This window comes from Zootoca vivipara, chromosome 12, assembly GCF_965207765.1.
Source record: "Zootoca vivipara chromosome 12, rZooViv2.hap1.1, whole genome shotgun sequence".
NCBI classification, from domain to species: Eukaryota; Metazoa; Chordata; class Lepidosauria; order Squamata; family Lacertidae; genus Zootoca; species Zootoca vivipara.
Window position 1 is genome coordinate 49,216,531 of NC_142595.1, and position 110,327 is coordinate 49,326,857.

The 110,327-nt window shown below is 48.2% G+C and overlaps 5 protein-coding genes and 17 non-coding genes across 40 annotated transcripts; 7 read left to right on the forward strand and 15 right to left on the reverse strand.

Moving 5' to 3' along the window:
- Positions 1-977: 977 nt before the first annotated feature.
- Positions 978-22,619, reverse strand: VAMP2 (vesicle associated membrane protein 2). Of its 3 annotated transcripts, XR_015946676.1 has the most exons (6): positions 22,459-22,619; positions 9,500-9,620; positions 6,166-6,324; positions 5,309-5,360; positions 2,030-3,943; positions 978-1,968 (listed from the first exon to the last, which is right to left on the reverse strand). XR_015946676.1 is itself a non-coding variant. In XM_035134476.3 (5 exons), coding segments are annotated over exons 1-5 (351 nt in total). In that variant the 5' UTR covers positions 22,461-22,619; the 3' UTR covers positions 978-3,926. The 3 variants fall into 3 exon arrangements, 2 of the variants coding, with proteins under 2 accessions (XP_034990367.2, XP_088512185.1); XM_035134476.3 differs by having other exon boundaries at positions 978-3,943; XM_088656059.1 differs by lacking the exon at positions 22,459-22,619 and having other exon boundaries at positions 978-3,943; positions 9,500-9,676.
- Positions 22,620-26,041: 3,422 nt separating this feature from the next.
- On the reverse strand, positions 26,042-39,186 carry AURKB (aurora kinase B). 4 transcript variants are annotated; one of them, XM_088654986.1, is made up of 11 exons: positions 38,183-38,279; positions 37,385-37,425; positions 35,953-36,143; positions 33,446-33,473; positions 32,800-32,953; positions 32,530-32,593; positions 31,705-31,896; positions 31,434-31,572; positions 29,569-29,717; positions 29,268-29,442; positions 26,042-26,658 (listed from the first exon to the last, which is right to left on the reverse strand). In XM_088654986.1, exons 5-11 carry the CDS (start codon positions 32,801-32,803, stop codon positions 26,482-26,484), a joined length of 900 nt encoding a protein of 299 aa, XP_088511112.1. In that variant the 5' UTR covers positions 32,804-32,953; positions 33,446-33,473; positions 35,953-36,143; positions 37,385-37,425; positions 38,183-38,279; the 3' UTR covers positions 26,042-26,481. The 4 variants fall into 4 exon arrangements, with proteins under 4 accessions (XP_088511112.1, XP_034991227.1, XP_034991228.1 ...); XM_035135336.3 differs by lacking the exon at positions 33,446-33,473 and having other exon boundaries at positions 38,183-39,186; XM_035135337.3 differs by lacking the exons at positions 33,446-33,473; positions 37,385-37,425 and having other exon boundaries at positions 38,183-39,186.
- LOC118095933 (U8 small nucleolar RNA) lies at positions 39,054-39,185 on the reverse strand. Its single transcript, XR_004693846.3, has one exon. It is a non-coding gene; the product is annotated as a U8 small nucleolar RNA (small nucleolar RNA).
- Positions 39,187-42,262: 3,076 nt separating the features above from the next.
- TMEM107 (transmembrane protein 107) lies at positions 42,263-51,815 on the reverse strand. 12 transcript variants are annotated; one of them, XM_088655011.1, is made up of 6 exons: positions 51,698-51,815; positions 50,335-50,453; positions 48,668-48,735; positions 45,512-45,612; positions 44,060-44,156; positions 42,263-42,877 (listed from the first exon to the last, which is right to left on the reverse strand). In XM_088655011.1, the coding sequence occupies exons 2-6, from the start codon at positions 50,434-50,436 to the stop codon at positions 42,808-42,810; spliced, it is 438 nt and encodes a 145-aa protein (XP_088511137.1). In that variant the 5' UTR covers positions 50,437-50,453; positions 51,698-51,815; the 3' UTR covers positions 42,263-42,807. The 12 variants fall into 12 exon arrangements, with proteins under 12 accessions (XP_088511137.1, XP_034993098.1, XP_088511129.1 ...); XM_035137207.3 differs by lacking the exon at positions 44,060-44,156 and adding an exon at positions 44,858-44,954 and having other exon boundaries at positions 51,698-51,802; XM_088655003.1 differs by having other exon boundaries at positions 51,711-51,801.
- Positions 46,876-46,946, reverse strand: TRNAG-GCC (transfer RNA glycine (anticodon GCC)). The gene has a single exon. It is a non-coding gene; the product is annotated as a tRNA-Gly (tRNA).
- A 491-nt stretch (positions 51,816-52,306) lies between the features above and the next one.
- On the forward strand, positions 52,307-52,388 carry TRNAS-UGA (transfer RNA serine (anticodon UGA)). Its single transcript has one exon. It is a non-coding gene; the product is annotated as a tRNA-Ser (tRNA).
- Positions 52,389-52,975: 587 nt separating this feature from the next.
- Positions 52,976-53,047, reverse strand: TRNAA-CGC (transfer RNA alanine (anticodon CGC)). The gene has a single exon. It is a non-coding gene; the product is annotated as a tRNA-Ala (tRNA).
- A 516-nt stretch (positions 53,048-53,563) lies between these two features.
- Positions 53,564-53,637, forward strand: TRNAT-AGU (transfer RNA threonine (anticodon AGU)). The gene has a single exon. It is a non-coding gene; the product is annotated as a tRNA-Thr (tRNA).
- Positions 53,638-54,186: 549 nt separating this feature from the next.
- TRNAG-GCC (transfer RNA glycine (anticodon GCC)) lies at positions 54,187-54,257 on the reverse strand. Its single transcript has one exon. It is a non-coding gene; the product is annotated as a tRNA-Gly (tRNA).
- A 1,433-nt stretch (positions 54,258-55,690) lies between these two features.
- On the reverse strand, positions 55,691-59,465 carry LOC118094416 (transcription factor HES-4). 2 transcript variants are annotated; one of them, XM_088655263.1, is made up of 4 exons: positions 59,390-59,465; positions 58,695-58,790; positions 57,828-57,906; positions 55,691-56,644 (listed from the first exon to the last, which is right to left on the reverse strand). In XM_088655263.1, the coding sequence occupies exons 1-4, from the start codon at positions 59,393-59,395 to the stop codon at positions 56,190-56,192; spliced, it is 636 nt and encodes a 211-aa protein (XP_088511389.1). In that variant the 5' UTR covers positions 59,396-59,465; the 3' UTR covers positions 55,691-56,189. The 2 variants fall into 2 exon arrangements, with proteins under 2 accessions (XP_088511389.1, XP_034990677.3); XM_035134786.3 differs by lacking the exon at positions 59,390-59,465 and adding an exon at positions 59,126-59,296.
- A 919-nt stretch (positions 59,466-60,384) lies between these two features.
- On the reverse strand, positions 60,385-60,456 carry TRNAE-CUC (transfer RNA glutamic acid (anticodon CUC)). The gene has a single exon. It is a non-coding gene; the product is annotated as a tRNA-Glu (tRNA).
- Positions 60,457-70,191: 9,735 nt separating this feature from the next.
- On the reverse strand, positions 70,192-70,263 carry TRNAG-UCC (transfer RNA glycine (anticodon UCC)). Its single transcript has one exon. It is a non-coding gene; the product is annotated as a tRNA-Gly (tRNA).
- Positions 70,264-72,243: 1,980 nt separating this feature from the next.
- TRNAG-UCC (transfer RNA glycine (anticodon UCC)) lies at positions 72,244-72,315 on the reverse strand. Its single transcript has one exon. It is a non-coding gene; the product is annotated as a tRNA-Gly (tRNA).
- Positions 72,316-76,907: 4,592 nt separating this feature from the next.
- TRNAS-CGA (transfer RNA serine (anticodon CGA)) lies at positions 76,908-76,989 on the reverse strand. The gene has a single exon. It is a non-coding gene; the product is annotated as a tRNA-Ser (tRNA).
- Positions 76,990-77,275: 286 nt separating this feature from the next.
- TRNAG-GCC (transfer RNA glycine (anticodon GCC)) lies at positions 77,276-77,346 on the forward strand. Its single transcript has one exon. It is a non-coding gene; the product is annotated as a tRNA-Gly (tRNA).
- Positions 77,347-80,729: 3,383 nt separating this feature from the next.
- Positions 80,730-80,801, forward strand: TRNAG-UCC (transfer RNA glycine (anticodon UCC)). Its single transcript has one exon. It is a non-coding gene; the product is annotated as a tRNA-Gly (tRNA).
- Positions 80,802-82,792: 1,991 nt separating this feature from the next.
- Positions 82,793-82,864, forward strand: TRNAG-UCC (transfer RNA glycine (anticodon UCC)). Its single transcript has one exon. It is a non-coding gene; the product is annotated as a tRNA-Gly (tRNA).
- A 3,399-nt stretch (positions 82,865-86,263) lies between these two features.
- On the reverse strand, positions 86,264-86,334 carry TRNAG-GCC (transfer RNA glycine (anticodon GCC)). Its single transcript has one exon. It is a non-coding gene; the product is annotated as a tRNA-Gly (tRNA).
- A 1,429-nt stretch (positions 86,335-87,763) lies between these two features.
- TRNAG-GCC (transfer RNA glycine (anticodon GCC)) lies at positions 87,764-87,834 on the reverse strand. The gene has a single exon. It is a non-coding gene; the product is annotated as a tRNA-Gly (tRNA).
- A 1,190-nt stretch (positions 87,835-89,024) lies between these two features.
- TRNAG-GCC (transfer RNA glycine (anticodon GCC)) lies at positions 89,025-89,095 on the forward strand. Its single transcript has one exon. It is a non-coding gene; the product is annotated as a tRNA-Gly (tRNA).
- Positions 89,096-89,404: 309 nt separating this feature from the next.
- On the reverse strand, positions 89,405-89,475 carry TRNAG-GCC (transfer RNA glycine (anticodon GCC)). Its single transcript has one exon. It is a non-coding gene; the product is annotated as a tRNA-Gly (tRNA).
- A 4,819-nt stretch (positions 89,476-94,294) lies between these two features.
- On the forward strand, positions 94,295-100,592 carry HES7 (hes family bHLH transcription factor 7). 2 transcript variants are annotated; one of them, XM_088655711.1, is made up of 4 exons: positions 94,295-94,336; positions 98,304-98,399; positions 99,048-99,153; positions 100,186-100,592. In XM_088655711.1, the coding sequence occupies exons 1-4, from the start codon at positions 94,295-94,297 to the stop codon at positions 100,590-100,592; spliced, it is 651 nt and encodes a 216-aa protein (XP_088511837.1). The 2 variants fall into 2 exon arrangements, with proteins under 2 accessions (XP_088511837.1, XP_088511838.1); XM_088655712.1 differs by having other exon boundaries at positions 99,048-99,135.
- The last annotated feature ends 9,735 nt before the right edge of the window (positions 100,593-110,327 follow it).

The window sequence follows — 110,327 nt, forward strand, 5'->3', positions numbered from 1 at the left end:
TGATTTTTGCTGGTTCCTACTGGAGTACATAGAGCTAACCTTTTTTAAAAAAACACACACACACACACAAAAAACCAAAACACCTCAATTGGATCAAGTGTCTTTGCACTCAACAAAGGGGCAACAGCTGGAATACGAAACCTTTAGACTTCCAACAGCTTGCTGCTACATCGCCAGCCCACCCATGAGGCAAGGTGAGGAAACCGCCTCGGACAGCAGGATCCACAGGGGCAGCAGATCTGCCTTCCAAGGAATGCATCGCCCACCTAAACATTAGAAAGAACTTCCTGACAGTAAGAGCTGTTCGGCAGTGGAATTTGCTACCAAGGAGTGTGGTGGAGTCTCCTTCTTTGGAGGTCTTTAAGCAGAGGCTTGACAGGCATATGCCAAGAATGCTTTGATGGCGTTTCCTGCTTGGCAGGGGGTTGGACTGGATGGCTCTTGTGGTCTCTTCCAACTCTATGATTCTATGATTCACTGCTGCTTTCCTTCCACCCCTAGAGAGCAAATGGTGAGGGGTTGACATCTGGGGTATCCTGGGCTCCTTTCTCCCGCACAAGAGACTGTGATTCCCATGCGAACCATCGGGTAAGGTTGATTTTATTCTCACCCGCCACTGTAGATCTTGACTCACCCCTTCTTCCCTGGTTGGGGGGGGGGTAGGCCTATTGAGCCTCGCACCCAGTGCCAAAATGTCTCGAGACGGCCCGCTAACTAGACGAGCAAAGACTGACACACATTTACACGCCGTTTTCATGCCCTTGAAAAGCACGGAAAGCATCGCATATATTTCTGTTTTCCCCAAAACCCCAGAAAAAAACCCATTCCAGAAATTCTATGCTTCTTCCAGTCACTTAACGTGTGGTTACTTATAATATTGATTTTCTTTCAGCCAAGTTATGAGATTCCTTGCGCTGCCCCAGCGAGTGCAGAGGCCAGCCCTTTTCAAGACAGACAAGCAAGACAAAGAATAATAATTGGGCGTTCTCCACAGGACATTTATTGTACTATTTTTTTCCCCTTCCAAATTTCAGGTATTTTTCACAGCATAGTCATTCCCGGTCATGTCCGTAACGAGTCCAACCCCTTTCCCGCATAACCCAGGCCTGCTGAGGAAGAGGGAGGAGGAGGGGGAATGGGCAGCAAAGCAAAGGACCTTTCCTCACCCCCTTGTGCCCTGATCTACCCTACCCGTTAAAATACCCTTTCTACCTTTAAATCGGTCCCTTTCCCCAGCAGGAGTTTTCTCCAACTAAAAGAGGGCTGCATCCAGGGAGCTGGAGAGCAGCAGTGACACCTGCTGTCCAGCTGGAGAATTGCAGCCCCTTCTCTCTCAAATCATGCCCTAGTACAGGCACCCCCAAACTTCGGCCCTCCAGATGTTTTGGACTACGATTCCCATCTTCCCCGACCACTGGTCCTGTTAGCTAGGGATCATGGGAGTTGTAGGCCAAAACATCTGGACGGCCGCAGTTTGGGGATGCCTGCCCCTAAAAGAAACACACCCTTTTCCACAGCATATATGGAAGACAGATGCGTCCAGGACCTCCACCATCCTCGCTGCTGTCTGTTCAAGGAGCAACCTCAAAAGTTTCCCCCTCCTCCAAGGGATAGCGCCCCCCCCCCTTGGGCTCTCCTCTTCCCCAGCAGTTCACAATATCCAAGCATCCACCTAAGAGAATTGCCGGCAACTTTTTTCAACAGGGGAGGAGGCGGCAGTCATATAACCTCCTTGCTCCCTTCGTTTCCCTCCGTTGCAGGGAGCCAGGATGTTAATCAGGCTTCTAAGCCTCCTCCCCACACACACGGTTCAAGTTCTGCCCCAACGCCCCGTTCTCACTAGCAGGACGCCCCTTGCCAAGTCCTCCCTCCGAACTGGCAGGGGGCACCCGACTCGCCAAGCTGCGATGGTGATTCCGTGGAAAAGCCGGCTCCTCTCCTAGTTCCCTCCTCTTGAAATTCCTTGGCCTTGAGAGAGAAGAGAGAGCGATCCAGAACCTCTCCTAGTTCCCTCTTGAAATTCCTTGGCCTCGAGAGAGAGCAATCCGGAACACAGAGACGAGTGGATAAGGGATAATCTTTTAAAACAGTTGCCCCACCCCCTCTACTTGGGAGAAAGGGGAGGGGGGAAGAGGAGAGGGGAGGGGGAAGATGTACCAAAAAAATAATAAAAAAAGAGAGTCACACATCGCTGACATTATAAACAGGCCAAGAAATATGGCAGTTTGTGCTGAACAGGAATTCGGGGGGGGGGGGAGAGAGAGTTCACTCGTCACAATATCACGATTACGACATTTGCAAAGCGGAACTGGCTGATCTTGGGTGAGGATGGGGAAGTGGGGGCAGAGAGGAGGAGTTTCCCTCTCCCCCCCACAAAAAAACAGCCTGTATTCAAGCCAGCCTCCTCCCTACTCAAATCTCTACACACACACACACACACACAACCACAACACACACCCTTCCCTTGCTCGTAGTTCCATTCAGAAATTGAGAGAGTAGACACAGAAAAACTATTTTGCTATAGCGCAAAACTGGCCCAAATAGAATTTCCCAAGCAGGGGGAAAGAAAGACATTTTCTTGCTCCGAAGTTTATTAATCAGCAACGCTCCCCCCCCAATCCCCATATCACTTGATGTTGAATCTGCTAGTTATCTGTGCTTTCAACAAAACACACAAACACACTTCTGAAAGGAACTAAAGGCAGAACTCTCGCTTGCTTGTTACCCGGACACGAATGACGATACCCCAATTCCCGGCAAATAGGCAGTGATTGCAAGAAGAGGACGACTTGGGAGTTATATTTTGGGGTGTGAGCAGCTATCCTGCTTCCCCTAGATAACCTTGGCTCCCTTACCGGGCAGGTCTGAAATGTACAGGTTACATTACCTTGTATACTCGTATTTTTAATATTATTATTATTATTATCAAAAAAAGAGAGAGGCAGTTTTCATTTAGGAGATCTATGGCATGAAAATCATCCGCCTCTCCCATAAGTGGCAGGAGGAGGCGAGGAGAGGGCTGTTGCAGGATTCCCAAAACAGAGCTGCTCCCTGCACAGGGGGAGGAGGGGATTATAAGGTATAGTGTTGCTTACTTCGAAGACACAGCACACAGCACAACTCCAGGAATGTTACAGAAGATCACGAAGGGTAGAGGTTCTTCCCCGCCGGGGAAGGGGCTGAGATCAAAAGAGAGAGCAAGCAAAGGAATTTCCGACACCCTAACACACCACAATCTAGTCCAATGTCACAGCGGTTGCAGGAGGCAAAGGGTCACAATCCAGACCAAGGGAAGCTGGGCACTCATGGCATCCCACTTCCGACGAGGTGCCTTGATATCTTGGGATGTAAAAGATTGCAGGCAGGGAGATAAGATCCGCAACCCAAGATTGCTCCAACATTTGGATCCGGGTGATTTTTTTTTTTTTTGCATGGGGAGGAAGTGTGGTGGGCCAGGGTGCCTTAGAAGTTTCTGAGCCCAGCTAAGTTGGGAGAAGGGTTAAGGATCACGGAGAGTTATTGGTCCTTGAAGATTTTAGTTAAAAACCAAGACACTGAAAAAACACTGTCAGAGAAAGAGAAAGAGAGAAGTCGGGGGTTGGCAGGAGAAGAGGAAGGGGGAAAGATTCCATGACACATGGAAAGTCTAGTAATAAATCTACAAACAGACAAAATATATTATATTATATATATATATATATATATGTATAAATAACAAATCAGGCTATTTACAAGACACCCACACGCAATGCACACCCACACACACACACCGGAGGGGAGGAGGAGATTTGGGAGGGTGTAAGGGGCGTATGGAGGGAGGGGCGGCGGCTGGAAGATATGGCTGAGATCTAGAGGAGGGGGGATGCTTTGCCCCTCACGCTGCTCCCGGCCTTGCTCCTGGATGAGAAATGGCTCCATAAATTCCATTAAGTGCTGAAGTAAACTGCAAGAGGAGGAAGGGGAGGGGGGAAAGGACCGTTAATAACCTCAAGAGATTCAGCCACTCCCAAACTACATCACTCCAACTCAGCTGCTATCCACCCAAAAAATATATCTGTGCAGCTAGGTGGGTCCAGGCAGCCAGGATGCGGTTGCTCAGGTAACCCACTGTGACCACCCCCAGAACACACACAGAGGGATGGGCATACCTGCCAAGTTGCTGTCAGAGAAATAAGGGACCGGGCCGGAAATAGCAGACCGGACGTAGCGCTGCCGCCATTTTGGAACTGGGCGGAGCATGCTCAGAAGTGACTTTTGATGCTGCTTTGCCCAGTTCCAAAATGGCCGCCGCGCCAGAAGTCGCACTGCAGCCATTTTGGAACTGGGCAGAGCAGCATCAAAAGTTGCTTCTGAGCATGCTCCGCCCAGTTCCAAAATGGCCGCCACGCCAGAATAAACGGGGGGGGGGGGGACAAAAAAAATCCGTTTTTTCAGCTAGGAACAGCTGGAAAAACGGGGATTTCCCGGGGAAAACGGGAGACTTGGCAGCTTTGGGGATGGGTGCTAACGCCTGCCAAGGGTGGTCCTTGACTAGAGGAAGAAGCCGATACGGCCAAGCCAAGTTCCCACTGCCATTCAAGTCTCCTCACCTCTCCCCACCCCCTGCCGGCATTTGTGTAACCCTTTCAAAGAGAGCGCCACACGCAGCTCCTTGTTGCAGCTCTTTTTCACAACCACCCTATAAGGTAGGTCACTGTCTTGACCGTACCAGCTAAAGAGGTGCGTGGCTGCATCAGAACAAAGGCCCGTCCGGACAGGTTCCTGGGATTCCTGCAGCAGCCAACCTCTGGAGATGTTACCACCGTCACAACCAGATTTATGAGCCATCCGTTTGAAGATGGGGGAATGAGGCACCCTCACAATTCAGGGACCACGAGGAAAGGCAAAGTGTCGCCTTCAAGGAAATGCCTGGGGATCAAGAGCCTGCCTGGAAACCAAACTCCCTCAGCTCAACTTTTGTATTTGCCTCTCACGAGGGAGCTGAACTCTTCGCATGCTCTTTCCTTTCCTTACTGCTTTACTTGCTCCAGCACTGAACGCTGGGCATGGGGGGAAACGGGCACCAGCCTCGCTCTGGTGAAAGAGCTTGCTCTGTAGAGAACAGACTGGTAGCCCTGAGCCTTTTCTCAAAAGGGAAGCAGCAATGCTTTTTTTTTTAAAGACCAGAACATTTTTTTCCCCTGTGGCTGTGCAACCCTGTCTGCCAGAGACGGGGGCCTGGACCCAGAACGAGCCCAACCGACTGTAAAGACAGACAACCCGTCCCACCCCGAAAATATGGCCTTCACTAGGAGAAGGAGAAACTCACCGATGATAACGATCAAGATAATGGTGCATATCACCCCCAGGATTATCATCATCTGCAATTGGGAGAGAAGAAGGGGGGGGGAGCGAGAGCATGAGCTGGGAAAAGGTGCAATGAGATGCAACTGGTCTCTGGGAACAAGCAAGGGCAAGAGCAGCTTGAAGCCCACTCCCTGCCTATGGGGGCCTTGCAAGTTGCTGCAGGAGAAGAACTGAGAGCAATATTGTGGGAGGGGGTCTTTCTAGGACCATGGGGAAACTGTCAAGCTCCCTTCTCATTTTTGTTGTTGTATGATGGCTGTTGTTTATGTGATCTTCTTGTATTTACAGGACTGAAATGTTGATTATTATTTTTTGTACGCTACCATAATTGCTATCCTCTTGCTGCGCTATGTTATCTATCATGAAAATTGCTTTTGCACTGTTGGGTTTTCGGAATGCTTCCCTGTTTTCTTTGTTGTAGGCCGCTTTGAGCAAGACTTTTTTTTTTTTGCAGAAAAGCGGCACACAAATAAAATGAACGAACGAACGAATAAACGAAGCAAGTGAACAGGAGAAAGCCCTTCCGGGGACAGATCCTGCAGCTTAGCCCACTCGGAAGCGACACACTGCCCCACTCACTTCCCTTTCTCCAGTTTAGAAGATTCATCCACGGGGAATCTGCACATATACTCAGAGGGCCAGCTCTTCACTCTTAAGTTTTATAAGTCTGAAGATTGAAAAACGGGTTCTTGGAGGCTGGGCAATACTGAGCCTTCTCATTCCCATTTAAGACCTGCACGGCCATTTCGGCAATGCAGGGAAGGGCTTTTAGCAGCACATTCGAAGGGCGCCATATGCGGGTTGCTCTTTCCGGGTTACCTTTAGATTCTTCCACCAGTACTTGCGCTTGAGCTTGGCTGCACTGGTTTCGAACTGGGAGGCGCCCGCCTGCAGAGCGTCGGCGCGGTCGTCCAGCTCTGAGAGCTTCTGATCCCTCTCGAGAACCTTGTCCACATTCACTCGCATGATGTCCACGACCTGGAGCAGGAAAAGGAAGAGAAGCAGTTATTACTACAGTATTCTGCATTTATTCAGATTTATATGCCGCTTTTTCCTCCCAGATGTGCAAGGTTCAGCAAGTTCTCCTCCTCGCAACGACCCTGCGATGTCGATGTCGTGACTGGCCGAATGGTCACCTTTCTCTGGGCGAGGCCACTTCATGGCCGACTGGGGATGCAAACCCTGTTATCTCCCACCATTACACCACACAGCTGCCAATACAGCTTCACACTTCCTCCTGGAGACCACTGTAAACACGAGAGACCCACAAGCTTCTGCCGACCACAGGGAACTCTGCAGGGGGAGGGAGAACAGGCCAGTCCAATCTGCCCCCCCCCACCCCAATATCTCACACACAAGCAAAAGGTACAGGAGATGCCGTCTCACCACAGCAAGCACTGCAGAAAAGGCCCAGAGCACATGGGCTGAAAAGCAGAGAGAGAAAATGGATGCAAGACGAAACCGTCCCCCCAACGCTCACCTTGCGGCAGCCATGCCATCAGGCTTTCTGAACTCTTCCCTTTCCCAGCTCAGCATTGCAAGGAAATTTTACATGAATCTGAAACTCTCCATTTGTCAGACTCCAAGCTCCCATCAGCCAGGTCAGGGAAGAAAGGAGTTGCAAACCAGCATCATCTAGAGCAGGCATCCCCAAACTTCGGCCCTCCAGATGTTTCGGACTACAATTCCCATCTTCCCCAACCACTGGTCCTGTTAGCTAGGGATCATGGGAGTTGTAGGCCAAAACATCTGGAGGGCCACAGTTTGGGGATGCCTGACCGAGAGAGTTGCAGGTTCCTGACCCCTGCTTGTAAGAACACCTGCTTTTTTCCTCTTCCCTCCCCATCGCATTTTCCTTCTGAGGGTAGAGAAGCAGCTGCACTTTGATTGAACTTTATAAGCTGCCTTGGGAGCCTTTTCCGCTTCAGAGTGGGGTGAAAATTGCTTTGGATAAACAGAATTATTCCCCTGGGCTTTTGCTTAAGTGACACCACGACTTTTGCAGAATTCCGCTGCTGGTTGAGGCCACCGCTGATTTCAGTCTTAAGTCTCATTATTGTTTCATACTCTCCTATTGTAATCAGCCTTGAGTACAAATATCGGGAAAGCCAGGGTGGAAGCGTTTTAAATATTCTCAACAGGAGAAAGAGGCGGGAATGATAACTCTAAAGCGCATGAAAAGTGAGACACCTACTCTCACAAGTTTCCAGAGGGGGTTAAAAGAGTAGACTGCTAACTGCTAATAAGGCCGGGCTGATGAGCACAGCCAAAATTTGCAACACAGGGTTGTATTTCATTTACAGAAATATTTCTGTCCCACCACACCACTAAACAGCATGATGGTGTATAATGCTAAAACCGTAAGATGCAATTAAAAAAACAAAAATGCAGATAATCGTTAAGGAAATTGGCTGATCAAAATAAAAATCAAAGTACTGCAAAGGCCTGTCAGCATTATCTAGTTATTATTTATCAACTGAATTATATCCCACACTTTTTCTGGGAGGGGGGGGGGGTGGCGTACATGGTTCTTCCCTGCTCAATTAATTGCCACAACAACCCCGTGAGGTAGGGTTAGGCAAACAGACTAGGACTGCCCCAAGGTCACCCAGTCAGTCTCATGGCCGAGTGGGGATTCGAACCCTGCTCTCCAAGGTCCAACATGCAAACCACGACACCACAGTGCCTCTCAACATGAACAAGTCATTCAAGAGAAAGCCAAAATTTGCTTTAGTTCTGTTTAACTACTTTGAGGTTGAAATGACTTTAAGCGGTAAAATAAAATAAAATCAAGCGGCATATAAATTTTAGTTAGCAAAAAAAAGAAAGCATGCCTGCTGAATCTCTGCCAGGAGTGTGCTGCACAGCATAAGACACTGGCACTAACTCCCGAATTTCTTGTTAAGGCTGACTAGGCCTCTGAAATATGGGGAACATCATAACAGCAGCCCATTCGGATGACCTCAGTGATTGACTGCAAAACCTTTTCAGCAGGGGGCCTGTCCACTGTTCCTCATACTTTGTGGGGGGCCGAAATGAACAAATTTCGGGGGGGGGGGTTGAACAAATTCCTATGCCCCACAAATAACCCAGAGATGCATTTTAAATAAAAGGACACATTCTACTCATGTAAAAACACACTGATTCCCGGAGCGTCCACAGGCCGGATTTAGAAGGCAATTAGGCCGGATCCGGCCCCCGGGCCTTAGTTTGCCTACACAGGACCTGGGGTGTTACGGGTTCAGGCGATGGCTGCCTTGCTTTATACTTGTCCCTTGATCGTATCACAAAGTAGTTGTGTTCTATGTTATAAATCAAGCACTGCCAGGAATTGTTTCTTTTGTGTTTTCCAGAGTATTTTCTGAGTACGTTTCCGGGCACAATTCAAAGTGTTGGTGCTGACCTTTGAAGCCCTAAACAGCCTCGACCCAGTATACTCTCCACCCCCATCGTTCAGCCCGGACACTGAGGTCCAGCTCCAAGGGCCTTCTGGTGGTTCTCTCACTGAGAGAAGTAAAGCTACAGGGGACCAGGGAGAGGGCCTTCTCGGTGGTGGTGCCCATTCCTTGAGATGCCAAGGAGAGAAACAACTACAGTGGTACCTCGGTTTAAGTACACAATTGGTTCTGGAAGTCCGTACTTAACCTGAAGCGTACTTAACCTGAAGCGAACTTTCCCATTGAAAGTAATGGAAAGTGGATTGATCCGTTCCAGACGGGTCCGCGGAGTACTTAAACTGAAAGTACTCAAACCGAAGCGTACTTAAACCGAGGTATGACTGTATCTGGCTTTCCAATGACATCTGAAAACAGCCCTGTATCCTTTCAATGTCTAGTGTTTCACTGCTGGAAGCCGCCCAGAGTGCCTGGGGAAACCAAGTCAGATGGATGAGATAGAAGTCATAAAATTAGTAGTAGCAGCAGCAGCAGTATTTTCCTATTAATTAAAATTTTTTCACTGTGCAGCCTATGTGTTTGTGCTGTGTGGAGGTAGGCCTTTTAGTCCATGCTCTTCTCCCACCCTAAGCAATTATGTGGGAAGAGTCACCTTGCAACCCCACCCCTCCCCAATCCAACAGAGGTGGCAAGGAAAAGGCGACTTCTCTCCCCCAAAGCTGCCCAGCTCCACTCTCATCCTTGCCCACGCAACTGACCTCATCGACTTGAGCCTGAGTTTGCTGCAGCCTTCTGTTGCTGGTAAGGTTGGGGGGTGGGGGAGGAGGGCCACCCCCCTCTCCTCCGGCAGCGGGGGGCGCGGCAGCAGCGGGAGCCGACCTGCGGGCAAGAGAGAAAGCGAAAACTGCGGTTATCAACATTATCTTCCTCTCCCCGCCCCGACTTCATCTCACATTAAAAAGTTGTAATTCCCAGCTGTCTTAGTAAGGACAGCTTACAACAGGCACCCCAAACTTCGGCCCTCCAGATGCTTTGAACTACAATTCCCATCATCCCTGACCACTGGTCCTGTTAGCTAGGGATCATGGGAGTTGTAGGCCAAAACATCTGGAGGGCCGCAGTTTGGGGGTGCCTGGCTTACACCATTAAAAACAAAACATGGAGGACACAGCAAGGCAACTGAGCTCAAAGAACTGTGAAATGTAATTAATAGATTCAAGCCCAAAACATATACAGTGGTACCTTGGTTCTCAAATGCCTTGGAACGCAAACAACTTGGAACCCAAACCCGGAAGTGTGTGTTCCAGTTGCAAACTTCTTTTAGCACGTTTTGAGTGTTACTCTTCCAATTTGAGTGCCACACTTCCATTTTGAGTGTTACTCTGAGGTCCGTCTGTTTTTGCTGTTCATTTTGCCTTTTTGTTTTGTTTTTGTGACTGTGTAGAACCCAGTTCAGCTACTGATTGATTGTGTGACCGCAGTACATTGTTTATTGCTTTCATTTTATGAATCCATGATCTCGTTAGATAGTAAAATCCATGTTAAATTCCAGTTTTAGGGGTTGTTCTTTAAAGTCTGTAACGGATTAATCCATTTTGCATTACTTTCTATGGGAAAGCGTGCCTTGGTTTTGGAACGCTTTGGTTTTGGAACAGACTTCTAGAACGGATTAAGTTTGAGAACCAAGGTACCACTGTATAAAAGAAAGACATGCAATGAAGGAGTGGCCTGGAACCCACTGGCCTGAAGGTCAGATTCAGTCTTCACATTTGGCCCACCACAAATCCTGCCTCACACAGCCATAATTAGGCTTGCCACCTGAACTGCAACACATGGGGTATTTTAGAAGGGGGTGTCACAGTGAAGAGGGGTTAGCACTCCATGTAGCCCCATGCCACAATTAGGCTTGGGGGGGGGGAGCCTTTATGAGGTTTTGTGATGCATGGGGGCAGGCCTGGGGTATTTTTTGAGAGGTGGCGCTCCATACAAGGCCGTATGTAAATCAGGTAATGAGCAAAGAGGCATTTCACCCTCTTCAAAAGTGGTTCTGGGTCCAACCCCAGACAGTCAACCTCTAGAAACAAAAGCATTCCACCTAAAAAGCATTGTGGGGGCATTAGGTGAGCAAATATTTAAGAGGCATGGCCTTCTCCGTGGTGGCTCTACAGCCCTGGGATACCCTCTTGGTGGATACGCATCTGTCTTGTGGACAGAAACTGAAAGCATCCTTTTGCAGATGCAGACACTGAAATCATCATATTTGCAACTTGCTTTTCTGTTTTTAATTTAAATCCGAGTGCTGCTTTTAGACTCTGCTGTTTAAAATCCATATTATATATTGATTTTTATGTATACGAGTTTCTGTTAGCCTTCATTGCATCATCTAACTCATGGATAGGCAAACTAAGGCCTGAGGGCCGCCAGATCTGGCCCAATCGCCTTCTCAATCTAGCCCACAGATGGTCCGGGAATCAGTGTGTTTTTGCATGAGTAGAATGTGTCCTTTTATTTAAAATGCATCTCTGGGTTATTTGTGGGGCATAGGAATTCATTCATCCCCCCAATATATATATATATATATATATAGTCCACCACCACCCCCCAAGGTCTGAGGGACAGTGGACCGGCCCCCTGTTGAAAAAGTTTGCTGACCCCTGATCCAACTGGTATCCGTTCTCAGTTCCCTACAAGAAACAAAAATAAACGAACAAAACAAAAGAACAATGCCACCAGCCTTGCATTTAAGTTCCCCAAAGTGATGACATAAAGTAGTAGCAGCCATCAAAACATTTAGGAAGCAGTCTTCCTACATAATTGTGTTACGTCAGTTATCATTACATTGATGGCCCAGAAAAAAAACTAAAAACAAAACAAACAAAAACACTTGCTGTGTGCAAACTCATACTTGCCACAGGCAACTTGATATATACAGTGGTACCTTTATGGTTTATGAACTTAATCCGTTCCGGAAGTCCATTCTTAAACCAAAGCGTTCTTAAACCAAGACGTGCTTTCCCATAGCAGCAGGGGACTCAATTTACACTCAACAGGAAGCGGAACATGTTATTATTCCAAGGCAAAGTTCACAAACCCAAACACCTACTTCCAGGCTTGTAGCGTTCTTAATGCAAGTTGTTCATAAACTAAGCTGTTCTTAAACCAAGGTACCACTGTACAGGAATTACCCTCACCCCTCAATTGCTCAAAAGGGCTTTATCTCTCTATCTTTATCTCTCTATCTTCAGGAGATTCCTAACTATCTTTTGCAACAAATATGGTCAGCCCTATCAATAATGGCAACGGAATTTGATTGTCCGTGGCTACAGAGTTTTTTGAAAATCAGCCCCAGAGCTTGCAAGTCCTGACAGCACACAGACACAGACACCTGGCTGAAGCACCTGCCCAAATGGGAGACACACCTTGAGTTCCAGAGTGAGGAACGGGTGGGATGCAAATGGAATAAACTAAAATAAACACCCATATTGTTGGTGTGCGTCAAACACCTCTTAACGTCTGCCAGAATGATAATTTGTCAAAATGGGTGGGTGCGGGGAGACAGTACACCATCATTGAGAGAGAGAATGTAAAACTGATACGGTAGTATACATCAGGCACCCCCAAACTTCTGCCCTCCAGATGTTTTGGATTACAGTTCCCATCATCCCTGACCACTGGTCCTGTTAGCTAGGGATCATGGGAGTTGTAGGCCAAAACATCTGGAGGGCCGCAGTTTGGGGGTGCCTGGTATACATCATGGGTAGGCAAACTAAGGCCCGGGGCCCGGATCTGGCCCAATCGCCTTCTAAATCCAGCCTGCGGACGGACTGGGAATCAGCGTGTTTTTACATGAGTAGAATGTGTCCTTTTGCTTAAAATGCATATCTGGGTGATTTGTGGGGCATAGGAATTCGTTCATTCTCCCCCCCCCAAAAAAATAGTCTGGCACCCCACAAGGTCTGGGGGACAGTGGACTGGCCCCCTGCTGAAAAAGTTTGCTGACCCCTGGTATATATGGTTATGCTTACATATATGGTGAGAGAAACAGAGAGGGCAGGCAACAAGTCAAAGCCTCTATCAAGAAATATTGAGTCTTTCTATACTGCACTCAAGTCACAAGGTAGAGGATAATGAAAACCCATTTGTGTTTCTTGCAACCCTGTGATGTTAATTTATTATGTCCTGTTTCATTATGGAAATTTGTTCCTTTATGTTTAGTTCTGGAGATCTCTTTCTAGCTTTATTTGGCACCTGTTATTACACTTTGCTATGTTATAAGTAAATATATGTAAATAATATATGAATAAATAAACACCTATTTAACCCCATAGCTTCCCAAGTGCCCAGCACAAACCTACCTTCCCTATCAGAGGTTTTGTTTACATGCCACAAAAACTGAACAATCTAAAATAAAGAAGGTAACTTGCAATGCAAGCCCCCCCCCCCCAAGACTACCCTTTTTAAAACAAGAAAGCAGCTCCTGGCCCCCGCCAGAAAAAAAGAATATCTGCTGGGCATGGGGGAGGTCTGCACTTTAAAAACTCTGGTGGGTTTAAGATAAAAGGCTATAATTAGAGGGGGATTAAGAGCAAGGACACTAAATTTAATCCCTGGAAAGGGAGACCTGGACATTTTCATATCAAGCTTTTACAACGAAGCAGCTCCGGGCAGCACAAAATCCTACAGACCACAGGACCCTGATTTTCCAACTAAGAATGAAATCGTCTCATTCCCATGGAACAGATGCTTGTACACCGCACCCATATCAGAACAGCTCAGCTTAGGCAAAACACCTAAAATTCACCCATGTTTTCTGGGTACCTTTTCCAGCTTTGATTGGCACCCATAGAAACAAAGGCTTGGGTTTCTTCCCCCCCCCCAGGTCTACGCTCAGGACCCCTGGTTTGCACCAACTGGGTCTCATTTTCAAAACAATTAAAATGAAAGACGGGCGATTTCAACGGTGAGGAAAGGGACCTGCAATTCCCTGACAGACAGACAGGCACGCGCGCGCTCACACACATTCCCAAGTGCCTTCTATTTTCAGACAGTGACGCCACACCACCGAAACAATGGCAAGTAAAGGGCTGGGATCCATCCCTCAAGGGGGATGGGGAGAAGGCTAGAGAAACAAAACCAGCAAGTGCTACAGAGAATGACACAGAACAAAAATGAGTTACCAGATCTGATTTGGTTCCCCCCCCTTCCTTTTTTTTAAAGAGAGAGAGAGAGAAATCCCAGGCCATTGGAGACCATGTTGAGGACAGAAATCACGGTTATGTAAAAGGGTCTTGGGAGGGTGTGCGCAGGGGCCCAGAAATCCAGTGCTCCCCACAAACCTTTGTCTTTATGGGTTTGCTAACCCACGGAGCAAGTTGAGATGAGCTTCTAAGGCTGCATTCCCCAACTCAGCGCCCTCCAGATGCTGTAGAGTAGACCAGTGATGGCCAAACTTGGCCCTCCAGCTGTTTTGGGACGACAATTCCCATCACCCCAGACCACTGGGTCCTTGTTAGCTAGGGATGATGGGAGTTGTAGCCCCAAAACAGCTGGAGGGCCAAGTTTGGCCATCACTGCGTAGACTAGCGCTTGCCATCACCCCAGACACTGGCCACACTGGCTGATGGGAGTTGTAGTCCATAGCAGCTGGAGAGCACCCTTGGTTGGCTGTATGAAGGCTTCGTTCTGATTAAGTGATGTAACTGGGACCTCTTACGTCGCAGAATGACTCCTCCATCCCCCTTCCCTCAAAAAAGAAAAAAAAACCCTGCACATTGAGATGTAGCACATCCCATACCCTTTTAAAATGTGGCTCTTGGGGGGGGGGTATTATTCGGTTATTGCTTTTATTTTTTATCTTATATACTGTACTATGATCTTTTTATGTGACACCTCCGGGCAAAGGGCGGTATATAAATTCAATAAATAAAATAAAATAAAATAAATAAAGGAAAGAAGAGGCTCACAGTAGCACCCCTTCCACTTGCACATTACCTTTACTATATGCAAGGAACTTTCCCCACGGGCGAGTCACGTGAAATGCTCCCGCCCTCAACCCTGAACAGTCCGAAATGGTACAGCCCGGGTGTAGGGCTGGCTAAATCTCGGAAGCTGTCAAGGAGCCAGGCATGACTGGCAGGAGAATAAATGATGCAAAATAAGCTAATGTATGGCTCATATATTAAGCACGTACACACAGCTCCAAGGGCTACGAGGCAGAGCGACAATGCTTGGAGAAAGTAAATGCTTCTGAATATCAGGAAGGCAGAGCGTTCCTGTGCTCAGGTCCTGCCTGGCCACTGTGAGAACAGGATGTTGGACTAGATGGGCCATCATTGGCCTGATCCAGCAGAACACTTCTTATGTTCTTAGGCCAATTAAGAAATTTCTTCCTTTTGTCTTTTCCCCTGTTGCATTTTGAAGAACACCAGTCCTTACCTTCCAAGTCCCGGACTGCAGAATCCGGGACCAGCAGCCCTGTGACACCAGAAGTTGAGTCGACGTAACTTCCGGTGTCGCTTTGCCCTTCTATGGGCACCAAAAATGGCCGGCGGCGGCTTCGAAAGTCGCTTGTACGCATGTCAGGAAGTGCGTCGACGCAACTTCCGGTGTCGCTCCGCCCATCTATGGGCACCAAAATGGCCGACGACGACACCAGAAGTCGCATCTATGCACTTCCGGACATGCGTACAAGCGACTTTTGAAGCCAGCGGCGGCCATTTTTGGTGCCCATAAAAGGGCAAATCGGAAAGAAAAAAATGGCCGCCGGCAGGAGAAAATAACGGAGAAAAACAGGAGACGAAGTGATACGGGGGACCACCGGGAAAAGGTAAGTAAAAACGGGGGTTTCCCGAGGGAAATGGGGTACTTGGCAGCTATGCCAGTCCCTGCCCAACATGTCGAGGACAGATATATATGTAGAACCAGTTTCCTTTCGTTTCTCTCACTCACATGCTATTCTTCTTTTTATATTTAAAAAAAGAGAAAAAGAAGCAACGTTAAACCGCAGAAAGAAGGCAAGATTTATGATAAATGCAGTAGCTAACGGCTTTAACATCTCTCACGATAATGAGGTCAGGGGTGGTCCATGGACAGAAGGGGAAGCAAATCAGTTATGTGCAGGAGATTTTGCCCGAGATGCTAAGTAACCATCAAACCACTTCCAGCTCAGAGCAGCACACCTTGTTATTTCTGGAACCAGCACAAAACAAAACAAAACAAAACAAAACACAAGAACGAAAAGGAATGATGGGAGAAAGCACCACCCCTCTGACTGTTAAGGGAAGCACTGGCTACTGGAAGCCCCCCCCCCCAAAAGTAATGCATTTCCATCCTGCTTTTCCCTCCATGGAGCTCAAGGTGGCATGAATGGTTCTCCCCGTCTTCAATCCCCTCAGCAACCCTGTGAGGTAGGTTAGGCTGAATGGGGATTTGAAGCCTGCTCTCCCAGTCCACCACACTTGGGGCAGGTTGTAGGTGTCCAGCCCAGATAAAGCTCAAAATCTGAGCAACTGCAGTACAGGTTGCAAAAGTTACCACCTCCCAGTTCAAAGAGAGGGAGGTACCTTCAAGCCTGGCATGTGAGTTTGACTTCATTTTTTCTTTTCTCCAGCTCAGCTAGCTGCATGGCAATTTCTCTGTTTGAGGAGAGGGAGGAACTGCGCAGTTCAAGTTACCAGTCCTCAGGACCAGGAAGGGAATGCAAGAAACATTCACTCCAGAAGGGATATATCAACACCCTCCCGGACCTGCTTCTTCCAAAAAAGCCATTAAAGGCACTTCAGAAAATGGACAGAGCACTCTGGGCATTAAGGATTTGAATTTTATCAACAAAACCCCAGGTTTTAAAGCGCTGATATACATACTGTACATAAAGTGCTGGTATACATACGGTACATACATACATGCTGGTCTCTATCCCCTTCCTCATCCCATTATTGTGCAGGGCGCAAGACAGCAAAAATAAAATATTCACTACTACCAGCTAGTTAGAATTCCAAGTGCAGATAGCATTGCACAGGATATAAAATTAATAAGGGTACTCTTATAACACACACTTAAAATCAAATGTTGGGCTGAGAAAAACCCAGGAAGAGTCATATAGCTCAATGTGTTTGAGCATGTGCTTCGCATGCGAAAAGTTCCAGGTTTAATCCTCAGCTTCTCTAGGGGGATAAGGCTATATGAATTCCTGGAGAGCTGCTGCAAATCAGTGTGGTCTATATGAAGCTAGGTGGACCAACTACGGTATCTGACTCAGTATAAAGCCTCTTCTTGAGTTTTTGTCTTCCACCTGCTTTGCATTTGGAAAGTCCCAGGGGGTTCTCCCCAATTCAAAGAACCGGGTAGAAAGAGAGAACCTGGAGCTGGCTGCTGCCAGCATAGCTGCCAAGTTTTCCCTTTTCTCGCGAGGAAGCCTATTCAGCATAAGGGAATTTCCCTTTAAAAAAGGGAGAACTTGGCAGCTATGGGACACAGAGGGGATCTCAGCAGCCTCCTCGCCTCGGGAAACAGGAAACGTGCAGAACTGCAAAGATCCTCCGAAAAACAAACCCTTAAAAAACCTACTTGGCGATAATAAACCAGCCAGGAATTCATCCTCCAATCAAAAGACGCACGTACCAAGGTAATTTAAATAATTTCTACATCAGATAAAGGACAGGCTTATCGCGCAGAGGCAATTGCACATCCAAAGTCCACCTTTGTTATGCCAAGTCATTTGGTAAATTACAAGGGTGAAGGTTCAAGGGTCAGGGTCCCAAAGGGGGCTTATAAATGGGCGGCGGGGAGGGGGGGCATTACAGGTGTGTAAAGGTGGAGGGACGGATGAGACTGCCTTTGGAAACCCAGGGATTTACATCACAGAGTGGCCACGCCTACTTTTGCCTCTGGCCCCACACACCACTCCCATGTGGCCCCCCAGGAGGGAATGTGGCCCTTGAGCTGGGAGGGCCCCCCCCCCCCCGTAGCTGTGACAAAAGCTCTCATGAGAGAAGACTTATCTCGGTGGGGCTGGTGGGTGTTACCCTATCTGCAAGGCCAAAACATGACTTCACACCAGATAAGGAGGTGACTTGAATCATCTTCTGACCACCTCTTTGTTTTAAAGGCACAAAGCATGTACTTGTTGTATCAGCTGCTCAGAACAAAAGGTTTTGTTTGTTCTCTAGTAGGCAAGGCCTTTAGAGGAAACCCTTCAATTTCCCCCCCCCTCAGTCAAGCCATCTGCTGAGGTTCCATGCGGCTAAAGGCACATATTGACAGGCTGGGGAAGATCGATCGATCGATCGATTCATTTCCATATAACGTGACACAAATCAGCCACGGATGATCCTCACGATTTAGGGAAGCCCACACCCGCTCCCTGCCTCAGGCTAACAAAAGACGAGCACAGGCAAGGCAAGGCAAGGCAAGGCAAGGCAAGGCAAGGCAAGGCAAGGCAAGGCAAGGCAAGGCAAGGCAAGGCAAGGCAAGGCAAGGCTGTAAAACATTCCTGTGGTCTAGTAACTTGGTCAGGCTGCTAACATCAGGGGAGGCGAGAAAAAATGAAGGGTGCAAGATGCAATGGATACCGAAAATTATTTGCACATCCTGGGAAAGCCGCAGGGGGCGTTACCCCCCCCCTCCGTCTCCTTTACAAAACCCACCTTCCAAATTACGGACTGCCAGAACAAAAAGGCAGTTTCAAGTAAAGAGGGGTGGGAGAAGAGATCCATTCATTGAAAGTAGGGGAGGGGGAGATTGAAGGGCAAAGTGAGGGAGGGTATTTGATCACAGCACTAGGCCCCTCCTCTCTTTGATTCAACCCAACCACACACCCTCAAGAAGAGACCCCAGGGGGATTTACAGACCGCTCCTAGGATGGGGATGTGTTTCCGGTTCAGAATCACAGTACTGTAGAACTGGAAGGGGCCATGAGGGTCATCAAGTCCAACCCCCTGCAAATGGAGGAATCATTTGCCCCATGTGGGGCTCAAACCCACAACCCTGACTTTAGTGTGAACACTCTCAAGTCACTCGGACCCATTAAGGGTTTTTGTCGTTATTTGGCGGGGGTGTTAACCACAATTGGTTCTGGTACAAGGATAAACTTTTTAAGTACTCAGACCTTTTAGAGCAAGAACTGGGATAATCGGTATCTCCATGTCTCTCCCTGCCCTTCTAAAAAGAGGGGAATTATTATCTAAGCAGAGGAGGCTAAGAAGAAATTAAAAAGGCGAACAGAGAAGAAAGTTTGCACAATTACATATGCCAGTTCATTGGAGGAGAGAATGCTAAATGGTGTGTCCCCTCACCCAAATCCGTTATTTGATTTGGGTGCACAGACCCTCAGAGTCCCTTTCCAGCGCTACAATTCTATGATTATATGACTACAACTCCCATCATCCCCTGACAGTTTAGTCAAAGATGATGGCAGTTGTGGTCCCACAACATCTGAGGGCACCCTCCCCTAAGTTTAAGAAGGTTGCTTTAAGGCGGGGGTTCCCAAACTTGGGTCTCCAGCTGTTTTTCTCAGACTACAATTCCCATCATCCCTGACCACTGGTCTCGCTGACTAGGGATGATGGGAGTTGTAGTCCAAAAAAACAGCTAGAGACCCAAATTTGGGAAACACTGTTTTAAGGTATACAGAGGAGATGGAGGGAATGGTGATAATACTGCTGGAAATGAGTTACGTGCATTAATATATATAGAGAGAGAGAGAATATGTTGTTGTACGAGTGTTATGAAGAACTGGCTAATTAGTTTCTTTCATATATAAACCTTTGATATATTTTAAATTCACATGCTGGACACATGATGCTACTGAGCTATCATCTGATTAAGTACACAAGTCAGGTCTGTAGGCCCATTTTAAAAAAAACCCACTGAAGACTGGAGTAAGCTCACATCAAAATCTGTGGCTCATCAGTGGGATATTGGTGGATTTTTGTGGATAAAATATCTCTGTAGCTCTACACAGCATAAGCTTTATTAATACTCAGGCAGAAAAAAGTACGCATAGTCAAACACAGCTGTGGGGGGGAGGGAGGAACGATGTAAGTTTATAATTTTTGCACCGGCTGATTTTTATTATTTTAAATCTCATTACAAAATCATCATCTGCTAATTTAGCAGCTGTTCTCTCTGTGTTTGAGCTCACAATATTCCCAGAAGGGGGCAGGGTGAAAATGGAGGACTTTTCTCCACAAGGCACGGAAGCGCCACTTGGAACCTCAGAATGTTATTACAATTATTATTATGTGTTAAATCTGCATACAGCCCTCCCACCCGTAGATTTCAGGGCGGCTCACAACACAGAGAGGAGTGTTCCATCATAGCCCAGCAGTGCAAGCCATCCCTTCAGGAGCAAAATCCCCAGATTTCACCACCAAAATGCCTGCCCCCCCTCCTTTGAATTCTTCAGCTCAGAACGAACTCTAGACCATCTGTGTGCATGCAGAGTGCAGCTCCCTTGTCAACCAAGCATGCCTAAAGCATTTCTGCAGCTGACTCAAAAGCATCTTGCCCTCCCATCACCCTCTATTTTTAAAGAAATTTGCCAGAAAATATCTCCCGGTCTCGTTGCACATCTGTTCCTGCCTGCCATCCTGTCACCCCTTCAACACCTCTCAATTCTTGGACATGCACACCACCGTAGCCCCCAAAATATACCCACAACAAATGCCATATATATATTCCTTTCCCCTCACCTTCCAACTTCCAATCCCTCCACACCTTGTTCTCTCTCCCTTGAACCTGCCTGTTTTTCTCAATTACGCACGTACATTTCCTGTCCATAACACACAGACCCAACTCTAAATCTTACCTCCCAAATCCATCTCCTCCACAATGTCATCCCCCTGTCCCTGTTCCCACCCCCCTTTCAGAGCTTAGGAAGCGTTTTTGGGAAAGGCAACACAAAATTCGTGAAGGATCTACATCCTCCAGAAAGAAAAAAACAGAAAATCTTCATATTGGGGGGGTGGTCTCTACGACTGCTTTCTATGGTGCACAAAGGGAGCCCACACCACAAAGATGTCAATCTCAGCAATGAAAGGAAGCTGAGGTTTTTGCAGAATAAAGGGGGGGCATTCCACTCTCGCCCTCCTGCCACCACAAAAGAGGAACAAACAGCAAAGGTTGAATGAAAATAAAGGAAGTGACAACTGCCTGGGAAAAAAGGGTATTTTTAGCGTCATCTGTCTCTGCCTGCTTGCGTTTGCAAAATCTAAAAATACTCAAAAGGGTGAATATGGGAGGGGTGGCAGGTCTTAAACGTGCCCCCTTCCGCATCCCCATTATTTCAGACGTGGTATGGGGCTGTATCTGGTGCCTTACTGAAGGGGAAAAATGGAAAGTGGGGGCACTGAACACATATATCTGGTCAGATGATGCTTTCAGAACACCCCCACCCCCCTCTGTCGATTTCAACCACCAGAGCATTTGGCATCCACTGGCGTTTGTGGGGAGGGGGGATCTCTAGGTACCCAACGCCACCATATACCTTACACCTGTAACCCCCCGGGGGGGGGGGAGATCCTGATTCGTTAATATTTTACACTGACACAGGAATCAGTTAATCCGCCTCCAGGTATGCTAATGGAGGAGAGAAAAAAGGGGGGAGGAAGCAGGCACTCCCATTTTAAAAAAAACACAGTACTGTAGAAACATTATATGCATGCAGAGTTTTTAAAAATGTATTTAATGCTAGCTTTATTCTGCAAAATATATTTTAAAAGGAGGAAGAGGGAAGAGGCAATTCTCCATCAAAGCAGGCAGAGATTAAATGGATGGGGACAAGATTAAAGCGAAATGTTCGACTGTTTATTAAAATCACCTTCCCTAGATCAAGAAGATTTCGAGGGGGAAAGAGGAAACGGGGCTCTCATATAGGTCCTCCCCAAGGAAGGGAAGGGTCATACACAATGACCTCATTTATGTCTCGCAATCTTAGGGGGAAATGCAACAGCACAAGTTGTTTATTTCTCTCCTTGCCTATTTTAGGGGGGCTTTCTCCCCCCCCCGACTCCACGATTGAAGGGGGGGATGAAATGAGAAATGCAACATTGCAACCAGTTGATCTCTTTGCCTACGGAAAGATACGAGGCTTGGAGAGGAGGGAAGGAGGGAAGCTTGACGGTGGCGGGAGAGGCACCCCCCCCGGCCATCTCTTTCAAGGTGGAGGAAGGCTCATTGCCCCCACCCCGCTCGATCTCTTCCAGCCGCCTCACGTCCTTGCCCTGATCCCCCCCTCCTTCCCGAGATCGCCTTAGGCTGATGTGTGGGTGGGCGAAGAGAGACACAAACGGAAAGGATAACGTGCTTTTGCGTGGGGGAGGGGGCAGCGCAACATTTCTACATTCATTTCACCATTTCGCTCCCTTCACCCAGTCCAACGCCCTAAAAACCTGGTTGTTTTGCAAAGGACGGTGGCCAAGCCCTTCGCCGCCGCCTTCTTCTCCCCCTCCCCCAAATGGGGGTCCAAAGCTAATGCACGAACACTAATGCAAGCCGGGGGTCATTGCACGCCACCGATCTCGGCGTAATGACCCCTAAGCACCGAAAAAGGAGGCAAAACCACCCGCGGGGGTCCATTGCGTGGGCGGCTCTGAACCGCCTTCCCTCCCTCGCGCCGGCGAGCAAACGTCAAAACCCTCTTTTTTCACATGCACCCGCTTCTATGCACCCTGAAGACCATTGCTCGCCCCCCGGCGCTTTGCAATCGGGCGCTACTCACATCTCCGGGGATGCTGGTCGAGGCAGTTGCGGGGCTCGGAACGGGGTTGGCGGTCGCCGCGGCGGCACCTGCTGCTGGGCTCGCGCTCACTGAATGGTGCGGGACCGCTTCGGCTGAGTCGGGAAGATGGCGGCCGAGCTGCTGGCATCCGGGAACTTCAGAGAAGGGAGCAGGATTGAGGAGGAGGAGGGGGAGGATGAATGGCACTGGGAAAGGGAGGGGCGGGGCGCAGGGAGGGGGAGGGGGAGCAGCTGCGCGGCCGCCATGTTGACTTGCCTCCTTTCCCGCACAGCAGGCCTTTGAATGTGACTCGCTTATCCTTCTTCCCCGCCATTGATGACCAGGGAATTGGGGGGGAATGAAATGAAATGAAATAAATTAGTGTCCAGTATGAAATTATTGATGTGTGTGGGAGAGAGAGAGAGAGAGAGAGAGAAAGGCAGAAAAAGCACAATGACAGGGTCACCTCACAATCTGAGGGAACAGCTCTCTCAGCCCTGTCTTGCTGCTTTAAGCCTTATGGTTTCCATTTAATGAGTGTGAAAACCACCATAAATGCAAATGAGTCACAATCCTCCGTTAATAGCTCTTAATACCTCTCTAAAGCTTTCATGAGGGAAGGGGCTACACCAGGCATCCCCAAACTGCGGCCCTCCAGATGTTTTGGCCTACAACGCCCATGATCCCTGGCTAACAGGACCAGTGGTCAGGGATGATGGGAATTGTAGTCCAAAACATCTGGAGGGCCAAAGTTTGGGGATGCCTGGGCTACACCCATCCCCACTTCTTTTTGCTTGGTTTTAAGTGAGGTATTTATGGGAGGCACTTTTAGGGAAAGTACAGCAAAGTAGTAAAGCATCGGACCGCAAGGCCTGCAATGAGCTTGGTAAAAGCCTCATGGCCCGTCATTGACTGCCAGCCAAGATGGAGTCGCCATGGGCCAAGGAAGCGTGCCTCCTAAGTACTTTGGGGTACCTCACAGAAATAAGATTCATAAACGGAATGGCCCATCTATGGTTACTGCAAGGCACAAAGTGGAGAAGGAAGCTTCCAGTTCTGCTTGAGAGTTCCCCAGAAGCCCCTAGCCGAACGCCATTTTGTGACAAGATGCTGTGGCCAATATGTCTGCTGGGTTAGACCACCAGCAGAGCTTTTACAGCAATATGGCTTTGTCCTGGCTTTGAGGGAAAGAAGCCCTCAAAGCCAGGCTTGGCAGGGGGTTGGACTGGATGGCCCTTGTGGTCTCTTCCAACTCCATGATTCTATTATTCTAAGCCGCTAGGATTGGGCTGTTGACACAATCCCTTATTCGTCCAACTAAAATGGCCGAAGGGTCAGTGTAGCTAATGCAGGTGGATTGAGAAATGAAGGCACACGGTGCATTGTCAAACTACGGAACTTGTTCCCACGAGAGGCAGAGATGGCCAACTTGGTTTAAAAAGAGGATGAGACAAATTCAGAGAGGAGGAGAGGGCTATCGATGGCTACTAGCCACAATGGCTATGTTCCTGTCTCCAGTCAGAGGCAGCAGTGTTTCTGAATACCAGTTGCTGGAAACCACAGGAGGGGAGAAGGCTATTGTGTTCAAATCCTGCTTGCCCGTTTCCCACAGTCCTCTGGTCGGCCACTGTGAGAACAGGATGCTGGACCAGATGGGCCATTGGCCTGATCCTTGCAGGGCTTTCCTCATGTGCTTCAAGTCACAAGATATAATGGGGGGGGAAATAAGAATGTCAAGGAAAACACAGCTAGAGGAGAATCGTCTCCAGGAAACCACCCAAGCGGCCGTTGAGCCACAGATACTCAGAGTCCAAGTGGCTGAAAAGTTGAAATACAAAGGATCTTGGGGGGAAATTATACACCTAAAAGCCAGTTAGGGGAGGTGAATAGTCTCAAAACGACTTGCTGTAGATCTGTACAGTGCTACCTCGGCTCTCAAACGTCTCTGTCAATGAACGTTTCGGAACCCGAACGCCGAAAACTCGGAAGTAAATGCTTCCGCTGCGTGTTTTTCGATTTTTCTCAATTGAATTTGCAGACAGCCCTTTGCGCCTTGGCTTTCGAATGTTCCAGAAGTCGAACTGTCTTCCGGAACGGATTATGTTCAAGAACCGAGGTACCACTGTACTAGGATTCAGCAACCAAGCAACATGCGCTGAGAGTAAACACACTAAAATGAATGTATATGACCGAGGTCTACTCATGTCAGGGAGCCTACTCAAAGAAGTCAGCAAGATACAGGTCTGGGTGTCCCAATTTATTTCAGCCTCTCTCTCTCTCGCCAAGAATATGGTGTATAGTGTTGCATTAGGACAGAACTTTCCAAACTGTGCGTCATGACACATCAAGTGTATCGGTTGCAGTGTGTAGGTGTGCGAACGCTCCCCACTCCTCCCGGGGCTGGAAAGGGGCGTAACCCCTCATTTGCTAGCAAAACTGAATTACTGCATCGCAAAATGATGCATGTTTGGAAAGGTCCAGATTAGGACCTGGGAGGTAAAGGGACCCCTGACAGTTAGGTCCAGTCGCGGCCGACTCTGGGGTTGTGGCGCTCATCTCGCTTTATTGGCTGAGGGAGCCGGCGTACAGCTTCCAGGTCATGTGGCCAGCATGAGAGCCTATACTTGTAGCCTGAAGCTATACTGCTCATGTGCACCTAGTTATTTCCCTGCTTCGCCATTATTTCTAAACACCATGAAGCTTTGAAGCTACCATTTGAAGGGGGTTGTCTAGGAAAGAAAGGAATCAGTCTTAGCCCACTTGTCTCATGCATTTCCCCACCAGGAACCCCCCCCCCCCGAAACAGTGGGCAGGTTCACCCCCCTCCATTTTCCTGTAGAAAGGAAGAAACTACTCTGGCAGCTAAAGAAATCAGAGGGCTGCAATTTTAAACCTATCAGTGCCACAAGAGTGGAAACTTTAGGAAGCCTCTCTACCCTATTGGTTTTTTGCTACCAACTACAGCCTCACTGGCTATTTTTATGTCTTATTTTAAAAGGCAGTTGGGGCACTACATGCAGCTGCCGTGTTACTCCCCTCAGTGAGAATTAGCCTTTCCATTGAATATTCTATTTGTGCTTTTAGTTCTTGAAATTCTCTTTCCCATCATGGAGCTCCATGCAGCATACAAGAAATCTCTGCTCTCCTGCACTGACCACCGCGGGCCTGCAAGCATAACTTCCACACCTGCTTTCTTCTTCTTGCCCAGGCATCCCCAAGCTGCGGCCCTCCAGATGTTTTGGCCTACAACTCCCATGATCCCTAGCTAACAGGACCACTGGTCAGGGATGATGGGAATTGTAGTCCAAAACACCTGGAGGGCCGAAGTTTGGGGGTGCCTGTTCTTGCCAATTTCCCCAAGCTGTCTTTTGGAAAGTCCAAAGGAAGAGCTTGTGGCAGGGTGGGGCATCTGGGCAGGAAAGTACATGTACACTCAGCCCAAGCCACCGCCCCCAGCGTAACAATGAGCCCTCTGTGTCAAGCGCCAAGACAAACCCCACCCATCTGTTTCTGCGCTTTGAGGAAATCGGAAATAACCATCAAATGTTTTAGCTGAACAAAGGAAGAGGAGACACAGCCAATCAAGTATTTATATAAATAACATTAGTTTTATTAAAAACGCAAACATCTCTGTAGGATAATGCCACAGGAACAATGTCTTAGAACAATCTGGGTGACTGTGTGCCTATTAAAAAGAGCTTTTCTGAGAGTAAGGATTAAAGGCCTTGAGTTCCAACTGCAGCAACACCCATTTTTCAATATGTACACTGAAGAGCACATCAGCAATCGAAGCCAGCTCCCCCAGAAGCATGGAGGGGGGAGTTTAAGTACAGTATAGCCGATCCCCCAGGAGGCAGAAATACACTAATCGCCTATCAGTTCTTCCAGGAGCAATAAAAAATTAAAACAAATTAAGACCCTACAATCATTTGAAAGAAAGCCTTAAAACACAACCAGACCAAAATTCTGCCTGGGCCATTGCTCAGTTATAACCAGTCCCTCCTCACGTGTCACTCCTTAGAGCTAGTTCACAGGCACAGCGTTATAGACAGGAGGCAGCACCCGTCGCGAGTTGGCTTTCACCCAAGGGTGCTCCATCACACCCTGAAGTGGCAGTCGATCAGCCGGGTTGTAGCGTAGCAGCTTTGAAATCAAGTCCCGGGCGCCTTCTGTCACAAATGGGGGGAACTTAAGATCTACCTGTATTTGGGGGGCGGGAAAGAGAGAAAAGGGGGTCAAGACCACGAACCAGAAAAAAGCAGGCATGGATTTAGCAAGGAACAAACGCTTCCTTGGCTTCTGAAAGCATTTCTCTCTCACACACACACACTTGGAAAGACATCTCTGCAACTTGCATTGCTAACATATTTAGGCAGGAAGCAAGAAGGCTCTGTACAATGATCTGCTAAATATTCGGCGTCTTTAGAGGGTCCTCTTAAGAATCTCTCAAAAATTTGGCCGGGAGGAGGCATTCTAGACTTTTATGGTACTCCCTGGGGCTTTTTATCCCAAAGAGTGTCATGTTGTACTGTTGCTGGCATCCGTCTCAAGAGACAATGGAGTGCGCCTCTGGGGGTCGCAGCACCGAAATGACCTTCCTGGAGTGCAAGCCTGGGCAGTGTGTCTTGAGGTCCTGGGCTGCCCAGACAACAAGACCACCCTCTCGGCTTGGTTGATGTAGTCCAAAAGAAAGCAGAGCAAGACGTTTGGCACCAGCTCGGCTGCAGGAGTTGCTGGAAGTACAAGGAGTACAAGGCGCCATCCAACCCCCTCCACTCCTGATCAGTGCTGTCTTAAGCTTATGCGCTGTCAGGGTGCAGAGATCCGCTGGTGCCCCTCCCCGAATTCCCGCCAGGTTGCCCAGTCCCAGGCGCGCAGGAGAGCGGAGCAGGCCGGCTCCCTCAGCATCTTCCTGGCTCAGTCGCCCCCGAACTCACAGCACAGAGCCCTCCGCTGCATTCTGACCGATGGGCGGACGGGCTCTTCCCCGGACTCAACTCTTGGGCCCTGGACTCTTGGCCAGGCGCCCCTGAGAGCCCAGTGCCCCACACCCCTATGGCTAAGATGGCCCTGCTCCTGATGTGTGTAGGGCTTACTCCATAGACATTTATTCTCCCAAAAATATCCCACAAGGCAGTGGAGGGTTAGTATCAAGTTCCCCTTCTCCAAGATGGGATACAGTAATACATCGGGTTACGAACGCGATCCGTTCCGGATCGCAGTTCGTAACCCGAATAGTTCGTAACCCGAACGCGATGCGCGGCGCCATTTTGCGCATGCGCAAAAGCGTCACACACGCGTGCGGCGAAAACACTTCCGGGGTTGCGCAGTTCATAACCCGAACTGTTCGCAAACCGAGGTGTTCGTAACCCGAGGTACGACTGTACTTTCACAGGTGGACGAGCCTCATCTGCCTCTCACTTCCCTGTACAGAGGAATCCCCTACCATGCACAGAGAAGCACTGCAAGGAAGTTGCTGTACTTTCCAATAACCCTTCTTCCAAAATGGAGTAATGGAAGCATAGTCATGCCCACTAAATCCAGTCTATGCCAGCAAGCCTGTGCCATTCAACCTAAGTAGATCTTCTTGGAGGGAGGGCTGCCCCCCATGTGCCACATTACAGTGGTACCTCTACTTACGAATTTAATGCGTTCCGAACACACATTTGTAAGTCGAAAAAATTTGTAAGTCGAATCCCGTAGGAATGCATTGGGAGAAAAAATTCGTAAGTCGAAGCAACCCTATCTAAAAATTCGTAAGTAGAAAAAATCCTATCTAAACCGCATCCAATATGGCGGACGGAGCTCCATTTGTAAGTAGAAAAATTCGTAGAGTTATTTGTAAGTAGAGTTACCACTGTACATCCTCCTCCTTAGATCACTGTGTCCCTCTTCCCCAGGAACCTTTCCCTATTCTGAATTATCATAAGACACGGTGGAAGGGAGATCTCATTTTTGCCTACTTTATTGCTAGACAGCCTTGTTAGCATAAATCCTATACATGGAACTACTGCTCAGTCAGTTGATATGTTGTATGCATAAGGAAATTTTGTCCATGGTATGATTATTTTCCACCTTCCCATTTTGACTCTCTGGCACCCTGAAGGGCTCTATATTGGACAAACAGGCCAAACCCTATGCCAAAGGATAAATGGACATAAATCTGACATCAGGAACCACAAGACAGAGAAACTAGTAGGAGAACACTTCACTCTCCCAGGACATTCTATACAAGATCTCAAAGCAGCTGTTTTATTACAGAAAAACTTGAACAGACTGGAAAGAGAAGTTTCTGAATTAGAACTCATTACCAAGCTTAAAACCATGGAGCCACCTGGGATGAATAAAGACATTGGATTCTTATCTCATTATGCATGATCAAGCTTTCTTTAGCAGCAGTCATTAACAGCCATCTACAGGTTTACCACTCCCATCAGCCCATCACCCATTCCCCACCCACCCACCCTCTGTATATACATAAGGGTCTGACGCTTCTGTTTCAAGTGTATCTGAGGAAGTGTGCATGCACACGAAAGCTCAAACCAAAATAAAAACTTAGTTGGTCTTTAAGGTGCTACTGAAGGAATTTTTTTATTTTTGCTTCTACTCAGACCAACACGGCTACCTACCTGTAACTTTTTTATTACAGTTTTTTATATATTGCACTGTTGTATTGTTGCTATGGCCGATGGCTGACGCAAATAAATATTCATTCATTCATTCATTTGTTGTATGTGTATCTTCCTCCAAAACAGCTTGAAGGGTCTTCATGTGCACAAGGCTCCCCCCTCCCAGTACCCCACACCCACCTTCACAATGCGGCGATATGTCTCCGGGGCGGAGGCGGTCTCGAAGGGCGGGTGCCCCACCAGGAACTCGTAACACAGGATCCCAATGCACCAGTGATCCACCTTCTCATTGTGTAGTTTGCCTTCAATCATCTCGGGGGGCAGGTAGTCCATAGTCCCACACATGGTCTTTCTCCTGAGGCAGAGGAGGTGGTCAAGGGCAGTTAAGAGCTGAAGCGATCTGGGGCAGCGCAGTGAAGAACTAGGGCCTCAGAAACCCCAAGCCCACCAGGGCGAACCAAACCAAGGGCGCCCCCCTTACCTGAGCGAGGGGGCATGCACGGACCAGCCAAAATCAGCAATCTTCAGCTCCCCCTTCAGCCCCATAAGCAAGTTCTCCGGCTTGATGTCACGGTGAATGACCTTCTTGCTGTGACAGTACAGGAGGGCATCAGCCAGCTCTTCCATGTACTGCAGAGGTGAAGCAAAGAAGGGTCCGTTGAGTACACCTTGGGACGACACCAGTGCCTCGCTATCCAAGAGACTTGAACCCACCGCCCTGCTCCTTTGGTGCACTGCTAACCTCAAACTGCACCCTTTGAATGACAGCCAAACAGATCAGGCACTATCAGGGAGCCTCAGTGGCTTTTGCCTGCCCTACCTGGTGTGCCCACGATGACCGTTCTTGGACAGGCACAGCCAACCTCAAGATTTGATTAATGCGAACAAACTATCGCCAGCACCAATTCTTAAAAGCTTGCACTGGCTGCCCATATGTTACTGGGGCCCCCGTTCAAGATTCTTGTATATCATTTACTAGATTAGAGTCTTAAGGACAACCTAAGGACCAGCTGATCTCTGCACGTCGGTGGAAGTCTTCAGGGGAGGTTATTAGTGGTCCTCCATGGTTCAAATGTTTGGCTTATAACCACCAAAGACCCAACCCTGTGGAAACCATTCCAGACTGAGATTAGGCTAGACCCCTCCCTGAACTTCAGACCCTTGGCAAAGCCTTTTCTATTTCAGCAAGAGTGTTAAGCATGGTCTCAATTTATAGTGTTTATTAACAATAGGTATAGTAATCTCCCTTCTGTCTCAGTCACAGCAGCCACTATGGAGAAATTATCTTAATACTATAGATTGTAGTATATACCCTGTTGACGTAAGCTAAATCTGCAAGGTAGAAGATTTTCCAAGTCTGTTATGATGCCATGTACATGCCATGTACAGATGCCAAGTTTTGTCATCCACACGAATTTACACTTACTAATAGTTTCTAAATGTTTCCAATAATAACAGGGATGTGGGTGGCGCTGTGGTTTAAACCACTGAGCCTCTTGGGTTTGCCGATCAGAAAGTCGGCGGTTCGAATCCCCTTGACAGGGTGAGCTCCTGTCGTTCGGTCCAAGCTCCTGCCAACCTAGCAGTTCGAAAGCAGGCCGCAAAGTGCAAGTAGATAAATAGGTACCGCTCTGGCGGGAAGGTAAACAGCATTTCCGTGCACTGCTCTGGTTTCGCCAGAAGCGGCTTAGTCATGCTGGCCACATGACCTGGAAAAACTGTCTGCGGACAAACGCCGGCTCCCTTGGCCTGTAAAGCGAGATGAGCGCCACAACCCCAGTCATCTGCAACTGGACTTTACTGTCAGGGGTCCTTTACCTTTTAATAATAACAACAGCAGTAGCAGTAGTAATAATAATAATATGTTTTCTCTTTCAAGATTAGACATCAATTACTCTTATTCAATGTAGGGGTTTTCTTTAAATCAAGAGTTCATGTATGCCAGGCATGTCCAATCGGTCGATCGCGGGGCATCCCTGGTCGATCCTCAACAACTTTGGTGAAGGCTCCCCAAAAAAAGCTCAACAACTTTGGTCAATCCAATGGGTAGGTCACTGCCAGATTTTTGTTAGAGTGGAAGTAGATCAGTCTCTTGGGATTTGGACATGCCTGATGTACACCATTTAGCCAGTGGCGCTCTGAGGTTTCCGGCAGAAGGCATTCCTAGCCCCACCTGGAAATGCCACCAGGGACCATTTTTGGTCAATGCTCTCCTGCTGAGCTACAGCCCACCCCCTGGCAACATCTTCCCGCCTTTCCGCCCAACGCATGGGATGCCTTAAGGTTGCAGGGCCCCCAAGCTATTATTGAACCTCTGATCCCAGGCGCAGTGATGCGCAAACTCACCGTGGCGCTCCTCTGCTCATCGAAACGCCGGTGCTTCTGCAGTTCCTTGTAGAGCTCGCCGCGAGGGGCATACTCCAGGATCAGATATACACGCTTCCGGTCGTGGAAGTAGTTGTAAAGACGCAGGATATTGGGGTGGCTGCAGGAAAGGGGAGGCGCATTAGAATGTACGACTGGGGAGCGGCAGGAAAGGAAAGAGACAATTAAAACTATTAAATAGTTAAAACTATTATGAACTTGGAGGCCCAGGGGCCTTTGCTCTTTGCAGTACCTGAGGTGACATTGGATTTCAATCTCCCGTCGTAGCTGATGTTCCACGGATTCCTTCTCCATTTGGGATTTGAAGAGCACCTTGAGTGCCACAATGAACTTGGATTCTTTCTCCCGAGCCAGGTAGACGTTCCCAAACTTGCCTTTGCCCAGAGGACGCCCAATCTCAAAGTCCTCAATGGTGAATACGCGCCTGGCGAATGGAGGACAAACAGGTTAGCTGGCCTGACGGCCCAGAGGAATTTGTCATGTTGTAAGGAGGGGACGGGCACCTTGAAATCCTATTGTTCCCCGCAGGGAGACTCTCCTGGCACCATCACTACATACCTTTAGGTACTAGGCAAAAACATCCCTCTTCTCCCAGGCCTTTGGCTCATTAAACTATCTATTGACCTTTCAAACTGGCAGGGTATTGGTTTGGTTTAATATTACAGTGGTACCTTGGAAGTCGAATGGAATCCATTCTGGAAGTCCGTTCAACTTCCAAAACGTTTGAAAGCCAAATCGCAGCTTCTGATTGGCTGCAGGAAGCTCCGTCGGGACGTTCGGGTTCCAAAAGAACGTTCGGAAACCAGAACAATCACTTCCGGGTTTGCGGCGTTCAGGAGCCAAAACGTTCCAGGGCATTCGGAATCCAAGGTACGACTGTATGTCTTTGTGTTTTTTATATTTAAACTGCTCTGTGATCTTCGGATGAAGAGCGGGCTAGAAATTTAGTAAGTAAATAGATATGGCTAGCCAGAGAAGGCAAGTCCCAACCCGTTCCCAAGTCGAGAAACTCATTCGCAAGCGCCACCTTTCTGAAACCAGTAACAAGGGAACTCACTCAGGGCCTTCCTTTGGCGGCTGAGCCATGGAGCCAGACTCAATAGGGACCCTGCCTGCGACAGCTGTGGAAACAGAAAACAAAGTCATGCATATCCATAACACAGCGAGACCAACACAAGCCCCAGCCCCAACACAAGCAGTCCGGGGAAAACCCAAAGCAATGGGATGCATCCGAGGCAATTTCAGCAGCACAGGAATCAGTGAGAGGCATTTCCAAAAAGCAAAAACCCAAAAAGCAAAAAACCCCACAAAGCAGACAAGGTCTTACCCATATTCTGGGCACCCGAATCCTTTGGGCCGTGCTTTGTGCTGCTGGAGATAGCTCTGTGGGCCAAAAGCGATCCAGATGGGGTGAGGGATGAATGAGTGTTGGTATCCTTACAGGCAACCCTCTGAGCACTTGTTATGCTGTTCACCCGATACTGCAGGAAAGGGACAACGGAATCAAGAAATTGGAGAGAGGCTGCAGCAGGAGTTCATTAGCCCCATTCAAGGTCACATTTTGTGGTTTTTAAATGAAGACGTACACACAGCCTTGTGTGCAAAGACAGAAAGTCACTGTATTTTGTATCAGTAGGTTTTTCTGAAACACTCCAGTGATCTGATTTAGCTTGCTTATGTACTTGTACTTTTTATCTTTTGTTGGAAGCCGCCCAGAGTGGCTGGGGAAACCCAGCCAGATGGGTGGGGAATAAATAAAATATCTATTATTATTATTATTATTATTATTATTATTATTATTATTATTATGTGAGCAAAGCAAATAACTTTCCGGGTTTGTCTAGTATTAATTGTATTTACAACTGACATCCATCCACTATTACCGATAAACTTTTGAAATGGAAAAATTTCCATGGAGAAGTAAAATAATGGAGAATGCTCCCCCTCACATCATTGGTTATATACAGTCATACCTCATGTTACGTTCGCTGTGGGATATGTCTTTTCATGTTGTGAACGGGCCAAACCCGGAAGTAGAGATGTAAAATTTCCGGAATTTTTTCCAGGGGGAAACGGAAATTTTCAGAAAAATTGGAAAAAAAAATATGCTACATCAGCACTTCTTTTTTCTTTTTCAGATTGAAAGTCATTCTGTTACTTTAGAAACATAAAATATAACTATGGGTAATTTTAAGGGGCATAAAATTATCACAACTACCCTGTTTCTCATATTTTAAGACATACCCATAAAATAAGCCATAGCAGGATTTTTAAGCATTCAAGGAATATAAGCCATACCCTGAAAATAAGCCAGTGATAGGCGCAGCAGCAATGCCGGCCGTGGCAGGAGGAGGGGAAAAAATAAAGACATCCCTGGAAAATAAGCCAGTGTGTTTTTTTGAGGAAAAAATAAATATAAGACCTGTCTTATAATATGAGAAACACGGTAGCATATTAAAAATATAGTGTATCTAAACAGGAACTGAAATTTAACTTGTCATTTATCACTGTTTGCTATGCAACATGCTTACTCCACCTCCCATGTTTTGCCCATGAGACCTTATGTACCGTGTTTCCCCTTTTTTAAGACACCGTCTTACAACTTTTTTCCCTCAAAAAAACACAAGGTGCCTCATTTTCAGGGGATGTCTTAATTTTTTATTAGGTTTTTATTTTATTTTATTACGGCACCTTCTGTTGCTCGTTGGGTCTTATAAGGCAGGCTGGAAGGGAGGAATTTGCAGAGACTGGCTCTCGGAATACAGGAAGGGAGGAAAGTCTAGTCAGCAAGCTGGTTATTACGGTACCTCATGACAGGCCGCTGGCTCGGGGCGCCGCTGGGCGCTCTGAGTGCTTGGCGCTGCAGCAGCAGGTTCCGGGCGCCGAGGCCATGCGGCCCTCGACATTCTGTCGGGGCAGAAGGGGGCCAGCAGCGCTCCCATCGCCGTCCGTTCGGTGCCGAACCGGGCAGGTACCGTGCCGGGGTAGCTTAGTGCTTGGGGCACGCCGTGAGCGGGCGTGTGAAGCGATGGCGCGAGGCTCCCTCAGCTCCAGCCTAGGCGGGGATTTTGCTAAGGCGAAGCCTTCAAGGAGCCAGGCTTGGGCGGCTGGCTGGGGTTAGGCCGCACAGCGGCTGAGGAGGCAGGGCGGGAGTGGGGCGGAATCTGAAATGGCCCAGTCGTGGGTGGCAAGGCGGATCGGGAGCGGGGCGAGACTTTGCCGGCTAAGCTGCTGGGCTGCTCCGCCACAACATGGCTTTGAGGCACAACATGGCTTCCGCGGGGGTCAGCGGGGGCCCTCGGCAGCTGCGCTTCTTCTCACGCTCCCTCTGTGTGGGAGGTGGTGCTGCAGAGCCCAAGGCGGGAGCCGGGAGAGCCTCTCCGAAGAACTGTTCTCCCGGCCAATGCTTAAACAGAAAGAGCCCAGCCGGACCAAACCAGAGGTCCCTCCAGTCCAGCGCCTTGTTTTTAAAAGCGACTAGGAAAAAAAAGCCGTCCGTCGCCCCGACGGCGTGAAAGGGCCCGCAGGCCTCCCGTCGCCGCTCAGCCATGGGCCATGCAGCCCACGACGCTCTAGAGGCGTGGAAGGGGCCTTATCTTAAAATATTTCATTCATCATGTTAAAATAAAACATTCCATAATCTATTTTTTTATTTTTCCAAAAAAAAAAACCACAAAAAGGCTTCAGGACAAAAACGGGGGGAAAACTGGTTTTTACCGAATTTTTCAGGGTTTTTTCCGGGCCTTCACATCTCTACCCCGTAGTCCCGGAACGGGTTACTTCCAGGTGAGGCGCGCGCACCTGCGCAGACGCGACACTTCAGGATGTGGCCTTTTCAGGTTGCAAACAGGCCCTCTGGAACGGATTCCGTTCGCAACCAGAGGTACCACTGTACCTTCATTTGAGGCCCCATTAATAAATGTGATACTAGTACAGTAAAAGCCACAATTCAGAGCCCACAGTCTAATCCCACCCCACGCACACACACACACACACACACACAGAGAGAGAGAGAGAGAGAGAGAGAGAGAGAGAGAGAGAGAGAGAGAGAGAGAGAGAATGGGACTTTTGTCAAGAGCAGAAGATAAGGTAAAAGACCAGCCATCCAATTTTTGTCTATTACACATACAGTGGTACCTAAGGTTACAAACTTAATTCATTCCGGAGGTCCATTCTTAACCCGAAACCGTTCTGAACCTGAGGCGCGCTTTCGCTATTAAGGCCTCCCGCTGCCTCCGCGCCGCGATTTCCGTTATCCTGGGGCAAAGTTCTCAACCTGTACTACTTCTGGGTTGGCAGAGTTTGTAACCCGAAGTGTTTGTAACCTGAGGTAACACTGTACTCAAGTTTAAACCCCACCCACATAAAGATTCCCTAACCACCCATCACATTCCCACCCCACATTTGACACAGTTGACACATTCCCACCCCACATATACCATAGCTTTCCCAGCAGTGGCAGATATAGGTAAAGACTTACTTTGGAAAGGCTATACAAACTGCTCCAATTTTCCTTATTTGCCATCTTGGATCACAAGATGATCTGAAAGACCATCAGATCTCAGAATCCTCAGAGGGAGAGACAGCACAGCTCTGGTGTCCAGCACACCAAGTCAGAAAGACTGCGACCAAAATTACCGCAGCTCCAGTATTGAATCCCCAAGAGTCACTCTGCAAAGGGTTAACAGATATCATGCTGTGGAACTGAACCAATGTTAGCAACTGGGATAGGAACTCTAGGAGCCAAATGGTTGTGGGCACCAAATCAGAATATCTAGTCACCTATATATATATATATATATAAGCAACACCTTTTATTTATTTTTCCAGAAAGCATGAACTAATACGCAATTCACATGTGACACATTGCAATACAGTGGTACCTCAGTTTAAGTACACAATTGGTTCTGGAAGTCTGTATTAACCTGAAGCGTACTTAACCTGAAGTGAACTTTCCCATTAAAAGTAATGGAAAGTGGATTAATCCGTTCCAGGCGGGTCTGCGGAGTACCGGTACGCAACCTGAAGCGTACTTAACCCGAAGTATGAGTGTAATTGGTTCTGGATGTCCGTACTTAACCTGAAGCGTACTTAACCTGAAGCAAACTTTCCCACTGAAAGTAATGGAAAGTGGATTGATCCGTTCCAGATGGGTCCGCGGAGTACTTAAACTGAAAGTACTCAAACCGAAGCGTACTTAAACCGAGGTATGACTGTACTGTACTGATTGATGCTTTTAAAGTAGCAAGGGAGCACCTTTGTATCCCTCCACCTGTTCTCAGTATTACTGAGGGTTACTAAAAGCACTGCTACTGTGTTTGGTTTGGCAGCTTAAAGAGTGCCACACTCTGCTCTGGATGTGCACATTCATATAATAACTATTTACAATGGAAAGGCACTGGGAATTAAAGAAGAAATATTTTTCACTCCTTCTAAACATACAAATGTTTATTGTGTGGTTGTTTGCAGCACATGAAACTTTCAGGTCAAAAAGTAAAGATGTATGCTGTCCCAGTGTTTATGCTCCATATCTGATCACACCATTAGTAATGTGAGCAAAGAACAATTGAATGCCTGAGTAAAAATACATGCATATGTCACAGCTTGCAATATAATTGCCTGAAGGGATTTTCCTGCAAGCTTTATTTTTGTGATAACTTGTTGACTTGCCTTGGGTGTGCTCTTGTTTGAGATAGGAGGATAGACTCCATTGTGACAGTTATTAATTTTTGAGAAAATGTTCTGACGAAGCCTGGCAAAAAATATTATTGTGAACAGATTTAATGTGTGCTTAATGGCATGACTTCCAGCTGTAGGAGAATTCTCAATCACCTACACCTAACTATACATAAATACCGTATCCCTAAAACTGGCATTTACGAATGCAACACCCAACAGTTAAATTCAATTACCTTAAGTATGTGCTGAAAAGCATTTCATACCCGGGGAAGTGCTACAGAAATAGTAAGCAAAAAAACATACCACCAAGTTAGTAGTATGATGGCAAAAGGAATCCCCCCCTTCCCTGTGAGCTACTTTTTTCCTTCTTGCTTTGAGAGTGGGGTTTGTTTGGTTTTTGGGGTACAACCCAGCAATTTATAGACTTTATGAAACAAATATAAATGAGAGCAACCATATAATGCTACTTGCTACACACTATTCTGGATTAAAGGCCTCATCTGCACTACCGTATAAGCATTTTTTATAAAAAAAACAGCACCATACAATTTCAAGCAGCGGGAGGGGGGTACTGGGAACTGTAGATTGGCTAAGGGTGCTGCTGAGAGTTGTTAGGAGACGCACCCCCCCCAAAAAAATAGATCTGTGATTTCCAGAACAGTTCAACAACCAATCCCTCCTCGCAGAGAACTCTGGAAGGGGAATGGGGGGAGGGGTCTCCTAACATCTCTCAGCACCCTTAGCAAACTATAGTTCCCAGGATTATGGGGGGTGGGAGGTCCATGATGGTTTAAAGCACTATGAAGCTGCTTTCAATGCATAGTGTGGATAGGGCCGTTACCCCGAGATCCACCCCAAGCCATTATCCACCCAACCCCATGCAGCCCTGTGGCTCTCCATGCAATACTAGATCCCAGTCTCCCATCAGGTCCAGGAGGGTGGGAGCCGCAGTCCTGAAGGGGCACACGAGGAATCCCCGTCCCTGCCCCGCCGACCCATTTTTCCTCCCACCAGCCCGCGGGACTCTGTACCTGCCAGCCAACAGCCTCCCATCCGCGCCGCCACAGAAACGCCTTTGCCTTCGCTTTTCAAATCTGCCTTCCCGAAGCCCTATTGGCTTCCGCGGCGTTCCAGACGCGCCTCCTAATTGGTTATCAGAAGCCAGCAGCTCTTCCCCTCTTCCGAAGGAGCTGTTCTCCCGCTTTCTCATTGGCTAATTGAAGGGCTGAGCCACCCGCCTCTCGCGCGCCTCTTTTGCCCTTTCCATTGGTCAAGTTTCGACGTCTCTCCAGGAGCGTGCGGGTTAGGATAGGGGCGGGATTTGCAAAGAAGAGGAATGGTACCGATTGGCTGCTTCCCTGCGCCCTTGACGATGCTCGTTCCCGATTGGTTAACTCGGGGGACGGCCGAGCGCAAGCTTAGAGGTTGCAAGGACCTCGTCAATCTTCCCCTCCCCCCCAAAAGCCGGCCAATAAGAAACGAGAAGGAGCAACGTAGGGCGGGATATGTCGGCCATTTTGTGAAAGGACAAGCATTGGGAGACGTGAGCCGAAAGAGGGATGGATGGCCGTCAGGTAACGAGAGGGGAAGGGGCGGGGTCAGAAGCAAACATGTGGAAAGATAGGCCCAATGGCCATTAACTAGCGTCTTCCGCTAGGCGTATTCCACCACTTGCAGACGATAGTGAAAGAAGGCGGACCAACTCGCAACTGGTGGAAACTTCAGTTGACCAATCAGGGGAAAATAGAATTGTAAGAGTTGGAAGGTGCACACCAGGGTCATTTAGTCCAACCCCCAGCAATGCAGGAATCACAAACGTGTCACACAATGCGAGGAAATAGAAAAATAAAACATGATTCTGCTTTTTTAACATACGAGGTTAGAGAAGGATCGTCAGTAAAAATCAGAAAGGAGCAGGCCGGGGCGTTGCTGTTCCCCGGCCAGCGGAGACTCTAATCATGTCTCATGCGTTCTCCGTTCATCATGTTCTGTTCTCCCGGAGGAGGAACAGGTAAGGATATACCTCACTGACGATGCCGAGCACGTCGGGACGCCGGGAAAGCCATTTTGTGCACAGCCTCTCAGGTCACGGTGGCGCAAAGGGAGCCGCCTTGGAAACTTTCGGCGAAAGAGTAAAACGCCTCCCTCTGCGGCATTTTGCACCGTTTCCCGTGGCAAAGCTATTTGTGCAGAGCGGCATATAAACAACCTGGCCGAAGAGCCGTCTGCTTTCCCAGGGTGCCATGCGCCAGGTAATTTGCATGGTGCGGTGACGTCGCTCGAGAAGGTACAAAGGCACCCCTACCGTATTTACTGAGAGGAGCGGCGCAGAGCCAGGGGCCTCCGGAATTTTGATTTTTGTAAATTATTTTTATTAATTTTCATGAATAACCCTCTAATTGATAGAATATCAGATCTTGCCACATTATAATACAAATAATAAAGGCAATTAAATTATATATTTAAAAAAAGACTTCCCATGTTCTGGCTGTATCTGAAGAAGTGTGCATGCACACGAAAGCTCATACCAATGACAAACTTAGTTGGCCTCTAAGGTGCTACTGGAAGGAATTTTTTTATCATGTTCTGGTTGGTCAGCAGAATTTTTTTTAATTTCTTGTTCCTGCTTTTTCTCGTTTATTCCCAATATCATAGTTCCGATCTTAATCCTTTATCTAAGGGGCCTCTGGAATTTTGCAAAGATGAAAAGAAATGCAGGTTGGGGAGACTATGGACCGTTTAACTTTAGCTGGTTTAAATTTGACATTTTTGGGGGGCAGGGAGACAACTCTCATCTTCATATTTGTCAGAGACCCTCAGGAAAGATTCTGTGCGGATGCCATCTAATTAATGTCTAGGATGCAATGGCCTCCAGATATTTATTTTCATTTATTGCATTTATAACCCACCTTTTATTCCAAGGAGGTGGCGTGCACAGTTCTCCTCCTCCTCCTCATTTGATCCGCACACAACAACCCTGTGAGGTAGGTTAGGCTGAGAGAGGCAGTAACGGGCCCAAAGTCACCCAGTGAGCTTCATGACCAAGCGGGGATTTGAACCCAGGCCTCCCAGGTCCTAGTCCAGCACTCTAACCACTACCCGGAACTGGCATGGCATTCTTACTCCCCAACATGACCAGCGCTAAGGGAGGGCACCATGTTAGCTACCAGTGTTGTGTGAGAGACGGCAGGCTCCACACATGCCCTGCACATTGAAGCCCCATGTCCTGTCCTGCTTCTGTTATTACTATATTGCATTGCACTGCAGTTTCAATTCTACGGAACACCAAGCTGTAAAACAATTAAATGCATTGCAATAAAAGAAGCCATTAAAACACAGTTAAAAACAGGGGTCCCCAAACTAAGGCCCGGGGGCCGGATGTGGCCCAATCGCCTTCTAAACCCGGCCCGCAGACGGTCCAGGAATCAGCATGTTTTTACATGAGTAGAATGTGTCCTTTTATTTAAAATGCATCTCTGGGTTATTTGTGGGGCCTGCCTGGTGTTTTTACATGAGTAGAATATGTGCTTTTATTTAAAATGCATCTCTTGTGGGGCATAGGAATTCGTTCATAATTTTTTTCAAAATATAGTCCAGCCCCCCACAAGGTCTGAGGGACAGTGGACCGGCCCCCTGCTGAAAAAGTTTGCTGACCCCTGGTTAAAAACCACGCAGCGTCTAGCACATGGGTAGGCAAACTAAGCCCCGGGGGCCGGATCTGGCCCAATTGCCTTCTCAATCCAGCCAACAGATGGTCCAGGAAGCAGCATGTTTTCACATGAGTAGAATGTGTCCTTTTATTTAAAATGCATCTCTGGGTTATTTGTGGGGCATATGAATTCGTTCTCCTCCCCCCCCCCAATATAGTCCAGCCCCCCACAAGCTCTGAGGGACAGTGGACTGAGGGACCTGCTGAAAAAGTTTGCTGACCCCCGATCTAGCACAACACATTACAAGCCCCCTCCCCACCCTCGTGAAGTTATTGCAAAAAGAATAGTCATCGTCAACATATTTGTCATAACCTACCTCACAGGGTTGTTGTAAGGATGAAACAGGGAGGAGAGCCAAGTATGACGCCTTGATCTCCTTGGCAGCTAAATAGGGTATATAAATGTAATAATTCAATTTGGTCTCCCAGCCTTCTTCCAGGGTCTTTGCAGCAGAAAAAGGGAGGCTTGACCTATTGCATCCTCATAACAGCCTTCTGGCATTACAGTGGTGCCTCGCTTAACGAATGCCCTGCTTAACGAAAGGTTTTTTCTAGCGGAGGTTGCCTCGCTAGACGAATTCGTTTTCGTCTAGCGAATCACGGTTTCCCATAGGAATGCATTGAAATTCAATTAATGCATTCCTATGGGCAAAAAAAAATTCAATGCATTCCTATGGGATTCGCTAGACGAATTTTTTCGTTATAAGAAAAGACCCGTGGAACGAATTAAATTCGTCTAGCGAGGCACCGCTGTATCCTGAAATGCCCCGACTGGCCCAGGATTGCCCAACCAGTGAACTTCAAGGCTGGGCAAGAATTTGAGCTCCAGTCTCCATGGCCCAGTCCAGTCCATTATCCATTGTCCTCGCCAGCTTTCCCACAGGCCTGGAAATGAAGTCTCAGCAGAAGCAAAATGGGGTCCAGTGAGAAAGGAGAGGCTGTGGGGGAGCTGCAAGAGCTTAGAAGCAGGAGAATGGCAACATTTGGCCCACAAGGTTATCTGGAGCAAGCTAGATTCCACAAGCTGTTTAGGGAAGCTTTTAATGTCGGATGTTTTATCGTATTTTTATTATTTTGTTGGAAGCTGCCGAGAGCGGCTGGGGAAACCCAGCCAGATGGGCGGGGTATAAATAAATTATTATTATTATTATTATTACTACTACTACTACTACTATTATCATCCTCCTCCTCCTTGGAATTGAACTACGCAGCTATTAAATGGCTCTAGTTTCATAGACTAATTTAACTTGGCCATAGCAGCCAATGCAAGGAGGGGAAGATGAGAGTCGACATCACCTTCCCCCCAACCTGCGGCTCTCCAAATGTTTTCAGCCCCAGCTGATCTACATAAACCAGCAGACTTCATCAACACTACTTTAACAACCGCAATCCAAGTGGCGAATTTATAAGAAGGATGCTATTTTATTCAGGTAAAAAAAAGTGTAATAAATCTCATACAGCATTATCTAACTACAATCAAATGTCCTGAATAAATTTTACACACACGCGCACACCCGTTATGCCCCCCTAGTCCCTTTTGCAGGGCGGCCCATTGGGCTAGAGGCTCGGACTTCGCCACTTCTTCCGAAGGCGGCATTTTGGCACTGCAGGTGCATGAACGGAGGCTGGAAAAAGCACGTGTGACTAAACGCTGTGGCTTTGTGCGGCGACAGGGCGCTGTTACCACAATTGCCGCTGGGGGGAGGCAGCGCGCAGCGCAGGAGACAGATCTGTGTTGCTGGAGCTGTGGGTGGCGGCTGGCAATGCGGCACCAGGGAGGGTCAGAGCTTGTTCATCCTACTCGTTCTCCCCAATTGTGCTCAGTCTCTATTTCACTGTGCCAGCGCAGCTTGGCTCTGCTCAGCCTCAGTTGGTTTTCTTGCCCATCTGGAGTCGCCCCCAACAAACGTCTCCTCCGGCGGGGGGTGGGGGGGGTGGCAGGCGGCTTCACAGGGGCTTCTTCTTCAAGCCCAAGACTGAGATGAAAAGCAGTATCTCCACAGTGGCAGGCAAGGCGCTGTCAGGGGGTGAAGACAGACAGAGAGGGGGGGGGGTCAGTGCTAAGGAGAAGGGCTTCCCCCTTCCTAGGGAAAGAAAAACATCAGCTGGGGAAAAGACTCGCAAACATGTGAAACACACGCACATAGGAAAACATAGGAAGGCTTCTAACATGTTAGGAATCATGTTAGGAATCAAGGAGTCAAGCCAAAAGTTGCAAAAAGGTGGCTTGCACTCTCTATGAAGAATTGTATTTGAAAATGCTTGTTTTTGAGGCTTTTTTCCATTTCTTTCTTTCTTTTTCATTGCTTCATATGCTTTTTCTTTTTTTTAATATTCTGATTATTTGATGTGTGTATGTATGTATGTATGTATGTATGTATATGTAAAATCAAAATAATTTTAAAAAGAAAGAAAGAAAACATAGGAAGGGCCTACTGCCCATCTAGTCCAGCATCCTATTCTCACGGTGGCCAACTAAATGCCTTGGGAAGCCCACCAGCAGCATCTGAGCACAAGATGTTTGATGTTGTAGGTTTTTTATTATTAATATTCTGTTGGGAGCCGCCCAGAGGTGGCTGGGGAAACCCAGCCAGATGGGTGAGGTATAAATAATAAATTATTATTGTTGTTGTTATTGTTGTTATTATTATTATATCCCTCTCCCCTCCTGAGGTTTCTAGCAGCTGATATTCAGAAGCATTGCTGCCTCCAGCTGTGGAGACAAGAGTGTAGCCATCCTGGCTATTAGCCATCAATAGCCCTCTCCTCGATGAATTTGTCTCATCCTCTTTTAAAGCTGATGAACACCACTGTCTCCTGTGGGAGGGAGTTCCACAGTTTAACTCTGTGCTGCGTGAAGGAATTCATTCTATCTGCCCCGAATCTTCCAACAGGCAGTTTCGTTGTATGTCAAAAATCATGTTAAAAAACTGGGGTCCTATACACAGATAGTAGCTGGGGGGGGGGGAGAGCTGTGCGCTGGTTGGTGACCCACACTCTAGGGAGCTTTCCCACCCGCAGTGGCGTGGGGGTAGCAGCTGCCCACTTTGCCAACCCCCTAAAAAAAAAGCTCAACAACTTTGGACCATCTCCCCTCATTTTCTTTAAATTTAGTCCCCCTAAATAGGGGCCGTCTTATACATGGGGGTGTCTTATACGCGGAAAAAAAGAATCCACACATACAGAACTAAGAGTCTACCTGCAGAAGCCCGTGATGTACCAGTAAGTGACCGTCTCCCAGCGCTCAAAGACGAAAAAGGAGAGGCAGATGGAGGCACTGCTGTGGGCAGCCAAAGCTAGTGGGGAGCAGTCAGGGAAAGTGGCGTTGCAAAGTGAGGCCTGCAGTAGCCGGCAGCTCCACATGACCACATGAGCCGCTTGGCACAGAAAGGTGCCAGGCATTTTGAGGCTGGGGGTGAACTGGGAGAGAGAAGAAACCACCCGGACAAAAAGGATGAGAGATCAGCCACTCCCCCTCTGAGCATTTGCTGGATCAAATGTGATTTAGGTCACAGAGACCCACCCACCCCCAATAGTCACGAGCCGCGGCAATCCAAGATACCAAAGGCATTTACAATGCTTATTAGCAATTTTGAGGGCTCCTTCGGGGGACAGATCAGGCCAGATATAATTCGATTGTGAGAAACCGTTGACCACCGGGTGCTGCTAAACTAGAACTCCCATCAGCCCCAGCAGGCATGGTCCACGACCAAGGATGATGGGAGTTGTAGTTCAGCAACATCTGGTGGGCCACCAGCTGGTGTATTTTAATGAATAAAATAGTAGTGGGTGCCCCTTCTAGGGGCAGGGACGTCGATCCTACAGAGGCCACAAAAATCCCAAGACACCCTTCTCCACTTTGAACCCAGTTACTTTCTCTGGAGTAGAAATGCCGGCCATTCCGGGCCAATGCAGCCCCCCCCCCCAGCTTCCGCATTTCTTCTGCTCCTTGCCTTGCAAAGCTCTGCCACCAGAGGTGGCCGCTGTCTCGACTGACCTGCAGAAAACAAAGATCCACCAGTACAGGCCGCTGTCCCACTGTTCAAAGAGGAAGAAGAGCAACGTAACGGCGGCAGAGGCGTGGGCGCCTGTGGCTGGAGCAGAAAGGAGGCTCAGTCAGGGAGCAACAACGCATGAAGGGCAGGGACTCCTCAAGCCCTCCTGGGGCAGCTGTGGGGCATCAGGGCTGGCCTACAGAGGGGACAGCAACAACCCAGAACCTCCGCGCCCCCATGCGGGAACTGCCTACCAGTGTTCTTCAACCCTGATTACCCAGGGGCTGTAGGACTACAACTCCCATCATCCACTGCTAGCTTAGAAATGTGGGCCAGGGGTGATGGGCTTTGTAGTCCTACGACATCTGGGGACGCAAGGCTGAAGAACGCTGCCTGAGGGACTGAGGCGTAAGTGCTTTGGCAAAGCAGCCAGGAGCGGGCATCCAATGGGCCCCAGCACCTTCCGATGCCCACCTGCACAGGCACGAGATAATGTGGGCATCAGTGTCCAGTTCTTCTTTCAGCTCTCAGGTTCGGCTCCCTCTCTTTGCAGGTCTGATGAGTCCAAGTTGCCCTCTCTGTGGCTTCCCTCTGCCACCCACCCCACAAAGACCCCACGTAACCTACGCCCAGTCTATCCCATTTTCAAAGGATACAGAGGAGGCTCTGCACATTGTTGAACATGGACACTCCAGAGAGAAAGCCAGCCAACTCCACTGCAAAAAGCCCGAGCGTCACCGACAGGGCAACCACCATCCTGAAGGGAGGAAAACCACAGGGAGGGTTACGTCTTGTGCAGGCAGAGGCAACCTTGGCTCTCCAGATGTTTTGGAACTACAACTCCCATGATCCCTAGCTAACAGGGCCAGTGGGAGTTGTAGTTCCAAAACATCTGGAGAGCCAAGGTTGCCTATCCCTGGTCTTGTGTCTCTAGAAAACCTGAAATTCCTTCCTGAGCCCAATTACAGTAATCAGTCTCTCTCTCCCCATCCAGCTCCCCAATTCATTCTCTCTCTCTCTCTCTCTCTCTCTCTCGCACACAGACAGACACACACACACTATTTGTTGGTGGAATCTGTCTGTCTTGGGAGACAATGGAGGACTGCCCCCTTTGGCGGTGAAGTCAAACTACTGGAAGGTTACAGCGCCTGTTGTGGCTGTTGTGGAGGACTCCCTGGTCCTGAACAGGGTAGCCGTGCCCCTGAAGGACCAGGTGCACAGCCTGGGAGTCATTTTGGACTCACAGCTGTCCATGGAGGCGTAGGTCAATTCTGTGTCCAGGGCGGCTGTCTACCAGCTCCATCTGGTACGCAGGATGAGACCCTCCCTGCCCGCAGACTGTCTCGCCAGAGTGGTGCATGCTCTAGTTATCTCTCGCTTGGACTACTGCAATGCGCTCTATGTGGTGACCCGGAAACTACAACTAATCCAGAATGCGGCAGCCAGGTGGGGGACTGGGAGTGGCCGCCAAGACAATATAACACTGGTCCTGAAAGACCTACATTGACTCCCAGTACGTTTCCGAGCACAATTCAAAGTGTTGGTGCTGACCTTTAAAGCCCTAAACGGCTTCGGCCCAGTATACCTGAAGGAGCGTCTCCACCTCCATCATTCTGCCCGGACACTGAGGTCCAGCTCCGGGGGCCTTCTGGCGGTTCCCTCACTGCGAGAAGCCAAGTGACAGGGAACCAGGCAGAGTGCCTTCTCGGTAGTGGCACCCACCCTGTGGAACGCCCTCCCACCAGATGTCAAAGAGAAAAACATCTACCAGACTTTTAGAAGACTTCTGAAGGCAGCCCTGTTCAGGCGCTCCTCCCAGCAGTCATTCCTCCACAGAGAGAGAAAAGACAAGCCACAAAGCCAGGGGTGGGGGACCTGAGGCCTCTGACTGTTGCTTGGACCACACCTTCTATCAGTCCCAGCCAGCCTGCGCAATGGTCATGGATGATTTGGGACTTGTTAAGTAGAAAGCAGGCAGTAAAAGAGGGGTAGGATAGAGGTTTATAAAATTATGGCGTCATGCATTGGCCGGGAATCGAACCCGGGCCTCCCGCGTGGCAGGCGAGAATTCTACCACTGAACCACCAATGCAATACGATCGGGCCTGGAATTTCTTAGCAAATATGCCAAGTATGAAGGACGTTAGAGCCCTAGGCAAACACAAGCTCCTCTTGAAGGCTAATTGTCTGGAATTTCCCACTGCAAAAAATTATATTTGGCCCGTCTTGTTTGCCTGCCTTTTTTTTTAACCCTCCATCTTTTTTTTTTTTAAAAAAAAACAGAAGCCTTTCCCTCGAGTGCACATTTAAAGCACCATCAGCATGGACAGCAGAGGCAACAGACTGATCAGTGGCCAACTTTGTCAGTCCTCGGATGAGAGGAAGCAGCCTATAATCTGCTCCAGCAACAATCCTGCTCCTTCTCTTCGCACGCCATCCCCACCCCGCTTTCAGGGCTTTAATCTAAACCTGGATTTACGGCTGCCGTCAGCTAGGTGGAGCAGTGGCCACATCTGCTGCGAAGACAGCAAGCGCTCCCAACCCTTTCAAGTGACAAGAGAGATGCAATTATCTGGTGCCCGTGCTGTTTTCATTGTATGTTTTAAACAGATTTTTAATATGTATATGGTCTTAATTCTATCGGTGTCCTTAATGATTACCTTTTCTACCGTTTTAGCGGTTCTTGTTTATAATCTGAAAAGGGCAGGGTATAAATAAATACAGCATCAGCGTCATCCGATGCTGACGTTGCTCGATGATGAAAAACAGGAGGAGCTGGGAGACATCAGCACTCTCAGCATGGAACAGCAATGTGAGGGGAGAGAAAGAGAGAGAGAGAGAGAGAGAGAGAGAGAGAGAGAGAGAGAGAGAGAGAGAGAGCACACTTACCTTGCAAGCACAGATTCATAAATACACATTTTAAAAGGAAACCTTTCAGACCATAAATCATAGAATCATAGAACCATAGAATCGTAGAGTTGGAAACACCATCAAAGCATTCTTGACATATGCCTGTCAAGCCTCTGCTTAAAGACCTCCAAAGAAGGAGACTCCACCACACTCCTTGGTAGCAAATTCCACTGCCAAACAGCTCTTACTGTCAGGAAGTTCTTCCTAATGTTTAGGTGGAATCTTCTTTCTTGAAGTTTGAATCCATTGCTCCATGTCTGCTTCTCTGGAGCAGCAAAAAACAACCTTTCTCCCTCCTCTATATGACATCCTTTTATATATTTGAACATGGCTATCATATCACCCCTTAACCTTCTCTTCTCCAGGCTAAACATACCCAGCTCCCTAAGCCGTTCCTCATAAGGCATCGTTTCCAGGCGATTAGGTAGTTATTAGGTAGCCAAAAGGAACGGGGCAGAGGATGACGGGGAACACATATTTTTCTGTCTTTATCAGCTTGTTTTTAGGGGCTGTTAATATACATATTTTCCTAATATTAATATCCCATCTTTCTGAAAACAATCAAAGTGCTTACAAATAAAACAGAGCAAAGCCACACTCAGATAAACTGAAAACCTAACAACTGGGGCAACCCAGTCAGATGGGTGGGGTATAAGTAATAGATTACTATTAATAATATTCTTATGAACAAGTTTTAAAAGATGCAGCAGTATTTAAGTCCTTATTTTAAATACATCTTCTGGAAAAGCCTACAAAAATAAATCAGCGTATTTCTCTTGGGAGCCTGTTTCAAGTTATGGCCACTGCAACCAAAAACCTTTTTTAAAGCATTTTTAAAAAAAAGAGCAGCAGAAGCACCCAGAGAAGGGCTGTAGCAGAAAAAGTCCCAGGCAGAGCACTTACTCTGTGTCTTGGTTCTCAAACTCCTCCTGGGTGCACTGGAGAGGCAGGGAAGCGCGGACATTGTTTTCCTGGATTGCAGAAGACAGAGAAGCCACTGTTTGGGCCATGCATTCACCCATCACAATATAACAAGGTAGCAGTAGCCTCATAACCTCTTTACTACTGCACTGGTTCCATTATGCTTTATCTATTTTGTATTTATTTGCATTTATATCCCACCTTTCCTCCAAGGTGCACATAGTTTTCCCCACATTATCCTCCCAACAACCCTGCAAGTTAGGTTCAGAGACCAGGACTGGCCCAAGGTCACCCAGTGGGCTTCATGGCCAAGTGAGGATTTGAACCCTGCCCCCCCCCAGATCCTAGTCCAACACTCTAACTACTACGCCCACACTGGCTCTCACCCTGTGCTTCTGTGGCAAGAGATAGAGGTACCCGAAGAAGAAGAACATTCAGAGGCATGAAAAGATCAAGAGAGGTCAGCAGAATTATTGTGCGATCCAAATGCTAGGCTGTTCCCTACAACACCTCACATGTGGTGGGAGTGACAACGGCATTCCCTCGCAGTACTTGAAAGAGGTCCAGGTTTCTTGCTTCCCAGAATCCCTTTCTTTCTAGAGCAGCTAGATGTTTTGGACCAGAACTCCCAAAATATTATGTATTATGTGTTTTCATTTCGTATTTTTATGCCACGAACCGCCCTGTGACCTTCGGATGAAGAGTGGTATAAAAATTTAATAAATATTAATAAGTCAATAGGATGCAGGTGGCGCTGTGGGTTAAACCACTGTGCCGCTCGGGTTTGCAGATCGAAAGGTCGGCGGTTCGAATACCGGCAACAGGGTGAGCTCCCGTTGTTTGGTCCCAGCTCCTGTCAACCTAGCAGTTTGAAAGCACACAGTGCAAGTAGATAAATAGGTACCGCTCTGGCAGGAAGGTAAACGGCGTTTCTGTGCACTGCTCTGGCTTCGTCAGAAGCGGCTTAGTCATGCTGACCACATGACCCACTTAACTGTCAGGGGTCCCTTCACCTTTTTAATAAATCATTGGCTCCATCTAGCATGGCCCTGTGATGGGCACCAGGTTGGGAATGGCTGCTCTACAGCAAGGGTTCTCAAAGTGTGGCGTGGCACCCACTTAAGAAATGCGCTGGGTTGCCAGGGGAAAGAACAAACTCCTATCTCGCCTCTCCCACCTAAGGTTACCAGATTTTCTTTCAATGAACGTGGGGACACTTTTAAACTTCCATGGATTTTGTATGGAGACTGATTTGTAAATCTGGGGACTGTCCCCGGTAAACGGGGACATCTGGTAATCAAGCCCCAGTGTGCCTCTTAAGGGGATCAGCACACAAACACTGGGCACCCCACCCTCCTCGCATGCCATCTATGAGGGCCAACAATATAATCTCTATCCCACCCACCAAGCCTTGAACTAAAATCGCATTCCTGCCCCATCCCCGCGAGGCATTTGCTCTCAGAAGGCCATATTTAACAGCGCCAGGCAAACTGCCCGTCTTGGGCAAAGGCTGGAACTGGGGTCTTATTTTTTTGTTGACGCTTACTTGTGGGAGACAGAAGCTCTTCTTTGGAAAGCATAAGGCCCGTCACACCATTAAAAAAAGAAATAGGAGTACGTTGAGAAGGGGAAGGGATGGAGTTTCTCACCCTGGACCAGAAGATGGTGATGACGATGACCAAATGGGCCGTGAGGGTGAGGAATCGTGAGGGAACCAGTCCGGTGACCAAAGGCATTGTCTCTCCCAGCATCCAAAAGGTGAGAAATCCTGGCAGTAAAAGACAAGAGAGAGGCAGGAACATTAGTGGGAACCCAAGAGCCTGGCTGCTGAATCAGGCCAGTGTGTGTGTGTGTGTGTGTGTGTGTGTGTGATGGGGGGTTGGGGGGGGGTACTTAGTCCAGCGTCTATTTCTGACAATGGCTAACCAGATGCCTATAGGAAACCCGCAAGCAAGACCCTGTTCAGAGGCAGAAAGCCTTCATAACTAGTAGCCACTGTTAGCTTTAGAATCCTCCACAAATTTGTCCAATCCTCTTTCAAAGCCATCCAATACGATGGCCGTCACTGTCTCTTGTGGGAGCAGGTTCTACAGTTTGCGTGCTAAGTGAAGAAAATACGGGTTTAGCAAAAGAGAGTGCCGAAATAAATCAATTCATTCATTCTTCGGCAAAAAGAAAGGTCTCATCCCTTGTTTGACCCCACCATGCAGAACAGGGGTAGCCAACATGTACCCTCCAGATGTGGCCGGACTCCAATTCCCATCAGTCCCAGCCAGCATAGCCAATGTTCAGGGATGCTGGGAGCTGGAGTCCACAAGCATCTGGGAGGGCAATGCATTTTCTGCCCACTCGTCCCCGATTTAATACGTCCATCTGTGAACAGAGCGAATGTTAAGCACTAAAATGGTCCAAATTAGATCCACAAACATCAATTGCAGCAAATGACAATAAAATATGGGCTTGCTGCAATACAGCAAACAAAACCAGTTTTTCACCAACCACCATGAAAACATAGGTGTTTTTCCCTAAGATCAGTTCTATGCGGTTTTTAATTTTTTAAAAAGTACCTGGCCAAAAACATTCAGGCAGCATCTTTTATTGCACGTAAAACTGTATTTTAAAAGCGGCAAAACTTTTACCAGCAATCTAAAATCCTTTAAAAAGTAATGTTGGGGTGGGAGGGTGAGGGGTCCGCCCTGCTTGCACCAGAAAGAGGTCATAAGCTTTCCCCCACCACCACCTCCTTAATTAATCAGACACCAAAAGAGGTGCAAAGAGGGTCGCACGACCCTCGCCCCATGGCAGGCACAAATGCGCATGCGCTCTTAATCCCGCCTCAAACAATGGATTTGAAAAACGACAGAGCAGATCTAGCCCCCCCCCCCAAATTTCGCCTACAACAACGATGTAAAGCCTCCCCCCACTGCACCCCCGTCTCCCGCCAACCATTTTGGCCCCAAGCTCGATATACGCGAGCGCCGCGCATACCGCCCCTCGGGCTTAGGGCCTCACCGTTAGGCCTCACCGTTGCCCCTGACAACCGCTTCGGAAGCCTCGAAGCTTCTTTTTCCCATCGCGAGAGCTTGGGATCCCGGGCGAGTCTTAACCGGCCATTTTGCCCGAGGGCAAAGGCCTGTCGGCTTAACCCTTTACTTGCCGTATTGTTCTCACCAGCTTTTCTGGGACCCGCTCGGTAAAAAATCGGTTTCCCCCGCCGCCGCCGCCGCCGCGACTACGAATATATGTGATAGATTTAGGGCAGGAGCTTAAAAACCACTCACATATCCAAAGGGGGATGAAATGAAGCATGATGCTGCATTGCAAAGCAGCCAAGTCCTTCATTCTTATTCCCCCCTCCTCTATGGACCCCCAATGGCCCAGGCCCCTGGGGATAATATGAAAGGCAGGAAAATGCCAGCGTCTGAACATTTGTAATCATTTTTATTTGCAGCTGCTTTCCCCTTTGCTTAGACATTTTACAAACCATAGCAGCTCATTTTTTTCCTTGCAAAACTTGTCTAAAAGAAAGAAAGAAAGAAATGGGAAAAGGCGATCCAACGAATTTTCTTCCCAAGACCGATTATCTACTTTTGGATATGGTAATAGCAGCGGTTATATGGAGCTGTGATGGCCGAGTGGTTAAGGCGTTGGACTTGAAATCCAATGGGGACTCCCTGCGTAGGTTCGAATCCTGCTCACAGCGTGCTTATTTTGTGCGGGTTTTTGCTAGCAGAATCCAATTTATACCGCTCGTCTTTCTCCTCTCCCTCTGGAAGAGTAGACTACCAACATGTGCGGCGATGCTAATTCGCTGCCCACGTTTCCGCTCTCATTTTCGCAGGTGATTGAAAAAGGGTGTGTTTTTTCATGGCATTTTGCTAGATTATATAAACGGGTGTCACTGCCCCCACCCATTTCACGCAGTAGGACAAACATACAGAGAGAGCAAAATAAAAAAGAAAAAGGGGAAAAACTCCGGCCCTAGAGATTCATCACACACAACCGGCTTGTTTGCTGGATTATTTCTAGCATCTGGCATCTCATTGCAAACCGCATAATATAATAAAAAAATTCCTTCAGTAGCACCTTAAAGACCAACTAAGTTTTTATTTTGGTATGAGCTTTCGTGTGCATGCACACTTCATCAGATAATTGCAAACCGCGTAAGTCCCCAAACTTAGAGCTGCGTGATGTTTGGAAAAGACTGCGCTTGTTGTGGAAGGAGAAGCAGCTCCCCTGTCTTTAATTTTTTTAAATTACGCTTATTGTTTGAGCGCCAGCAAAAACACCTGGAGATGCCGGGGATTGAACCCGGGGCCTCGTACATGCGAAGCACGCGCTCTACCACTGAGCTACATCCCCCTCCGGCCGCTTGTAGCTTCCGCTGGCGCCTCTTTGTACTGACAATCGGCAGCCGTCATTGCAATCGACATATGATCTGCCCTTTACACAAAGCAGAGGAACTACCGTAGCGATGCTTTTAATTCTTATATCCGCCGCCCGCCCCTTCCAACCCGCTTCCTCCACATTTGCGTCAAGAAATCATTTCTTTTAACCAGCAAAAGGCGGAGAGGAGGCCCAGGTCCCTGAGCAAGTACAGAGCTCCCTGGGCAGGATCGTGTTGCGCGTGCACAAAATGGCCATCTTGCAACGATGCATTGCACGTTTGTAGCCCTTTAGTTCTACGCAATAGTTTTCCACGTAAATGAGAACACGTAAATAATTCTTCCTCTACCCGATCTCGCTTTTAAGAGTTTCCAGCCGTCCAGCGACTGCCTCCTTTTGAAAAGAGCCGAACTGGGTTTTTTTTTGTCTTGTCTTGTTTTGTTTGCATCTATACATAGTGAGATTACAGAGTGGGCAGCCCGTTTGCCAAGTGGCGCCGTGGCTTAGTTGGTTAAAGCGCCTGTCTAGTAAACAGGAGATCCTGGGTTCGAATCCCAGCGGTGCCTTTTTTTTTTCTTCTTTTTTTTACCTCTCCCGTTCCAAACCTCCCCAATATCCCAAATTATACTGCTTTAAAACAAGCAAAGTTTAAAAAGCATGACGTGCAGGCAAAAACAAAACAAAACTCAACAGCATTTCATACTTTCTAACCTTCCTTTCACATCGCTTGCTATTGCACGGCCGTTTTGCAAGAAAAACAGCGAAAGGGTTTTGTTTTCTGTTTGTCTGCTCGGCTGAGCTCTGTTTGAATTGCCCTCTCCCCCCAAAAACAACAACAACTTCTGACTCTGCTTTGACGGGCGCCTGAAGCTGAGTGGAGAAATCGACTAAGAATTTTTAAATCCCCTTCTTCATCCAGACAGTTGTTGAGCTTTTAAGAAAAGGAAACATAACCAGGATTCAAACCAAGAGAGCTAAAAGAAAGGAATTTGCCTGCGATGCACACTTTTCTTGGGGCTACTCGGCGAGGAAAATAATGCAAGGTTGGGACTGTGGCCGTGGGAAAATATTTTGGGGACAGAAAAAGAAACTGAGAAAGGAAAAAAAATGCAAGTTGCATTGGCCGGGAATCGAACCCGGGCCTCCCGCGTGGCAGGCGAGAATTCTACCACTGAACCACCAATGCCTTTCGCAGGAAAAGTTTTTCCCGAAGCATCTATAAGATTGCTCTCGCCGTCTGCAACAGTTCACAGCTGTATCCCGCGTTTTGAGCTGCTGAGCATGTGAAGGAGTGGGCAGAAAGTGGATCTGGATCTACAGGGTGGATCTCTGGGTGGCCTGCCATACACACTGGCGAACGTTTCCCTGTTTTAAGCAACAAGCAACAGAATGGCTCCCGCCTCACCCACCTGCCACCCATAATTGTGACCTCAAGATAATTCGGGGTATCCAGAAAGAGGAGTTTGCCTGGGAGGGCTGTGAACTCGGCTTGGTTCAGGTGCAGTGCACAAATCCCTGGATTCAGCCATTTTTAATCCTAAATGTATGTCTTTTGCACAAAAGCTCTGACTGGATGGATCTCAGGACAGAGTCTAAAAGCATGAAGCCTTTCAGCAGTTCAGAAATGAGATTCTGTGCATGTTTTTGAATCCCTGTGTGGCTGACCCTCTCAACTAGCCTTAGTTTTTGCGAGCAGAGACTATAACTCTGCCATAAGGAACTGGTGCCACCACCACCCCACATCAAGATGTTGATGGACTACAACTCCCATCATGCTGGCCTGGGCTGATGGAACTTGGAGTCCAACAGCATCTGTTAAGTCCACAGCGCCTCTCCACCACCACTAACCCTCTCCCTTTGGGGAATTTCCCAGAGACTACTGCAGCCATCACTACAACTCCCATCAGCCCTTGACTGTGTGGTGCTGGAAGGCGAAAGGTTGGTGAGCTGATTCCACGGAGAATGCATTGCACTTAATTCATTTTGTGGCGTTGGTGATATGTGGGGTGGACTCTTTGCACCGCTCAGTGCATGGATGTATTGGGAAGTTTAAATGTTTGATGTTTTATGATGCATTTATAATTTGTTGGAAGCCGCCCAGAGTGGGTGGGGTACAAATAATAAAATTACGTATTATTATTATTATTATTATTATTATTATTATTATTAGGGACCCAGGTGGCGCTGTGGGCTAAACCACTGAGCCTAGGGCTTGCTGATCAGAAGGTTGGCGGTTTGAATCCCTGTGACGGGGTGAGCTCCCGTTGCTTGGTCCCAGCTCCTGCCAACCTAGCAGTTCGAAAGCACGTCAAAATGCAAGTAGATAAATAGGAACCGCTACAGCGGGAAGGTAAACGGAGTTTCCATGTGCTGCTCTGGTTTGCCAGAAGCGGCTTTGTTATGCTGGCCACATGACCTGGAAGCTATACGCCGGCTCCCTCGGCCAATAATGCGAGATGAGCGTGCAACCCCAGAGTCGGTCACGACTGGACCTAATGGACCTTTTACCTTTATTATTATTATTAATTACTATTATTAAAGCAGGAGATAAGACCAGGACATTCTTCAATATTAAAACACAGGCCCTACATAGAAAATGAAGCCACATCTTTTACACACTTTTTTTTCTTCCTTTTTTTGGTATCAGAGAGAAAACCATTTATTTAAAAATCAAGCCAGGATCCAGAAATATTCTGCCTTGGGTTTCTTTAAAAAAAGAAAAGCAGCCCTCCACTCTAGGGAATATACATAAATTCAGCAGTCAAGAAAATCTTAAGGGAAAGAAAACACCTCACCGATTCCCACCACCACCCCATTGCTGGATTAGGCTACTCCAGGCATACAATTCCACACTTATAGTCCAGGTTCATTGCATCGCAGCGGGTTGAGCTAGATGACCCTTGGGGTCCCTTTCCAACTCTATTATTAGGCCTAATGATGAGATGCCAAAGGGCATTCTTTGTCCATCAGTACAGGGAAAGGGGGGAGGAATCTACCACCACCCCAGAAAAGAGAGGCCCCATTAAAAAAAAAAATTGACAACATAAAACCCATAATATACAATATATAGAGAATCTAATATAAATTTGCAAGGGGATTTTAGAAGGGGGAGGGCCCTTCAAGGCCAGGGCCTCCACACGTTCAGCGCCTGCGGGGACTGCGGCGAGGAGTTCCGTGTTTCCGAGAGTTTGTTCTGCTGCGACCTGGTGCAGCTGCCCTGCTGGGCCGATCTGCCGAGGCGGGCCTGGAGTCCTTGGCTGGCCGGGTAGGTGGAGGAAGGCGGGTGCAGGACGTAGGGGGAGCCGCCGAGGGGAGGGCTGCACCCGGCGAAGGCATCTGGGCTGTACCGCTGCTGCAGCTCGTAGCTGGGGGCGGCCGGGGGCGGCCGGTGGACTTCCCTCTGTGGGCTGGCTGTGATCTTCTCCATGCAGTGGCAGATGTGCTCCATCAGGTAGGCCTTCTTCCCCGTGCAGATGCCCGGGCTGGCCCGGAGGAAGTGGGTGGCTTGGGTGAGGCACTCCCTGTAGCCGCTGTGGTACCTTTGCAGGAGGGCGTCTTCTTTGTGCTTGGTCTCTGTGGTATATGCAGCAAGAAGGGTGGAATAAAGAGAGACACAGAGAGAGAGAGAGAAATGACAACAGTTTAGAGATCCGCTGGGCAACTTGCAAGCACCCCTCTCAGGGACCCAGATTGGCAGGGTTGCCTAAAGACAGGTTATTTTACAGAACACTAGGAATATAGCAAAAGGCTTTGTGCCAACGGTCCATCTAATTTAGTAGTGGCTGGCAACAGCATTCCAGGGTTTCCAGCAATAACTCCTCTCCCAGCCGTACCTGGAATTCGAACTCAGGACCTTCTGCATGTAAGGCAGATATTCTGCCACTGAGCTACAGCCCCTGCTCAACAGCCACACTGGAAATGTGAACCACCTTGGAGAGTGATGCAGAAGGGAGGCCCAGAGACCCATTAAAATATGCACATACATTATAAAGGATTTCCAAGAGGTTTTCCCGGTGCTGGGGACCTGTTTCCTCACGGTACCTGTGCCTTAAACAGTTAGGCAGGAAGCTGAAATTCAGGAGAGGGCATATTGCTACACCTTTGTGCCGGGGAAATATTTTCTCCAATGGATTTATTGGCAGCTGTAGTTCAAAACATCAGATTATGGCAGGGCCCAATGGATCTAGCTGGTGTGCCTCACAGCCAAAGGTTTTTTGAAACATGGAGTTGACTGACATACCATGCATTTAAAGCACATGGCTTCACCCCCCCCCAACAAAAAATCCCAGCACCCTTTGCAAACTACAGTTCCCAGGATTCCTTGGGGAAAGGGTGGTGCTTTAAATGCCTGATGTGCAGATCGCTTGACAACCTTAATGGGTGCCAGATTACCAAATAGGCACAGGAGGCGCCGGTTTATGGGCCCCACGCCTTTTAGGGGCCCTGCGACGATGGATCAAAATAATATTGATTTGATCTTGAAAGAAAATGACAATCAAGCCGAGTAGAAGCTTCAAGATGATTTGCGAGGGGGACTCTCGAGATTTCGACTGCCTAGGGGCCTCCTCGGGGCAAATTCAACTACTAGGAAGTTAAACCTGTTTCAAAAAAAACCTGGGGGCTGGGGAGATTGTTATTCCACACCTAAATCCCTTGCTCCCTTTCCCAAAAAATCCTTTACAATTATTTGGAGGGTTGTTTTCTAAAGTAACAACAATAATAAAAGTAATAAACAACGATACAAGAAACGTTATACCTGATAAAGGCTGTGTCTTCAAAAACTGGACTGTTTTTTGCAAAATTTCTGCCTTTTCCACTTTGGGGTTTTTAAGTCTCTGCAGGGGGAGAAAAAAAAAACAAGACAAAAGAAGAGGGTGGGAGAAAAAACGGGGAAGGAAAGTAGGAATGAAAATAAAATATTCTTTGTTTGATTTGTGGGGGGGGGAGTTGGGGGCTCTAGAAACGGGAGGCGGGCATCAAGAGAAGTAGGCTTCAACTAGCTGGCTAAACCAGGTGAGGGCAGCCACCAGTGGGTCTCAAACTCTTGGTGGGTTAGGGACGTGCAAAAGGCAGGCTCCAGGCCAAACCTCCGCAGCCTTGCAGGATATCTTCAGGAGAAGAAAAGGCTCCAGGAGTAAACCCTACTACACAAATCCGGAGTGGAGTCCCTAAAACTGTTGGACGGAGCCTCGTGCGCCTCCTTCCGGCAACTCCTGCAGCCAAGATGCTGCCAAACTTCTTGCTCTGTTTTCCTTCGGACCACATCTGGGCAGTCCTGGACCTCCAGGCACACTGCCCAGGCTTGCGTCCCAGGAAGGTCACTTCGGTGCCGCAACGCAGCAGTTTGGCATCACCCCAGGAGGCGCACTCCATTGTTTCTCGGGATGCCTCCAGCAGCAGCAACAACAAACCCAAACCCTGCATTCACAGTACATTTCCACCCCACTCCCCTTCCCAAAGAATCCTGGGAACCATTGTTCCCCCCCCACACACTCGCAGAACTACAATTCCCAGCACCCAGTACGAACTACAGTTCCCAGGCTTCCTTGAGCGGGTGCTTTTTTTAAATGTGCTGCATGTAAGCAGCCGGAGAGAGGGTGAGATGGGGGCCTCTCGCCCTTACCTCGTCCTGGGTGGCTTCGAAAAGCAAGACCCGGAGCCGGTCGAGGCTTTGATTCATCCTGTCCCTGCGCCTCTTCTCCATCAAGGGCTTCAGAAGCTGCAGAGAGAGAGAGGTTGTGGGGCAGGCGGGGAAGGCCAGGCGGTGGGGAAGGAGGAGAGGCGTGGCGGGGCGAGGGGAAGAGAACAGAGAGAGCTTTTGAAACAGAAAAGCGGATTCCCACGCCGAGGGAGGGCCCGATTCTGCTCTGAGCTCCCGGCTTCTGGTGGGGGCAGAGTTGGAAGAAGGGACCCCCCAAGGGTCATCCATTCCTCCAACCCCCCTGCCAGGCAGGGAGAAGAAGCAAGCCTCTCCACCGAGAGGGGAGTTGAGAGCAGAATCCTGCCCTCGCGGGGCCCACGTGCCAGCCCGCCAGCCCGGGATGCAACTGGTACCTTCTTCTCGTCTTTGCGCTCCCACTTCTGGCTTGTCATGGTGGTCATAACTGGCAGGAGCCAAAGAGGATGGAGGGCTGGTCTCTCCTGCGCGCTGGCTCTTGGCTTGTGGACCGCGAAAGAAACAAGAATCCCCTCTCTCCTTTCCCGGTCTTCAAAGGCACCGGGGTCCCTTTTATATCCTCTCTTCCCGCCCCTCCCACGCCCACCCTCCCCCGCATCCCGGCACCCCCCAATCCTCCCTCCTGAAAGGAAAGTTCGCACCTCCATCCTCGCTTTGATCTTCCTTTTCCATCCTGGGAGATGGAGCGTGTCGCGCACACTTGCAACTTCAGCCGCTCCTAGGGGGGGGGAGGGAAAGTGGGTGAGATTCTCCTCCTCATCTCCTTATTGTTTCTGAGCTGGAGAGAAGAGGAGTCATCATCATTATATCTTTAAAATCCTGCTGCTAGTGAAAAGCTAGCAGGCACCCAGGGAAAGGAGATGGGAACCACTTTGAGGAAGTTTTTTGTGTGTGTGTGTGTGTGTGTGCCAGCGCTTCTTCCAACAACGACCAGGCGATCAAGGGGCTTGCCCTGATATTCAAGAGTTGGAGGGGACCCCCAGGGGCCGTCTAGTCCAACCCCCTACAATGCCGGAATCACAACTAAAGGATTCCTGATGGACGGCGAAAATCTTGGTGGAAATTAAAAAACCTCCAAGGAAGGAGAGTCCATGCTTCGTTTTCATGGCACCCACAAGCATTTTATATTCAGAGAGTCTATTTATACACTTTATAAAGGCACCGTGCGTTCTAAGTCATGTTCTCTGCATACCCAATGAAATCAACCGACTTAAGTTGGTTTTGTTCAGTGGGTCTCCTCTGAGTAGGATTTCCTTTCTTCCGTTTCCTTTCCTTTCCTTACACTTAGAGCCCACCTCCAAGGACCTCAAGGTGGTTCTCCTCCTCCTCCCCACTTTAATCCTAGCTAAACCAAGAGGCAGAGCTTAGACAACCATCTGCCAGAGGTGCTAAGGGTCGCATCCTGCCCTCAGCAAGGGACTGGGTGAGCTGAGCTCCAATGTCCTTTACAACTCTACGATTATATGACTCTAAACGCACGCGCAAAACTCACCGTATTTATAGCTTTTGCACTAACTGCTGTGCCACACTGGTTCTCAGAAGAAACCGATTTTCAAACATAAAGCATATATATTTGGGCAAAACCTGCACCCAGTTCATTTTTAAGGCAGTGCAAAACACATTCTTGCAAAACACCTTCCCTGACCGGGAATCGAACCCGGGCCGCGGCGGTGAGAGCGCCGAATCCTAACCACTAGACCACCAGGGAATTTGACTCTTTTGTGCAACCGGGTGGGTCTCAACCTAGCTGTCTGATTTGTTTTGTTCTGTTTCTTTGTTTATCTGTTTGCTTGTTTATATTACATTGTACAATTTATATGCCCCTTTTTATAGGCAGAACTCACCGAAGGCAGCCCGCAATATTCTACAGAGCACACAGAATAAAGCCACCTGAAATAGCCTTTTGTTGGGGCTGATGGGCATGGGACTCTAAATCTCAGGGCCGTGGGTTTGAGCCCCATGTTGGGCAAAATATATCTGCATAGCTGGGGGCTGGATTAGATGACCCCTGGGGGTCCCTTCCAACTCCACAATTCTATGAATCTATTCTATGAACCTCTGAAGGGCATCAGATTTCTCTGCATGCTAATTACCCTCATTACAGAATATCTCAAAATTTTTTAATAAAGATAGAAAGAAGGAAAATTTCTCATTACAAGTCTTCAGATAACCCTGCTAGTGATGTTAATTGCTTTGTTAATTGCTTACAATCATCTTTCAGATAGCATATGAATTTACTCCAGTCTTTTGGGAATACTTGATCCTGCTGGTTTCAGATTTTTCCTGTCAAATTCGCCAGTTCTGCAAAGTCCATCATCTTCATCTTCCACTCTTCTTTCATTGGTACTTCTTGTTGTTTCCATTTTGGGGCTAAAAAAAAATATCTTGCCACAGTTGTTGTGTACGTAAACAGTATTTTATCTTCCCTTGGTATCTCTTTACCCAGTATACCCAATAGAGAGGCTTTTGCCTTTTTAACAAAAGTATTTTTAAACACTTTCTTTAAATATCTGAAGAAGTGTACATGCACACGAATGACAAACTTAGTTGGTCTCTAAGGTGCTACTGGAAGGAATTTTTTTATTTTGTTTCAACTAAGGCTACCTACCTGTAACTTTAACTCATTATATACCATTTCCCAGAAAGCCTTTACCTCTTTGCAAGTCCACCACATAAAAACAACAACAATGCCCTTTCCACTGGAACCAAAGGATAATTCAACAGCGATGTTAACTTAAAAAGTCAGCCTGGAATGAGTCAGTTTAGATCAATGAAGGTTTCCCCCCCTTTAATTTAGCTAACCCCTGGGGGGAAGTCCATTCACTTACTAATGTCCAGGGCTCAATTACTGCAGGGATTATGCAGACATGGTATCTAATTTATAGAGGCTTGCTCTCCATCATTTGGGTAACAAAGACCCCACACCCGTGCATATTTTCTCCTTCCCCCCAACCCAGCATCAAACAAGTTGAGTTGTGGAGAGGGGAGGCAGTTCCCTGCCATTTAATCCAAGGTCAGGACCTCAGTTAGTGTCGATCAACAGCCTTCCACTTAAATTAGCAGATCAGGCTATGGGTATGACTATGGAGACCCCTAAATCCAATTTATGCAGCCCCCTAAGTCCAGTTTGCCCCCCTTTTGATGGATGCTATAATGTATGGTTCAGTCTTTGTAAAATATGCAAGGATTTATGATATGCAAAATGAACCATGGAAAGAGAAGAAGGGAAGTCATTGATATCGTAAGGATGTATAAATGAGTCTTTAAATTGTAAAACTGAAAATTTAATAAAAACTATATATATATAAACTTTAAAAGTCCAACTGGAATGAGTCAGTTTAGATCAATGAAGGTTCCCCCATTTAATGTGTGTTTGTGTGTGTGTGTGTGTAAGAGAGAGAGAGAGAGAACCATGTTTGCACAACCTTAACCACAGAGCCTAGGGCTTGCCGATCAGAAGGTCGGCGGTTCGAATCCCCACGACAGGGTGAGCTCCCGTTGCTCAGTCCCAGCTCCTGCCCACCTAGCAGTTCGAAAGCACGTCAAGTGCAAGTAGATAAATAGGTACTGCTCCGGCGGAAAGGTAAATGGCATTTCCGTGAGCCGCTCTGGTTCGCCAGAAGTGGCTTAGTCATGTTGGCCACATGACCCAGAAGCTGTACGCCGGCTCCCTCGCCCAGTAAAGAGAGATGAGCGCCACAACCCCAGAGTCGTCCGCGACTGGACCTAACGGTCAGGGGTCCCTTTACCTTTACCTAAAAGCAGTAAATAAATAGAGGTAGGATGAGTTTTGAGAATGTTTGTATGTCTATGTGTCTAGAGCAGACATCCCCAAACTGCGGCCCTCCAGATGTTTTGGCCTACAACTCCCATGATCCCTAGCTAACAGGACCAGTGGTCAGGGAAGATGGGAATTGTAGTCCAAAACATCTGGAGGGCTGAAGTTTGGGGGTGCCTGTTCTAGAGTCATATAATTGTAAAGTTAGAAAGGACATTGGCTCTCATCTCATCCAGTCCCTTGTTGAAGGCAGGATGGAACCATAGTAGCACCTCTGGCAGGCGGCTGTCTACCCTCTGCTTAAATAAAATGGAGATGGCAGGCAGGGGGAGAACAATCCTGTATATACCACACTGAACTCCCTGGAGGAAATGTGGAGTTTAAATTCAATAATAAAATAACATGTGTGTGTGTTAAAAATAAAGGCCCGGGTGCCTGCCCATTGCACCAGTTACTCTGGAATAACCACATGATTGCTTCCCCACCCTTTAAAAACCCTGCCTGCACCCTTCGATCTTTGTGTGTCAGGCAGAAATCTGGCAGGTGAAGCTTTCCCCATCTCTGTGCCCTAGGAAAAGCTGTACCTGCTGCTGGACCGAATGCCTTATGTGCTATAAAAAGGCACCAGGGAAAAAAGGGGGGCAAACTGCAGAAACTGGTTTTAGGGGGTCTCCATAATCGTACCCATAGCCTGATCTGCTAATTTAAGTGGAAGGCTGTTGATCGACACTAAATGAGGTCCTGGCCTTGGATTAAATGGCAGAGAATTGCCTCCCCTCTCCACAACTCAAAATCCCATTTGGGCACCTGGCTGGCCACTGTGAGAAGAGGAGGCTGGTCTAGGTGGGCCCTTGACTCTTCTTATGTTTTTGTGTTTTTATTGTTTAGAACAGGTATGTCAAACAGGTAGATCATGATCTACCGGTAGATCACTAGATGTCTGTGGTAGATCACTGGTAGATCACTGGCTCCCCCCAAAGAAGCTCAACAAATTTAGAAATGCTCAACATTTTAGCCCTTCAGCCCCCCCAAAACAGGGCTTTCCTCCCGCCTCAGAAAAGCTCAAAAAGCTTAACAACTTTGACCTGAACCCCCCAAAAGGTGGTAGATCACTGCCAGTTTTTAACTCTGTGAGTAGATCACAGTCTCTTCAGAGTTGGCCACCCCTGGTTTCGAATTACACACATGCACACTCACTTGAACGGAACATTTAAGGGATGGAAGTTTGCTCTGAAATGCGTGGGTGGAGAGAATCTGAGGGGCCTCCGGGGGTGGGGGTGAGGGACACACAACAGGCGTTTTACGACTTTTTATTGTGGCCCTAGAGATTGCGAGATGGTGACCAGCTTGTGGGAAACTGCAGGCCACAACGATTCTCACCGCCATAAAAAGCGGAGGTGTCAGAAAAGGCCGGCACCCCTCCTGCCGCCCTCTCACACCCCACAACCCCAATAAGCCAGAAGGGGGAGGCACTCCCTGGAATAAGAAGATGAGAAGTTTCCCATCGGCAGAGAAGATGGGAGGTGCCACCCCCAAGCCAGACATTTGGAGGTGGGGTGAAGAGAAGAAGGCATGGTGACAGAATTTTGCAATAATTATGAATGATGGGGAAGGGGAAGGAATTATCCACCCACTTTTGTAAATATTAGACCTCCCTCTAAATTCTGAAATTCAGTCTTGCAAGACATAGCAAGACAGGGTGGCAAAATTTGCCAGAGAGAGGTTTTTTCTCTCTCCCTCTTTTCCACATACTTCTTCACACAGCACATAGTTAAACTATGGAACTCACTTCCACAAGAGGCAATGGTGACCACTCATCCGGACGTCTTTGAAAGAGGATCAGAGAAATTCATGGACGGCGATAAAGCTCCCAATGGCTATAAGCCGCCATCAGTTACTGGGAGTCTCAGGCAGGGAGAACGTTGTCATGCTCTGGTCCTGACTGAGAGGTTTCCTGTGGAGACATCTTGGTTGGCCACTGGAAGAACAGGAAGCTGGGCAAGTCGGGCCCTTGGCTTGGTCTAGCAAGCAAGGCTCGTGTTTTGTTCTGGCGTTATTTTATATCTATTTATTTGTTGCATGGGACCCAGGTGGCGCTGTGGGCTTGCTGATCAGAAAGTCGGCGGTTCGAATCCCTGTGACAGGGTGAGCTCCCGTTGCTCGGTCCCAGCTCCTGCCAACCTAGCAGTTCGAAAGCACGTCAAAGTGCAAGTAGATAAATAGGTACCGCTACAGCAGGAAGGTAAACGGCGTTTCCGTGTGCTGCTCTGGTTCGCCAGAAGCGGCTTTGTCATGCTGGTCACATGACCTGGAAGCTGTACGCCGGCTCCCTCGGCCAATAATGCGAGATGAGCGCCGCAACCCCAGAGTCAGTCACGACTGGACCTAATGGTCAGGGGTCCCTTTACCTTTACCTATTTGTTGCATTTCTATACCCTCTTTATCTCCCAAGGGTCTCAGGGTGGTGTACATGTTTTGACTCCTTCCCATTTCGTCCTCACAACAACCCTGTGAGGTAGGTTAGACTAAGAGATTGGCCGAAGGTCAACCAGTGATTTTCATAGCTGAGTGGGGGATTTGAACCCTGCTCTCTGTACACTGTAACCATTAAACCTCTCCCTCCCTCCCTCCCTCCCTCCCTCCCTCCCTCCCTCTCTTAAAAAAACCAAAGTTGTTTACAACAACATCTCTATACTATAATAAAAATATGTAAAAAAAAATTTTTAAATCAACTATTATAGAAAGATGTTTTCTTAGTTGCCCGCATAAGCCTGGCAGAATAGAAAAGCTGCCAAGGATGTTCTTAGCGGCCACCAACTTAGCTTTTTCAAAAAGTAGATAAATTAACATAGTCTGGACCTCTCAACAGCCCTTCTGTACTTAGTGGAGCCTCCAGGACCAGGGATGATGTACCTGAAAATATGCCCTGCTTGTGGGCATCCTGGAGGGATCTCTCTTGCCTGCTGTGGGAAGAGCGTGTGCTCAACTAAGTGGATCTTTGGTGTGATTTTGGGGGGGGTAGTGTGGTTTTGTTTAGATTTTTGGCATTGAAAGAGATAGCAGGTGCCACAACCTCATTCCTACAGCCTCATCCATTTGGCAGCTGGAGATAGCATGGTGCAAAATGCCAGTTTATTCTGATTCAAAACAGACCTGTCCTCTTTCTGCCGTGCCATACAAAATAAACTCTCATTTTGCACTCACAGCCTGGGTTGAATTTGAGACTCCCCAGGGCTCAGCCTCAGAACCCGATTCCAGTGCGGAGGGCTTGGAAAGTAATATCAAACAGGAGGAGAGTGTTCTTGTGCATGTGCAGAGTGCATCTGTGCAAAACCTGCCTGGAAATTGAAGAACGGCAGCTCCCTTTTTTTGCACAGAAAGCAAAAGAAGCCACATCAGAAAAATCTTAGCACAGCTATGTTTGGGATCGTGGTCATGGAGTGCTCAGATGGCTTGAAATGGGAACTGGCAATTTCATGGAGAGATAAGAGTTACAGTATATACTCAGTTGTTAGGTGCCATGGAACCTCCATGTGCAAAGGCACTCTACCTAGGGATGCCAAGCACAGCGAGCAAGAGAGCACTGTTGCTCTCAGGTCCTGCCTGGGGGCTTCCTCTAAGGCAGGCATAGGCAAACTCGGCCCTCCAGATGTTTTGGGACTACAATTCCCATCATCCCTGACCACTGGTCCTGTTAGCTAGGGATGATGGGAGTTGTAGTCCCAAAACATCTGGAGGGCCGAGTTTGCCTATGCCTGCTCTAAGGGCACCCAGCTGGCCACACATATAAGAAGAGTCTACCAGATTGGGCCCAGAGGCCCACCTAGTCCGGTGTCCTGTTCTCACAGTGACCAGCTTGATGCCCATTATGGCAAACCCGCCATCAGGATTCGAACGCGAGAGCCCTCTCCCCTCCTATGATTTCCACCAACTGATCATTCAGAAGCATGGCTGCCTCCGACTGTGGAGGCAGAGCGTAGCCTTTGTGGCTAGCTAGTAGGCGTTGACATCCCTCTCCTCCCTGAATTTGCCCGGTCCTCTTTTAAAGCCATCTTCGGATGGTGGCCATTGCTGCCTCCTGTGGCAGGGAGTTCCATAGTTTAACTATGTGTTGTGGGAAGAGACCCATTCCTCATCTGAGGTAGCCCAGCTGAACATTCAAATGTTGATTATTATTATTATTATTATTATTATTAGCATTCTTTTACAGTGGTACCTTGGTTCTCAAACACCTTGGTTCTCAAACAACTTGGAACCCAAACACTGCAAACCCAGAAGTAAGTGTTCCGGTTTTGCGAACGTTTTTCGGACGCCAAACATGCTCCGTTTTGAGTGTTACGCTTCCATTTTGAGTGCCACACTTCCGTTTTGAGTGTCACGCTGAGATCTGTCTGGTTTTGCTATTTATTTTGCGTTTTTGTGACTGTGACTGTGTGGAACCCAGTTCAGCTACTGATTGATTGATTGATTGATTGTGTGACTGCAGTACGTTGTTTATTGCTTTTGTTTTATGGATCAATGGTCTCGTTAGATAATAAAATTCATGCTAAATTGCTGTTTTGGGGGTTGTTTTTAACAGTCTGGAACAGATTACCATAATCCGTTTTGCATTCAGCCTGACTAGAAGGCCACAATAGATGTTCCAGTGTTATAAGAGCGGGAGGAAAAAATCTTTCTCTCCTTCCACACTCTTTGCTCTGGAGAAGTAGAATTCTGGACTCGATGGGGAGCCCTTTGGCAGTTTGATTCGGCACCAGCGGATGTCCTCCCCTTAGCCCTTCTCCTGGCAGGAGTTGCCCACCTTCAGGACCCCTCCCCTGGGCCTTTTGTCTCTAGAGAGAGGTGAACATATGTCTGGGCAGCTACTCACCAACCCCAATCTTGCCTCTAACAAAGAGAGGCTTATAAAAACCAGAGAGGGGTGTTGACTGGCCATAAAGACAAGAGTCACAGGTCCTTTCAAAGAGGGAAGGTGAGGAAGGAGACACCCCAAACAGGTGTGATTCCCACACCCTCAGACTCTTCCCAGACACATACCTTTTTCATTCTCTCTCTCTCTCTCTCTCTCTCTCTCTCTCTCTCTCTCCTTACCTTCATGGCATCTTTAACAGCTGCGCAACCCAAGTAAGAATTAATTGCTGCAACTTTTCCCACCATGGATCATACCTGGAGGTTAAAGTTCAGGGAGCACGGGTGGGTGGGAAGATTCGGGGGCCAGAAAGGGAGTCCCAGTTTTATTGAATTCTTTTAGATTTTAAACATCTTTATTGCAGATGGTGACAGCAGTCACGAAATTAAAAGACGCTTGCTTCTTGGGAGAAAAGCAATGACAAACCTAGACAGCATCTTAAAAAGCAGAGACATCACCTTGCCGACAAAGGTCCGTATAGTTAAAGCTATGGTTTTCCCAGTAGTGATGTATGGAAGTGAGAGCTGGACCATAAAGAAGGCTGATCGCCGAAGAATTGATGCTTTTGAATTATGGTGCTGGAGGAGACTCTTGAGAGTCCCATGGACTGCAAGAAGATCAAACCTATCCATTCTGAAGGAAATCAGCCCTGAGTGCTCCCTGGAAGGACAGATCATGAAGCTGAGGCTCCAATCCTTTGGCTACCTCATGAGAAGAGAAGAATCCTTGGAAAAGACCCTGATGTTGGGAAAGATTGAGGGCACAAGGAGAAGGGGACGACAGAGGACGAGATGGTTGGACAGTGTTCTCGAAGCTACGAACATGAGTTTGACCAAACTGCGGGAGGCAGTGGAAGACAGGAGTGCCTGGCGTGCTCTGGTCCATGGGGTCACGAAGAGTCGGACACGACTAAACAACAACAACAACATTGAAAGTTTGGACCTCTCACGAAGGAGGCACACGAAGAAGGACCTCAGAATAAGATCACAGAGTCTGGGTCAGTTTATATGGGGAGAAGTGGTCCTTGAGGTATTGGGGTCCTGAGGCAGTTATGCCAAAACCACCCCTTGGACTTGGGTGTGGAAACTAATCGGCAGCCAGTGCAGTCATACCAGGATCGGTGCAATATGCTCAAATCATCTTGCCACATGAGCAACCTGGCTAGCGAATTTTGCACCAGCTGAAGTTTCCAAACTGTCTTAAGAGGCAGAGGTTGGCCCTGCCTTGGTTCCACAAATTCATCCCCAGTACCCCCTGCCCTATGCTATGAAAAGCAGTGCTTGTTTTATATATATATATATATATATATATATATATATATATATATATATACTGTATATAAAAATATGTTTAGGGGTACTCTCATTCTGACTCAAGAAAATCACCATTTTATAGTTCAAATTGGGGGAAATAAATACAGAAAATGGACTAAAGGCTGCCGTCGGGGGTAGCAATGGAACTGACAATTCACCGTGCTGGAGAAGAAACTAAAAATAAATTAAATTTTAGTTTCTTTTCCTGTTAGATTCACAAAATGTTTAGGGGTATGTGTACCCCTGCAAAAGAAAAAAGCACTGATGAAAAGAATTATTCAGAACAGGGGTTTGCATGGCTCACTAAGGAAGGTAATACGGCAGCACAATAAAATTAAAAACAGATAGAATTAATTGCACATTTTTTTCAAAATTCAATTGAAACTATTTCGTTTAATCGATTCAACAAACCAGAGGAACTTGATTCAACGATACCAGCTTTTCAAAGTTTGATAGTCATGTAGCACACCCCGGCCCACTCAGGGGGCAGTAATGGCTACGAGGTTAGTATCAGACTAACCCAGGACAGCAGGGTTCAAATCCCCCATGGGCCACAAAGCTAGGGTTGCCATTGAGCTTTTGGGGGGAACAAACCTAAATTATTGAGTTTCTGGGGGGAAAACCAGCCCCCCCCCAAATTGTGATTTTAAGCTTTTGGTGCTGTTTCCGCTGCTGTTTCCATCGCGTTGGCATACATCCAGGTTTTCCCTGACATTCTGCCAGTTCGGCAAAATTCCCCCCGACGCCATTCCCCCCCATAAAATCAGAACATGTCAGGAGTTTTCCTGACGTGTGGCAAGCCTACACAAAGCTCACTGGGCGGCCTGGGCCAATTCACTGCTGCTCCCAGCCTAACTTACCTCACAGGGTTGTTGTGAGGATGAAATAGGGAGGGGGAAGAATACATACAACATGATAAAATTGAGATGTTGCAGGGTTGTAATTTTTCTCAATTTTATTGTTTTCTCCCTTTGCAATCTGCTTTGAGGGTTTTTTTGGGTTCTTTTTTACAATCAAGCAGTGTATAAACTATACAAAATACATACATAAATAAAATGTTCTTGTGTGCATACCATACATTTAAAGCAGAATCCTGGGAACCGTAGTTTTCTCACAGTGAAGCTATAATTCCCAGTAACATTAACAAATTACAGGGGGAAAGGTCATGTCCTTTAAATGTACTATTCAAATCCATACATTTAAAGCAGTCACACGCCAAGAATCCTGGGAACTGTAGTTTGCCCCATCACAGAACTACAACTCCCAGCACCCTTAACAAACTACAGTTCCCAGGATTCTTTGAGGGGAGGTCGTGTCCTTTAAATGTACAGCGGGTAACACAGTCTCAGGCAAGGGGCACTCTCAGTCCCTCACAGAGATTGAGCATGGGAGCTTATTTTTGCCCACAAAGCATTAACCCTTTGCCAAAAAAAAAAGCTATGCTGCGTTGGCCGGGAATCGAACCCGGGTCAACTGCTTGGAAGGCAGCTATGCTCACCACTATACCACCAACGCTGACAATTGAGGCTTCCTCCAGCATCTCCTTGGCTGGGAACTTCTCCAGGAACATCTGGCACTCCCTGTAGCGTTGGAGGCAGAATCCTGGCCTGATCTACAAAGGCTGCTCTTCTTAGCATCTTGCAAAACTGGCTCTGCAATATTGTACCATGCTTTCTGAAATGATGAAACTGGTAGGTCTGGGGCAGGGCCGGCCCACCTGGGAGGCAAGCTGACACCATCGCCTCGGGCGGCAGGATCCCCAGGGGCAGCAGATCTGGCCTCCAGGTTCCCAACATCAACATTAGATCTTCACTCCCTCCCATCTTTTCTAGCCAGCGTTGCACTTTGTCTCAGGTGTCAAAATATCTTGGCTCAGCCCTGGTCTGCGGGCAGCTCAAAAATGTCACTTTGGTCATCTGAATTTTCATCTATTTGCTACTGCTCCCTCCCTCCAGCACTTCAGTTTGAAACAAATAGGTCCTAGAGCTCAAAGCCCCATTCTTGCCAGTGGAAGCGCTTCTTCCTAATTTTGAACACATTTGGAGGGGGTTTGACTGTGACTACTCATGGTGATGGGAAAACACTCTGCACATGCTTAAAAGGCTCTCTCCCTCCCTCTCGCCATTCCTTCACCTGAGTGAAACCTATGGTTGAAAACAGCTTCTGCATCCAGATTCCACGCTGTAGCCTCGGAGGTAGATTCCTCTCCCAGGAACTGCACTTTGCTTCTCACAGAGCTACAATTTGTAGCGCTCTTAAGAAACTATGTTTCCCAGGATACTTTGGGAGAAAGTCGTGCTCTTTACCACCTATGGAGTGTATGAGTTGTGGGGGTGTAGATTTGACCTAGAAGTAGCCTTAACAGTGGGTCAGGTGGTTGGAGTTGTGAAAGAGTATTGGCACATGATCTATAACGAATTGGGGGGGAAATGCTTAAAAGTACTTTCCCCCCAAAAAAACAGAGTTCTTTCTGTTGGTAAAAAATCAGACTGAAATTCCCAGGTGTTGAAAAGGGCTATTTATGTATGCCACTACTGCAGCCCGTGTTTTTTTAGCCCCAAAATGGAAAACGAGTGAGGTCCCAACCAAAGAAGAATGGCTACTTATGTTGACGGAATCTGCGCAGCTTGCAGACTTAACATAGAGAATAAGAGAACAAGAAGAACATACGTTTCAGGAAGTTTGGAAAACGTGTACTGAATATATGGGAAATAACTGTGCACAGCTGAAAACGCTGACAGCATTGAGATAAATTCGGCAGTGTAAACAAGTTTTGATGGATGCAATAATGTAATACTGAATGGTATAGTTTTTGTAAAATATGTAGGGATTTATGAGATGTAAAAAGAACCATACGGTAGAAAGAGAAGAAGGGAAGTCATTGATATCTTAAGGATGTAGAAATGAGTACATTAAATTGTAAAATTGAAAATTTAATAAAAACTATTTTTTTAAAAACCCAGTGGTCAGGGGGCAATTAGGTGGGGGTTTAGGAAATGTCCCCCTCAAGAGGCCTGCTGTGCAGTCCTATAGCCTCCCTCCAGCCTTGTCCCTCTTCAACACCATCTATGGCTCTGTTCACCTTCAAGGGCAGGAATGCCTTGGCATGCCACTTCCTGGAAGCCACAGTGCTCCTATGCTTGGATCCTGCTTGCAAGCTTTCCATAGGCTCCAGTTGGCCACTGTGAGAATAGGATGCTGAGCTGGTTGGGGGCCCCTTTTGGCCTGATCCAGTAGGCTCTCCTTCTATTCAAAACCATACATTTAAAGCAGACACACTCCAAGAATCCTGGGAACTGTAGTTTGCCCCATCACAGAACTACAACTCCCAGCACCCTTAACAAACTACAGTTCCCAGGATTCTTTGAGGGAAGGTCGTGTCCTTTAAATGTACAGCAGGTAACACAGTCTCAGGCGAGGGGCATTCTACCTGGATATTGGGCCTGGGAACTTATTTTTGCCCGCAAAGCATTAACACTTTGCCAAAAGGTATGCTGCGTTGGCCGGGAATCGAACCCGGGTCAACTGCTTGGAAGGCAGCTATGCTCACCACTATACCACCAACGCTGACAACTGAGGCTTCCTCCAGCATCTCCTTGGCTGGGAAATTCTCCAGGAACATCTGGCACTCCCTGTAGCGTTGGAGGCAGATTCCTGGCCTGATCTACAAAGGCTGCTCTTCTTAGCATCTTGCAAAACTGGCTCTGCAATATTGTACCATGCTTTCTGAAATGATGAAACTGTAGGTCTGGGGCAGGGCCGGCCCACCTGGGAGGCAAGTTGAGACCATTGCCTCAGGCGGCAGGACCCCCAGGGCAGCAAATCTGGCCTCCAAGTTCCCTACATGCTTAAAAGGCACTCTCCCTCTCGCCATTCCTTCACCTGAGTGAAACCTATGTTTGAAAACAGCTTCTGGCACTATTAAGGCCAGATTCCACACTCCATTTAATTCAAATCTAGTGGGAAGTGAGAAAGTATAATGAAAGTTTGATGTCTTGAAAACAGTATTTGGCCTTCCCTCCAACCAAAAATTTTCAGAGTAGGTGAGATAACAGCTTTTATTGAGTGAAGCTGAATTGAAAATTCTAATTTTCTAATAGAATTGAAAATTCACCTTGCCAACAAAGGTCCGCATAGTTAAAGCTATAGTTTTCCCAGTAGTGATGTATGGAAGTGAGAGCTGGACCATAAAGAAGGCTGATCGCCGAAGAATTGAAGCTTTTGAATTACAGGTGCTGGAGGAGACTCTTGGGAGTCCCATGGACTGCAAGAAGATCAAACTTATCCATTCTGAAGGAAATCAGCCCTGTGTGCTCACTGGAAGGACAGATCCTGAAGCTGAGGCTCCAATACTTTTGGCCATCTCTTGAGAAGAGAAGACTCCCTGGAAAAGACCCTGATGTTGGGAAAGATGGAGGGCACAAGGAGAAGGGGACGACAGAGGACGAGATGGTTGGACAGTGTTCTCGAAGCCACCAACATGAGTTTGACCAAACTGCGGGAGGCAGTGGAAGACAGGAGTGCCTGGCGTGCTCTGGGGTCCATGGGGTCACGAAGAGTCGGACACGACTAAACAACAACAAAGAATTGAAAAAGGCTTTCAAGTCACACCAGCCTCTTTTTCAAATGTTGGCACATAAGCTTGTTTCAGCTGTGGAACATGCTGGTGGGGTTGCCATAATTCCCTTTAGCCTTGCTCCTGAGCCTTAACTTGCAGTTGAACATACTAGTAGGGTTTGCTAATTTTTCTCCCTGCCCTTGAGCCTGCAGCCCAAGAAACCTTTGTGGCACTTTATCTGGAGTAAAAGATTTCCTTTTATTTTAGAGCAGGGGTCAGCAAACTTTTCCAGCAGAGGGCCAGTCCTCAGACCTTGTGGGGGGGCAGACTATATGGGGGGGGTATTGAACGAATTCCTATGCCCCACAAATAAACCCAGAGGTGCATTTTAAATTAAAAGCACACATTCTACTCATGTTAAAACACGCTGATTCCTGGACCATCCGTGGGCCGGATTCAGAAGGCGATTGGGCCAGATCCGGCCCCCAGGCCTTAGTTTGCCTACCCATGTTTTAGAGAGGCACAGGTGCATCATCTAATTTTTTTATCAAGCGGTTGAGAGTGTTTTTATTTTATTTTTTTCTACATGCAAAGGTTTTCACAAGAGGTTCCCTGCCCCTCTTGCCCCTCGAAGTAAATTCAATCTGATCTTGGCTTTGCTTTGTTGAACACGGTGGGTGATAAAGGAGGCAGCGGAATGAACTATTTAATTTAGCACTAATCGGATAATCCTCCCCCCCCAAAAAAGCCCAACATCCGCAACAGCCACTAAAGGAACAATCCTGCTAAAGGGATTCGCCCCTCTCAATGCCCCCTAATCCAGTTTTCAAAGGCCCCCTCCTCCTATTCAGTGTTTCCTCCTGATCTCCCAAGCCTGTCTCCCCATCCCCGCAGGTCACACTGGCCTCCAAATAGGATTTCAGAACAGGCAGTGTGCATGTTTGCAGGAATGTTGCACACACCGCAGACAGAAATTCAAGTGGTGAGGAGGCTTCTAGGGGAAAGCTGCACCGGTTGGATATCTGCCTGCTGTGAAAAGGACAGGGCTTTAACCAAACATTGCTTGGAAGCCCAAAAGCCAGCCTGCCTGGAGGAAGGTGGTGGGGAGCAAGCGGACTGCTTTGAAATTCGAGCAATTTAAACCACCCCCCTCTCCTGCCAGGTACCCCAGTCGCGTGGACAGCAGAAGGTGGCAAGGGAGGGGGGCGCAGCCAATTTGTAAACACACTGCAAGGTGCTAAAAGTTCCGATCAAAGGCTTCTTTTGCAATTCCACCATAAAAGGGGGCAGAGGCGGAGGAGGAGGGGAATGGCTCATTTTCCCAAGGGAAAAAGGACACCTCCAACCCCTTAGTGAACAGCTGGGCCTGCCATGAGCAGGGGAGGGGACCCTCGTGGACCCATTTGCAGATCTCCGCCTCCCCTTATCCCAGATCCCCACTATGCTCTACATATGTTAATTCCAAAGTTTTTGCATTAGCAAGGCTTTGTTTTGGGGCCAGGGGGTCTCAGATCCTCGCCCCGCCCCACCCCACTCCACGTGTGTCCGATCCCAGCCATGGCGCGATGCTGGAGCCGGTTGCTGGTTGCCTGATCGCTCAAAATTTCGAAAAACACAGCTCCACCAGAAAACTTTAAAGCACAGTATAAATTGATCTGCCCAAGCCCCAAAATAATTTTGGCCTTGTCCAGATCATCAAACATACCCGTGTGGCCAAGGCACTGTGCCCTTAGAGATGCGCAATCATTTTCTCCAAGCGGAACTCTCGTGTTGGCACACTCACAAATGCGCGATGGTTGCAGATGACAGTAAGGCATGCGGAACACGGGGCGGGGGGCGGGGAGTGTGCGCCCCACAAGCAGCTATGGGTCACCCTAAAAGCATCCACCTCCGGGAGAGTCTCCTCGACAAGATGGCTTGGAATCACAAGCAACGTTCAACATGGTGCCAGAGAAGGCCAAAAGATGTGGAAATTTAAGGAGCACCCCAAAATAAACTTCAGACCCCCCGAAACCAGACGCCCACACATCCAGGAGCGAGGTCTCTATGAGATGGCATTAAATTCTGCCCAGACGAATGATTTCCTTGAGCACAAGGCACTATCGAGTGCCAGTCCACATGCTAGCAAAATCCAAAATATGTAGAAAATTTGAAAGAACCGCACCCCCCCCCCCAAATCATATACACATCCACCCAGGGGAGTATATGAAATGACAATGCGGAATTCCATCCATTTTAATGCAAGGCACTGTCAAAAATAATATCAAAAATATGCAGAAAATAATAAGGGTATTGGATCAGGTGCAATGAAATGCCATCTCACAGAGGATGTGTGATTCGGGTGGCTTATTTTTGGGGGGGTGAACCCCCAGTTCCTTGTTCTTTTCTATAAATTCTTGGCTGTTATTGGCACGCACATCTGGTAACGTCGTTCACCCCAGGTCAGTTTCAACGCCATCTCAGTGGAGGACACACATGTTCCCGGAGGTGTGGATTTGGGGTGACCGAAAGCTCGTTGGGTGCACCCCTCCCCAATATTTTATTTGCCATCTGGAGTCACTGTATATTTGCGAGCATTGTGCAAGCACGACAGGTTAGACTGGAGAAAATTGTATAATCATGGATCAAAGTCTACTTTGGGGGCTGAGAGAGACGTATAAATTTTAGTTCTTTTTAAAGTTTGCATCTTCGTGCAAATAAGGAACTTTTAACCAACTTCAGAATCGATAGCCAATAAAAAAAAGTGTCAAGTCACGGACAAAAGTGGTTCAGAGCACGTGCAGAGAGGTTTCACCCCCCTTTTTCCTTTGCACCAGAGTAGCTGGCAATCTAAAACCACAGGGTACAGCTCTTAAGTAAAGAGAGAAATAATTCCTGGAGGACACACATGCCTGTAAACCTTGACCAGAGAGAATCTGCTCCCCTCCTCCCAGATGTGTGAGGTTAGCTGGAGTTTCTTGTCAGTGAGGGCAAAGGCACTCTGCACATGACCAGAGACATCCTCCAAGGTTCAGCCCTCTTAGTGAGGTAGGATTCAAATCGTGTCCCGGGAGGACTGCAAAAGGGATAAAGCTTCCGTTCCCACGCCATTGCCAAACTGCCCATAACATTCCTAGAGGAGGTTGAATCTGAGCATGTGCAGAGTGCATTCCTCTTGCCACAAGCAGCAGCCCACACCTTCTGGGACGAGGCGGTTGTTTACCAATGAAAGAGGCACGTGCTGCTGTTGATAAAATACAGCACTCGTTGTTGTCATTTGAAACTGCGGGTTTATTTATAGAAACCCGCAGGGTGAAAATAGCCCAGAGCTTATCGGCTGGCAACCGAGCCAAGATCAGACTGGTACTGTATATCGCGCCAGATTTGTGAATGCGTTGCTTCCTTCTAACATCTGGAATGTGAGAAAGGGAGAGGAGGGTTTATATCAGATCATTCAGCTTGGCTCAGGCTGACAACAGCCGCTTCTGCCCGTGTCCCTTCCGTGTCCGAAGCAGAGATGCCTCTTTGCAATGGAGCTGTGTGCGAGAAAGTGAGACATCGTAAGCGAAAAGGGTCAGCTGGAGAGACAAAACGGAAGCTTGCTGGGAAAAGACAGGACTTGCGCTGTGAGCAGGATTCGAACCTGCGCAGGGAAACCCTATTGGATTTCGAGTCCAACGCCTTAACCACTCGGCCATCACAGCCACCTGGGTTGTAAGTCTGAACACATCTCTCTTCTGCTCAGGGAAACTTCTCCCCGAAATACGCAACTTGTATCTGGGCTGCAGGTGGGGATTGTGCGTCTGAATGGTTCTCTCTCCCTCCACGTTCCGATCTCTCCCTCTCTCTCCCCACCCCCTCCACACAGAATAATGTCACCGCCCAGGAAACAAGCAAGTTCCAGGAAAAAGCCCAGGCTAGATATACACGCACACCCCAAAAAAATAAAATGCAAAGTTTTCAACATGCAAAGAATTTCTCGCAACAGCAGCATTGGTGGTTCAGTGGTAGAATTCTCGCCTGCCACGCGGGAGGCCCGGGTTCGATTCCCGGCCAATGCAAAATCCTTCTTTTTGGGAGAGGGTTGTAGGAGACACATGCTTCGTCTGAAAATGTCGCAGGTTCAGTTCCCAGGATCTCCAGAGAAACTCCTGTTCTGAAATCCTGCCAGTCAGAGTAGGGTATACAGTACTGAGCAAGAGATGCCATTGGCCTAACTCGGTGGAAGGCAAATTTCCAACCTTTCTAAAATTTTGGTACAGAACAGCTTTCGTTTATGTCCTCAATGAGAACTAGACTCTTGTTGCCAGGGCTTTTGCTGTATTCTCCCATCACTCTGATTCAAATCCTGCCAATGAGTCCATTTCTTTTTGTTGTTTCTGCAAGGAGTTTGTAAATTCTCTCAAAGAATTCTGAGTAGTTTCCTAAATGTTGCTGGGAATTGTAGCTCTGTGAGGGGTAAATAATAATAATAATAATAATAATAATAATAATAATAATAATAATAATAATAATAAATTTATTTATTGTTTATACCCCACCCATCTGGCTGGGTTTCCCCAGCCACTCTGGGCGGCTCCCAACAGAATATTAAAAACGCGATAAAACATCAATCCTTAAAAACTTCCCTAAACAGGGCTGCCTTCAGATGCCTTCTAAAAGGCAGGTACGGTAGTTGTTTATTTCCTTGACATTTGATGGGAGGGCTATAATGCTTAGAATTCCCTGAGGGAATTCTGAATGTGCTTTACAGATGTTATGCCTTTAAAGCACATTCAGAACAAAGGCCCTACACACAGCCTTTGACAGGCAGGCAGGCAGGCAGGCAGGCAGACAGATAAAATTATTACTATTAGATGTCACGTCAATGAAATAAACAACTATTTGACGTTTCGAAGACACCTGAAGGCAGCCCTGTTTTTTATATTTTTTTGATATTTAATGTTTTGGCAGGATGTTTTTGATATTTGATGTTTTATTGTGTTTTTCATATTTTGTTGGGAGCTGCCCAGAGTGGTTGGGGCAAGATGGGCAGCATATAAAGGACAAAATTGTTGTTGTTGTTGTTGTTGTTGTTGTTGTTGTTGTTGTTGTTTATACATACCTAGATAGGTAGCCTGTTCCATGTGAGGTCTGTAGCCCTAGCTTGGCAGCAAAGGCCTCAGGTGGAGCCAGTCCAGGGGTGGAGAGTCAAGGGCAGGCCTGCGTTGTGTGCCGATTCCCCCGTTCAGCCCCAATGGAGACCCCCGGAGCGGGACTCTTAATGGGGCTGCCCCCCTTCCTTTTAATTAAACCCCTGACGGCGCTCGCACCCAGGGCAGGCTTCACTGCCAGCACCTGGGAGCTGGGCCAAAGCAGCCTTTGTTCAGGGCCCTGGCAATAATGCCGGGTGGGTGGAGGCCTTTGTCCCTGGTGCCTTTGTCCCAGGCAAGGGTCCCTTCACACGGGGTCCAACCCACCCCACCCCACTCCCTACACCCCCCTCACTTTCATTAGGCACGCGTAGCTGCCCCCCTAATCCCCCGGTGTCTCCACCCACTGATCCTGATTCCTTCTTTGCTTGGGTGCCCCTGAAAACCTGTGTTTCTCCTCACTGATGGATAATAAGGAGGTGCCTCAAGGCATTTGCCCCCCCCCAAAAAAAGATCCACGCATGGGCTAGAAACAAAAAGTAAAAATCGCATCTCCGTGGTGCATCCACTATGTGACATGTGGGATATTTTCGATCTCCCTGGTATGTTCACACAAACTTAACCACCATCCTTCTCTCGCGAAGAATTGCCCTGTGAGCCGAAACTCCCAGAATCCTTTGGGGTGAGGGAAGCTGCCATGATAGTCGAACCAGATCAAGTAAGTGGTGTGTGAACTAAAGTGCCCTCACTTCATAGAATCATAGAGTTGGAAGAGACCACAAGGGCCATCCAGTCCAACCCCCTGCCAAGCAGGAAACACCATCAAAGCATTCTTGACATATGCCTGTCAAGCCTCTGCTTAAAGACCTCCAATGGAGGAGACTCCACCACACTCCTTGGCAGCAAATTCCGCTGCCAAACAGCTCTTACTGTCAGGAAGTTCTTCCTAATGTTTAGGTGGAATCTTCTTTCTTGTACTGTAGTTTGAATCCATTGCTCCGTGTCCACTTCTCTGGAGCAGCAGAAAACAACCTTTCTCCCTCCTCTATATGACATCCTTTAATATATTTGAACATGGCTATCATATCACCCCTTAACCTTCTCTTCTCCAGGCTAAACATGCCCAGCTCCCTAAGCCGTTCCTCATAAGGCATTGTTTCCAGGCCTTTGACCATTTTGGTTGCCCTCCTCTGGACACGTTCCAGCTTGTCAGTATCCTTCTTGAACTGTGGTGCCCAGAACTGGACACAGTACTCCAGGTGAGGTCTGACCAGAGCAGAATACAGTGGTACTATTACTTCCCTTGATCTAGATGCTATACTCCTATTGATGCAGCCCAGAATTGCATTGGCTTTTTTAGCTGCTGCATCACACTGTTGACTCATGTCAAGTTTGTGGTCTACCAAGACTCCTAGATCCTTTTCTCCTAGATTCTTTTTGACCTTCCTGTTATGCCTCCAGATTTGGATTGCTACCTGACCAGTGTTAAGGCTACTTCTAGGACAAATCTACATCCCCACAACTCATACACCGCATACGTTTGAAAGAGCATGGCTTTCTCCCCAAAATACCTAGGAAACATAGTTTCTTAAGAGCGCTAAGAATTGTAGCTCTGTGAGAAGCAAAGTACAGTTTCTGGAGAACAGCGTGGAATCTGGATTTAATAGTGGCAGAAGCTGTTTTCAACCATAGGTTTCACTCAGGTGAAGGAATGGCGAGAGGGAGAAGAGTGCCTCTTAAGCATGTGCAGAGTGTTTTCCCATCACCATGAGTAGTCACACTCAACCTCCCCCCCCCCAAAAAAAATGTGTTCAGTATTAGGAAGAAGCGCTTCCATTGGCAAGCATGAGGCCAATGGACCTATTTGTTTTGAACTGAAGTGCTGGAAGTAGAAAATAGATGGAAATTCAGATGACCAAAGGGACATTTTTGAGCTGCCCCCAGACCAGGGCTGGGCCAAGATATTGTGACACCTGAGGCAAACTGCAACGCTGGCTAGAAAAGATGAGAGGGAGTGAAGATCTAATGTTGATGTTGGGAACCTGGAGGCCAGATCTGCTGCCCCTGGGGATCCTGCCGCCCGAGGCGATGGTCTCAGCTTGCCTCTCAGGTGGGCCGGCCCTGCCCCAGACCTACCAGTTTCATCATTTCAGAAAGCACGGTACAATATTGCAGAGCCAGTTTTCCAAGATGCTAAGAAGAGCAGCCTTTGTAGATCAGGCCAGGAATCTGCCTCCAACGCTACAGGGAGTGCCAGATGTTCCTGGAGAAGTTCCCAGCCAAGGTGATGCTGGAGGCAGCCTCCATCACCAGCGTTGGTGGTATAGTGGTGAGCATAGCTGCCTTCCAAGCAGTTGACCCGGGTTCGATTCCCGGCCAACGCAGCATAGCTTTTTTTTTTGGCAAAGGGTTAATGCTTTGTGGGCAAAAATAAGCTCCCATGCTCAATCTCTGTGAGGGACTGAGAGTGCCCCTTGCCTGAGACTGTGTTACCCGCTGTACATTTAAAGGACACGACCTTCCCTCAAAGAATCCTGGGAACTGTAGTTTGTTAAGGGTGCTGGGAGTTGTAGTTCTGTGATGGGGCAAACTACAGTTCCCAGGATTCTTGGAGTGTGTCTGCTTTAAATGTATGGTTTTGAATAGAAGGAGAGCCTACTGGATCAGGCCAAAGGGGGCCCAACCAGCTCAGCATCCTATTCTCACAGTGGCCAACTGGAGCCTATGGGAAGCTTGCAAGCAGGATCCAAGCATAGGAGCACTGTGGCTTCCAGGAAGTGGCATGCCAAGGCATTCCTGCCCTTGAAAGTGAACAGAGCCATAGATGGTGTTGAGGAGGGACGAGGCTGGAGGGAGGCTATAGGACTGCACAGCAGGCCTCTTGAGGGGGACACTTCCTAAACCCCCACCTAATTGCCACCTGACCTCTGGGTTTTTAAAAAAATAGTTTTTATTAAATTTTCAATTTTACAATTTAATGTACTCATTTCTACATCCTTAAGATATCGATGACTTCCCTTCTTCTCTTTCTACCGTATGGTTCTTTTTACATCTCATAAATCCCTACATATTTTACAAAAACTATACCATTCAGTATTACATTATTGCATCCATCAAAACTTGTTTACACTGCCGAATTTATCTCAATGCTGTCAGCGTTTTCAGCTGTGCACAGTTATTTCCCATATATTCAGTACACGTTTTCCAAACTTCCTGAAACGTATGTTCTTCTTGTTCTCTTATTCTCTATGTTAAGTCTGCAAGCTGCGCAGATTCCGTCAACATAAGTAGCCATTCTTCTTTGGTTGGGACCTCACTCGTTTTCCATTTTGGGGCTAAAAAAACACGGGCTGCAGTAGTGGCATACATAAATAGCCCTTTTCAACACCTGGGAATTTCAGTCTGATTTTTTACCAACAGAAAGAACTCTGTTTTTGGGGGGGGGGAAGTACTTTTAAGCATTTCCCCCCCAATTCGTTATAGATCATGTGCCAATACTCTTTCACAACTCCAACCACCTGACCCACTGTTAAGGCTACTTCTAGGTCAAATCTACACCCCACAACTCATACACTCCATAGGTGGTAAAGAGCACGACTTTCTCCCAAAGTATCCTGGGAAACATAGTTTCTTAAGAGCGCTACAAATTGTAGCTCTGTGAGAAGCAAAGTGCAGTTCCTGGGAGAGGAATCTACCTCCGAGGCTACAGTGTGGAATCTGGACGCAGAAGCTGTTTTCAACCATAGGTTTCACTCAGGTGAAGGAATGGCGAGAGGGAGGGAGAGAGCCTTTTAAGCATGTGCAGAGTGTTTTCCCATCACCATGAGTAGTCACAGTCAAACCCCCTCCAAATGTGTTCAAAATTAGGAAGAAGCGCTTCCACTGGCAAGAATGGGGCTTTGAGCTCTAGGACCTATTTGTTTCAAACTGAAGTGCTGGAGGGAGGGAGCAGTAGCAAATAGATGAAAATTCAGATGACCAAAGGGACATTTTTGAGCTGCCCGCAGACCAGGGCTGAGCCAAGATATTTTGACACCTGAGACAAAGTGCAACGCTGGCTAGAAAAGATGGGAGGGAGTGAAGATCTAATGTTGATGTTGGGAACCTGGAGGCCAGATCTGCTGCCCCTGGGGATCCTGCCGCCCGAGGCGATGGTGTCAGCTTGCCTCCCAGGTGGGCCAGCCCTGCCCCAGACCTACCAGTTTCATCATTTCAGAAAGCATGGTACAATATTGCAGAGCCAGTTTTGCAAGATGCTAAGAAGAGCAGCCTTTCTGGATCAGGCCAGGAATCTGCCTCCAACGCTATAGGGAGTGCCAGATGTTCCTGGAGAAGTTCCCAGCCAAGGTGATGCTGGAGGAAGCCTCAGTCGTCAGCGTTGGTGGTATAGTGGTGAGCATAGCTGCCTTCCAAGCAGTTGACCCGGGTTCGATTCCCGGCCAACGCAGCATAGCTTTTTTTTTGGCAAAGGGTTAATGCTTTGTGGGCAAAAATAAGCTCCCATGCTCAATCTCTGTGAGGGACTGAGAGTGCCCCTTGCCTGAGACTGTGTTACCCGCTGTACATTTAAAGGACACGACCTTCCCTCAAAGAATCCTGGGAACTGTAGTTTGTTAAGGGTGCTGGGAGTTGTAGTTCTGTGATGCGGCAAACTACAGTTCCCAGGATTCTTGGGGTTTGTCTGCTTTTAATGTATGACATCTGCATAAGACCATAAGAGGAGCCCACTGGAACAGGTCAAAGGAGGCCCACCTAGCCTCTTCTCGCTGTGGCCAACTGGAACCCGTGGGAATCTTGGAAGCAAGATCTGTGCGTAAGAGCACTCAGCCCACCTGTGTCTTATGCAGAAGTGTTTCTGCCCCTGCATTCAAGCGCGCACTGAAGTTACCAATCTAGAGGCAAAAGAGAGCCTTAGAGGGTGCTGAGGGACAGGGGTTGGGGGCACAGGACTGCGCAGCAGGCCATTTGAAGGGGGCACTTCCTAAACCCCCAGCTCCCTTTCCCTATTATTCTGTAACTTAACCTAAATATAAATTTAAAAAATTGTCCAGTAGCACCTTGGAGACCAACAAAGTATGTTCTGGGTATAAGCTTTCATGTGCATGCACACTTCTTTTTAATTTATTTATTTATTTTGACTGCGCCAGACCAACCCGGCTACCTACCTTAACCTAAATATAGTGGTACCTCGGGTTACAGACACCTCAGGTTGCAGACACTTCCGGTTACAGACTCCGCTAACCCAGAAGTAGTACCTCTGGTTAAGAACTTTACCTCAGGATGATATCAGAAATCTTGCGCCGCCGGCGGGGCAAGCAGCGACAGGCCCCCATTAGCAAAAGTGGTACCTTCAGGCGCGTAGCAAGGGAGGGGTGAAGGGGGCGGGCCGCCCCAAGCTCCACTCGGGGGGGGGGGCAGCGTGCGGGGGCAGAGACCCTGGCCCCTGGCCCGCCCCTCGCCTCCGCCGCCCGAGCAGGAAGAAGCAGAGCGCACTATGGAGCGGGTTGCCACCGGGGTGGCGCCGCCGCCCGCGCCAACCCGCTCAGTAGCACGCTTTGCTTCAGAGCACTCCGGCTGAGCAAAGCAGCAGTGCCAACCCGGACGGGCTGCGCATATGCGGACATGCGCAATCTGTCCTGGCTCGCGTGTTGTGCGTCGTGACATCATGACGCATGCATCAGGAAGCATGTGCACTGCGGAGTGATGCCCCACCCCCAGGGGGTGCCGCCCCGCCAAGCGGCACCGTTTGCCACTGGGTACCTCTGGTTAAGAACGGTTTCAAGTTAAGAACGGATCTCCAGAACAAATTAAGTTCGTAACCAGAGGTACCACTGTATGTGTAAATAAATTTATGCCGTTCCCTAGTTTTCCCCTTCCTCCAATACAGTACACACTGAGTTTCAGTTTGTAAGGTCCTCAGGGCAGAGACCTGCCCTTTTACACTTTGCAAAGTGTGACACATTATACAGTATGTTGCCATCTATTTGTCTCAAGAGACAATGGGGTGTGTCTCCAGGAGTGAAGTCAAACTGCTACATTAGCAGCACCAAAGTGACCTTCCCAGGGCACAAACCTGGGCAGTGTGTCTGGAGGTCCTGGGTTGCCCAGGCTCCCCCCCCTTGGCACCCCCCCCAATCTGGCTGATGTGCTCCAAAGGAAAGCACTGCAAGACGTTTGGCACCAGCTTGGCTGCAGCAGTTGCCAGAAGGCAGCCTACAAAGGGGCCATCCAACTGCCTTAGGGACTCCATTCCTGATTTGTGTAGGGTTTACTCCTTAGCATTTTCTTCTCCTGAAAATATCCCGCAAGGCAACAGAGGTTTAGGAGCAGTTTTCGTTCTCCTAGGTGGGCTACCTTTCCCAGGTGGATGAGCCAACCTGCCCTCTAGTCTATAGCACATGCAGAAATAGCAGGGCTCAGCAAACCTTTTCAGCAAGGGGGCCAGTCCACTGTCCCTCAGACCTTGTGGGGGGCCGGACTATATTTTGAAGGAAAAAATTGAACAAATTCCTATGCCCCACAAATAACCCAGAGATGCATTTTAAATAAAGGGTTACATTCTACTCATGTAAAAACACGCTGATTCCCAGACCGTTGGTGGGCCAGATTGAGAAGGTGGTGATTAGGCCGGATCCGGCCCCCAGGCCTCAGGTTGCCTACCCATGCATAATACCATCCCACATATTAGTTACCCTTTGCAAATCAAAGCGAATATTGGCCAGCAGGCATACAACGTTCCACGACGTCTCCCCCAAACATGGTGGGGGTGCCCTATTTTCCCCCATCAAGTGAAAAAGACATCGCACAGCAATTTTGTTTGCAATTATTGAGCAAAGGCCTTGGGCCCTCTGCCTTCTAATGACCACGTTATTTTGCGGGAGGGGGGCGGCGGCTCCAAGTGCATGAGACTTTTAATCTTAGGGTCGCCGGTTCTAGCCCCACCTTGGGCAAAAGATTGCAGCGTCGCACAGGGTTGGACTAGATTGCCCTCGTGGTCCCTTTCATCTCTACAATTCTACGATTCTAGGTTATTCTAGACACAGGAGCTCTCCAGAGCTCCTAATCTCCGCCACCCTCCAGGGTAGGAGGAACTCACAGCGCCCCCTCGGTGGTCCTCGGCACGCTGCAGGTGCCCCCATTTGCTGAGCCACGTCAAATGGGGTGGGGGTGGGGTGGGGGTGGAGGCGCTCTTTGGCGTTCGGAGCTGTGAAACTCCCCACTCCCACCCGCCACCCCCGAAAAAGAAGGTGTGACTATGAATAGCCCTGCCTTTGAAGCTAGATTTTGTTCCCACGGAATAAAAGGGAAGAGGCGATGTATATTTAGGAACACGCGACGTGGCAACATATTGCATTCCTGCTTAAAGCGGGGCGGGGCAACGGAGATCGGGGAGGAATGCACCCCTCCCCAAACCTTGCATCCATTATCGAGGCAAAGCTTCTTGCAGAAAAAAACATAACTGCATCACGCACACAAATCTTGCACAATCTTGAAAAACGAACGCCCAGGCGGCGCCCCAAATCTTGCCTGCATTTGGGAAGTCTGGATTTGACACCCGGCTTCCACTTCCCTGCCAAATCTACCCCTTCCTCACTCTCCCCTGATTTAATTTGTCATCCTATTTGGGAAAAGCCCCATTGAATCCAATGGGAGCCACTTCTGAGCGTGTAGAGAGTTCAGGAGTTGAGGCTGGATACTTTCCATCCTCCCATCTTTGAAAGCTCCTTTAGGTTACGTGGGTGGTGAGAAGGCCAGAAGGAAATCCCGGTGTTCAAATGGTGGCTCCCAAACCAAAAGCTCCAACCATTTTTATACAGAAAAAGAAAATTAAACCCAAAAGTCAAGTTGCATTGGCCGGGAATCGAACCCGGGCCTCCCGCGTGGCAGGCGAGAATTCTACCACTGAACCACCAATGCTACAGAAAACATCTGGATTTCCCCTTTGAGATTCTTGCAGCAGTAGCGCAAGTCAGGATTGACTCTTAACCATTTTATTGCCGGCGCAATGCCTTTTTTCATTTTTCTTTTTTTCAACCGCCTTTGTTGGGTGTGCGGGGTTGCAATTATTTAAAGCGCTTGTCTACTACCGCTTTCAGTTTTGTCACACGTGGAACTCAACGCGCTTTTGCGCTTAGAGCTGGGAGCTTGGCACCTGCCTCTAACAAACGCTCCCCAGTTAGAAGGAGGAGCAGATAGACACCCTGCGGGTTTAACTATGCAGATCTATATCTATCTCTCTCTCTGCCCGCTGCGCCTCGGGGGTCTCCGGCAGGTGCCCGGAGGTGCGAAGGCTCGTGGGCCGCCGGTTTGGCCAGAGGTGCCATTTGACACCTCTGCGGGGGGGCGGGGATCTACAAGTGGCGCTAGGGAGGCGGATCAAAGGGCAGGCGGGGCGTGGGAGGCAATTGGCACCTCGGCGTGTGGAAGACTTTCCCAGGCTCGTAAAGCGGGGCGGGCAGGCGGGGAGGTGGCGAGGACACGACAGAAGGCAGCTGCGGGGGGCCGGGGGCGGAGAGACGGAAGGACAACACCAGCCTCGCTCCCCCTTTCCCTAATTAACAACCCTCGCCCGCAGCTGGATGGAGGTAGAGGGCGGGGCGCCGCGCTGGAGTATTTGGAGGACTATGAAGCCACGATTTTTAGGGATTTCTCTTTGTATGGATTAAAGCAGGCGCCCCCAAACTTGGCCCTCTAGCTGTTTTGGGACTACAATTCCCATCATTCCTGACCACTGGTCCTGTTAGCTAGGGATGGTGGGAGTTGTAGTCCCAAAACATCTGGAGGGCTGAGTTGGGGGATGCCTGGATTAAAGGGATCCATCTTTTCAAAAGAGAAACCACACTTCTGGTTTTTTTTTTGCAAAAGGTGCCCCTCTCGCCACCACACCAGTGACACCACACAGCGGCTGTGCACCTAATCCGATCCATTTTTTATTCGGGTCGGATCAAGGGGTATTGAACCTTAACAATATGTGGATGCGGAGGAGGCCGTACTAAAAGCAGTTTTTAATTTAAAAAGAAGAAGATCGCGTTGTTTGCACGCACAGAAACATCTGTATCTGCAAAATGGGCCGCTCCCGGGAACCCCGATATAGGTGTTGTTAGTCATATTCAAAGTTAGACCCATCGAAATGAAAGGGCGGGATTAAATTAGGTGCGTTCATTTCAGTGGGTCTACTCTGAGTTAGTAGTTAGGTGGATATAAACCCTGAGAGTTGTCTCCACTTAACCCCTCAGGTCTAGCCCATGGGCATTCAATCGGGCAACATCTGGATGTGTGAAAGTTGTAATAAACCAATAAATGCAGATGAAGAGAGCATATAAATAAATGAAAACAAAAACACTGTTGCATTGGCCGGGAATCGAACCCGGGCCTCCCGCGTGGCAGGCGAGAATTCTACCACTGAACCACCAATGCATCTGCCGTTCGCCATTTGTGCATCTGTCTCTATATACAATTTTCTTATTATTCCCTCCTCCGCAAGCTGTTGTTGGTTCCCGAAATAAAAACTCATGGGCCGGGCCTGGAACTCACGCTCTTCCACACCCCCGTACTGAAAAAAGCCGACCTCAGATGAGCTGGGGGAAGTTGGAGGCTCTCTGCACACCCTCAAAGGCACTCTTGCCTTGCATTCAGCCAGCCTACAGCACGTGTTTCCAGCGCCAGGCACTGAGCTTGCTCCTCCACGCTTATCCAAACGCAGAGAAATTTTCTCCACTTTCCCTTCCGGATTGGGGTGTGTGTGTGAGTGGGGGAGGGGGAACCTGGGAAACCCTTCCACACGCCAAAGTGTCAATGACCTCATGGGCTTCGCCTGCTCTTTGATGGGCCTAGAGGCCACACGAGCCGTCACACCCCCGGGCGCCTGCCAGAAAAATCCCCACGGGGGGGTGTCATAAACAGGGGGGTGCGGGGAGAGAGAGAGGGTGGAAGGCATTCCGAGAAACAAAAGAATCGAACATACACGTGGAGCACAATCAGCACATGTGTGGTGTACTCTGCACACGCTCAGAGGCACGCTGTTCTTCACTCATCAGCAGCAACCCACGCGGGTATATTGTGTTAAGAATCGGATTTAGTTGTTTGTTTTTACATCATAGACAGAATATTACAATACTCGCAATATCAGTGGTGGCTTCAGCGTAAAAAGTGCCTCCATGGTCTTTTAAATGTGTCTGAGTTGTTGGTTTGTTTCGTCCCCGGTTTTTAAAAAATTATGTATTTTGTGTTTTCCTCTCTTTTTTGTATTTTTAACGTCGGAAACCGCGCTGTTTAATAAACCCCAGTTTTGATGGGAGACGTAGGATAAGACCCAGCACAGAGTTGGGACCATTAAAAGCAAAGGACTTAAATTGCCTTAAACCATTTGTTTCAATGGGTCTGACTTCGATTAGGTCTGATTTTATAGCTTATTATTATTAGTAAGCGCCGCATTTGCGACCCTCAGAAACATCCCTCTGTATAGACAGGAAAATAAATAAATAAATAAAAACCCACCCCAGAAAGCAGGAAACCTGCTTGCTTTTTAGAACATATTTGTGCAGCATCACCGCCAAACGTTGGGAATTTTCCTTCATCAAAGGACCAATCCAGCTGTTCTCAACATCGCATTGGTGGTTCAGTGGTAGAATTCTCGCCTGCCACGCGGGAGGCCCGGGTTCGATTCCCGGCCAATGCAACGCACATTTTGTTTTCCTCACTTTTCATGGGTCCAAAAGATACTTCTCCCCAGTCCTCACCACAACCAATGCTTTTCCCCGACCCCCGCCTCGCATGCTTGCTTCTTTCTTTCTTTCTTTCTCTCTTTCTTTCTTTCTTTCTTTCGATTAACTTTATTAATCCGGCCATTCTCTTTGTGCCTGTTTGCAGAAGTAAGGCGATTAAGTAAAAAAAACAACCCATCTTTTTAAACTGCCTGTTTGAGATAATTTATATTTATTCTCCGTTCAAGTCAGCAAAAAAAAGGTGAAAAAAGAAAAAGTCATGTTGCATTGGCCGGGAATCGAACCCGGGCCTCCCGCGTGGCAGGCGAGAATTCTACCACTGAACCACCAATGCTTCCTTAGAACTTTCTGCTCTCTGTATCCTTTTTGTAGGCGCCCCTCTCGGTCGCTGTCTTCCATTCGCAACAGCCGCCGCCTTGCAATTCACTTGCAAAATTGGGTGGGAGATGGGGTGGTAGAACGGTAAAATATATTGATACCAACACTAATCGGTTGAAAGTGCAGAGTTCCTCAGATTCCAAAAGGAAAGGAAAAAGAAAGAGGATGTGGAAGTTGCAATCGAGGCAATCATTAAAAATAAAATAAAAACAGCTCGCACCAACCAGGCCCAACGCCTCATCTTTTTAGCAGTGGGATATAGTGGTTAAAGCCCCCGTTATTATTATTATTATTATTATTATTATTATTATTATTATTATTATTATTATTATTATTGTTGTTGTTGTTGTTGTTGTTGTTGTTGCTGTTGTTTAAAAAAACGACAATCTCAACCATGGAGCTTCGCCACTGCCTCTCAGCCTAACCTACCTCGCAGGGTTGTTGTTGCGTGGGGGGGGGGTTAAATGAAGAGGGAAAGAGGAATAACCACGTGAGGCTTTGGAGAAGAAGGTGGGACGTGATTGCAATAAGTGCAATAAATAAATAAACACACTTCCTCCCCCAAAGGAGAACAGGGGGTGGTCCGTGAGCTTTGCTGCTCAAGCCCATAAACCAGGGGCCCAGATGGGACCCTGGGATGTTTCAGCCGGGAGGTGAGAAGAATTCCGATTCCTTCCTCTCCAACCAGCCAGCTATAAACTCATTATGAAAGCCCAGGTGGCGGGGCAGTCATTTGCAGCCCCTGCAGCCGTTTCTCTCTGCTGGGCTTTCAGGGGACTGGGTGGGAAGGATTGCTAAGGAATTTGTCAGGAGTTTGTCAGCCCTGTTTAGGGAAGCTTTTAATGTTTAATAGATTATTGTACGTATTTTAATGTCTGTTGGAAGCCGCCCAGAGTGGCTGGGGAAACCCAGCCAGATGGGCGGGGTATAAATAAATTATTATTATTATTATTATTATTATTATTATTATTATTATTATTATTATTACGGTAGTATTATTATTATTATTATTTGAAATGCTAAAATCGAAGTGCCAGATTTACGTTTCAGTTAAACAAGCTATAGCTGGCATCCCCAATCCTCGGCCCTCCAGATGTTTTGGACTACAATTCCCATCTTCCCCAACCACTGGTCCTCTTAGCTAGGGAACATGGGAGATGTAGGCCAAAACATCTGGAGGGCCGCAGTTTGGGGATGCCTGCGCTATAGCTTAGGGCCCCACTCTCTTGGGGCCCGCCCCAAAATTAATGGGGAAAAAACCCTGGATGTACATTTCCAAAGTATAAGATAAAAAACAAATAAAATAAAATATGCATATAGCAACAGTGTTTTGTGTTGTGTAGGCTCCTCTGATGTAAGTCATAGGCCTAGCCTGCTCCCTAAAATATCCCTGGTTTGCTCATTTCTATATATAGGGTGCCTACATTCTGCATGTGCAAATGGCTTGAGATACCTTTTAGGTCCATAAATGACCATACAGCATATATTCAACCCAAAAAACAGTGATAATTTGTTGATTAAAGGGCCGCTGGACATATAAAGGGCCCCATTACCTTCAGTAGCTTAGGGCTCCATCAAACCTAAATCTGGCCCTGTTCCCAACACACACAAATTGGCAAAAACCCTTCCCAATTTTCCTTAATTGTGCTCACCCATTCCTCCCCCCACTTCATTTTATAAAAGTAGAATTGTAGAGCTGGAAAGGACCCCCCCCCCAGAGTCATCTAGCCCAACCCACTGCGATGCAGGAATCAGAGGTGAGCATCCAGAATTTATTAGCGCCCTCTCTCTCACACACGGAACTGCCTGCTTCGCAGGGTTGTTGTGTAGTGTGTTGGAGTGGGTGCTAAGCGCTTTGGGCAGTGTAGTCACCCTAACAGACATAGGTATTTCTTCCTTCCAACATATCAGGGGGTTGTCTGTGCTCCTTCCCTTGAAAAACAAACCCCTTTTGCCACTTTTTGACCCCTCCTGCGTCTTTCTGCTTTCACACCTATTTTTACTGGTCCCCATTTGGCAGACTTTCACAGTTCCTGATGTGTGTGTTGGGGAGGGTGGGGAGGTGACTTTTTCCCACAGCTGGCTTTGCTCCTACTTCCCATGGCCTAGCTCACCCCTCAACCACCACATTCCCTAGTCTGGGTTAACATTTCCCACTCCTGTGGCACTGTGAACAAGCCAAGGGATGGTTCTCCCATATGTATTGGGAATGCCCAGAGGTAGGGGGATTTTGGAATAAAATCCTTAAGGTTATTAATGAAGTTTTTAAAGTGAAGCTACCTATAGACTTCAATCTTATGACAATGGGTATACTAGGAAACACGGCCATAGAGAAAGGTGACCAGCACACATTCAAAGCAAAGATACTAGCAGGAAAGGCAACAATAGCTTTAGGTTGGAAAGATAGAGAAAAATGGACAGTAGAGGTCTGGACTAATTATTTGTTTGAATTTATTCAGTCAGACATTGTGGCAGTAACGTCACAGGAAATAACATGGAAGGCCAAGTCTACTGTGATAAGGACCAGATGGAACCCCTATCTTCAATGGATAACAACTACTGGACCAGAAGATATTCAGTGGAAATTAAAGACATTGTGCCCGTGGCTGAGGACAACTGTTTGAACCCTTCCAATGGATTATGGGTGGGGGAGGGGGTGGGAAGGGAAAGAAAAAATGGTACGGGAAATTAAAAATTGGAAGGAGAGAATATAATGTATGTAAAAATTCTTGTACTTCAATAAAAATCTTTTTAAAAAACCCAAACATTTCCCACTCCTGTTTAATGAATGGGTTTAATAAGAGGTGCCAGGACTCAAATGTCCCCCACCGTCCCCTGCAGCTCTACTCTAACCCCAAACCCAGATGGGTCGCAGGAAAGTCTTGTTTAGGAATGAGGTGAAAGCAGAGACACGGATGAGGAGGAAGCACTCCGCGCATGCTCAGAGACTATGTACATGACTATGACTGTCTCCTATTGTGGTCTCTCCTTCCTTGGAGGTTTTTAAGCAGAGGTTGAATGGCCATCTCATGGATGTTTTAGGTGAGATTCCTGCATTGCAGCGGGTTGGACTAGATGATCCTCGGGTCCCTTCCAACTCAACAATTATTTGCTTCTATGCTTTAAGCAGTAGTGCGCCCGGCTTTTTTCTCGGAATATGAGGCCCTTTCTTCTTCAAAGGCCTTTTATCAGCTTGCAGCTTCCCAACAGGGAGTATTGACTGGCAGGATCCTGAGCCTCCTCCCCCTCCCTAAGCATGGAAGAGTTGCCATAAAGGGAAAAGCTTAACTGGGTGGTTTTTTTTTAATTTTTAAAGAATCATATAATTGTAGAATTGGAAGGGACCCCCAAGGGTCATCTAGCCCAACCCCTTGCAATGCAGGTATTTAAAGGCAGCGGGGGGCGGGGGGGGGGAGACAGCACATTGGCAACGAATCATTTCACACATGGATGACACAGAAAACCACCTGCTTTTTCATTTCAGAAGCTAAGCCCTTTTCCTTACACTGCCATGACAACCACCGAACTGCTTTGGATCTGAATCAAAACAGCTCACAGATCTGAACAACATTCCATCCAGAAGCCAAACCCTTATTTTTGTTCTCTTTTTTAAAAATTGGGTTTGTATGTAGAAATATCTCAAGAAGAAGAAGAAGAAGAAGAAGAAGAAGAAGAAGAAGAAGAAGAAGAAGAAGAAGAAGAAGAAGAAGAAGAAGAACTGGAACTCGCTCCTGTGGTTTAATCAAAAGGCCAAAATGTTCACCATTAACTCTTTCTCAGACACCGAGCGAGAAAGTTTGGATCACAGAGACTCTGGGTTTTTTTTTCTTCACCTTGCTTTTGCTTAAGACGAACCCCCCAAGGCCCAAACCCAGCACCACCCGTAATTGAAAATCGGGGCAAGGGGGGGGGAGAGATAATCAAAGATGACATGCATGTAAAGACAGATTAAAACTTTGGCAGGATTTTTGTAATAACCAGCAGTTTCATAGGAGTATATATTTAAAGAAGATTAATAAATGAGCAAATTAAGTTAATCTGGATATGCAGAATATATTAACAATAAATTTAAGGAACCGTAGAAAGAGGGGGAAGGAAGGTGGTTTTCCCAGGGTGAGGCTCATCCATTGCACTGCGGGTGTGCAATGGATTTGCACACCCGCAATTTCCCAAAATGCGGGAAACTCGACTGCATAATTTGTAGGGAAGTTTTTAATGTTTGATGCTGTACTGTTTTTAATATTCGGTTGCAAGCCGCCCAGAGTGGCTGGGGAAACCCAGCCAGATGGGCGGGGGTATAAATAATAATAATAATAATAACAAAAAGTCAAGTTTTGAAATGTCAAAATGATTGTAAAATTAGTGAAGTGCATAAACTTGAAAAGTATAATTTAATTTATTTCTTTTTAAAAGGTGACATGCATTTTATTGCAACCCACTCTGAGCCAAGCCAAACAATTTGATGATGATCCATCCCTTCCAGTACTTTGGGGAAGGAGGTATTGACTACTTGTGAAAGTTTTAACATTAGGGTTCCCCCCCCCCCCAATTTCACACCCATGGTGTGTGCTGCTGAAAGGGACACACGTGTGTGCTGCTGAAAGGGACAGAGCCAAATTCCCTCCCCCCCCCGCCCCCAGATGTGGGCTGCGCCTGACGGGTCATTAAAGGAGAAGGTGGAGGGAAAGGAGGGCGGGGGTCTCTGGGGGTCTGGCTCACTTTAACCATCGTCCCCTGGGGGAAAGGCAGGCTTGCCAGGAGAGAGCCCGGAGGCGATGGTGACTACGGAGAGCTCTGAGCCAGGAGGGGTGAGAAAGGTACAGTATATGGGCTGCATAAAGGGAAGGAAAGCGGGGGGCAGGGGCTTGGGGGGGCGCCTCATCAGCAGCGTAGACAACTGAGAGGGTGGGTGTGTATGGAGGAGTGATCCAGAGAAAGTGGATCTATCTATCCTTCAAGGAGCTGAATATGGTCCTCTCCATTTTGTCCCTACAACAACCCTGCGAGGTAGGTTGGGCTGACCGGGTGCCACCGGCCCAGGGTCACCCGGTGGCTGAGTGGGAGAATTTGAACCCGGGGCCGCGTCCTACACACCGCCATCCCGGCTCGCCAGGCGCTGCTGCTGCTGCCCTGACCATTGGCCACACTCCGGGAATTACCCGGCGGTGGGCTGGCATGGGCGCAGATCTTCCCCACCCAGGAAAGAGAGGACCGGCTCCTTAGCCACAGAAGCCCGCTGGCTTACTCTCTGTGGTCTTTTCGCGAGGGAGGTGTGCGGAGAAGGCGCGCCCTTGCTGCAACCTGCTGGGCGCATCTCTTGCGCAAATGCTGCGTACAGATTAGGGAAGGAGAGGGGACGGCATTGGGGATCGGGGGGTGATGGGCGCCGTGGAGCCCCACACTTTCTGGAGGGCACCGCCTTGCGCCTTGGCTAACCTCCCTAAAGGAAGAACTCGCCCTCTGGAGAACGAGGGGCGCCGGTCTCCGCATGGTGGACTTTTTGGGGAGGATTACAAATAAATAAATCCCTCTCCACCCAGGCACTTGGCTGATATTTTGATCTTGGCAACCATGAATTTATTTAGCTGTGAGATGTGACTGTCTTTAAATGTTTGTCTTGTAATGTTTTGAATTTGTTTTGTTGCTGGCGTCTCCTGGGGGGGGGGGCGCGCGCGGCGGAATAGAATGAATGAATGAATGAATGAATGAATGATTATATCAGTTTTGCAGCAGCGCAGATTACTCTCTCCCTTTCTTCTTGCACGAGGGACTCGTGCGTCACAATACTGTACACACACACACACACTGGGAGTAAACCCACTGAAACGAATGGAGCTACGCTCGCCGTGCCCTTAATTTCTAATGGGTATACTCTTGAGTAGGACTAACTTTTCGCTGCAACCCTCAGAAGCTTTTATCTTGTGCCAGGGCGCTGAGTCAGATGTGAAAGTGCTGGTGTTAGGCTACGGAAAACATACAGGCGCACCATTATCCCAGACGGTCATCGCAATAGTTAAGAAACAACAACAACAAGTAGTGATGCTCTGAAACAAAGTAACGTGTGTATATATTGGAGGAGGGGGGGTATTTTTTGCCTGTTCGGTGGTTGTGCCAAAAGGAGTTGCAGAAATCTGGGAAGGACCTGCAAAATAATTATGATGATTTTTGTTTTCTTTTAACTGGGCGAAATTATTTCACACGCAATATGACAAACTTTTCCTAATGCTGTCTCCAAAGGCCTGGCGGGTTTTTGATCTGGTGGTAAAGGGTGTGTGGGTGGAGTTTGGGGCCGGTTGGATTAAGGGAGAATTGAAGTGGGGAGGGGCCAAGGAAAGCGATTTTGCAACAAGCAAAGAAGTCGCAAATTCTTCCAGGCAGAAACGAGTCCTGGTTGCTCCAGGCCCCTCCCATTTTACCAGGGGGAGCGGGAGGGAGGGGGCTTTATGGGAATTGCTTCCTGGGCGTTTGAGGAAGGGGCGGTTTTCAAGTAGGAGCAGGGGAGGGCTCAGCTGAAGGAGAAAGCGTGTTTCTCATCTACCGGTAGTGGTTTTTGCAGAAGATGCCTGAACTGGGGAGGAGGCAGCTGTGATGGGCAGGATATTCAGTAAAGGAAGCCGCAGGTGCATTTTAGATTTGCCCCCACATTAGATAAAGAACAACGGATTTAATGCTCAGATGCTCGACACGTTTTATTTCATTTCATATAATTTATACACCGCTTCATTGAAAAACAAACAGGCAAACAGGCAAACAAACCCACCTTAAAGTGGTTTGCAACTGGATTAAAACAATACAATTATGGGTGAGAACAGCTATTTAAAACATTCAACGATTTTAAATCTGTGATAAACTAAAACAAACAAACAAACAAAAACAGATGGAAACAGGCACGTCAAAATTCTACCTAACCGGGTAAAAGGTAAAGGTAAAGGTACCCCTGACCATTAGGTCCAGTCGCGGACGACTCTGGGGTTGCGGCGCTCATCTCGCTCTATAGGCCGAGGGAGCTGGCGTTTGTCCGCAGACAGTTTTTTCCAGGTTATGTGGCCAGCATGAGTAAGCCGCTTCTGGCGAACCAGAGCAGCGCACGGAAACCCCGTTTACCTTCCTGCCAGAGCGGTACCTATTTATCTACTTGCACTTTGACGTGCTTTCGACCTGCTGGGTGGGCAGGAGCTGGGACCGGAACAACGGGAGCTCACCCCGTCGCGGGGATTTGAACCGCGAACCTAACTGGGTAGGCTCGCTAAATCCCAAAGGCTTTTAGTAGGCGCCATGAAGAACAGAGCTATGTGGATTTTGACAGAAACCTTTTCAAGAAAGCAGGCCTGGGATCGCAGCCTGATGTTAATGTCGAGGTTACAGGGTTTGGTTCCCTTTTTTTATTGTGAAATGAAGGGCCATTCATCCCAGGAAAACATAGCGGCCCCCCAGCTATTTGCTTCGCTGCCGCTAGAGGGCAGCAAAAGCTCTACCTACCGTACTGCGCGAAGGAGGGGGGGGCACTCCATCCAGTGTCGGATTTATGTACAGTATAAGCTAAACAAGCTATAGCTTAGGGCCCCACTCTCTTGGAGCCCCCCCCCAAATTAAAGGGGGGAAAACTGGATGTACATTTCCAAAATATAAGATAAAAAACAAATAAAGCCTATATACAGCAAGTGTTTTGTGTTAATGGCCCCCGCCTGCTAGCCTGCTCCCTAAAAAATCACTGGTTTGCTCCTTTCTATATATAGGGTACCTACATTATACCTATTAGGTCCATAAATTACCATATAGAGGGACCCAGGTGGCGCTGTGGGTTAAACCACAGAGTCTAGGGCTTGCTGATCAGAAGGTCGGTGGTTCGAATCCCTGTGAGTGGGTGAGCTCCTGTTGCTCGGTCCCAGCTCCTGCCCACCTAGCAGTTCGAAAGCACATCCAAGTGCAAGTAGATAAATAGGGACCGCTCCGGCGGGAAGGTAAACGGCGTTTCCGTGCGCTGCTCTGGTTCGCCAGAAGCAGCTTTGTCATGCTGGCCACATGACCCGGAAGCTGTCTGCAGACAAACGCCGGCTCCCTCGGCCTGTAGAGCGAGATGAGCGCTGCAACCCCAGAGTCGGACACGACTGGACCTGATGGTCAGGGTCCCATATATTCAACAGACAAAACAGCGACAATTTGTTGTGGACAAAGGATAGCTGGACATATAAAGGGCCCCGTTACCTTCAGTACCACCTCATGAGAAGAGAAGAATCCTTGGAAAAGACCCTGATGTTGGGAAAGATTGAGGGCACAAGGAGAAGGGGACGACAGAGGACGAGATGGTTGGACAGTGTTCTCGAAGCTACGAACATGAGTTTGACCAAACTGCGGGAGGCAGTGCAAGACAGGAGTGCCTGGCGTTCTCTGGTTCATGGGGTCCCGAAGAGTCGGACACGACTAAACGACTAAACAACAACACCTTCAGTAGCTTAGGGCCTCATCAGACCTAAATCCAGCCCTGGTTCCATCCAACCCAACCTAGAAAATTTGCCTGCCTGGTGGGATAAGGAGTGGAAAAGAGAGGAGGGGAGGCTGTAGCATCCAAAATGGGAAAGGCGAGGAGGAGGAGGGGAGGGGGCTGGCAAGGAACAAGGCGACCATTGGCCCCGTCAGCTCTGTATTGTCTTCACTGCCCCCCCCTCAAGTTGCTTTTTTTAGTGGTGTGGTTTTGATGGGTACATTTGGAGATCGAGTGTCTATCTATCGAAACATCTACCCACCCCACCCAGGGGCCAACCCCCCAATTGTTTGTCTATTCAGATGCTGAAGCCCCTGGTGGAGAAGCGTCGCCGTGACCGCATCAATCGGAGCCTGGAGGAACTGCGCCTGTTGCTTCTGCAGAGGACCCACAGCCAGGTCAGTGAGGTGGTGCCCCCTGCAGCCAGCCTGCCCCCCTGCTCCCCACAGCCCCCCCCACTCCCCATTCCCTGCAAGTCCTAGCTAGGACTTCTCCCTGAGAACTGCCGTTTGTGGGATAGTGTCAGACCCGTGGGTCTGCGTTAACTTTGTGGGCCTTCCGATTTTCCCGGGAGGCCTCAGCGTTAATTGAACCCCCTTGAAGTGCATTGAAGTGGATTGTGCATTTATTTCTTCAACTGCCAGCAGGTGGAGCTATTGCTCTACATGACTCTGCTCTAAAAGGAAGCCTTTGGTTAAAAGGAATTGGCAGAGAAATAGGTGGCCCCCGGAGACTTGATCAGGTATTCTCTACGGTTATTCCGGTCTTGTCTATCCTGTCCATGTTCCCCAAGAGTTCGTTGGCACTGCGCAGTGATTTGCAAGATCCCTGTGGTTGGTTAGCAACAGTAGATCCTGGGCGGTGGGGGGGGAGAGGGATCTACATGTGGGAGGTGTCCTTTGCAGTCCCCACCCTACTTAGACCTGCTGATGGCTGAACCTGGGACCGTCAGCATGCTGATCTGTTGCTCTGCCCCATAGCTACTGCCTATTCCCTGCAAAAGTTCCCCCTTCAGCCACCTTCTTCTCGGGCCTCTTTCTTTACAGACTCTGAAGAACCCCAAGGTGGAGAAAGCGGAGATCTTGGAGGTTGCTGTAGGATACCTGCGGGAGATGAACTCAGCTAAACCCCAGGGTACAAATGACCTGCATGGTGGGTGGGTGGGTGGGTGGGGGGATGTATGTGGACCTATATTAGAGAGACGTGGGCGGGCCAGATCTATGAGAATGTTTGTTAGTTGGTTGCTCAAATGCTTTGCTCCCTGTTCTTCCATTCATGGGGAGTCCCAATTCTCACCTTGCCAAAGCCAGAAATTTCTACACCCACACTCCATCCAGACAAGGATGCTCAAGGAGGGACGGAGGTGGGTGTGGCCTGGGGAGGGGGAGGAGCATAAGAGTCCTGAGGGCCAGGTGGGGAGGCCCAGAGGGCTGCACCCACCTCCTGAGTGTTTGGAATGTTCTGGATAGTAGGAGAGGATATTGATTAAACATTATCCTTCCTCACTCACTCTAGTGAGTCAGAAGCGGAGTGCATTCCCCAGTATATAGCAGGAAGCTAGTTGGTCAATTCGTTTGAATTTCTTTACTTAAACAATCCAATCTGGCTTTGTCCAGATTGCATTTGTTCCTGGCAAATTCCCCTTTTATTCCCTCTCGAAAAGAATAAAGGCCTTCTTTTAAAAGTAACGGCAAGAAGCTTACTCACATTCAGTTCACAGTAGGTTCCCTGAAGGCAGGCTTTAGCTCGGAGTTACAGAAGAGAGTGTGAGTTCATCCCGTATGGGAATGAGCCCGTGTGCTGCTGGCTGAGAGCCAGCAGACAGCAAAATACACCAGTAGCAGAAGTGAGCAGCAAAAGAGGAAGGTGGCTGTGTCTCTGGCCCTTTTACGGGGCCTCCCAGGGCCACACCCATCTACCTGGCAGGGGGGGGGGAGGATGCTCCAGACCAGGTGTGACAGGAAGTCCTCGTGGCTGGAGTAACATCCCCCTGTCTGCGTCCACTCTAGGGAAACAGGAAGTGTTGGTCTCGACTGCTTATGTTCCATCCCGCACTGAGCACCCCCTGGTTCTATGTACTCTAGAACCACAGCCTTGCAGTGTTGAGATCTAGCAGTGGAGGCCCACCTCCCTAGGGTTTGAGTGACCAGCCTTCTCCCTGGCTCGCCAATTCTGCCCCTCCAGGAGCCGACCCCTCGGAAGACGGGACCCTCCAGACCCGCTACATGATGGGCTTCCGGGAATGTCTCCTGGGCCTGGCCGCTTTCATCCAGCAAACCCACCCGTCCGTCCAAAGCCACCTGCTGGACACTTTGCACCTCTACCTGGCCTCCAAGCCGGAGCCCCAGAGCCAAGACTGGACCCTCGCCGTCTTCTCTCCCAGCCCTTCCCTGGAGGAATCGCCTCCCCGGACGCCCGAGGGCTTCTGCTCACCCATGAAGGCACTGAGCGATTCCTTGCGGAGCCCGGACCCCGCTTGCTCCAGCGTGGGGCAACTGGGGGGCCAACAGAGACACAGCCGAGACAACGCCGCCGCCTCGACCAAGAGGATCTTGCCCCCTCCGCCGGCTTTCTGGCGGCCTTGGCCCTAGAGCACAAACACTCCTGCCCGCCACCCCTTTCGCCCCAAACATTTATGTATGTAAATATATATATATATATATAAATATATATAATAAAACCTTTGTGATGGGATCACACTGCCGGGTGACTTTACGATGGGATGGAGACGTCCCCTTACTGCCTCAAACGTAGCGCTCTCCTCTGAGAAAGGGAGATGGTTTCTTAGGGACTAGTGGCTTAGGCCTTCACCTAGTGACTCTGCTAGCATTTACACATCTAGAAATGGGGTTTTCATAGAATCTTAGTTGGAAGGGACCCAGAGGGCCATCTTTTTTGTTTTGTTTTTACTCTCAACCAGCGGTTTGTAAATTGGGACCAAGAGGACTTTGCAGGTAAGTGAAGGCTTGCAGGCTTTCCCACCACTGAGATGCTCTGCGGTGGGAAAAAGTTGGGACTCCCGTCAGATTTCTCCCAGCTCTGGAGCTGAGCTGCTACAGCGGAGCAGCCTGTTTAAGGAAAGTCTTTTGCAAGTTGTGACCCAACGGGTAAGACTCAAAAGGAGCCAATTGGTTGCTTTGCTTAATTCTCAGCATCCTGGTCTTGCACAGGTAAGACATTGCTGTCTTGCGTGGGTCAGGTGCCTTTTGGCAAATCATCGTGGCCCCAGCAGGTTGCTTCTACAGAATGAATGGGAAACCCGGGGTCTTCCAGGACCCCCAATTCCCATTACCCCCAAGACCACATGCCCCACTCCCTGGAATTCATAGCAACTGGGTCCCCCCCCCAACAACACTCAGTGTAACAGGTTTTCCTCCTCTGTTTGCACCCCATTAGGGTCTCTGGAGTGCAAGGGATTGTCTCTGAATGTAATATGCAAGAAATCTGATTTTCACACACCTGCATAAGCATCCCATCTCCTGTAGAATTTAAGATTTGTTTGCTTTTGGATGTGTGTGTGTGTGCGAGTGGCTGAGTGTGCGCTTGGATTACCAAGCCTGTGTTATTTGCAAACGTTTCATTACATGCCTGCTTGAAATCAAAACGAGTAATTTCCCCCCCATTTAGGTTTGTTTCAAAAATAAAATATCTTTAATTTCTATATTTTTCTTTTTCTCCAAACTTTCAGGTATTACAGTATAATAATTAATAAATAATATTCCCCCCCTCAGTTATGGCCTGTATTGGGGTGTTTTTGGTTGCTTGTTTAAATAGTGTTGAAATCTCTATGCACCATGTAATAAAAAATGTATTTCCTTTAAAAACATGTAGCAGGACTCATTCCTTTCTAGTGTCCTCCAGAAAAACTTCCAAGGCGTACGTTTTCCCCCCATGAGAATGAAGACACATACGTATCAATAACTCTATAACAAGAAGTATTTATGTCTGAAATCATTTCTGTGTGCTTTTTTTAAAGTGTACTTTTGGTGAGGTCATGTGAAGGAGAGGACCCTCCTTTCACCCCCCCCCCCAAAAAAAATTATGGACGTTCAATATGTGTGTGGCAGTAGATTTGCATTACGCCAAGCTCAGAAGTGACCCAGAAACATTATAAAGAAATCACAGAAATGTCACTAAAAGGGCAGGGCAGGGCATGAAAAAAACTACTTCTATTCTGATCCCTGGATGGTTAAGCCCACAACCTGAGACTATCAGTCTACACACCAGAGATATACAAAAGTTAGCTGATAGGTGGAAGCTGTGCTTCTCAAAGGGTGTGGCATCTCACACTGCTGTGGCAGGAGACGGTAGCAAGTGTGGCAGGAAAAGCCAAGGATAATCAAAAGAAAAATTTAAACATTTAGTGCAGCATAGTATTAAGATCAAAAAAGAGAATGGCTTCTTTTGTGTTGATGAGGAAACGAGAGTTTGTGTCTCAAATTAAAGGGTAAAGGTAAAGGGACCCCTGACCATTAGGTCCAGTCGTGACCGACTCTGGGGTTGCGTGCTCATCTCGCATTATTGGCCGAGGGAGCCGGCGTACAGCTTCCAGGTCATGTGGCCAGCATGACAAAGCCGCTTCTGGCAAACCAGAGCAGCACATGGAAACGCCGTTTACCTTCCCGCTGTAGCGGTTCCTATTTATCTACTTGCACTTTGGTGTGCTTTCGAACTGCTAGGTTGGCAGGAGCTGGGACCAAGCAACGGGAGCTCACCCCGTCACAGGGATTCGAACCGCCAACCTTCTGATCAGCAAGCCCTAGGCTCTGTGGTTTAACCACAGCGCCACTTGGCAAAAGCAAGCTCACACTTCTCACTGAGTTTGTATACATACTGGTACTTAAGGTGCACGTGTAATAGGCTCATTCATAATTATATTTTGGGAATTGATTCATGTTGCCAATGCTTTTTTTTCCTGGGGGGGACGCAGGGGTACACACACCCCTAAACATTTTGTGAATCTACGCCACAACAGCAGCTAGAATTGTATTAGCAAGGAATTGGAAAACCGGAGATATACCGACGGTGGACGGCTGGCAGATGAAGCTGATAGAATTCATGGAACTGTCTGAGAGACTCCGGGATCAGGGGGAAGAATCAGTGGAAATTTTTAAAAGTTTATTTAGAGAAGAATTGTAAGATTAGCAGTATTTAGCAAAAGATTTGGAAGTAAAAGAAGGTTGTAGAAGAGAGTTAGATAAGTGTAATATGTATTAAGATTTAGTTAAGTGGTATTAGGACATTGTTTTTTATTTAAGATTTAATTAGAATAGAATTATATTTCGAGATACATATATGAGAGATTCATTGTATTGATAAGGTACTAAGGGTATTAATAGGTTTAGAGAATTATTGAAAAGATTGGAATCAAGATTTCGAAAGTACTAAGGAAGTGATATATAGATACATAGTTGGGAGGGAATGGAGGAAGTCGACAAAGATACGGGATATAAGATTGATTGAAAATATTATTGTCTTTCTTGTAATGTTGATACTTTGTTATGTTGTGTAGTTATTGTGTTTCTTGTTCTGTTTTATTATGTGTACTGTTTTGTTCTATTATGTTTTTTGCTATGTTTTTCTTTGTGTTGTGTTGTTGCAAAAAAATTAATAAATATATATTTTTAAAAAACATTTTGTGAATCTAAGTTTGGCCTCATTGAGCAGCAGTATTTCAATATGCGTAGGAAGATGAGAGTACCTCAAAACATTTTTTAAAAAAAGAAAAAAGCACTGCATGTTGCTATGTAGCTACATTGTTTTATCCTTTCTGGATGTTCCACAATCGTATCATAAAGTAGTTGCGTTCTATGTTATAAACCAAGCACCGCTGGTTGTTGCTGCTTCTTGTTTTCCAGTGGATCAGAAGAAAATTCAGTGTGGCGTGCGCGTATTTTTATACAGAAAGTGTGGCCCAGAGAAAAATGTTTTGAGAGCCACTGAGTTAAAGCTGCAGGGAATGTGGATTTATTTATCCCCATGCAAACATCTCTTCTGCAAGCTGAGTTGCACCCAACCTTCCCAGAAGTGTAGCCATTGTGGCTAGCAGCCATTGACAATCTTCTCCTCCAGGAAACTGCCCAGGCCTCTCTCCCAGTCCTCACAAAGAGATCAGAAAGCAGAGCAGCCATTCCTGAAATCACCCCCCCCCCCCATTCCTGTCACCTTTCTTAAAAAAATAAAAAAAATAAAATTGAAATTTCAAATTATAACAACAATTTTTCCACATCTCTTAATTGAACAATTTATATATCCACATTTCTCCGCTCCCCCCTCTTTGGCTTCCCCCGTATTTCCATATTGAAAGGAAACTATTTCCTTTCAATATGGAGGAGACTCTTGAGAGTCCCATGGACTGCAAGAAGATCAAACCTATCCACTCTTAAGGAAATCAGCCCTGAGTGCTCCCTGGAAGGACAGATCGTGAAGCTGAGGCTCCAATACTTTGGCCACCTCATGAGAAGAGAAGACTCCCCGGAAAAGACCCTGATGTTGGGAAAAATTGAGGGCACTAGGAGAAGGGGACGACAGAGGACGAGATGGCTGGACAGTGTTCTCGAAGCTACGAACATGAGTTTGACCAAACTGCGGGAGGCAGTGCAAGACAGGAGTGCCTGGCGTGCTATGGTCCATGGGGTCACGAAGAGTCGGACACGACTAAACGACTAAACAAACATACCCCCCTTCTGATTTTACCTCTTATATAGTTGTGAAAGTTTAGTCAAAACCTGCCAATGGGTCCAAATCTTTATACTGTCTTTTTATATAGTTTATAAATGGTTCCCACTCCTTTTCGAAATCGATGTTGTCTCTCTCATGTATCCTCTCTGTCAGCTTAGCCAGTTCTGCGTAGTCCATGAGCTTAGCTTGCCATTCTTCCTTTGTTGGCCTTTTTTCTGTTTTCCATACTTGTGTTCATAAGATTCTTGCTGTTGTTGTCGCATACATAAACAATCTCCAATTTCCCTCTCTTATACTGTACTGTACCATGATCTAAAATTCCAAGCAGGGAAGATTCTGGCTTTTTAACAAAGGTTTTTTCCCCCAACATTTTTTTCAATTCATTATATATCATTTCCCAATATTCCTTCTTGCATTCCTGTCACCTCTTTTCACCCCCCCCCCGACCAGGTGCATCATGCAAACCCCAGACCTGTTTTGAATCCAGATCGTGGATCTGTAACCACCTACCGATGACCACACCACTAGCAATGCGATCAAAGCCCGAAATAAATCAATAAGAAAGAACTACCACAGCTTAATTTGCATGTTTTTATTATTAACAACTTGCACATCATACGCATTCCAGCAGAGGTAAAGGGGACCAAAGGTTGCCAGAGGATTTGTACAGAGGGGATCCACTCTGGGGGAAATTCCTACCAAGAAAATATAGCTGTAATAAGCCGGAAGAGGGTTAAGCCCTGGGTTCAGATCCTGATCCCCTCCTCCTTATATTCCAGAGGGAGTAAAAACCTGCTCACCTGTCCGCACCCGTGTGAAGCTTGGGAGCTGGGCGTTTAGCACAGAGGAGCCTTGTGTGTTTGCAAACACACACCTCCCTCTCGCACACTTGGCACATGCTGTTTGAATTAAATCAGCTGGAGGGTGGGGAGATAATGGATTGCATTCTTCTTATCATGGAGATGTGGGGGAAAGGGAGACAGGAATGGGGACAGTTTAATCCCAACTGGAAGGGGATGTCAGCAAGCAGAGTGACGAAATTCACAGCCAGAGCTCTTGTGGGTGTAAAGGACAGCTAGTCCTGGGGGGTTTGCCGACTGTTTCTTATCTATTGCCCTGGAGAGAAGGAGATTGGGAAAGTCGGGTGGTGGCAAAAAGGGCACAAATTATCCCCACCTTCCTCTTTGTAAACTGGTAAAAACAGTATCCTGGCTTCACAATTCCTGCAAGAAGCAGCGGTAAATCCAGAAAGCCATTTTGCATCTTTTAAAATAAAATAAAACAACAACAACAACAATAGTAATAATAATAATAATGATATTATTTGGGCACCACAGTTCAAGAAGGATACTGACAAGCTGGAACATGTCCAGAGGAGGGCAACCAAAATGGTCAAAGGCCTGGAAATGATGCCTTATGAGGAACAGCTTAGGGAGCTGGGCATGTTTAGCCTGCAGAAGAGAAGGTTAATGGGTGATATGATAGCCATGTTCAAATATATAAAAGGATGTCATATAGAGGAGGGAGAAAGGTTGTTTTCTGCTGCTCCAGAGAAGCGGACACGGAGCAACGGAGTCAAACTACAAGAAAGAAGATTCCACCTAAACATTAGGAAGAACTTCCTGACAGTAAGAGCCGTTCGGCAGTGGAATTTGCTACCAAGGAGTGTGGTGGAGTCTCCTTCTTTGGAGGTCTTTAAGCAGAGGCTTGGCAGCCGTATGTCAAGAATGCTTTGATGGTGTTTCCTGCTTGGCAGGGGGTTGGACTGGATGGCCCTTGTGGTCTCTTCCAACTCTATGATTCTATGACAACGTAACTGCAACTACGCACACATATATCAAAGAGCAAATGTTCCTGTAAGGGCTGCTACTCTGACAGAATCCTAATTCAGGAAGACCCTATAAAAGAAAAAGTGTGTTTATGTTGGGGTGGTGGGTAGGGATCCAGAACCGGCCCACTCCCTCTTTTAGGAGAAATCGCGCCTGACCCTGACAACAGCACCAGCCTTGTGATTTTCCATTTCCTTGCTCTCCTGGGGCGAGTGGCTTAGGGACCCTAGGCGAGCGAAATACCACACAGAGCTCTGGGGACTCCCCTTTTCAGGAGGGAAACACAAGAACAGCTGCATTAGCAACCCAACGTGGAATCAGAAATGCACACACACATACACACAAAGATGAAAATGTTGCTGGACTCCATCTCCCATCATCCAGCCACCAGCGTATCTGACCGTCGGGGATGATGGGAGTTGTAGTCCAGGACCATTTGGAGTGCGATACCATTTGGGACTGAAAACTGAGCTCCTGGAAGGTCAAATCCACACAACATGGGGTGTTTTCTTTTTCTGGAGACGTCAACATTTTGGTCTTCACAGGGTTTGCCATTTCTACAGAGGAACCCCCAAAGGCTTGGCAAGGACCAGTTCACCCAACCATTCTGGTGGCAGAGGACCCAGAGGAACAAAGATCCTATAAAACACAGCCCTGCCAATCAGTTAACTGTACATCTGGGGGAGGGGGGCTTTGCCACACAAGTAATATTTTCAGGAGGTAGCAAACGGTGACTTCATCCCTGGTAGACAAGCTTTCGGAAAACTAATTTTCCCTGCATGAATATCAAGGGAGGGAAGTCAACCTCACCCAAACCTTTCTCACGTTTTATGCTAAAATCAGCCATGAGGCTCTCTAAGCCAGGGGTAGACAACCTAACGCCCGCGGGCCGGATGCGGCCCAATCGCCTTCTCAATCCGGCCCGCAGACGGTCCGGGAACCAGCATGTTTTTACATGAGTAGACTGTCCTTTTATTTAAAATGCATCTCTGGGTTATTTGTGGGGCACAGGAGTTTGTTCATTACTATTAACGAACAATGCCTTATGAGGAACGGCTGGAAACAATGCCTTATGAGGAACGGCTTAGGGAACTGGGTATGTTTAGCCTGGAGAAGAGAAGGTTAAGGGGTGATATGATAGCCATGTTCAAATATATAAAAGGATGCCATATAGAGGAGGGTGAAAGGTTGTTTCCTGCTGCTCCAGAGAAGCGGACAATGGATTCAAACTACAAGAGAGAAGATTCCATCTAAACATTAGGAAGAACTCCCTGACAGTAAGAGCTGTTCGACAGTGGAATTTGCTGCCAAGAAGTGTGGCGGAGTCTCCTTCTTTGGAGGTCTTTAAGCAGAGGCTTGACAGACATATGTCAAGAATGCTTTGATGGTGGGCTTTTGATGCTTGGCAGGGGGTTGGACTGGATGGCCCTTGTGGTCTCTTCCAACTCTATGATTCTATGATTATTTTTCCAAAATACAGTCCGACCCACCACATGGTCTGAGGAACAGTGGACCAGCCCACAGCTGAACAAGGTTGCTGACCCCTGCTCTCAGCAATCCTATGTACATGCCTCTTCAGAAGTAAACCCTGTTGGGTCCAACGGGGCTTCATCTGAGGTGACCAGGCCAAGGGTGGAGGCCTTCACAGGCCACAGGAGCGACGATTCCTTCCGCCCCTCAAAATGGCTGCCAGAACGTTCTCTGAAAAGGACCTCCCCTTCACAACGTGCTGGCAATGTAGGCGCAGAGGGTGTCCCGGACCCTCTCGGACCTGGCCGCCGGCTTGATGCGCGTGTCCGGCCTCTGGAGCGGCTGCTCAAAGGTGGCGGCCAGCTGCTTGGCCTCGGCCTCCCACGTCTCCTCGTAGGCCTCGCCTTTCTCCTCGCAGATGTTGTGCAGGACGCAGCAGGCCGAGATGAGGCGGGGCAGGTTCTCCACCGCGCAGTCGTTGCGGCCCGTCAGGCACCGCCAACGGCCCTTCAGCCGGCTGAACGCCTCCTCTAAGGGCTCCTGGCACCGGCTCAAGGTGGCGTTGAACGCCTCCTTGGCGCCGTCCAGGTCTTCTGTGTAGGGCACCATCAGCCACGGGAGGAGAGGGTAGGCCGGCCCGCCCAGGATGACCCTGGGCACAGAGACCCCGTTGATGTCCATGGGGCCCAGGGCAAAGAGAGTCCCTTCCTGGCCTTTGCTGAACAAGGTGGACTTGTTGAAGATCTTGGCTTCGTGCGTCTTCCCTGGCCAGCCGGCGCTCAGGTGGGTGAACTTGCCCTGGTGGTCCACCAGCGCCTGCAGGGCCATGGAATAGTACCCCTTGGAGTTGACGTACTCGGCTGCCTGGTGTGGCGGGCACAGGATGGGCATGTGTGTCGTGCCCACCACCCCGGCGCAGTTGGGGAAGCCCATCTCCTCAAACCCGGCCATGATCGCCGCCAGGCTGCCGCCCACGCTCACCGTGGCGCGCATCAGCACCCTCTGGATGGCGCGGCACACTTCCAGCACCACCGAGCCGGCGGTGGACCGGCCGACGCCGAACTGGTTGCCCACGTCACGGTAGCAGACGGAGGTGGCCAGCTTCCACAGGGCAATGGCCACCCTCTTCTCCACGCTCAGCGGCACCCGCATCCGCGTCTTCTGGCGCTGCAGGGCCGGCGAGAGGCGGGCGCACAGCTCCAGGAAGGTCGCCTTGCGCATGCGGAAGTTCTGCAGCCACTGGCTGTCGTCCCACGTCTGAAGGACCGTGTGGTCCCACCACTCGGTGCTGCGTGGCCGGGCCCAGAATCGCCTCTCCACCGAGCGGAGGCGCCCTCCGCGGCTCAACCTGGCGCTGGCGGCTTGCCGGGGGAGCAAGACCTCTTCCTCTCCTCCTTCCTCCTCTTCCTCTTCCTCTTCCTCCTCCTCCGACTCTTCCTCCTCTTCCTCCTCACCCCCTCGCTGCCCCAGAGAGTGCAGGAAGGCCCAGCGGCGCCGGGAGGCAGCGGCGGACGATGCTTCTCCGCTGGCTCTCAGGTACTCCATCATCAGGGCCCCCGACTGCACCACGCACAAGATGGCGGCTTCTTTCTGGGTGGAATCCATGCTTAAAATTAGGAGAGAGGGAAAGGTGGGTGGGCGAGGGGCGAATGACCAGCTTCGGTTTGGCAACAAAAACACAGAGATTTCTGGCAAGGACAGAGAGAGGTACTCAATCATAAGGAGGCCCCCCCCAGTCCCTCCCTTGGAGCTGCGTGAAGGATCCCACAATCCTAGGTGCCGAAAGGCTCCCCCCAGAATGCCGCTGGGCCCCTGGGGAGGAAAAAAAATGGAAATAAGGTAAAGGTAAAGGGACCCCTGACCATTAGGTCCAGTCGTGACCGACTCTGGGGTTGCGCGCTCATCTCGCATTATTGGCCGAGGGAGCCGGCGTACAGCTTCCAGGTCATGTGGCCAGCATGACAAAGCCGCTTCTGGCGAACCAGAGCAGCACACGGAAACACCGTTTACCTTCCCGCTGTAGCGGTTCCTATTTATCTACTTGCATTTTGATGTGCTTTCGAAATGCTAGGTTGGCAGGAGCTGGGACCGAGCAACGGGAGCTGACCCTGTCACAGGGATTCGAACCGCCGACCTTCTGATCAGCAAGCCCTAGGCTCAGTGGTTTAACCACAGCGCCACCTGGGTCTCCATCCCACAATCCTAGGTGCCGAAAGGCTCCCCCCAGAATGCAGCTGGGCCCCCGGGGAGGAAAAAAAATGGAAATAATAACACGGAAAGGCAAAACAGAGGCCAAATGTAAGTGATGTCACTGCGCCCTCCTGTGGGCAGCAGCTGGATGCGTAG

Coding starts and splice junctions, on each gene's coding strand:
- VAMP2 (XM_088656059.1), bottom strand. CDS start 9,661: ATGTTGATAACCGCAGTTTTCGCTTTCTCTCTTGCCCGCAGGTCGGCT. Junction 6,325..9,499: donor CTCAGGCTCAAGTCGATGAG/GTCAGTTGCGTG, acceptor TTCCTGCTCCAG/GTCGTGGACATCATGCGAGT. Junction 5,361..6,165: donor ACTGGTGGAAGAATCTAAAG/GTAACCCGGAAA, acceptor TCCCAATTGCAG/ATGATGATAATCCTGGGGGT.
- AURKB (XM_035135337.3), bottom strand. CDS start 35,997: ATGGCAAATAAGGAAAATTGGAGCAGTTTGTATAGCCTTTCCAAA. Junction 32,594..32,799: donor TTCGGGTGCCCAGAATATGG/GTAAGACCTTGT, acceptor CTGTTTCCACAG/CTGTCGCAGGCAGGGTCCCT. Junction 29,718..31,433: donor ATGAGCAGAGGAGCGCCACG/GTGAGTTTGCGC, acceptor TCACCTCTGCAG/TACATGGAAGAGCTGGCTGA.
- TMEM107 (XM_088655003.1), bottom strand. CDS start 51,759: ATGGGAAAAAGAAGCTTCGAGGCTTCCGAAGCGGTTGTCAGGGGCAAC. Junction 45,613..48,667: donor TTTGAGAACCAAGACACAGA/GTAAGTGCTCTG, acceptor TCCTCCCTTCAG/GATGGTGGTTGCCCTGTCGG. Junction 44,157..45,511: donor CAATGTGCAGAGCCTCCTCT/GTATCCTTTGAA, acceptor GCTCCCCACTAG/CTTTGGCTGCCCACAGCAGT.
- LOC118094416 (XM_035134786.3), bottom strand. CDS start 59,173: ATGACCACCATGACAAGCCAGAAGTGGGAGCGCAAAGACGAGAAGAAG. Junction 58,791..59,125: donor AGCGCAAAGACGAGAAGAAG/GTACCAGTTGCA, acceptor CTCTCTCTGCAG/CTTCTGAAGCCCTTGATGGA. Junction 57,907..58,694: donor TCGAAGCCACCCAGGACGAG/GTAAGGGCGAGA, acceptor CTCCCCCTGCAG/AGACTTAAAAACCCCAAAGT.
- HES7 (XM_088655711.1), top strand. CDS start 94,295: ATGGTGACTACGGAGAGCTCTGAGCCAGGAGGGGTGAGAAAG. Junction 94,337..98,303: donor AGCCAGGAGGGGTGAGAAAG/GTACAGTATATG, acceptor TTGTCTATTCAG/ATGCTGAAGCCCCTGGTGGA. Junction 98,400..99,047: donor TGCAGAGGACCCACAGCCAG/GTCAGTGAGGTG, acceptor CTTTCTTTACAG/ACTCTGAAGAACCCCAAGGT.